The sequence below is a fragment of the Gobio gobio genome (assembly GCF_949357685.1).
Source record: "Gobio gobio genome assembly, chromosome: 8".
In the NCBI taxonomy this organism is placed as follows: domain Eukaryota; kingdom Metazoa; phylum Chordata; class Actinopteri; order Cypriniformes; family Gobionidae; genus Gobio; species Gobio gobio.
This window is the reverse complement of record NC_137114.1, coordinates 20,616,061-20,760,239: the sequence shown is the minus strand read 5'-3', so window position 1 is coordinate 20,760,239 and position 144,179 is coordinate 20,616,061. Positions and strand designations below refer to the sequence as shown.

The 144,179-nt window shown below is 40.4% G+C and overlaps 7 protein-coding genes across 10 annotated transcripts in view; 4 read left to right on the top strand and 3 right to left on the bottom strand.

Annotated features, from left to right (window-relative positions):
• Positions 1 to 31,073: 31,073 nt before the first annotated feature.
• LOC307130322 (C3a anaphylatoxin chemotactic receptor-like) lies at positions 31,074 to 34,452 on the top strand (the record flags this gene model as incomplete). The annotated part of the gene is made up of 2 exons (XM_079823289.1): positions 31,074 to 31,939; positions 34,275 to 34,452. The coding sequence occupies 2 exons, from the start codon at positions 31,074 to 31,076 to the stop codon at positions 34,450 to 34,452; spliced, it is 1,044 nt and encodes a 347-aa protein (XP_079679415.1).
• Positions 34,453 to 36,569: 2,117 nt separating this feature from the next.
• On the bottom strand, positions 36,570 to 41,229 carry LOC307130321 (C3a anaphylatoxin chemotactic receptor-like; the record flags this gene model as incomplete). Its single annotated transcript, XM_079823288.1, has 2 exons — positions 36,570 to 37,477; positions 41,226 to 41,229. The coding sequence occupies 2 exons, from the start codon at positions 41,227 to 41,229 to the stop codon at positions 36,570 to 36,572; spliced, it is 912 nt and encodes a 303-aa protein (XP_079679414.1).
• A 174-nt stretch (positions 41,230 to 41,403) lies between these two features.
• LOC307130320 (C3a anaphylatoxin chemotactic receptor-like) lies at positions 41,404 to 58,166 on the top strand (the record flags this gene model as incomplete). The annotated part of the gene is made up of 2 exons (XM_079823287.1): positions 41,404 to 41,485; positions 57,247 to 58,166. 2 exons carry the CDS (start codon positions 41,404 to 41,406, stop codon positions 58,164 to 58,166), a joined length of 1,002 nt encoding a protein of 333 aa, XP_079679413.1.
• A 10,401-nt stretch (positions 58,167 to 68,567) lies between these two features.
• Positions 68,568 to 94,554, bottom strand: LOC307130593 (myelin-associated glycoprotein). Of its 2 annotated transcripts, XM_079823663.1 has the most exons (11): positions 94,455 to 94,554; positions 94,181 to 94,247; positions 83,954 to 84,319; positions 80,306 to 80,596; positions 76,959 to 77,213; positions 70,901 to 71,155; positions 70,437 to 70,700; positions 70,262 to 70,343; positions 70,072 to 70,140; positions 68,923 to 68,995; positions 68,568 to 68,756 (listed from the first exon to the last, which is right to left on the bottom strand). In XM_079823663.1, the coding sequence occupies exons 2-11, from the start codon at positions 94,224 to 94,226 to the stop codon at positions 68,697 to 68,699; spliced, it is 1,761 nt and encodes a 586-aa protein (XP_079679789.1). In that variant the 5' UTR covers positions 94,227 to 94,247; positions 94,455 to 94,554; the 3' UTR covers positions 68,568 to 68,696. The 2 variants fall into 2 exon arrangements, with proteins under 2 accessions (XP_079679789.1, XP_079679788.1); XM_079823662.1 differs by lacking the exons at positions 68,568 to 68,756; positions 68,923 to 68,995 and having other exon boundaries at positions 69,757 to 70,140.
• Positions 94,555 to 109,313: 14,759 nt separating this feature from the next.
• On the top strand, positions 109,314 to 112,131 carry LOC307130226 (sialic acid-binding Ig-like lectin 14). 2 transcript variants are annotated; one of them, XM_079823185.1, is made up of 7 exons: positions 109,314 to 109,623; positions 109,955 to 110,000; positions 110,182 to 110,562; positions 110,735 to 111,031; positions 111,108 to 111,207; positions 111,454 to 111,492; positions 111,788 to 112,131. In XM_079823185.1, exons 2-7 carry the CDS (start codon positions 109,961 to 109,963, stop codon positions 111,807 to 111,809), a joined length of 879 nt encoding a protein of 292 aa, XP_079679311.1. In that variant the 5' UTR covers positions 109,314 to 109,623; positions 109,955 to 109,960; the 3' UTR covers positions 111,810 to 112,131. The 2 variants fall into 2 exon arrangements, with proteins under 2 accessions (XP_079679311.1, XP_079679312.1); XM_079823186.1 differs by having other exon boundaries at positions 109,316 to 109,384.
• Positions 112,132 to 116,232: 4,101 nt separating this feature from the next.
• Positions 116,233 to 119,434, bottom strand: LOC307130131 (uncharacterized protein). Of its 2 annotated transcripts, none has more exons than XM_079823026.1 (9): positions 119,266 to 119,434; positions 118,912 to 119,037; positions 118,725 to 118,805; positions 118,470 to 118,526; positions 117,662 to 117,727; positions 117,358 to 117,560; positions 116,940 to 117,099; positions 116,643 to 116,734; positions 116,233 to 116,559 (listed from the first exon to the last, which is right to left on the bottom strand). In XM_079823026.1, the coding sequence occupies exons 2-9, from the start codon at positions 118,997 to 118,999 to the stop codon at positions 116,413 to 116,415; spliced, it is 894 nt and encodes a 297-aa protein (XP_079679152.1). In that variant the 5' UTR covers positions 119,000 to 119,037; positions 119,266 to 119,434; the 3' UTR covers positions 116,233 to 116,412. The 2 variants fall into 2 exon arrangements, with proteins under 2 accessions (XP_079679152.1, XP_079679153.1); XM_079823027.1 differs by having other exon boundaries at positions 117,662 to 117,724.
• A 19,533-nt stretch (positions 119,435 to 138,967) lies between these two features.
• Positions 138,968 to 144,179, top strand: part of LOC307130255 (myelin-associated glycoprotein-like) — an 11,809-nt gene continuing 6,597 nt past the window's right edge. The window contains exons 1-6 of the mRNA XM_079823229.1: positions 138,968 to 138,997; positions 139,927 to 139,986; positions 140,103 to 140,486; positions 140,653 to 140,949; positions 141,029 to 141,128; positions 142,119 to 142,157. Of these exons, the coding sequence (XP_079679355.1) occupies positions 139,947 to 139,986; positions 140,103 to 140,486; positions 140,653 to 140,949; positions 141,029 to 141,128; positions 142,119 to 142,157 (860 nt within the window). The 5' untranslated portion in view covers positions 138,968 to 138,997; positions 139,927 to 139,946. The remainder of the gene's footprint in view (positions 138,998 to 139,926; positions 139,987 to 140,102; positions 140,487 to 140,652; positions 140,950 to 141,028; positions 141,129 to 142,118; positions 142,158 to 144,179) is intronic.

Sequence of the window (144,179 nt, the reverse complement as noted above, 5' to 3'; positions counted from 1 at the left end):
AGTTAACACTCAAACATGGGTGTAAATGTATGCCTGAGGCCGCAGTGTCGGTGGAAGATTGTTTGATAGCCGTGAGCGAGGCGATCGGTGGTGCTAACATTAGATCTGCCTCCCGGATGAACAAAGCCATTGTGTTTTTTCTCAGTGAACGGCAATGTTAATCAAAAACATTTTTTTGCCTGTATTGCCTTTGTCAAGCCCAGCCAAGAAAGTTATTTTATCAAACGTACCACCGTTCGTTACAAATGAAAAACTTGAACAAATACTCCAGAGGTATGGCAAAATAGTGAGTACTATTAAAATGATCCCTCTGGGATGTAAAAATCCCGAGATTAAACATGTGATGTCCTTTCGTCGTCAAGTGTTTATGATTTTAAACTCTCAGAGTGATCCATTAAATCTGTCAGCGAAATTAAGCATCGACGGCAAAGATTACACTGTTTTTATTAGTTCAGAGTCAATGCGATGCTTTATTTGTGGTGATTTTGGACACGTCAGGCAGACTTGCCCGAGGCGAGACAGGCCGGCGGGCCTTATCGCGGCTCCAGCTGTAGATGCGGAGAACAGCGAGAGGGCGGCCGGCGCAGATATCGCTGCGACTGCTGTGGCGTCAGAACCCCAGCCGAGCGGAGCGCTCTCGGCGCCAGGTGACATGCCCGAAGGGAGACCGGTGCTGGAGGCCTCTGGAGGTGGCCTGGCGGAGGCTGCTGAGGAAGCGGGCGGCCCGAGTCATGTCCCCGCTGCACCGCAGACAGAGATGAGCGCGGGTCAGGTGTGCTTGCGGTCCGTGTCTGAAACGGATTTGATTTTAGATGAAAATCAAACGCAGCCTGATAACATTGAAAATTAAACGATTACTGATGACTCGTTTAATCGGAGTCAAGATGCCATGTTATCTCAAGAACCTGTGGATTTAATGGATGACTCTGACATTGAACATGAAGATATACGGAGATAATGGGGAATGACGCGGTGGATTCAGAGTTTGTCTCTGGAGGTAAGATCAAACTTTACTCTGTTCAGCAGATTAATCATTTCCTTGTTACTACTAAGGGACATCGTAAACCTAAAATTGAGTCATATTTTCCGGCTGTAAGATTGTTTCTGCTGTCTGGTTCGATGGCAATGAGAAAAGCTTCCTTGGAAGAGCTTGACAAACCCAAACGCTACCGTCTTAAAAAACTGCTTAGTAATGTTAGAAGTTTGTTGAATTTACAAGTTAAAAAATGAACATGGCTGGGTCACCTAATACATCTTGTGGATTGGCTTTATTGTGTGTTCATCTTATATATTTTTTTCTTCTCATGGCACCTTTGAGACTTAGTTCACTGAACGTTAATGGGTGTCGTGATGCTGTGAAAAGGGCTAGTCTTTTTGATTATATCATGATGAAGAGTGCTGGGGTGGTGTTTCTACAGGAAACGCACACAGATGAGAATAATCAGATACAGTGGTGGTTGAGTGAATGGAAGGGCCAGGCTATATTGAGTCATGGCTTTAATGTCAGTGCAGGTGTGGCTATACTTCTGTCATCTGAATATAAAGAGCAGCCTGTCAGTGTTGTTGAAGTGATTTCTGGTCGTTTGCTGAGAGTTGATGTAACTATTCAGGGCAATCACTTTTCTTTTTTCAATGTGTATGCACCCAATATTGGGTTGGATCGTGTTGCTTTTTTTGAAAAACTTAAAACTGCTCTAAGTGATGTTTCTCCTGATAGGACCATTGTTTTGGCTGGGGATTTTAACTGCACTTTATGTCATGCTTTAGACAGGAATCATGATGAGCCCCATAGTCAATCTGCAGATGTGCTTAGGTCTTTAGTTGTTTATCACAATCTTGTAGATGTTTGGAGAGAATCATTTCCCCATGTCCGACAATATACCTGGGTGAAAATAAACTCCAATATGATATCTGGGGCTAGGCTGGACAGGATTTATGTACAAAAAAGCAAAAGAACTCATTTCTATAATAACTGTATCTTTCCTACTGCTCTGTCTGATCACCATTTTCTATCTATTGATGTCACTACTGCAGAAAGCATGTTCAATAAATCTTTTTGGAAATTTAATAATAGATTATTACTTGATCAAAATTTTTTGCACTCTTTCACTTATTTCTGGGAGATCTGGAGAGAGAGGAAAACCCAGTATAAGTCCTTGAGCCAGTGGTGGGACATCGGAAAAACTCAAATTAAATTGTTTTGCCAGAGTTACTCTGCTTACAATAAAAGCTGTTTGGACAAAAAGATGGCACAGCTTGAACAGGAAATACTTCTGCTTGACATTGAAGGGGATGTTGTCGATACCACCGAGTCCTTGAAACGCAATAAAATTATTTTGCGGAATCTACTGGAGGAAAGAGCCCAGGAGACGCTGATTCGTGCATTTTCCTCTTTTAATAGCATGGATGCTCCTACAACTTTTTTTTTTAACCTGGAGAAGAAGACTGTGGATAAGAAGATTTTAGGCTGTTTGAGGCTTCCGGAGGGGAGGAAAGTTACCGATGGTCATGGGATTATTTCTTACGCACTGTCTTTTTATGAGGATCTTTACAGAGCTGAAGATTGCGATGAGGAAATGGCTGAACTTCTCTTTCAGGATTTACCTCAGCTTTCGGATGTGGAGAAATCTAAGCTTGATGAACCATTGACTTTTGATGAACTAACTGTTGCTGTTAAAGAACTGTCTTCTGGCAAAGCTCCGGGATTGGATGGACTTAATGCAGAATTTTATAAACAACTATGGCCAGTCATTGGAAAGGATTTGTTTGCGGTTTTCATGGAGAGTTTTAAAAGAGGTACACTTCCACTGAGTTTAAGAAGAGCTGTGGTCACACTTCTACCTAAAAAGGGTGATCTTGAAGACATTAGATGCTGGCGTCCTGTCTCTTTACTCGGAGTTGACTATAAGATACTTTCAAAATCTTTAACCAACAGAGTTAAACTCTACATTTCATCGGTGATTCATCCAGATCAGTCATACTGCATTCCAGGAAGGATTATTTTTGATAACCTTTCTCTGATTCGGGACTTAATCTCTTTTTCTAAAATACATAATTTTAATGTTGGTTTTGTTTCTTTGGATCAGGAGAATGCTTTTGATCGGGTTGATCATGGTTTCCTGGTTAAGTGTCTTGAGGCTTTTGGTTTTGGTCCATCTATTATTGCTTATATTAAACTGCTGTATAATGACGTATGCAGCATGCTGAAAATTAATGGTACCCTAACAAGACCTTTCAGTGTAAGCAGAGGTATAAGGCAGGGGTGTGGGCTCTCAGGAATCCTGTATGCCATTGCAATTGAACCACTTTTGGCCGCACTGAGGAACAAGCTGGGTGGCATATCAACAGTGTGTCCATCCACCTCAGAACTGATAACTGCTAGGCTTAATGCCTATGCTGATGATGTCACTGTTTTTATCAGATCTGCTCAGGATGTTATGAATTTGAGAGAAACTTTGGAAATTTATCAGAAAGCATCCTCGTCTCGAATTAATTGGCAAAAGTGTACTTCTTTTCTACTGGGGGAATAGGAGAATGTGGGCCCTCCAGCACTTCCGCAGAACTGTTCCTGGAGTCGAGAGGGGTTCAAAGTGCTGGGGGTTTTCCTTGGGACTGACCAGTGTATTAAGAAAAACTGGGATGGTATTTTTGAAAAAGTTTCTGGACGCTTACAAAAATGGCAATGGATACTGCCTCAACTGTCATATAGAGGAAGAGTGCTCATTATTAACAACCTGGCAGCTTCTATGATGTGGCATCGTCTGAGTGTCCTTGATCCACCAAAAGATCTGTTGCAACGTTTGCAGAAGACTTTCGTTGAGTTTTTCTGGGGTGGTTATCATTGGCTTCCCCCTGCATTTCTCTATTTGCCTGTAAATGAAGGGGGCCAAGGGTTGATTAATTTGGTAGCTAAGGTTAAAGCTATGAGGCTAAAAACGGATCAGAACCTACTCTACCCTGAGGATTTTAAGCCATGGGTGTCATTTGGTCTGGCGCTGCTCAGAACTTTTGGGGGGTTCTCTCTTGATAGGCATTTATTTTTAATGTCTTCTTTTGATGGAAAGTTTTCATCTGATGTAAAATTGTATACTTCTGTGTTAAACTCCTGGACCGGTTTTAAATTGATTAGACATGTTGATAATAATTTTGGCCTTGAAGAACCATTGTTTTTCAACTCCTTTTTAAGTGGTAATAGTGTTAATTCTAATACATTTGTTAAATAATTTGTGAAAAAAGGAGTGATAAAAGTTTTAGATTTAATCGATACCTCGTCTAGAAAATGGAGGTCAATGATAGACATTGGTAATCAGGCTGGTGTTAGATCAGTAAGGACGGTAGAGCGGCTTATAGGTGGGTTGAAAGCAGCTTTTCCCTCCACACTCCTCCTGTTTGTCAACTCTTTTCTGTCTGGAGGTCCTTCTAGAGTCGGGTTTCCTAAGTTATTTGTGTCTCCAAAGGTTGATTTTGAGGATGATGATGAAGTAAGGCTGCTGAGATTTGATAAATTACGAGAGCTTGATTTTCAAGTGGTCGGAAAAAAAGAATTGTATCAGTTGTGTGTCAAAGTAGATCATTTTGAGCAAATTAAGGACAGAAGGGATACAAAATGGAGAGAATTTTTAACCGTGCCTGTTGATCTTTCTCCTTCGTGGAGGCTTTTTTATAAGGGTCCTCTACCTAAACGCTCTGGAGACCTACAGTGGAGGTTATTACATTGCGCATTGCCCACTAATGCTCATGTTTCTAAATTCAACTTGAATGTTTTATCATCTTGTATTTTTTGTTCTTTACCAGAATCTATAAATCCTTTATATACGTGTCTAGAAAGATTACTTGGGAATTTGGGTTTTGTTTTTTAACAAAACACAGTTTATTTTTGGGTGCAAGTATTCTAGAGCTCACAGACAGCAGTGTACTGTAGCAAACTTTATCATTGGACAAGCCAAATTAGCCATTTGGAAGTCTTGTAGACTGGCTGCTGAAGGGAGAAATGTAAACGTTTTTTTTGTTATTTACTGCCTTGGTGGAATCCAGAATAAGAGTGGAACATAGATTTTTTCAAATGACAAAAAACATGCTTGAATTTCAGTTTAAATGGTGCGCAAATGGAGCCTTACTGTCACTTTGTGAGGATGGAGAAGTGATGTTTAACTGGTGATGTAGTTATAGTGGACATTTTGAATGATTTTTATTTATTTGATTTTTGTTTGGTTTTTATCATCTTTTGAACATCTGGCAATGTGATTGTGTGAATTATAATGAAGTGTTAGATTTTAGACTGTTTTAATAAAGTGTGTTAAAAGTAAAAAAAAAAAAAGTATCTCTCTCTCTCTCTCTCTCTCTCTCTCTCTCTCTCTCTCTCTCTCTCTCTCTCTCTCTCTCTCTATATATATATATATATATATATATATATATATATATATATATATATATATATATATATATATATATATATATATATTCCTATAGCCTATATATGCAGTATATATATATATATATATATATATATATATATACTGCATATATAGGCTATAGGAATATAAGTATATATAAGTACATTTTCAAATGATGCAAATTAGAAAAAATAATGTTTAACAATATAGATATGCAACAGTTTCACAACAAACAGTATTATTATTTCTGTGTAACAAATATTAAAATGTGATGTGATCTACGAAAACCCATCACATGGTGACATTATACCTCTTGCAGCTTTTGATACCATGTGAAAGCTGGGGTCAAGCCCTTTCCAAATATATTTGTATTTCTTTCATGGCTTGTCTGAAACAAACGTTATGATTATCTGACGTTGGCTGATCGCTATGATTTTAGGAACGGAATTTTGAGAAAAACAGGTTTAAGTAACCGTCACCCCATTTTAGACATGAAAATGCACTATACAAACTTAAATGGCTGTAATTCAAGAGTGCGTTATATAGACCTATTGTTGTTTCAGTAAGATTTTGTTTGGGCACAGTACTAAACTTTTTCACTAGATGAAATCTCCATTATAGCCATATACTATAATATGTATATATATATATATATATATATATATATATATATATATATATATATATATATATATATATATATATATATATATATATATATATATATTATACATATATACATATATATATATATATATATATATGTGGGGATCTACTTAGGCAGGCATACAACACAGCTGCATCACATTCACTCAATCAATCATGTGATCTGTTGTAAGGTCACATGACTAATCAGGAAGTGATAAATGTTTGCTGGCTGCAAGGCAGACTCTTTTCGTGTTGATGCTAGACACTGTTGTGTGAGTTGGGCCCCTTTTTCATGCAGGGTAATTCTAGAAGAGCGTGTCTACTCTTCACGGAGGACACAGGCTGCTGAATGGAGTTTTAACATTTGTGTAATCACCCCAGTGTGTCTCGAGCTGCTGAACTGCACTGCAACGGAACGTTTACCTTTTCTCTGCATGTGTTAATGCGCTGTGGGACAGTTGATCATACTGAAAAGGACCAGGCCAGCCACTGTTTTCCTGTAATTATTAGGCATTTCTTTATTGCTTCCTGTTGTTTGATTTTTGTTTTGTTTTGTTTGGTTCTCCATAATTTTGCCACTCATGTGCTACATTTATAGTATTTCTTATTTTGACTAAGTGTTGCCATTTATGCTGGTGATTCTCCTCTCTAAATGTCTTCTGCGTAGGTTATCCTTGTACAAGGCCGGATCTACACTGATGCTTTGCCCTTTCTCTTCAGGGGACCACACTGGGAGAGACACTGTATTGGTGTGTACTTATAACTACAACACGGTGTGATATTTTGTAGTGGTATATAAAGATCTTAAGTGTGTAGTGCTTGTTGTGTTGCATGCTTCGACTGGTGTTGGGTTGCTGTCTCCTGTTTCTGTCTCTCCAGGGGCCTCCTGAGCAGGGGTTTTGCATCGGCTGATCCGACCTTCCTAGATTGAGGAAAATCCACCAGTCATTCATCACAGTATTTTTAAGATTCGTTTTAAATAACTTTTCTACGTCTTTTTGTACTAATTTAATAAATTTTGGAATACATTTACATTTCTGCCTCTTGTTGACTGTCCCTTTGCGGGGATAAACGTATTATTAGCCACACTACATTCACGGGAAGAGTTGGGGTTCCTCCTGCCCATCTTCAGGGGGTGGCGTAGTCAGACTTAAAATAAGGTATGCTGCATGGCAGGTACTACATTTTGGCGTAGTTAGGCAGGGTAAAAAAAATAAAATAAAAATACAATAAAAAATAAATAAAGGCATTGACATTTTATATTGCTTGTATGGTTTTGTTTGTGTATTCTTCGATTGTTAAAATAGAAACAGTGGCTGGCTCTGGACAACAGAAGACTACAATTGGACGGCCAAGACGAATCACGATTGGAACCAGAGGCTAGTGACTACTACTACGCAACTGAAGTGTTTTGTTTTTCATGTCTTTGGCATTGTTTTATGTTCTCTTCTGTGATAGTGAGACTGTTAAACTGGTAAAATGAGTGAGGTGGAGGAACACATGCCAGAGGAACTTCTGACTCTTCGGGAGGAAGTGCAGAGGTTACGAGTGGCTAATGAACAACTTCAGAGAGGAAGAGGTGCCAGCGCAAGTACCTCTGGTAATGGCACTACTGCTGGTGGGACAGCCCCCAGTGGCGATTTGTACTCACCAAATTTTCCTGGTCCACAACCTAGATCTGAACGTTTTGTTTATATTCAGAGAGAAAGGAAGTGCCCCCACTTCTCCGGCTCAAAATCAAAATCTGATATATTGCTTTATGATTGGATAGAAAATATTGAGTCATGCGTGAGGGATAGAAATATGAGCGCTAGAGAGAAGGCCCTCTTCCTTTATGACCATTTGGAAGGAGAAGCAAAAGCTGAAATTAGATTCCGCCCTTTGGCTGAGCGGGAGAATCCGGACACAATTTTAAAAATCTTAAAAGAGGTTTATGGTTCCTCCTCCTCCTTTGTCAGCCTGCAAAGACAATTCTTTGACCGAAAACAAAAAGATGGGGAGTCTCTTAAAGAATTTTCACACTCTCTGTGGGCTTTAATTGAAGAAATCAAGCGTGCTTACCCTAATAGGTTGACAGACCCAGATATATTAGTTAGAGATCAGTTTATGGAGCATGTACGTGATGTTTCACTAAGAAGAGAGCTAAAGAGCATTGTGCGCCAAAATCCGGCAGTCGATTTTATAGCACTGCGGCATGAAGCAATTAGATGGATGGAGGAGGGTGAGCGTCCTTCAGGACAAAATCGAGCTGGGCTTTACCACTGTGGGGTGGATATAAATGTTGAAGGGGTTTGTCATGCAGTTGGGGTGGGAAAAGGGTCGGAAGTTTCTGTCTTGCAGGAACAACTTAACCAACAGCAGTTACAGATTAATAAAATCCTACAGAGTCTGTCCAAGATTGAATCTGTGTTAAGCCAGTCAACTGCTCGTCCCCTTAACCCCAATTACCAGTTTACCCCAGAAGGTCAACCCATCTGTCTCCGGTGTCGTAAGCCTGGGCACGTCCTCCGTCAGTGTCGACAGGGGCCGAGACCGCGAACAGCCAGTCTACCTAATGTCCAGCCTGAGGAAAATCCTGCAGTTACAGGACAGTCAGGTATGCATCATATTGATCCTAGCTCTGTGACGAACAATCCTAGTCTTTCTCATCAGGTCTTGCCCCCTTCAAATGAGTCAATCTCACTTGTAGGTAAATGCCCTGTAGTGGAGGTAAAGATGGGGGGTGTTAAAGTAAAGTGTTTACTGGACACTGGTTCTATGGTGACGACAATAACAGAGTCTCTTTTTAAGGAAGTCTTTCAACATTGGGGTGCACCTAAGCTCAAGTCATGTGGGTGGTTGGCTTTAAAAGCTGCAAATGGATTAGACATCCCCTATGTTGGATATTTAGAGTTGGATATCCAGGTACTGGGTAGAACACTTCCAGGACGGGGGGTTTTGGTGGTGAAAGATGCCCCTCGCACATTACAACATTCCATTCCTGGGCTGTTAGGAATGAATGTCATTGCTCAGTGTTATAGGGAGTTATTTGCACAACAGGGCGAAGATTTATTTGCTTCTCTATGTGCTGTTCAGGCAGAAGCCTGTTGGGAGTCTGCTCTCCGCTACTGTCGTCGCCAAGATGTGTGCCATTTAACTCATGAGGGTCGGGTGCGGGTTTTAGAAAAGGGCGGGGAGTTTATACCAGCTGGGTCACTTAAGTTTATTAAGGTCACCTGCCCAAAAGTCCCACATACGACACCTGCCACAATGTTGTTGGAACCTGGAGGCTCAGATCTTGCCCCAGGTTTGTTGTTGTCCCCGTCATTACTTAGTGTTACTAATGGTGTGACCTATGTTCCGGTAGTTAATGTAGGAGCCACTGGTGCTACAGTCCACTCAAAGCAGGTGTTGGGGATTTTACACTCAGTAGTTGACATTCAGGCAGAGCAGCTGAGGTTTGAAGGGGAGAATGGAGAGGTTGCCCTAGTTAATATACATACTGCTGGTGAGCCACCTGCCTCAATCTCAGAAGCCCTTGCAGCTTTACACTGGTCAGAGCTTTCACCTGAAGAGGAGAGTCAAGCAAAACAGCTGTTAGAGAAGTATAGTGATGTCTTTGCTAGATATGATGGAGATCTGGGTTGTACTGATGAAATTGTACATGAGATACCTCTTTTAGACGATGCACCAGTCAGACAAAGATATAGGCGAATACCCCCTACACAGTGGCAGGCTGTGAAAGACCATATTAAACAGCTTATGGATAGCAAAGTGATTAGGGAGAGTAGCAGCCCTTACGCATCACCCATTGTCCTGGTGCAAAAGAAAACTGGAGAGCTACGGATGTGTGTTGATTACCGTCAACTTAACGCCAAAACAAGAAAGGATGCCTACCCATTACCTCGCATTGAGGAGTCTTTGGACGCCTTGTCAGGTGCCCAGTGGTTCTCAACTCTGGACTTGGCTAGTGGCTATAATCAAGTTGCTGTTGCTGAGAGTGATAAGCCAAAAACTGCATTCTGTACCCCCTTTGGCCTTTTTGAATTTGAAAGGATGCCATTTGGACTATGTAATGCTCCCGGAACTTTTCAGAGGCTCATGGAGCGAATATTTGGTGACCAGAGCTTTCACTCAGTTCTTTTATATCTGGATGATGTCATCATTTTTTCTTCTTCTGTGGCCCAGCACTTGCAGAGACTGGAGATGGTCCTTAGTCGACTCCAACAGAAAGGGCTTAAGGCAAAGCTGAATAAGTGCCACTTTTTCAGGAGGGAGGTGCAGTACTTGGGACATCGTGTGTCCAAAGAAGGTGTGGCCACTGATCCAGAAAAGATATCTGCTGTGAGTAACTGGAGGAGACCCTGTGATGTGACTGAAGTTCGATCATTTCTTGGATTTTGCAGCTATTATCGTCGCTTCGTCAAGGGGTTTGCCCAGTTAGCGGCTCCACTTCACCAACTAGTGGCAGATGTGATTAAAGCCGCAAAGATGAGTAGGACCAGGCCAGCTGCAGTTCTACCCAGTATGTGGACTGAAAGTTGTGAGAGAAGTTTTACTGAGTTGAAGAGGATGTTTACAAGTGCTCCCATTTTAGCATTCGCCGATTTCACCAGGCCTTTTGTCTTGGAGATAGATGCTAGTCACCAAGGACTAGGTGCAGTCCTGTCCCAGGAGAAGGATGGAAAATTGAGACCAGTGTCATATGCTAGTCGCTCATTGCGTGGTTCAGAGCGTAACATGGAAAATTACAGCTCCATGAAGCTGGAGTTCTTGGCATTAAAATGGGCAGTCTCAGAAAAGTTCAGAGAGTATTTACTTGGCAGCAAATGTGCGGTTTATACTGACAATAACCCTTTGAGTCACTTTCAGACCCTGAAGCTGGGGGCTACTGAACAAAGATGGGTTGCTCAGTTGGCAGCTTTCGACTTCACCGTGCATTACCGACCAGGTAAAAATAATGCTAATGCTGACTCTCTCTCTCGTCAATACAGCACTCAAGCAGAGACCACAGTTCTGGAGACTGACCAGCTGAGAGTAGAATCTTACCAGCCGCCCATTCCCAACAGAATTGAGGAAGCCATGTCTCATCAAATTGGAGTCCTCCTAAGTCGATCCAATACTGATCTGGCAACGTTGCAGGAAGCGGACCCTGTTTTGAAAGACTTTCTGTCTCTTTGGAGACAAGGAAGGTCTCCCAGCAAGGAGCAGCGGGCCAAACTCACCAAGGATGTACAGCATCTCCTCCGGCAGTGGGATCGTATCCTGGAGAAGGACGGCGTGCTGTACCGGAAGACAACTGCCCCTCATGGGGAGCCATACACGCAGCTACTCCTGCCCCAGTGTCTCCATCAGGAGCTTCTCCGGGGGCTCCATGACCAACATGGACATCAAGGAGTACGACGAACTACTGACCTGGTGAGGCAACGGTGTTACTGGCCAGGGATGGGAGCGGAAATTGAGAAGTACTGTCAGAACTGCCAACGCTGTGTGCTGTCTAAAGCTGTTCAGCCCAGAGTAAAGACTTACCAGGGGGTTCTGCTGGCCAGTCAGCCATTGGAAGTACTTGCTATAGACTTCACCCTGCTTGAGTCCGCAACAGACGGAAGGGAAAATGTTTTGGTCATGACAGATGTTTTCTCAAAGTACACACAGGCAATTCCAACCAAAGATCAAAGTGCCAGTACAGTGGCGAAGGTCTTAGTTGACTGTTGGTTCTATCGCTTCGGAGTGCCTAAACGGATACATTCCGATCAAGGGAGAAACTTTGAGAGTGCACTCATCGCACAGTTGTGTCAGCTATATGGGATTGAAAAGTCTAGAACAACGGCATACCATCCCCAAGGGAATGGTCAATGCGAAAGATTTAACAGGACCCTTCATGACCTCCTCCGATCACTCACTACAGAAAAGAAAAGGGCGTGGCCAAAGTACATCTCCCAGTTGGTGTGGGCATACAACACCTCTACCCACCGCTCCACTGGTCATTCCCCTTACTCATTGATGTTTGGCGTGACGCCTCAACTCCCCGTGGATTTCCTCTTGGGGGCTACTGACACAGAGGAAACAAGCTCTTGGGATGAATGGGTCTTACAGCATCAGGAACGACTTCAGGTAACTCGTGAACTGGCCCGTAAGAACATGGAGGAGGCAGCAGATTACCGGCAACGAAGCCATAACCAACAGGTGTGTGATACGGGTTTCACAGAGGGTCAACTGGTCTATTTAAAAGATCATCGTTGCCAAGGTCGCCGCAAGATCCAGGATGTCTGGTCACCAGTACTGTACAAAGTTGTCAGGGCACCGACCGACCCTGGTGGGCCCTATACGGTAACATTGGTTGATGGAACTGGTAATGTCCGTCGAGTCCACAGAACAGAGATTAAAGCATCACAACTAGAGACTATACCATCCGTAGCAAAGGTCCCTCAGCCCTGCACAAAATCTACTTGCCCAGAAAGTAACTTGACTTGCAGTGACGAGGATGTCCTTACCTGGATAGAAGAAGTAAGACCTATTCCAACCGCTGTTGTCACTACAGATCTGCCACCAACGGCTCCCAACGAAGTGTCAGAAACACCGGTAGGAGAAGATGAGGGTTGTGACGAGGGCGATGATGACGAGATGGGAAACTCCCAACTTCAAGGCAGGTCGCCAGGTCTTAGACGCACCAGACGGGCAACAGCTGGGAAACACCAGAATCCTCACAATTTGCCAAGGTCTGCAGTATCCAGTGCCAATGTGGGGATGGTAGGGGCTGCTGCATCCCTTGGGGCTGATGTTTGATCGTCGGGGGCGACGATACCTTTTGGGAGGAGTGAGTGTGGGGATCTACTTAGGCAGGCATACAACACAGCTGCATCACATTCACTCAATCAATCATGTGATCTGTTGTAAGGTCACATGACTAATCAGGAAGTGATAAATGTTTGCTGGCTGCAAGGCAGACTCTTTTCGTGTTGATGCTAGACACTGTTGTGTGAGTTGGGCCCCTTTTTCATGCAGGGTAATTCTAGAAGAGCGTGTCTACTCTTCACGGAGGACACAGGCTGCTGAATGGAGTTTTAACATTTGTGTAATCACCCCAGTGTGTCTCGAGCTGCTGAACTGCACTGCAACGGAACGTTTACCTTTTCTCTGCATGTGTTAATGCGCTGTGGGACAGTTGATCATACTGAAAAGGACCAGGCCAGCCACTGTTTTCCTGTAATTATTAGGCATTTCTTTATTGCTTCCTGTTGTTTGATTTTTGTTTTGTTTTGTTTGGTTCTCCATAATTTTGCCACTCATGTGCTACATTTATAGTATTTCTTATTTTGACTAAGTGTTGCCATTTATGCTGGTGATTCTCCTCTCTAAATGTCTTCTGCGTAGGTTATCCTTGTACAAGGCCGGATCTACACTGATGCTTTGCCCTTTCTCTTCAGGGGACCACACTGGGAGAGACACTGTATTGGTGTGTACTTATAACTACAACACGGTGTGATATTTTGTAGTGGTATATAAAGATCTTAAGTGTGTAGTGCTTGTTGTGTTGCATGCTTCGACTGGTGTTGGGTTGCTGTCTCCTGTTTCTGTCTCTCCAGGGGCCTCCTGAGCAGGGGTTTTGCATCGGCTGATCCGACCTTCCTAGATTGAGGAAAATCCACCAGTCATTCATCACAGTATTTTTAAGATTCGTTTTAAATAACTTTTCTACGTCTTTTTGTACTAATTTAATAAATTTTGGAATACATTTACATTTCTGCCTCTTGTTGACTGTCCCTTTGCGGGGATAAACGTATTATTAGCCACACTACATTCACGGGAAGAGTTGGGGTTCCTCCTGCCCATCTTCAGGGGGTGGCGTAGTCAGACTTAAAATAAGGTATGCTGCATGGCAGGTACTACATATATATATACATATATAGCCATATATATTTCCATATGGTTTGAGTGATCTGAACCATATATTTCCATAATTTTCATACATTTTATGAAGTAGACATCCTATTCAGAAGTAGTGTAGGCAGCTTGAATTCAAAATCTAATAAATATAAAAATAGCATGTGTTTTATAGCTCACTGCTGCATCACAAATGGCAAATCTATATTTTTTTCCCTTTAAAACATTTCCAGAACTTTTTTATCTCCAAAAATTGACTGGATGTTATATTTTGAACTCTTGGAATGAAAACAAATTGGTTGTCTACCAACTTTTGCATCTACCGGTACCGATACCGATACCCAACGGTACTTTAGGGATGTTTACATCAATAACTGTAAAGAACCTGTAAGTAATTTATAGAAGTGTTATTGACATTATGCCAGAGCTTTCCTGGTCTCTGTCTGCCATTGTCTGTGATGTTTGTATACTGTAATATTTACTAGTAAATAGGCTATAGGTACTTACAAACGTCCACCGTTTGAACGCAAGAGGATCTCCAGATATAGAGCTTAATATCAAAAAGGTATCAATGGGTCTGTCCAGTAACTCATGATGAACCTCAGGCCAACTGCACACTTTATGAGAAGCATTTCAGTTGCTCAGACTGACTGACTTAAAGCTAGGGTAGGTAGGATTTGGTTAAAAAACTTTTTTTCCAAATTTGTTTAAACTTTCTTTATATATCAATACATAATTAAAATGTAAGTACTCTGAAAAAGAAAGTATGAAAATTGAGTGTCTGTAGACCTCTCACGACTGTTTTAAAGACAGCTCATTATTTCCATTCACTCCACCTTCTCCTTTCTGGGCTCTTTCCAAAGCCATGCTCCCAAAACACATGAACGCGCTACACAGACCGTCAGCTGAAAGACGCATTATTTACCTGAGGCGAGCGGAGAAGAAGTGCATGTAGTGACATCATGTCAGAATCACATGTAATAAAAAATCTAACTTTATCATTATGAATATAAACAAATAAGATGTCTTTTAGTACTCACTATCAAGCTAGAATACCGATACGGGTAAAGTTTAAAATACACACACAACACGTCTACGACACACACAGATACAAGATAAAAGCATCAGTAAACATTGGTAGAGAATATAAAAACAAACCGCGGAAATAAACGTGCAGGTAAAGTTCCCGGTGAACATGGTAAAAGAGTTTAGAAAGAGGGTAGTAGCTAAAGCTGACTTAAGCCGCGTTTCCACCGCAGGAACTTTACCCCGGAACCAGGAACTTTGGGGGGGAACTCGGTGTGTTTCGACCGCAGGAACCAGGGTCTAAATGAAGTTCCGGGTAAATATTTCCCCCTCCAAACAGCCCTGCTTGCGAGGTGGTACTTTTGAAAAGTTCGCAAACTTTCGGGGATGGGACTTGGGCGCTGAACATGCTGATTGGTTGAGCTCTCGCAGCATTTTTTTTTCCACCGCCATATTTACAAGTCTTTTGCGAGGTGGGTTTCGTGGGTTCTGCGTTCAGTAAATATTTTCTTTGCAACAATGGAGTTCAACAAAAAATTCGACCGATGGACCGACGACGAGGCTCAGGCTTTATTGAGCATATAAGCGGAGGAGGACATCCAGCGGGAACTGGAAACGGCGACCCGCAATGGAAAGGTATAACGTTACCTGAAGATATCGACTCGGTTCCAGTCACACTGGAAAACAGTGCAGAGAGAAGTTGAAGAAATTAAGACAAGATTACAAGAAATTAAAGGATAACAACCGGAGCGGTTCCGACCGGCGTATTGTTGGGACAGACCGTCCTTTTCTGGTACAGCGGTAACAAAAGACTCGGCTAGTGCTTTGTTGGAAACCATCCAGGAATCAGAGTGGGTTGAAGGTAAATATCTCATCTTGGTATCATCTATTAAACTCGTTGCAGTGTTTAAACACGTTGCAGTAACTTTTTTCAACGTGCTTTTCCAGGTGTAACGAGTGGCCCTGATGAATTGCAGGCAACGGAGACCAGCGTGTTTTCCCCCGCGGTCACCAGTACGTTAACCCCGTGTCTCCTGCCGAAACACACACGCGCAGAGGTATAAAGCTGACAAAAATGTGTATATATTTAAAAACTGATGTGTAATCCTTAATGGTTTTGAGTAGTTTTGTTGTTTTTAATTGTAAACTTAAATTGCCCATGATAAAAATGGCACACTGGGCATTGTTCAAGCTGGGCAAACAATTGTTCATTATTTGTAGTGAAAACACTTTAAATAATTAATTGATGGTTTCTATTGTTTCATGGTTGCCTTGTGTATTAATTTCCATGTGTTTCAGTGCAATTTTTCTACTTAGAGAAAAGGAAAAGGGACTGTGACTTTCTTGATGCACTGAGGGACATGGAGGATGCTAACCGGGCCGTCCTGCAGCATGGACAAGAACAGCGTGACCAATATATTCAGCTGTTACTGGAGAGCCAGGCCGAGGAGAGATGAGGAGGCAAGAGTTGGCATTCCACCAGTCAGAAGCGGAAGAAAGCAGAGGGACTTTCAGTCCGGGTTTCTGTCTGTTCTTGGACAGTTTGTCCAGTCGTTCAAGAAGTAGCCACAATGACCAGCCGCTTGAATGAAGCATTTGCACTACCACATTTGTACTTTATATATTGTACGTGTTGGCACAGCTCGTGGACAGGTTACTGAAAAATACACTTTTTTTTATATTGTTGTTTTCACATTTTATATTTTCATTTTATTGTTCTAGTAATTTCTTTGTCTTTGCACACTTTTATTTTAATTTTGTAAGAACTAATCTGTCTAAAATAAAGTCAAATGTGTAAAATGTCACTGTGTCTTTAATTTCCACATTCTAACTATATAACCACATTCTAATTGTATTCATATAGTGTAGGAAGCAAATAAAAGGGCTGCTGCTCGCAAGTCTTTCTGAATATGCACATAAACATATCTAGAAAACCCAAATATTATATTTTTAAATGTATAACTATGTGAATGTAGTATAATAACTTATAACCACAACTTAAGTGAAGCCATAAGTGTGGTCCTGCTTCATTTCAAATTTGAGGAAGAAGTCTCTAAAATTATGCATTTAATGAAGCATATTGTAATACTAGTCATGTGACTTTTTTTTTTTGTGAATGTTAAGAGATGTTATTGTGATACAAAATAAAATACTTGCAGTCTAGTACCTAATCTTTCAACCGCTTAATTCAGTCTATTGTTTTCATTCAATTAACTTTTCACACATCTGTCATGAATGAAACCTCATTATCCTTTTATAGAAAATATTTTGTTTTGGAATTGAGCTATTACAACACATTCAGATTTTGGATTGCCCATCATCCCATTTTGCATTAAAATGGTCAAACCAGGTGAAAGTGCACGTTTAAATAAGCGGTGTTGGTAATGTGTATGCAAAAGCAGCGCTGCTTGCATCTCCTCCACTTGTTATTGTTGCAGACAGTATCGCGCAAAAGTGATTCATGTCCGTCAGTGACTGGGAGAAGCAGTCGCGCGCATTGCCACGTCACCGGACTAATTTGCCTAATCTCCCCGGTACTTTAGACCGCTGTGGAAACGCAGATTGTAGCAGGTCTGGGGGAGAAAAAGTTCCTGGAAAAAAGTTCCTGGTACAAATAGTTCCGGGTAATTTCGGTGGAAACGCGGCTTTAGTTCTAAAAAGTTCTTCCTGGATGTGGTGTACTAGCTTTTACACATGCATTTTGTTATCTAAAGTTACATTTTGCGAAATTCAACATGACAGCGATCAACTTGAGCTAAGCATATTGAGTATTTATCATCTCTACTAATGGCTTGCTAAGTGTATAACATTGTAACTTTATGCTAAGAAAATGTTATGTTAGCTATATTAGGCAGCTACGTGTGCTAGTGAGACATGCTTCATGAAAACATAAACCAAAAAAATTTATAATCAAAATGAAAGATTACCTGTCCAGCAGAAATACAGCCTCGTGAACTCCTCAAATCAAACGGGTGTGCAGGGTTGCCAGGTTTTCACAACAAAATCCGCCCAATTGCTACTCAAAACTAGCCCAAAACAAGCCCAATCGTGTTTCTCCGGTAAAAATCGCATTTGGGGGGTAAAATATGTGCCTCTTTGGTAGGGCTGCCTGCTAAAATTCGCAAATCCCGGGGCAAAATTTCACATAATTGGGGTCGCTTCAACCCGCGGACATGAAAAATAGCCCGCGGCAACAGTGTTGAAGTAGCCCGACTTGGCAACACTGGGGTGCGCGCATGTGGGCAGATCCTGTAGCAAAAGCGGTGGTAGCCATGGTAGCGAGAGAGAGTGACAGGCGCCCAAGCCAATCACTTGTTTCGGCCCGGACGTAAATAATGAGCGGTGTTTATTGCAGATTAAAAAGTCTAGAGTCACTCGATTTTTATGCTCTCTTTTCCAGAGTACTTACATTTCAATTATGTATTGACATATAAAGAAAGTTTTAACAAATTTGGACAAAAGTGTTTTAGATCATTCTTACCTACCCTACCTTTAAAGCAGTGCCGCTGACAGACCGGACTATGTGACAGACGCATCCGTGCTTCTAAAGGTATAGGCCTAGTTTTTTTTATGGATAATATATTAATATAATATTCCATACATTATCAGAGCTTGGCAGACATAATTATTATTTTTTTTAGACAGGTTAATTAATATATTATAGCCTAATAAATATTATTATTAATTTATATTTTAGCTAGGCTATATTAATCATACATAATAAATAATTCTGTCATATAAAGTTTATGACATTTAAAAAAAATATTTAGATTAAAATGGGACAAATAATTACATGATAATACAGTCATTATGGTGCCCCAAAGCAGCCTGGTTACAAACTTTCTTCAAAATATCTTCCTTTGTGTTCAGCAGAACAAAGAAACTCATCCAGGTTTGGAACATCATGAGGGAGAGTAAATGATGACAGAATTTAAGAGTGGTAGTCGTGAATGGGTGTCCCTTATTTTACCACACTGAAGGTGGCATCCCTAGTCATATCTGACTACAACATGTCATATAGCCTATAACACGCTCTCACACATTTGTTTGAACAATTTGCCAGGAGTAAAACAACCATATGTATTTACACATTTCCAGTTTCGTCTGAAATGCATCCCAGACCACTGAATTGGTTTGAGTGATCGGATTTAAAACCGTCTCAAAAGAATTTCGGAAGGCATTTACTCCTGGTCTTTTCACAATCGGATAGATATCTTTTCAGAGAAAAAAAATGAAGTGACCAGGTGTAAAACGGCACTTGCAGCTGCTCTGATGGAACGCGTTATTCTGTGTTATGCTGACTCTAAACAATAGCCAGTCTCAACAGTCGCGTGTTGTTTCCACCAGTGCAGCACATCTCATAGTTTCTTTTAATTAATGAAAAGCCTAAAACAGGCCCGAAGCCCGGCCTGCGTTTGAGGTATGATGTGAAAATTGGACTGAAGCCTGGCCCTAGGGGTGTAAAAAAGTCAGGGCCCGTCGGAATCCTCTTCAGCCTCTGTGTCAGGGGTTCTTGAAACAGGATTTACAGCAAGATAACAATATCTATCTTCAGCACACATTGAAGCCTGCGCTACCCTCCTAAAGCTTCTGAATCATGCTTTTCTTCATATAAAATCTACTGGTTCTATGGATTTTGTCACTTGCCTTTTTGCTGCATGTACAGTATCAGGACCCCGGGCCTGCTGGTTGTAGAGAAAATTTTAGTATTCAATATTAACTTTTTATTAGTATTCATAATCAGTTAATATTGTATCTGTATAATTACTTTTTATTAGTATTCATAATCATTTGTAATCATTGTATGCTTGAATACATTGGAGTGTGAAGTGGTGTGCGTAGTGTAAGTTTCGATGCATATGTGGACTTGTTTGTTATACATTCCATGCTAATGTAGACTTAATGGTTTGTTATACATTCTATGCATATGTAGACTTAATGGTTTGTTATATATTCCATGTATATGTAGACTTGTACATTTATTCCATTTTAATGGACGTCACATGTTCCTCTGGTACTGTAGTTTTCCAGCATATAAAACCCAACACTTTAGTCCAGAAGACCAGAGAAAGCTGGAATGAAGACCATCTCCCAGAAATTTGTCTTTCTCTCCTGTGTCTGGTTTAAAATAATAAAAAAGAAAATCTCTTGGCAAAATAACTGGTGTCCGATCCTGTGAATTAAACTACAACGGGGAAAGAGCTTAATTCCAAGTCTACATGGTAAACGCACTCTGGGGTCTGTTACAACACTTTAGTGTCTGGGAACATTAGACTTCATTCTACAATCGAGAGATGTCTCAACCTACTGGATTACTAAATTGGTTGGACTTTCTGCCATTCAGGTATTTCGAACCCTTCCATATTTTTTAATTATGCTGCTGCAGGAACTGTTTGACTCTAACTTACTGGCTTTGCCTTTTGTAAAGGACAAACAATGGCTTTGTTCTGGTGTTGTTCTTAGACGCATGTTAATTATTCTCATGTTATTTATCTCTGGTAATGTTCTTGCAAATCCTGGGCCAGCAAACTTAGTTACTGCCCAGTTTTCATTTGGTGAATTTTGTGACCGTAAATATCTGCAATTCTAAGCATTTTGACACTTTAAAAACATTGATACACACAGCTCACCCTGATGTTCTTGCTATCTCTGAATCCTGGCTTTAAAAAGGGAACACTACACGGGACATCTTTATACCAGGCTATAATGTGTTTAGTCAGAACAGAGCTACCAGGGGTGGTGGCGTAGCTATGTATGTTAAGGATCATCTGCAATGTACTGTTGCTCTGTCTAAGTCAGTTCCTAAACAATTTGAAGAGCAGGAACTAAGCTTAGGCTTTCAACTACCTGTGTAGACCACCAGAGGGCACTTCACCTCAGACTACATTACCCATAATACTCTCTTCCCGGACTTTCTTCCTGATTACATCCACCTGCACCCCATTACCGTGTTAGCTCACACTTTATAAGCCTGGTCATGTCTGTCATTCATTGTGAAGTCTTGTATTGTTCACACTAGTAGTGTACAAATACCACATGAACCGCTCAGTGATTATTGGATAACACTGGGAAAGCGTGCCCTAGAGAAGGGAACGCTGCGGAGCCCACATCATACCCCGAAGGAGTTATGTGGAGTACAATGCTGAGCCGTAGCCCGCACGGAGAAGGGGGCTCAGTCCCACTGCAGGAAAGGCTCTCCCAAGGGAAAGACACGGGCTTCCCGTAGGAGCGACCGTGGAAGAAAATATGGGATCCCCGCAGGGTCACTCATATGGCCCAAGCCCAATACCGGTTCTCAAGGATTCAGCGGCAAGGGGCCTGATGCCAGACGTTCCGCCACGTCCGGCACCGAGGGCGGTGGAGGACTCACAGAGTTCGCTTCTGGAGAACATAAGCGCCGTAGCGCAGCAAGCCGACAAGAGCCGGGGCCTCTCAGTGCTTCTACCCGTTTGAGGTGAGAACACAGGAGGAGACCGGCTCTACACGTAGGCTATAGAATCTAGCGAACGTGTTGGGTGTTGCCCAGCCCGCAGCTCTACAGATGTCTGACAGCAAGGCGCCACGTGCCAGCGCCCAGGAGGATGCAACACTTCTAGTAGAGTGTGCTCGCACCCTGAGCGGACAGGGCACACCTTGTGCTTGGTAAGCCAAGGTGATGGCATCCACTATCCAGTGGGCCATCCTCTGCTTGGAGACAGCCTTTCCCTTCTGCTGGCCTCCGTGACAGACAAAGAGCTGATCTCAGGTTCTGAAGCTTTGAGTTCTATCCACGTAAACCCGCAGAGCGCGGACGCGACAGAGCAAAGCTAGGGCTGGGTCTACCTCCTCCGGGGGCAGCGCTTGCAGGTTCACCACCTGGTCCCTGAAGGGAGTGGTAGGAACCTTGGGCACATAGCCAGGCCGGGGTCTCAACACCACGTGGGTATCACCCGGCCCGAACTCTAGGCACGATTCGTCGACCGAAAATGCCTGCAGGTCCCCTACCCTCTTGATGGAGGCCAAGGCAGCCAACAGCAAAGTCTTCATAGACAGAATCTTTAGCTCTGCTGACTGCAAAGGCTCAAATGGGGCATTCTGAAGTGCTCGGAGCACCAGAGCAAGATCCCAAGAGGGTTTGGAGGGAGGGCGAGGAGGATTTAACCGTCTCGCCCCCCTAAGGAACCTGACGACCAGGTCGTGCTTCCTAACCATCTTACCTTCTACATGGTCGCGATAGGCGGATATTGCAGCAACATAAACCTTGAGGGTGGAGGGCGACAGCCTACGCTCCCACCCCTGTTGCAGGAAGGAAAGCACAGACGAAATCGAACATCTTCGGGGGTCTTCTCGGCGAGAAGAACACCACTCGACGAACAGGTTCCACTTCAAGGCGTAAGCCTGTCTTGTAGACGGCCCTCGTGCCGAAGTGATGGTGTTAACTACCTCTTGGGGTAAGTCACCTAGAACCTCCGCGTCCCGTCCAGGGGCCAGACATGAAGCTTCCACAGGTCTGGACGCGGGTGCCAAAGGGTGCCCCGTCTCTGAGTCAGAAGGACCTTCCTCAGAGGAATCGGCCAAGGAGGGGCTGTCGTGAGGAGCATAAGTTCTGGAAACTAGGTCCGGTTGGGCCAGTGCGGCGCCACCAGCAGGACCTGCTCCTCGTCCTCCCCGACCTTGCACAGAGTCTGTGCAAGTAGGCTCACTGGGGGAAACGCATATTTGCGCAGCCCCTGGGGCCAGCTGTGCGCCAGGGCATCTGTGCCGAGTGTACCCTCGGTCAGTGAATAGAACCACTGGCAGTGGGACGTTTCTGGGGAGGCAAACAGGTCGACCTGTGCCACCCCGAACTGTCTCCAAATCAGCGGAACCACCTGGGGGTGGAGTCGCCAGCTCGTGAAAGCTCGTCGGCCACACGGTTGTGCACACCAGGGACATGAATGGCCCGAAGCGACCTCAGACACTTCTGACTCCAGAGGAGGAGATGGCGGGCGAGTTGCGACATGCGACGGGAGACCACCTTGTCGGTTGATATACGCAACGGTCGCAGTGTTGTCCGTGCGGACCAGTACATCTTTGCCCCGTAACCGCGCTTTGAAGCGGCTCAGAGCAATATGCACTGCTAGCAACTCGAGGCAATTGATATGCCAATGCAGGTGCGGGCCCGTCCAAACCCCTGACACTGCATGCCCGTTGTACGTGGCTCCCCAGCCCATGGCAGAGGCATCCGTGAAAACCACAGCGTGCCTGGACACCTGTTCCAGGGGAACTCCGGCCCGAAGGAACGAGGGGTCTGACCATGGACTGAAGGACTGGCGGCAGGCCGGTGTGATGCTCACCCAGTGAGTGCCGCGTTGCCACGCCCATCTCGGGATTCGGCCATGTAGCCAATGCTGAAGCGGTCTCATATGAAGCAGGCCGAGCGGTGTTACTGCCGCAGCGGCCGCCATATACCCCAGGAGCCTCTGAAACTGTTTCAGTGGAACCGCCATCCTGTCTTGAAACGTGTTCAGGCAGCTCAGCATCGACTGGACACGCTCCTCCGTGAGGCATGCTGTCTGTTCGACCGAATCCAACTCCATACCGAGAAAAGAGATCCTCTGCATGGGGGCGAGTTTGCTCTTTTCCCAGTTGACCCGAAGACCCAACTGGCTGAGGTGTCTGAGCACCAGGTCCCTGTGTTCTCACAACTGATCCTTGGACTGTGCTAGAATGAGCCAGTCGTCGAGATAGTTGAGGATGCGAGCTCCCTGTTCTCTCATGGGCACAAGGGCCCTCTCTTTGACTTTCGTGAAGATACGGGGGACAGGGACAGCCCGAAGGGCAGGACTCTGTACTGATATGCTCGACCCTCGAACGAAAAGCGCAGAAACGGCCTGTGTCGAGGAAGAATCGAGACATGAAAGTACGCGTCCTTCAGGTCGATCGCTGCAAACCAATCTTGGGGACGGATGCATTCGAAAATGTTTTTCTGTGTGAGCATCTTGAACGGTAGCTTGTGGAGGCTCCGATTCAGGACTCGCAGGTCCAAGATTGGCCGTAACCCACCAGTTTTCTTGGGTACAATGAAGTACGGGCTGTATAAGCCGGTCTTCATATCGGCTGGAGGGACCGGCTCTATCGCGTCCTTCGCCAGTAGGACAGCGATCTCCGCACGCAGGACATGGGCATCTGCAGTATTCACCGAGGTGAAGCGTCCGCCAGGCGCCCTTGAACCTGGGGGGGGGGGCGCCTGGCGAACTGAATCGCATAGCCGAGCCTGATGGTCCAAATGAGCCAGCGAGACGGACTGGGGAGCTCTAGCCAGGCTCGCAGAGACCGTGCAAGCGGGACCATAGGGACCACCGGCGTACCCACCGTGGGGCAGCAAGGTGGAATGCAGGTACCGGGCTGGGGCGAGGTGAGAGTGTGCTGTGCAACACTTACCTGATTCCACAGGTGGGCAGGAGGAACGTGAGGAGGTCGTCCACTGCTGCCCGCTGGCGATGGGGGAGGATGAGTGTGGTCCGGCGTTTGACCGGCCACAACTCTCCGAACCCCCTGAGGACCCAGAGATGGAGGAAACTGCTCTTTTTTTGAAAATTTGGCGGAACAGAAACAAAACGGAACACAAGATTCTCCTCCCGGCCCTCCTCCGGGGGATGGAGCGGTGCGGTCACCATCTCTAAAAGAGCAGTCCTCCCCATCTCCGGGTCGCCCGTCTCAGGGTCGCTTGCCCTTGCCCCTGCCTTTGCCACCTCTCTTGGCAGGAGCCTGGACGGGCGGGGCGGCCTGCTTGCGCCCGGCTCCACGACGTCGCTTGGCTGGAGGCTACTGCTGCGACGCGGGAGCGGAGGCAGACGCAGGCGGCAACGGCGCCTCGGCGACGAGCAGACTGAGGTGCTGCCGGCGGCAGGTTGGAGACAGCAGCTGACCGCCGTGGCAGGATGTGACTGATGGCCTCAGTCTGCTTCTGTGCGACCGAGAACTGCTGGGCGAAGTTCTGGACCGCATCGCCGAAGAGGCCGGTCTGGGAGACGGGGGAGTTAAGGAACCTGATCTTGTCGGTCTCCCTCATGTCTGCCAGACACAGCCAGAGATGGCGTTCCTGGACCACCTTAGTGGACATCGCACTACCCATGGCCCGCGCCGTAACCTTCGTCGCACAAAGCGTGAGGTCCGTTGCGGTTCTCAGTTCTTGGAGAACTGCGGGATCGTGACCACCCTCGTGCAGGTTCTTCAGTGCCTGGGCCTGATGAACCCGCAACAACGCCATAGCATGTAAGGCGGAGCCTGCCTCTCCACAAGCCTGGTAGGCCTTTGCGATCAGATCGGACGAGTACCTACAGGCTCGGGCGGGGAGACACGGGTTCCCCCTGGATGTGGAGTTAGGGCACAGTTGCATAGCAACGGCCCATTCCACGGGAGGAACCTGCGTGTAACCCTTTGCAGGTCCGCCATTGAGGGTGGTGAGGGAGGAGGATCCACTGGGCCGGTTTCGGGCAGTAAAAGGTGCCGTCCATGACCTAGTGAGCTCCTCGTGCACCTCCGGGAATAAAGGAACCGGGGTGGGGCGCTGAAAACCAGCACGGCCACTCCGAGAAACCAATCATCCAACCTTGAAGGTTCGGGACACGGTGGAGGGTTCCACACGAGCCCGATCTTCTCGGCGGCCCGGGAAAGCATGGCCATCATCTCTGGATCTGTATCGGGCACAGCGGATCTTCCCGAAGGAGCCCCCTGCGCCGACACATCATCTCCAGAGAAGTCTGACCCTCCCTCCGATGCAGCGATGGACATCTGATCATCAGGGGGAGCCCCGAAGGATATGGATGGTGCACATCTCGAGGACGGCCCACCACGTTCCAACGACAGCTCTACTGGCTGCGGAGTGTGAGAGGGATGAGGGTTCCCCGGGGGTTGGTTCCCTGGGGGAAGCTTGCTCACCGTAACCCTCAAATCACCCGCGCTACTGCCTGAAGTAACCCTCTGTGGAGGGTTAGATCGAGGCAGAGGCACGGGGACTCCACCCCTTGCGAGATGGAGTCTAGACCGCAACTCCGAGATGGTCATGTTCCCGCAGTGAGAACATGAGTCATCCACCAGCGCTGCCTCAGCGTGCTGAACGCCTAAACACGAGATACAGCGCTGGTTACCATCCCTTGGTGACAGGTAACCACCGCATCCAGAAACACACAGATAGAATGTCATCTTGAAAAAGACGCAAGCTCTATCTGTGTTTGCTCTTTCAGAAGGACGCTCTCCTTGGTGCTGAATCACGCAGGGGGCGCGGTCGCGGCGACACAGTCAGGGGGTGGGTGCAGCCTGACGTGCGCGCTCTCTCACACGAAGGCGCTCTCTTACCAGCCGTAAGAACGGCTTTTCAGCGCTCTCCACCTAGCGCACCGAACCAGCTGTGAGAACAGCCTTTGTGATTGCTCTAACAAACAACACAGAGAGATGATCCGAAAACCACGCGACCGCTGCTGTGCCGTCACACCAACACCGACTGAAGAGATCGCTTCCGAAAGGCGGCTTCCGTCTTCAGTCAGGACTGCGAAGTAGTGAGTGATATCTGGCGTTACCATTTACCACCCGGCTCCGAAGCAAAAGGTTGATTTGATTTCACGCACGGCGTGGCATGAGCACCTGGTGCAATCATTGCATGCCAATGTGCATTGGCTCGTTTAGCTACACTCGAAGTAGATTGGCTCTCGTGAGCGAGATTCCTATTCGTCGGTACTCCGACGTGGCGTCGAGAGTGACCGACTGAATGGGAACAATGGTCATTTCTCAATATGAGTTATTGTCTGTACTTGTGTTCTCATGGACTTGTGAATCGTGAAAACCCAAGAATTTAAAAAATACTACTGTAAATGTGTCACAAAATGTAGTTTTAAGACTTTTTCAGGCGAGAATGTAGTTGTTTAAAGTATAAATCTGTGGTTTATTTATAAAAAGAACACCTATTTGAAAATTTGATCAGGCGTTTTCAGAGTTGTGAGATCCAGTCGATCAGCGGGCGCTCAGTGTTCGTTAACCTCGGCGAGAGCAGCCTTACCTCGGCTAGTCCTTCTGGCGTTTGCCACTGGCCACTACAGATGTCTCTTTAGTGGTTAAACATGAGATATAATTCGTCGTATGTAGATCTAGCAGGCGATCTTTGGTCTCATGAATCTATAATTTGTTCCCTGCCAAATCATTTTGGCTGAGGGCAAAGTGAAGTTTCATAACTTTATATTTTTAGGCTATTTAACTTTACCATTGTAGCCTGCTATGGCTATTATTGATCACACATAAACATTTAACAAAAAGAGACTGGGTTGTGTTTTATGTCATATTTAAATTTATTACAGTGATAATCAATATATGCACACTTATTGTCTGAACCACATACGTATAGTTTTTTTTTTTTTTTTAAATGTAAACTAAAAGAGGCAGTGTTTTGTTTTATATTTCGTTTTGTTATAAATATAGACATGCAGTGAAGATAATCAATGTACGCTTTGCTTTGCCTGAACCACATTTGTGTGGCTATAAATGTTTTTTGTTTTTTTTATGAAAATGTAAATAGTGTGCCAATATAAATAGTGACTGAATACGACCCATTAACCAGCAGTTACTTCACTGACCTGACCTGCTAAAATCCTGATTTATAAGTTACCATACACCTACATTAAATAGCAGCTAACCACTATTCAATTCATATGCAACTTTTCTTAAAATATTAGCAATGTCAGCCATGGTACTTGCATAAAGTTTTTTGCACAATAACAATTCTTACATGCAAGACATTAAAATGGCGCAACAAAAGCAAACTAATGTGGGATAAAGATTTGATCTCTCACCGTCTCTCAATGACAGTGCGTGTTACACAAGTGAAAGAGGGTTTGGCTAGTCAAACTGAGGCGAAAGTTGATTGGTTGCTCCCATGTGTATACTGTCTATTGGCATTTTTAAACACGATTGACAAATGGATAAAGAAAAGCATTTGGCAAAACAACAAAGAAAAACAATCGGCAAATAGAGAGAGAATTTTTTTTGCCAAATGCTTTTTTAAAAAGCGATTTAAAATGTGCATTTATAACAATCTAATAATGCTCTTTTTATTGTTTTATTAATATACGTTTTAAAACATTAAATAAACAGTTTTAATTGTATCTATTTATTTATACATTTAAAATGTTTTCGTAAATGTATTATTTTATTAAACTACATTTAAAAACACAAATTAAATAAACAACTTTAAATATGTCTATTAACTTGTCAATTTAAAAGTGATTTATTTATATAGGTTTTTATTTTTGAATTATTAAATTGATAAATTGATTCTTCATTTTATTTTTAAGTGACACTTCTGGTCCTCCTTAATGTGGCACTGATGCTAGTGCATTTTGGAAAACAGTTGAAAAAAAAAGTTATTTCCCCCCATTTACCAATTTCTATGTTGTTTAATGACATTATCATTACTGAAAAGTATCGGATGGCTTGACTTCTAAACCATCACTATATTAATGCAACCTATACAGTTTCAATGCCAAACCTAAATCTCAATGAATACAACCTCAGTAGATCTCCAACTTTCTCCATCAAGCAACAGTGGCTTCACTGTAGACAGATAATATTATGCAATTGAGTTTCCAGTGAATATAATAAGCAAAAAGGGCGTCCCCTCCTCTCTTACCCTTACAAGGATATTAAAGGGGTGGTAAACCACGATTTCACTATTCTAACTTTAGCTAGCGTGTAATGTTGCTGCTTGAGCATAAACAACATCTGCAAAGTTACAACGTTCAAAGTTTAAAGCAAAGGGAGATATTTGCTTTTAAAGAAATCAATTTCTAAGGACAACAGCAAACGGCCAGTAGGCGATTACAGACATTCCTCCAGGGTTGGTGACATCACCAGCCTCAATATTTACATAAACCCCTCCTCAGAGAATATGAAATAAGGGGGGGTGAGGCAATTTTGTATCGCGGCGCTGTTGTGGTATAGTTAGGCTGGAGTTGTGTTGCTGCAATGCCGACGAAACGCTGTTATTTTCATCCGGATTGCAGGTCTGGGGTACTTGCTTTGTTCAGCAGTCCTAGGGACGGGGGTGCGTTGCAGTGTGTTTAACATACAGCATGTTATATGCATGTGTGTGTTTGAGACAGAGGGGAACAGGTCGCAGATGCTGCCCATCATAAATCACAAGACAGACAGGGTTGGAGGAGAAGAATGGAAAATGTGACATAATGGACAATATTCATCTGTATTTGCAATTCATGAGCCGCGGTTCATGCACGATGGGCTCGCGGCTCCGGCTGCACATTTCACGGAGGAAACTTCCACAATCTTCGCGAGTTCAATGCCGGATTCACTCAACGTCAACTGCGCAAGACACAAACTGCCAGTGCGTGGATGCACGACGGGCTCGCGGCTCCCGCTGCACATTTCACGGAGGAATTAGCTTCCACAATCTTCGTGAGTTCAATGCAGGAATCACACAACGGCTTGTCCTGAAAGATGGATTTACAAACAGAAGCTGTTTACGGGCCACAACCTGTAAGTCTGATTTATTTTTCATCGATGTGTTTTCCTGTAATAGGTTAATTGTACGTTGTAGCAAGGAAGTAAACAGATGACAACGCTGTTCTGCAAACCAGTCTGTTAAATGCTCATTCATACTTAACGTTATCCGACGAACACCTAACGTTTCAAACACTAACGTTAAAATCTCAACAGCGAACTTGGCATTAGTGTAAATGATTCTTTGATTAGAGCTTTTGTGTATTGTTTATCTACAGGCATGCTAAACATGGTTCTGTGTGTGATTTGGCTACTAGCAAAGCCAATGTTTAGTGTTCGTTTTGGGACAGATATTTGGCTATAATCGTTCTAAAAATACAAAAGTAACAGTGCCATTCAGTAGCGATCACTATAGATCCGCCGTCTTTACTCTTGAGGACTGAACAGGTTGAACAGGTTATGCTCGATTATCTTCACTAAAATGTTCTGGGTCTGATTCGGGCTCATATGGTTTTATTGACGCCATTGTTTCTAATACTACCCAAAGCACAGTCTACCGGTAAAGGTAAGGGGCGTGACGTTTCCGATAAACGTGCACTGTGGTTAGCGAATCACAACACACTGGGCCAGCTAACCAATCTGAGCCCATTGCATATTTTTGAGGGACTGGCTTCATACAACCCGGAAAGCATCAGACCGTTTTACAAGAAGGGACAAAGAAGTGTAGAATAAAGGTCAAATATATGAAAAATAATGCAATTTTTTTAAAAACGAAGCATGAACACGTGTTACAGTGCACCCCACAAACACAATCAAGCCTTCAAAAGAATGTGTTTTACCACCCCTTTAAACCGACTGAAAGGGGATGACAAGTAAAGAAACATGTCCTGACCAGTTCGACCAACTCACATCACTTAATTATTCACAGAGATAACTGGTAAGGTTATTGATCTTTTCACTTAAGGCTCTTATTTTAGTTAAAATGTTTAGCATGTTTAACAGTTTCTGCATAATTGTGTTTTTATTAATTTACACTTTGTATTTTTGTTTTTCTTAAAAGGTTTCTTAGATGTATCACATTTACTTCCTTAATGCTTTCCAGATTAATTAAATGTATTATAATGTGTTCCTTTAACAGCCCTTAACCATCACTTGAAGCACCCTATGTATGTTGAAAATTATTTACATGTAGGCTTAAATATTGAAAATGCTCTGTTACAGATACACTGTAAAAAGAAATCAGGACTCCAATTTTCTAGTGACTGATCACATCTAATTTTTTTAGTTGGCCAAATTGAATTTCTGTTAATTAAATTGCATCACAGAAATTAACTTTGGTCAACTGAAAAATGTAGATGTGATCAGTCACTAGAACATTTTCAATTGGAGACTTTTTCTTTACAGTGAAGAGATTGGCTAAAAGATTATAGTTAATATTTTGTGTATATTTTTTTTTTTCAGTCTCTTCAAAAAAAGTCAAAATGAGTAAGTACAGCTTTAGTTCTTACTAGAATGACATAGCAGTTTCAATGAACAACATTTTTAAATATCCTGTTGCAATTTTTCACATTGCTAATGAAATATCTAGACAAACAATGAACATACATACTTGTCTTTGTGTGTTTATAGCTATTGTTTTTTCGTTTTACTTCAGACCAAACTGTAGCCCCATCCAATATGACGACACCAACCAGCAATGAAGATGTCACAGTGAATTCCTTAAGGAAAATCAATATTTTCCTCCACTGTATAATATGCGTGCTTGGTGTTGTTGGCAATGGACTGGTCATCTACATCACAGGCCTCAAAATGAAAACCACTGTCAATACCATCTGGTTTCTGAACTTGGCGGTAGCAGACTTCCTATTTTCCTTCCTCCTGATCTTTAATATAATTTACGAATACCGTGAGTTCAACTGGCCTTTTGGTTACTTTATGTGCTTCTTGAGCAGCCTGATGACTGTGATGAATATGTTTGCCAGCACCTTCCTTCTGACAGCGATCAGTCTGGACCGCTGCCTGTCCACCTGGGTGGTGGCGTGGGCCCGGCCCAAACGAACTGTCCTGAAAGTGAGAATAATTTGTCTGCTTATTTGGTTAGCGTCAATCGCTTGCAGCCTGCCTTTAGTCATCTATCGGAAAACGTCTTCCTCTTCTGCACAACAAACGCTATGCAAACTTGACATTCCGGAACTGGACACATACAAGAGGCTGGTAGTGTACCGTTTTGTGGTTGGTTTCCTCCTCCCGTTCGTCATAATCTCCACTTCGTATGTGGCGATCGGAGTACGAGTTAAGCGCCTCCGGAAAAACAATAAACTAAAACCCTTTCGTATTATCCTGGCTGTAATCATGGCCTTCTGCTGGCTTCCCTTTTATGTTCACCAATTTATTGTCGTGTGGTTGCATGAAATAAATGCGACAAACCCTTCAGATGAGTTGACCAGCTTCAATGAGGTTTTCGACCAGATAGGACTCTTCATAATCAGTCTTGCCTACTTTAACAGCTGCCTGAATCCCTTCTTGTACGTATTTGTCACAAGGTGACGAAGTGAGGCGGAACTAAGTCCCGTCAGAAGTTGTTCCCCCCCGGAACGTTGTTGGTGTAACACCAGGCCGGTTCCGGTTGGACATGTGCCCCTACAAAATGGTGGCTAATGGCGGATGATGAGCAGGTGTGAGAGATGACAGAGGAGAGTATAAAAAGGAAGTAGAGAGACAGTTCAGTGTTTTTCCTTCCCCGAGAGAAGTCCTTTCTTCATTGGGTGTGTTGGTTCACGGAGGTTTCTGGAGGGTGCGCAAAGGCTCGGCTGTACAAAGGGTGAAGTGGCATTTGTATGGATACGTTTGAAAGGAGTTACAGAGTTGAGTACAGACTGGAGAAACGCCATTAACATCAGAACGGAGATAAGTAGTATGAGTATCGGATTTCATTGAATGTATGCACCTGCACTGAACTGAATATGAAGTTGTGAAGTGTACTGATCACGAGTGTCATTGTCACCTGAGAGAGCGTTTGAACCAAGTCATCATTGAACTATTGCCTCCTCTTCTGAGTGTGATCGAGTGTTAAGGGAGTGTCCTCCACGCTTCAGTAAAAAGGCATCTTAACCCACCCAACATCTGAAGATAACGGATTCAGTACGACAGTGGAGGGATTGACCAAAGGGTGAGTGCTGGCCTTATTGCACTGAGTGAGAGTGGATATGCAGTGCCTGAATTGATGTGTTGCACAGTATTGCGTTGAAGTGAGGATGCAGTGTGTGGGGATTAAATTGACTGCCGTTGCACTCCCTATTTTTCCTATCCTTATCCGTTGTCACTGAAGAAGGATTTCAGGTGTTGAATGTGAATACCCCCTTTATGCAAATGTGGAAAGAAGATATGCATTGTATAACGTACTCTGTCTGTCAGTAGAGAAATCCCTCGATCAGTGCTCATCTATGTGATGACTGCCCGAGACGAAAGAAAGTGAGCCACCCATTGAACCTACCTCTGCCTGTTGGATAGAAACACACCCAGCCGTAAGCCTGTTCTCTTGTCCCCTGGGGAAATGTGTGCAGTTGAATAACCTATCCTGTTGTTAACAGAGCATTCCTCCGCCAATGGCCTTCCATGTGATGTCCGCCTAAAGTGAGCCACCCAGTGAACCTACCTCTGCCTGTTGGATAGAAACACACCCAGCCGTAAGCCTGTTCTCTTGTCCCCTGGGGAAATATGTGCAGTTGAATAACCTATCCTGTTGTTAACAGAGCATTCCTCCGCCAATGGCCTTCCATGTGATGTCCGCCTAAAGTGAGCCACCCAGTGAACCTACCTCTGCCTGTTGGATAGAAACACCCCCAGCCGTAAGCCTGTTCTCTTGTCCCCTGGGGAAATATGTGCAGTTGAATAATCTATCCTGTTGTTAACAGAGCATTCCTCCGCCAATGGCCTTCCATGTGATGTCCGCTTAAAGTGAGCCACCCAGTGAACCTACCTCTGCCTGTTGGATAGAAACACATTCAGCCGTAAGCCTGTTCTCTTGTCCCTTGGGGAAATATGTGCAGTTGAATAATCTATCCTGTTGTTAACAGAGCATTCCTCCGCCAACGGCCACCCATGTGATGTCCGCATAGAGTGAGACACTCAGTGAACTTTCCTCATCTGCTGACCAGAACACGCGTCAGCCAACATTCTTCCGCCTGAAAGGGAGACACTTAGTGAGCCTACCCCTGCCTGCCCTGCAGAAGTATACCCTAGTGGTAAGCCTTGGCTTGTACTGAAGAAACGCGTGCATGTATGGATAAAGTGACTCTGCTCTGTTCGATGTTCTACTTACCAGGAGACCCACCTGTCCGTCCAAAGGAAGGCCCTTTCTGATTCAAAATTGTTTTGCTCAAATGTTCTAACAACTTCTACTTACCAGGAGACTCACCTGTCTGTCCAAAGGAAGGCCCCCTTCGTCTAAAGACTCTGTTCTGACAAACTAGGAGACTCACCTGTCCGTCCAAAGGAAGGCCCCCTTCGTCTAAAGACTCTGTTCTGTCCAAATGTTCTAACAAACTAGGAGACTCACCTGTCCGTCCAAAGGAAGGCCCCCTTCGACTAAAGACTCTGTTTTGCTCAATTGTCCTACACCGTTCTACTTACCAGGACACTCACCTGCGTGTCGGACAGGTGACCGACTTCCCCTCCCCTCCTCTGGTCAGTGGTTCGGCCCCCGCATCGGTGGGTGGACCCAGAGGCCCCATTGAGACTTTTTATATAAAACTTTTAAATAAATAAAACGTGTTCTACTCTGATTCTTGGTCTGTCTGGTCTCTGGCACGCTCCTCGAGGTGGTCCTGGGTTTTAGGGGTGGGTGCAGACTGGTTTGACCCCCCCGACCTGTGACAGATTCATGTGTGAAGATTTTCAGAAAAAGCTCAAGCAGTCATTAGTGATGGTGTTTGAGAGTGCATTCGCAGAGGAACAACTGGCTCTCCTCTCAAAATATTCCCAATCCAAACGCATGTCTCATTCACAGGGTGGAACAGGGATAGAAATGACCCAATCCTCAACACTTAAGAGTTAAATGAAACATTCCCAGAATCAAATATTTAGATTTATTAAATGACAAAACAAATTATATAGGCTAATTTAACATATAAAGAAGCAGTGTAGACAAAATGAACTGGTATTAAATTAATTTAATATATATATTTTTTTTTTTTGAGGATGGATGATGGAAGCTCATGTTCCAACAAAACAATATAGATTTATTGTGCCATTAATATATAAAAGGCTGAAATGCATGCCTTATTAAAGGAATAGTTCACCCAAAAATGAAAATTATCATAATTTACTCACCCTCAAGCCATCCTACACTCTAAAAAAAAAGGCTCGTAATCATAGGGGAACCTTTTTTAGTGCTATATAGCACCAATTTTGGTGCTTCAGTGGTTCTTCAGCGGTTCTTCAGAGGTGCTATATAGCACCTTAGTCAAAGAACCGTTGAAGAACCTCTGAAGAACCACTGAAGCACCAAAATTGGTGCTATATAGCACTAAAAAAGGTTCCCCTATGATTACGAGCCAAGAACCATTTTTGGTGCAATATAGAACCTTTTTTTTTTTTTAGAGTGTAGGTGTATATAACTTTCTTCTTTCAGCCAAACACAATTGAAGTTATATTAAATAATATCTTGGCTCGTCACAGCTTTGTAATTGCAATTAATAGTGCCTGAGTATTTGAAGCTCCAAAAAGCACATCCATCCATCATAAAAGTAATCCATACTACAGTGGGTAGCAGAATCGTGACCTCGGACCCGATGTATAACTTCAGGGCTGGACTGGTAATCTGGCATACCGGCCATTTTCCCGGTGGGCTGACGCACTTTGGAGTCGATAGCCTACAAGGCTATTTATATATTGTTTGCCACGGACTAGCCCATCATGCAGGGACAGCGGCCCATTGGTTTGCCTTCTGAATTGACAGGCCAAAGTGAGTGAGACCTTCCTTCCTCCATATTAGGCCTTGTTTTTTTCTGGGAAACTGCAAAAAGCGAATATCCGCACAGTGCTGTCGCTGACGACGTGCGCTGCGTTTATGCTACTCTGCGAAGTGATGAATGGCACTTTGTCTCCAAATTGTGTTTTATAGTCGTGTGATATGAAAACATTACAGGTTTTGTGGTGAATCAGCTGAAAACAGAGGAAACAAGAGGTAAATTGGAAAACGCCAGTACACATAACTACAGACTTGTCAATCTATCACCACCACACCTTTATAATAATTTACCTTGAAGGTACTTACAATGAAGAAATATGGTGTTTTGGCACAAATTTATTTATTAACAACTCACATTAAATATGGCAGAATAGGCTATTACCTGATAGGGGCTCTCTGAAGTGATCCCAGTTCGTCGGTGACGTCTGACGTACGTCGAACGTGACCGACTGAAAGGGAACTAACTTTACCGCACTCCGAGAGCCCCCTAGTGGTCAGGAGCATTTCCGTTGTGTTGTGGCTTTTCCGTTGTGTTGTGGCTTTTTTGTTGTGTTGTGGATTTGTCATTGTGTTGTGGCTTGATTTTGTTGTGTTGTGGCTTTATTTTGTTGTGTTGTGGCTTGTGTTGTGGCTTTATTTTGTTGTGTTGTGGCTTGATTTCGTTGTGTTGTGGCTTTATTTCGTTGTGTTGTTGCTTGACTCCGCTATGTTGTGGCTTTATTTCTTTGTGTTGTGGCTTTTTCGTTGTGTTGTGGCTTGATTTCATTGTGTTGTGGATTTATTTTGTTGTGTTGTGAACTTATGTATGCTTTTTATATTGCGTTGTGTTGTACACTACTGGGCCACCGTATGTGAGAGCATAACAATCCATTGGGAAATTACAATGAAATGCATGTATTTTTTGTTTTATTCAGAATAAAGTTATACAAAATGAATCAGAATCAGCATAACAAAATGAGCTGTTGCATTATAAAAAGTTCCACAAACATATACAATATTCCCATAATCATTAGAAGAGACTTTCACCATTTGGTTCCATGACACAAATTACAGTCGTACCACAAATTTGAATTTTAAAATGACGTTTTTTTAAAAGCAAAAACAGTTGTTGACAAGTTGCTAGATAAGGACTACAGTGGTTGTAATGGTAATGGTATAGTTATGGTGGTCACAATCATTAAGAGACTGATGTTTTCTACAATTTAAGGGTTCGTCCTCGACCTTCCTCTAAAGTCCAGATGATCTTCAGCAAACGCCGTCTCCAGCACCAGCAGTAGAGACTGTTTAAGCTTCTTCTTATATTCATCACACATGAACACATAGAGAATGGGGTTCAGACAGTTGTTCAGAAAAAACAGATAGGAACTGAATTGCATTGCTTTCTTTAGCACTGTTTTATCACTGGCACAAGTTTTTATTTCACAAAAACGGCAAACATAGACTGGAAAGCAACATATAAAAAATGTCAGGACAACAGCGATAATGACCCGGTACGAGCTGAGCTGCTTCCTCATTTTGAGGCGTTTGATTCGTACTCCAATAGCAATGTGTGAAGATGCAATAATCATGAAGGGGATGAGAAAGCCCATTAAAAATGGATATGTGCCCTGAATCGTAGCAGGAGACTCTTTCGCGAAGAAGAAAGGGATGCAGCAGCCGATGGATAAAACCCACACGATCATGCAGATGATCCTGGCTCTAAATACAGTTCGGTTATTTTGAGCCCAAACAACCATCCATGTGCACAGGCATCGGTCCAGACTGATAACTATGAGGAAAAAAATGCTAGCAAAAAGATTTAGGTCTAACGCAATGTGGAAAGCGATCATTAAGGACCTGTGCAAAGAAAAGCTAATACAAATTATTATGATGGAGGATAATGTGCAGATGAAATCAGCAATCGCCAAGTTGAGAAACCAAATAGAGTTGACTGTCGTCTTCATTCTGCAGCCAGTCAGAAATATGACAAGCCCGTTTCCAATGAAACCAACTATAGAGGTGGCAATGAAAATGCATAGGTAAAAGATCTCAAAGCTTGAGACCTTAGGCTGATTAGTGGTATCATTTGTTGTGCCTCCAGTCAAGTTTCCAGGTACTAAACTTGTGGCTTCTACACAACAGAAAAAAAGAGAGAGAAAACACAGGTGAGGACTGCTTTCTGTTTCGTGTGCATCATCTTAACATTGCTGTGTTTTGTGTGCAACATAATTTGCAGTTTCACACACCAAAATGCCATTTTCTTGAGATTTTGGGGATAAAAAACCTTAAATAAAAAGTGATCAATGCAAATATTCTAAAGCATCAACAAAATTAAACAATTTAATGCTTAAGATAACAGCCCGAAAAGTACTGCGCAAGTTGAATTAATTTACAGTGTAACTTTCGGTAATTATAGTGCAACTATAAAGCATGTATGTGTAGGTATAAGGGAACAATATGTAAGATTTGGGAAATAAAGGGGTGACTACCAGGAAAATTAACATTATACTTTAAGTATTTTTTCATCAAGGGGTAGGTAATTATTTGTGTAGTTACAGGGTAAGTATGAATCTGTGGGCTGTAAATTAAAGTGCCATTTGTTACCCTCTTGTTTCATGAAGGTAAAATAAAAATACGTACACAATCTGATATCACTCGGAAATCTTTATTTGAAAAAGTTTTTTGCTCTTGCTTGGCTTCATCCTCCTCTTATTCCTCTTCTTCTTTCTTGCCACAGATGAATCTTAAAGGTCTCATGGCATGGATTTTTTATTTTATTTTATAATGTATTCTGAGGTGTACTTATATTGTTAGTATGATTTTTACATCATAAAATGTCATAATTTAGAAATAAAAGGCCTTTTTTCTATACTGATGTTTGCTCTCTGGCTGAATGCCCTGTTTCAAGGGCCGTGTCTGCTGTGAGACTTCAGTAAAAACACCCACTGTTGTGATTGGCTGACATCTTTGCATTTGAAATGAGCGGAGGGGGCGTGGTTTAACGAGGTCTACGAGGCACAAGGCTGTGCCAGAGAGACGGATGTCACTTCTCAACAGTTCTCAGCATGTCTCAGTTCAGTGAACTGTTGTAGTTACAAGCATATACTTATAGGTTATTAGTTTATTTCTAGTCGGAGGGACTGTCACTCATGTCAGAAAGTTAGTAACTTTAGTAAATGATGGATCAGCGCTGACTCGAGACGCGAACCGTTTAGAACGATTCAGTCTGATTTGGTGAACTGGTTTGACCAGTTCACTTAAAAGAACCGGTTCAAAAGAATGATTCGTTCGCGAACCGGACATCAATGGACCAGAGACGGAGAGATTGCGAGAGAGTTGTGAGAACGCTGTCAGCGCGAGTTTATTGTTTTTGTATCTGAGAGTTCTGAATAAACACTTGTCCCAGTCACGCCGAGCCCGTCTTCCTCCTTATTACCAGCTTTGTAACACATGTACTGTACCATTACAGGAGATGAACGAGTTACGAGTAAGTGTTGATTATAGCATTATTTTTAGATATTTTCCTATCATATGAAAAGCGTCAGTGACGCGCATTGAGTACACAGCGCAAACAAAGACACAACAGCAGTAATCGAATGTAATCCAGTTTATTGTGGGGATAGCTGGCTAGCTTAATCTCGCGCCGCGTATGGTGCCTCCGCTGTGGGCCAGATGCAGTACTGGGGGTCGGTGTTGTTGAAGGCCGACCAGCCAGTGTAGCCTAAGCCTCGGCGTGTGTGGGGTTTATCTCTAAAGATGTGGCTCTGCCGATGGATGAGAACAGATAGATGCGACGAGGACGTACAAAAACACTGACTCACAAGATAGAAAACACGAAAACACTGTTCTGCGTGTGCATGAATAATAAAGTTGTGTGTGAACTTGAATAATTAGCTACACATAAGAAATCACTGATCACAGATCAGATGGAACTGAAAAAAGACTTCGGTTTTCATTTGTACATCTAAACACTGAGAAACTGCCAGCATTCACTCGTTCACAAGCCATGATCTCTCGAGGACAAACAGATATGGCGCTCGCATGGGCGTGCCAAATTCTCTGGGTGGAGGAAAGGGAGGTAACCGTTCCTGTTATGACGTCATAACAGGAAAATTCAAGATCAGCTCGTCTGAGCTGTCATTTTGTCAAAGGCAGAGAAAGACACCCAGAACTCGGTTTACACCGATCAAAATTTCTAGCCACTTGGAGACAATATTCAGGCTAGGGGAATTCATATTAATGTTGAAAAACCTCATAAAATGAAAATTGCATGCCATGGGACCTTTAATAATGAACTAAATTATGAGAGTATTTCTAGGTGTACTTTTTCTTTTAATAAATAATAAAACAGAATATCAAAAGATTCCTTCTTAAGATCCATCAGTGGAAATAATGAAAAAGAAGAAGAGGAACAAGAGGAGGAAAAGCCAAGCAAGAGAAACAAAAAAGAGACAAAATGAGCCTCTTTCTGTCAGGATGTTAGTATTTGAAATGAAAAGTTTATTTAAAAATAATAATAATAATAATAAATAATAAATTAATAATAAATGTTGTAAATCTGTAAATCTTATTAAGTTGTTTTTCAAATAAATGTTTCAGAGTGATATCAGATGTGTATGTGTACGTGTTTTTATTGTACTTACGCTGTAACTACATGAAACAAGAGGATAACAAACACCACTTTAATTTACAGCCCACAGATTCACACTTACCCTGTAACTACACAGATAATTACCCCTTAATTAAAAAAATACTTACAGTATAAATAATACATTTTCCTGATAAATAATTAATTTCCCTGATAGTTACCCCTTTATTCCCCAAATATTATATATTGTTCCCTTAAATACTTACTTTATAATTACACAATAATTACTGAAATTTATGCTGTAAATTCACTTTACTTACACAGTACTCACTGTACCCAATTTTTTTTTGTTGATAAACTGACAAAAGTATTTAAAATAAACTACAGTACTTCAAATCATTTCTGCAATCTGATTTCATCTTTAAATAAATATCTTGACTTGTCTTGTATGAGTCTGTCCAAACTATTGAATAAGAAATGTGTGCCATTGTCCTCGTTCTTTATGGCCATTATGTGGCAATCAGCACCAGATAATGACCACAGTGTTTGAAGAAATAATTTCAATTTCATCACTTGAATTTAGGGAGCTTATATGAAGAAATATGAATGATGTGTTCATTAGTGAATTGTAAATCAAAGCAATGAGTCCACACAAAGATTTTCTGTCTGAGTTTTGAAAGCGTACTAAATGAAAAAAAAAAAAAGCACTTATTAGCAGCACTATATATTTTATGTTTTTGGAGTGTAAAGGTGGTTAGATGCTATAAAGAAGATCAATCACAATTCAGAAAATAAATATATTTAAGAAAGAATACCAAAAGCAGTTCAGTCTAACATTAAAATTAATACTATCATTCCACCACTTATAGGTCACATTTTGAAGACATTGTTTGGACAAATGCCACTGGCACTAAAGATTTAATACATTCATATTTTTTTATGTTTTTTATTATTATATGATTTTATATTATATGTGACCCTGGACCACAAAACCAGTCATAAGGGTCTTTTTTTATTGCGAGTAATACATCATCTGAAAGCTGAATAAATAAGCTATCCATTGTTGTATGATTTATTAGGATAGGACAAAATCGATAATTTTGACCCAATGTATTGTTGGCTATTGCCACAAATTTACCCGTGCAACTTATGACTGGTTTTGTGGTCCAGGGTCACATATACTTATTGATGTTATAATTGGTTTTAGCAGACAGCATATCTTTTTGCATTTACTACTGAGAGGTGTTTCAAAAAACATGTCATATGAATAATACACATATTCAGTTCTTACCCATTTTTGAGCTGTTAATGCACTGGGACAAGCCGAGTCTTGATCTTTGTTTATCTTCTTAGTCTTGCTGATAGATTGTTGGTTTTATACCAGACAGCAAACCCTGGTACAGCCCTACAGACTGATCTGCTGTTACTGACAGTGGCCATCAGACTTGGTGAAATGATTACAGCGGTATATGGCATCACAGTGGGAAGTGGACATGTACAGCAGAACCTTTCCTGTCACAGAATGTTCCTGTAGCTCAAACACAGAGCATGGTGCTACATTCAATTCAAATGCATGAACTGAGAAAAACAATTAATGACTGAAAGAATTATGAATCATTTGAAATAAATAAATTATAAATAAACACATTACAGTTTTTCTAAAATTGCTTGCACAATTTCTGAAACTATGGCTCCATTTCTCGAAACTCTACACACAACCACAAAACACACAAGATGCAAAACGTCACACATCTTTTGCAAAAGCAAACACTTAATTCAAAACTATTTTAACACTTCTAAAAATTGTGTTTTACATAGTAACTACACAAACTATCAAATGATTAGCCACATACACGCCAGACTACACACGGATGTGTAAAATGTAAAACACTACTATATTGTGTCTTTTGTTTGTTCAGTACAGAGGAGCACACAGGAGTCTGCCATGTCACTCACATGTACATGCATCTGCACAAATACACCGTATATATGTAGCAAGACAGTCAAGTAATGGATGGAATGATAGAAAAGCACCAAAAATTATATTAAACACTCGACTATGCCACCCGGAATACACTGGGAAAATTAGCCCTACACAGTGGACACAGTTACCAGTATGTGGGTGAGTAGAGAGACATAGGTATGGAAGTACAAAGATGGGGTAATTTTATTAAAGTAGACAATTCACAATTCACCCTCAATTCACAGGGTGGGGAAGAGAGGGGAAGAGAGGGGAAGGGGGGATGAGAGGGGAAGAGAGGGTAGGAAGAGGTATACCTGGAGTAGGATGTGGCCAAAGAAGACGGGGACCAAATTTATCAGATGCGATTCGGGCAACCTTGGTACCCATGGGATGACAATGAGAGAGGCTGGACAGAGACTTCAGCCCAACCGATATAAAAAAAAAAAAACTTTTAAAAATGCATGAATGAATCGAATGATTTTACAATGTGGAGAGAAATAAATATTTTCACCAATATGCAGCATTGGTCTTGTGTAGTGTTTGGTGAACTATTGTATAGTTACACTTTCTCTGTGTACTTCATTTACAGTACTCTAATCACTGAGAATTAAACTTGCTAAAAGTGTTTTAGGTTAGCAACAGCAGTGTGTTACTATGGAGATAGATTAGACTCATTAATAATTCACGCAAAAAACAAGATGTGTAGCCAATTTCACATGCATGAAACCAAATTCACGTGCACAAAAAACAATTCACGTGCGCAAAATAAAATTATACATTCATAAAATACATTTCACAAATGGAAAACACAATTCATAGATTTACAGAGTTCATCCTGTAATGTGAATGTGCAAATCGTCATTCACATGTGAATTGCTTTGGATTTGTGTGTGTGTGTTTTTGAGACTTTCCTGGCAGCGCTCTCCTCCCACCTAGATCAGTCGTACTCTTTACCCAACCAGATTTAATCTTATCAATCGGCTAATCATAACCGCGTGAGGGTAACGTCATCAGCGCTGACCACAGTTAGTGATCATGGCTAAGATCATGGCTAAGCAGCAGAGCTATGTGCAGGTTGATCGGTTCATTTCTGTGTTTACTGAAACTAAGATGTTAGAGATCAGTTGAAGTGATAGCTTATTAACTGCTGTGTGAAAATAAACATTTATTTTAAGTATTGATGGATTCTTATGTTTACTTCATAAATAATTATGCATATGCATACCATACACATGTAGGCTTTTAGATTCATGAGTTGATGTATATTATATGTATGTTATATATGTATATTAGATGTATATTGGGACAATGTTGTGAAGCATTAATTTTACTTCGCCTGGCAAAAAAAGTGTTTTTTATGCTGTTCAGACAAAGACATACTGATCATAGAGATGCAATAAACATCATGCAACTAAGATTACTCAGTAAACTATATTCAATTATTTTACCATCACTTAATCTCCTGCTTCCTGCTCTTCCTCTGTCTGCACCTCTTGTACTTCGTACTGCTGACTGCTTTAAATATCAAACCAAAATCTGATGTGTTCTGACAGAGAAAGGTCTTGTGATTTCTAGATTGAACACATTTCATTTGTTAACTTTCACCTGATGTATTGCACTTAAATGTATCATTTGACCATAAACATCTATCTACTTTAGAAGAAAATAAAACACTGACTGGAACACTATCAACATCCCTAACCAGCCATGCAATGACATTGTGCTTCCAGTGCCCTGTGACTGAAGAACTTGTAACCCAGCTTCAAACTGTTAGTCAGCCAATGTCACAACTATAGAAGATGTATATATTTCTCTGTACTACATGTTGTGCTTCTTCATACTTGAAATTGTCAGTTCATCATTTACTCACCCTCAAGTTGTTCCAAACCTGTATGAATTTATTTGTTCTGCTGAACACAAAGGAAGATATTTGGAAGAATGTGTGTAACAAAGCAGATCTCGGCAGCCATTGACTACGATACTATTTTTCTCTCTACTATGTTAGTCAACAGGGACCGAGATCTGCTTGATTACAAACATTCTTCCAAATATCTTCCTTTGTGTTCAGCAGAACAAAGAAATTCATACAGGTTTGGAACAACTTGAGGGTGAGTATTTTCATTTTTGGGTGAACTATCTCTTTAATCATGGCCGAGTCATTTCATATAGTTTTTATTCCCAAAGGATTAATAAACTTTCAAATTAATAAAACGTATACATCAACTTATGAATCTAAAATCCTACATGTGTATGGTATGCATATGCATAATTATTTATGAAGTAAACATAAGAATCCATCAATACTTAAAGAGCACCTATCATGGCATTTAAAATTTTCCAAATATTGTTTTAGAAGTCCCCAACAACAGTTTTGCATGCATGCAATGACAAAAAAGACTTTAGTTTTCTTATAATATGCATTTATTTTTACCTGTTTTGACAGCGATTCTCAAATGATTCCTTTAGTGATTCACTTTTCAAAACCCCGCCTTTACGTGACGCTAATCTGCGGTGATTGGTCCGATGACCCAGTCAGTTGTGATTGGTATAGTCTGTGCAGATATTTTCGAAACGGAACGCCCATCAAAGTCTTATAGTGACAGTAATTTGTTAATATGTGTCAGGAGTTATGAATATGAAAACCGCGTCTGTACGTTTGATTGTAATATGAGCCTCAGCTGATCTCATTCATAAAAAAAACTCCTCTATTCTCCTCACGAAGACTCGCGACAAATCAACATCCCTCAGGGCTTTTAGTTCAAAAATGTGCAGATGAGGAGATATATTGATAGATTCTCATATGTCTGTGTCAAATTTCTAAACAGAGGAGTATTTTTTATTCAATACTTCCTCAAAATGCGCAGATATAGCCTAATCATGAGCGATTGAGTCTCTTATGTGTTGTTTTCAATTCATACTGGCAGCCGGAGGGCGCTCTGTGCACATGTAGTCTATGTACAGACAGACGAAGAAGAACCATGTGCCATAATAGAAGTCCATAATAAAAGCTTCCTGAGATCGCGAAACATACATTTGACGACTAATAAACACTCAATCGCGACGATGTATGGTTTGTCTTCAAGCCACTTAGTCTTCAAATGCTCATCCTTGGGCAGATGAAAAAAGTTTGCTTTTGAGTGGCACTTCAGAACACAGCGTCTCGTGGCCATGATGTTTTCTAGTTTTCACTGGTGTCTTGGAGCGCACTAAGTGGGCGTATCGTATTCAAATAACTTGACAAGTTGACGTCATCTAGTCAGAGAAAAAGCTTCGGTCTTCTAACGATTCTTAAAAATGACTCAGAGTCGACTCTTACTTTTGAAAGAAAATAACTATATATACGGTGCACTGTCATATTTCAAACTATACAGGATGTTTTTGTTCACTTAGATCTATGTTACACACTACATGAAAGGTACATTTCAAAATTCCATGATAGGTGCTCTTTAAAATAAATGTTTATTTTCACACAGCGGTTAATAAACTATCACTTCAACTGATCTCTAATATCTTAGTTTAAGTAAACACAGAAATGAACCGATCAACCTGCACATAGCTCTGCTGCTTAGCCATGATCTTAGCCATGATCACTAACTGTGGTCAGCGCTGATGACGTTACACCCAGGTGGGCCCGCCCTCACGCGGTTATGATTAGCCGATGATGAGACTACATTTGATTGGCTAAAGCGTACTACTGATCAGGGTGGGAGGAGATTGCTACCAGGAAAGTCTCAAAAACACACACTTACACAAATCCAAGGCAATTCACACGTGAATGACGATTTGCACATTCACATTACAGGATGAACTCTGTAAATCTACGAATTGTGTTTTGCATTTGTGAAATGTATTCTATGAATGTATCATTTTATTTTGCGCACGTGAATTGTTTTTTGTGCACGTGAATTTGGTTTCCTGCATGTGAAATTGGCTAAACATATGTGCATCTTGTTTGAATTATTAATGAGCCCTCTGATGTTGATGTTGACATGTTGTGTTTTGGCCTGAAGCGCCACCCTCCACCTATCTACCAATCATGAAGTCAGTAGTGTTTCTGCATCGGGGTTGCCAGCTCTAGTTACCACAGCTGCAGCTAAAAACTTATTGGATAAAATTTTTTTAACTTTACGAAACCTAAAAGACCTCATTATGAATCAGAAAAACCTTGTGACAATGTCCGAAATAAAACAAGGATTTGTATAGGAGATGCCTTTGGAAGATGGAGATGGCTGAAAACGGAGAAGTATTTGAAGACAGACGCCAACGTTGCTAATTTCCTCCAGGACAGGTAAGGTTCATCTGGCTAACAATGTTTTTGAAATGGACATTTAAAATATTCATGACAGTAAGTTATGCATGTTTGTGCAAAGTATAACGTTAGGTTAGCGCATATGGAGGAGGTGGGTCATTGACTTGTCATTATGCTGAGACGCTGAGGAAAACAACATTAGCACGCCCATTATGGCAATGTGAAAACGTACATGAGACAGTAGCCTAACGTTACCTCTGTAAAAATGATTCCTTATTCGTTCTTCGCATATATAGTGGACAACACATGCTGCAAGTTGACCTGTATGACACATAGTGACTTAGGCTTGGGCTTGTAGCTTACTTACGTTAATGACAGATACCGTTACAAGTTAGACTAACAGCTAACTTACTGTTCTAACAATGTACTGTCACATACAAGCGTTCATATTTACGATTATATTTGGATAATCGCCATTAGTACATTTTTGCGATACATAATTACTTCACAAAATATCTCTCATGAAGCATAAACATAATTAACAGAAGAAAAAAAAAAACTTGCTGTGTAGGACTCGTCACTTGCCATTGGAAGCTCCTTGTAGCAGCCTACGTTCCTGCAGGATCCTGCAGCCCAGAGCCATATAATAATATAATATAATTATATTATAGCCATATAATAATTTTCAACGGCTCTGCTGCAGCCTTTCTGGCAACCTCGAGTCAAGTGGGAGAGAGATGGGATACACCACTCTACAGTAATTTGAAAGTGATTGCAGTACCAGTTTTGGCCACAATCCTACATACAGTTCCTTTAACACTGAATCAACATTGAATCAATGTTAATGCATTAATCAAATTATCATTGAAATCTGATCACTGAATCAAAATAGAAACACTATAAAATCGATCTTGCTTTATTGCAAGACTCCCACTTAACTCAGGAATACCAAGGTACACTGGGAAGCATATTCCAGGTGAAAAATGCGCCAAGATGCCTACCCGTAGGGAGGACGCCGAAGATCATGAACAGAACATAACAACACATTCAATTTCAAATATTGCCGCCCGTTACGTCAGTTTTCATAGAGAAATTGCATTGGCTCTCGTATGTCTCGTGACCGATTGCTTCGTGCTGAGATATGAGAATGAGATATGAATGAGTGCGTTAACGGAGCGGCGGGATCATCATCTCAACGATTAAAACATTAAGATCAACTCTGTTCTTTACATAAAGACATTGTGTGACTTCAGAAGACTTGGAATGCAACATGAGATAGTACTGTTATACTGTTTTTGGTCAGTTTTTGCAATAATTAGACGTGACTGTACTTGTATTCGCCTGTTATGTGTTTTATATTGTTTAAAAGTGGGTAGGTTTAGGGTAGGAGTTGGGTTAGCTGCTCCAAAATATAAAAGTAACCTTTAAATATGAATAAAATGAATAAAATCATGTATGCTTTTACAAATGAAAAGAATAAAATGCGTCTTGATCTGATGCATTGGGTAAACAACTGAAATCAATGGAGCACTCAGCGCGTCGATATAGTGACGCCTAGGGGTGCCTTTAGCGTCTTCGTTGTGACGCGGAAGGCACTTGACCATGCTTCGGATTTTGACGCCTTGGGAGTGAGAATGGGTTGGTATTATACAGAACGGTTGGCAACCCTATGGACAAATTCCAAGACAGCATTATGAATATCAAAGCTCAACACTGAAAGTAAACAAATAAGCAGTAAATCAAACTCAAACCCAAAATACTAAATTGATACACAAATAAACAAAAAACAGCAAAAAAATATATAGAAGGTGTACCAAACAATTAAAAATGCCGTAGAGGGAAAAGGATATACACTCTGCAATGCAAGTCTTTTATCTGAGTGTTGCAGAGAGTTGTATAATGAAGATATACAATCCTAAATCCTAGATAAGGCACTGGCACAATCCAACACAGGTAAAAAGTAGGTATCAGCGAATGGAGCCATATAGTTTAAGCTATTTTACTGTAATATTACCTTTTTACTTCAGGCCAAACATACTATTTTTGTGACTTTCAGATTAATCACTGAAACATAATTGTATGATTCGTTTAATTTTGGCACTGTAATTCAATTCAATGGTATATACATTTTTATCAGTTCATGTATTCAAATGTAATATAGCACCATGCTCTGTGTTTGAGCTACAGGAACATTCTGTGGCAGGAAAGGTTCTGTGGTACATGTCCACTTCCCACTGTGATGACAAATACCGCTGTAATCATTTAATCAACTCTGATGACCACTATCAGCAACAGCAAATCAGGTTGTATACTACCGGGGTTGCTGTCTGGTATAAATCCAACAATCTGTCAGCAAGACTAAGAAGATATATCAAGATCAAGACTCGGCTTGTCCCAGTGCATTAACAGCTCAAAAATGGGTAAGAACTGAATATGTGTAATATTCATGTTTTTTTTGGTAACGCTTTAGATTATGGCCTGGAAAGTACTGTGTAAGTAAAGAGAATTTACAGCATAATTTTCGGTAATTAAAGTGTTACTATAAAGTAAGTAGGCCTACGTGTAGGTATAAGGGAACAATATGTAATATTGGGGGAATAAAGGGGCAACTATCAGAAAAATTAACACATTATTTATACTGTAAGTATTTTTTAATTAAGGGGTAATTATCAGAGTAGTTACAGGGTAAGTATGAATCTAGAGGCTTTAAATTAAAGTAGTCCCGATCTTTTGATATTTTTTATTATTATTTATTAAATTAAAAAGTACACCAAGAAATGCTCTCTTAATTTACTAATCTTTTTGCCTCCGATCAGCTGTTACCAGCGCGTGCATGTGTAAAGAAGAGCTTTCATGACGTTCTTGCGCAAGTTTCATCTGAAACACACGCAATAACTGGCGTCTCTGTCTTCTAGTATTGTTCGTTTCTCATTGCTATTATCATATATTATGTTATTGTTTGTATACTGTTGTGATCATTCAAAACCGACAGCATATCCGTCACGCTTCAAGTTCCGTCAAGCGTGAACTCAACCCTCGCTTGCACACGCTGGTCAGAAGAGATAGTCTACAGTTTAAAAAATTTAAAATATTGTTGTTTTTCTTACAAACACTTATCGATTCACTTCAGAAGACATTGATTCATCCATTGGGGTCGTATGGATTACTGTAGTTATTGCTTGAACTTTTAGGAACCCAAATGAGTTTTCATTAGCAGAGATTATTTATTTTTCTGTGTTCATATGAAGAAATAAAGTCGTATGTACATCTCGGATGGCATGAGGGTGAAAGACGAGTAAACGGTGAGGACATTTCTGCGTGCACTGTATTTTCAGTGTAGCTACATAATACAGAATAGCTAGAGACATAGGATTCCTTCTTAAGATTAATCTGTGGCAAGGACGAAAAAGTAGAGGAACAAGACGAGGATAAAGCCAAGCAAGAGAAACGAATAAATGTTGTAAATCTGTTTTAAAAAACTAGTTTTTTTAAATAAATATTTACGAGTGATATCAGATTGTGTGTTTTTATTGTACTTACCCTGTAACTACATAAATAAGAGGGTAAGCACCACTTTAATTTTCAGCCCGCAGATTCATACTTACCCTGTAACTACTCTGATAATTACCCCTTAATTAAAAAATACTTAAAGTATAAATAATGTGTTAATGTTCCTGATAGTTACCCCTTTATTCCCCCAATATAACATATTGTTCCCTTATACCTACTCGTACTTACTTTATAGTTACACTATAATTACCTAAAGTTATGCTGTAAATTCTCTTTACTTACGCAGTACTTTCCGGGCCGTAATCTTTTTTTTTTTAAAGTCATAACGTAGTAAATGCAAAACTGTTTAATATACAGTATGTACACAAAGAAACAGTATCTGCTAAAACCAATTAGATCATCCATAATATAATATATCATATAATTAATATATCATAAAATATAATATTATCATATTAGCCTATTCTTTAGTCTGAATAGAAATGTATCTCATGAATATCTTTGCATTACAGTTGAAAAATGCACTGTTGTTGAATATATACAAATATATAATACAGTGAGGAAAATAAGTATTTGAACACCCTGCTATTTTGCAAGTTCTCCCACTTAGAAATCATGGAGTGGTCTGAAATTGTCATCGTAGGTGCATGTCCACTGTGAGAGACATAATCAAAAGCAAAAAATCCAGAAATCACAATGTATGATTTTTTAACTATTTATTTGTATGATACAGCTGCAAATAAGTATTTGAACACCTGAGAAATTCAATGTTAATATTTGGTACAGTAGCCTTTGTTTGCAATTACAGAGGTCAAACGTTTCCTGTAGTTTTTCACCAGGTTTGCACTGCAGGAGGGATTTTGGCCCACTCCTCCACACAGATCTTCTCTAGATCAGTCCGGTTTCTGGCCTGTCGCTGAAAAACACGGAGTTTGAGCTCCCTCCAAAGATTCTCTATTGGGTTCAGGTCTAGAGACTGGTTAGGCCACGCCAGAACCTTGATATGCTTCTTACAGAGCCACTTCTTGGTTATTCTGGCTGTGTGCTTCGGGTCATTGTCATGTTGGAAGACCCAGCCTCGACCCATCTTCAATGCTCCAACTGAGGGAAGGAGGTTGTTCCCCAAAATCTCGCAATACATGGCCCCGGTCATCCTCTCCTTAATACAGTGCAGTCGCCCTGTCCCATGTGCAGAAAAACACCCCCAAAGCATGATGCTACCACCCCCATGCTTCACAGTAGGGATGGTGTTCTTGGGATGGTACTCATCATTCTTCTTCCTCCAAACACATTTAGTGGAATTATAACCAAAAAGTTCTATTTTGGTCTCATCTGACCACATGACTTTCTCCCATGACTCCTCTGGATCATCCAAATGGTCATTGGCAAACTTAAGACGGGCCTGGACATGTGCTGGTTTAAGCAGGGGAACCTTTCGTGCCATGCATGATTTCAAACCATGACGTCTTAGTGTATTACCAACAGTAACCTTGGAAACGGTGGTCCCAGCTCTTTTCAGGTCATTGACCAGCTCCTCACGTGTAGTTCTGGGCTGATTTATCACCTTTCTTAGGATCATTGAGACCCCACGAGAGATCTTGCATGGAGCCCCAGTCCGAGGGAGATTAACAGTCATGTTTAGCTTCTTCCATTTTCTAATGATTGCTCCAACAGTGGACCTTTTTTCACCAAGCTGCTTGGCAATTTCCCCGTAGCCCTTTCCAGTAGGGATGGCTGACGCGAAACTGACGTTTCGGCGCTTTGCCGAGATCCCGAAGCGCAGATGTTTCGAAACACTGCTCCGAACTGTGATTCGAAACACCCATGTCACGTGACTATGGCTAAATGAAGCTTCAAAGTGTTTCATCAGGTGGCGCCTCCCGAAACTGCGTTGATTAAAGGGGGCGGGAACAAACCACACAGTCACACATCTGTATAAACCTAATTCCCCACAAAGTTTAAAAGTGAAGTAAATCCATCTTCACCTCGTGGGTTTTTGTGAGAGGAGAGAGATTTTGTGATAGCAGTGATTTTGTGATATAAGTGAGATTTATAGTGCGCTTTGGTTAGATAGGCTATATTTAGGCTAGATTTAAATTAGATATATTGACTGATAGGTATTGTTGGGGATCGCCCCACTGAATGCCAGTTCTTTAATGGTGTTAACCACTTCAGCACTCTGATCAGAGAGGAGGAGTCATCAGATTTCGTTTCCACCTTTTAATAGGGCAAGTTTCAACCTTGTACACATGGCAGTATACAACTGTAGGTAGTTTCTGTAATAAACAAATTAAACAGAAGTAAATAACTAAATGCCAAACTTAAATGTCCACATACTGTTGTGATAAAACAGCAGATTACAAATCAAACAATATTACCAGCTCGCTCAGTCTCTTTAGCAGTATAAGAACAAGGAAATAAACTGAATATAAAAAGAGCATATAACCACTTCAGGTACATTACACCATCCTCATTTTGGTATTAAAGTATAACAAATATAGAATATATGAGAATCATAAACATAACTAAACGAGGTAGCCACTATTAGTAAGATAAGCCGCGATGCTAGCGGCACTTTCACGTGCGTTTCACGTGGGTTTCCCGTGGCGAACTAATCATCATAAAGATCGCGAAACACCCGCGACTAACAGGCTTAATGCCAGAGACAGTCTCAGCAGTATAAACATCCAGTATTACAACCATAAAGTCATAGATAAACTTACTGCATCAATAACTTTGTCTTGCACTCAGAGATGCTGCACGGGTGAAAAACTGCGTCATATTCTGACAGCTCCGTAAACGTAACAGAGAACGCATCACTTACGCCAAAACCGTATCCACTATAAATTGCGTAGTACGTTCTTTCCATATGGATTAAGTATTTTGCATAATACACCCTGCTTACATATAAAATACAGCGGGATACATAATATTGAAAGCCATATAATTAAAGAATTCACAACAGGTATAGACAGTGACAGATAGGATAGATATAGTGACACATTCATTTGTTAGATAGTGACAGATAGCACAGCATAAGTGAGAGATATAGAATTATATAAATTCATAGGTGATATATAGATAGATATATTAATAGAATAGATAAAAATGGAGGCTCCACATAAGAGATGACGTACATTTTTTTTATTGCTGAACAAATAATCATTTACAAACAACATGGCAATAACAGAACATTTTTGTATTACAAAATACAGATCAGGTGCTTGAAAGTACAGTAGAAAAATATATCAGGCAAATCATAATAAAATAAACAAAAAACATTAAAGGCGCTAGGGTTTTGTTTGAAGATCATATTCTTCTATAATGGAAAAAAGACTGATTGCATTTTCATAACTTTGAGGGCTTTTGTATAAGAGTTAAACTCTTTGAAATTACAGTTTTTCTCAGTCACTTTGGTACATTTCTCGAGTCATCCTCGACATTTGCAAAACAGTAAGTGCATTTCTCAAAACAATTCGTACAAATAGCAAAACACCATGGATTACCTGCAAAAGCCAGTCTCTTGCTCAAAATCCTTAGTTCATCTCTCAAAAGTAAATATCTGTGTCAATGAACATGTCAGTGCCATCAGAATGACAAGTCCTTGTGTCATTGTGTATGAATAAGACGGTCAAATTGCTTAGTTATATTTTGTCAATAAAACTGTACTCTGGAGGGATGTTCTGATGCAGAGCCGGCCCAGCCACTAAGCGAACCTTGCAATTGCAAAGGGCCCCGTGGCCAGCAGAGGGCCCCCTAGAGTCATTGCTGAAAAAAAATCATACATCAAAAGTAACATAAAATAAATAAATAAAAAGAAAGAAAGAAATGGGCCTACAGTGCTCTTTATCAGGCATCATGATAAGCACAGTTGTTATTTATTTAGTTCTTTATTATGGCGAGTTCCCCGCTAATCTTGACCCCTGACTGACCCTGTGATGTCAGTCACATCATGTCACTCTTCAGTCAGTGACTCCGACGTCGACGATGTCTGACAACAAGAAACGAAAATATCTTTCTGGCCATGAAAAACGACAAAAGAAGAGGCTGGAAGAAGAAAAGAAGCAAGAAGATAAAGGTACGTAAACCTGTAGGCTTAATTTTCCGATACCTATGTATGTATGGATAATCTGCAGTCTAAATATAAGTTAGTCTCTCTCGCTCGCAGTATAGCGAGGCGGTTGTTATAGCGAATAAAAACCGCCTCGCAGCTCGCTATAGATTATCCCTCTTATTACATGGATATCTACCAAATAAATAAATAATTTGACACAAAATATTGATTGAAAAAGGAGTTTATTGATTTAAAAACGATTGTTGCTTCCGCTAAAGAAAATAGTCCGTTCCGCGTCCATAGCAACGCTCTGCTCAACTTATAGCCTACTTCACAGCGGGCTGTTATGAAGACGTAACATAATTCAACCAAGCCATGTAATAAATGCTAATAACATGCTGCAAAAAATTTGTTTAGTATTATACCATTTGTTGTGATGTTAAAGCATTTAACAGAACAATACAACCCCAGTTTGGCTTCTTCACTAAAGGGCTAAAATTAATTTACTCCTTATGTCCCCTTTCCAGGGGCACTATTAAAGTATATGCTGCCAGTAAGCAAAGCTCCAGCTGTTGGTGAGTATAAAGGTACTGTAAAATGATAACCTTCTGCATTTAAAAAAATTAAGTCTAACTTTATGTATAATTATTTTCTTTATTGCAGCTCCATCAACCACTTCTTTTCCTGGTTCACAACACAGTCATGTCACCCAAGAAGACACAAATACACAAGTTTGGATTTAATAGTTCTATTGAAATGTTACCTAATTCTTATTATTGTTACTTTTAATCTTGTGGTGTTTTAGATATTGTTAATTTTGTTTATTTGAAAAGTTAAAACATTTAAATGTTCTATTTATTATTTTATATAATAGTTTATTTAAATGTATTAAATATTACTCTATTTGCTCTATTTCATTTCAATTATATATAGGCTGTTGTTTGTGCCTCTTAAACTCTTGTGTCAATTAAAAATGTTTCTTTGATTGTCAGTGAAAATCACTTTATCAGTCTTTTTATTCAGCAAGTTCAGCAGTGTGTTCATTGCACTGCACTGCCATTCAGCTCAGTGGTATCATAATTTTACTGTTAGACATCAAACATGGAACTCAACTCAAGAACTCAAGGTCTTTTATTGTCATTCTGTACATGTTGCCACATAAGAACGAAATACGTACTCAGGACCAGCAGCGTAAAAAAGAAAATTAGCATACAGTATACATAGAATAATTAAAACATAATTTAATAGAATAAAAAATAAAATAAAAACATAGTAGATATAATATGTACAGTATAGTTATAAGGTAGTCATTGCTTTTCTTTAGGCCTTACTTAAAACGGTCAAAGGGGCCTCCAACCAAATTTTGCTTAAGCCCCCAAAGGTCTAGGGCCGGCTCTGTTCTGATGTAAACTATGTCTAAAGTTTTGATGACAATTATTGTAAATTGTTGGTTACACCTTAGTGTATGTGGGAGTTTGATTGTAAAAGACTGGACAAGATTAACATTTACGCTTTTACTGCTTGTACTGTAATTTGTTGACAGACCATGTCATTGCGATACAGAGAGAAAAAGACAGCACTGCATAGCACAAAGAAAAGAAAACTGAAAAACAAAAGTAGAAATATGAACGTCTAACGGAAATGTATAGAAATATGCTTGACATATGATAACTTGTTCAACCATTTTGCATGTAAAGACTTATGCTATGAACTAATGCCTAAATGTTGTGGGGGGTAAGACTATTCAACAGAGACCCATTATAATACATTTTGATCAACATGACATAAGCAACTGATAATGTAGGAAACAGCAGAGAATTGTACATAATCATTTGCATGGATGTACACAAGCATTTGCAACTTGTTCAAAGAAATGAGAAACTGCTTTTTTGATGTGCACAAGTGACACAATGATGTGAGAATTGAACAGGTAGTTTTGAGAATTTCAATTCTGATCTGAGAAATGTACCAAAGCGACTGAGAAAAACTGTAATAAATTAATCTTGGTTTCACCTTTAAGAACTTGCATTTGTGTAGGCTATATACAATTTTCCCAGCATGAGGATGTTGTTAATCAGGAAGTTATCTTTGTTATTGTCCATTACAAGAGATGCCGTACATCTGTGGTGTGGGTTCATTTCCATTTGGAAACACCAAATAAAGTGAGATGTGTGTATTGTGATAGGCAGCCAGCCTTCATGCACCATTTGAGGAGCACTCATCCTGGCATTTTGGAGGGTGCAGAGGACAACAAGTGTCCCATGTGAGAGGATTTTTCAAAGGCTGGAGAAATTATGTAAAAAAAGAAGTCAGCTAACTCCTTCAACAGCAGAGCAAATCATATTTTTGAATAAAAATTGTATGCAACAAATGTGACACATTCTGGCTTTATTTATTTTATTAATGTTCATTTTTCACGACCACAAGACATGTTAAAAACGTTTTTTTTTTTTTTACATGGATCATTGTCAAGGTATTTCAGATCAATACATAGCCTACAAGTGACCACTAGATGTCGCCGTAGAGACGGGTGTCGGATTGATTCGAAGCTTTGAAACAATATGGCACATTTGCTTCAACTGTTCCAGTGCTTCACGAAGCCTCGGTCTGCCCACCATCACTACTTTCCAGCCTTGTGGAGGTGTACAATTGGCCAGTAGTTGGATTCTTACTGATTGTATGGGGTGGACAGGTGTCTTAATGCAGCTAACGACCTCAAACAGGTGCATCTAATTTAGGATAATAAATGGAGTGGAGGTGGACATTTTAAAGGCAGACTAACAGGTCTTTGAGGGTCAGAATTCTAGCTGATAGACAGGTGTTCAAATACTTATTTGCAGCTGTATCATACAAATAAATAGTTAAAAAATCATACATTGTGATTTCTGGATTTTTTTTTTTAGATTATGTCTCTCACAGTGGACATGCACCTACGATGATCATTTCAGACCCCTCCATGATTTCTAAGTGGGAGAACTTGCAAAATAGCAAAGTGTTCAAATACTTATTTTCCTCACTGTATGTACTGTATTTATAAAGCAAAATAAAGTAAACTGTGACATATTATACCCAAAAATGTCTTCATACAGTGGACTACCAGTAAAATGTATGTCATTTTTGACCAAAATTATTCAGACACTTTGACCTGACCATGTTTTGCTTAAGTGTTTTTTCTTTAATTGCTAATGCAACCAAATTAAGCATTACTTGGTAATTGGTTGACCTAAATTGGTAAGTTATCTTCAAATGCATAAAACTGGACTAAAATAAATTAAATATATAAATATATACAAAAGTTAGAATACAGATTAGGATGGTATTAAATCAATTTTTGGTGCCAATTGATCAAAATTTGAGGAAAAAATATATATATATATTGATGTTTTTATCTGAAATCTCAATAAAATGGCATTTTGGTGTGTGGAACTGCATGGAAAAATTCTGTTGCACATGAAACACCACAATGTTTAGATCAGAAACAGACTCAAAAGAAGCCCTCACATGCGTTTTCTCTCTTTCTTTTTGTTGTTGTGTAGAAGCCACAAGTTTTGAACCTGAAAACCTGACCAGAGGAACAACAAACGATACCACTTCTCAGTCTGAGAGTTTAGGCTTTGAGATCACTTTAATGTGCATTCTCATTGTCACCTTTATAGTTGGTTTCATTGGAAATGGGCTTGTCATATTTCTGACTGGCTGCAGGATGAAGACGACAGTCAACTCTATTTGGTTTCTCAACTTGGCGATTGCAGACTTCATCTTAATATTTACCTTTATCATGACATTTTCTTTAATCTACTTTTCTTCGGACAGTTCCTTAATAAAGGTTCTCTCCATTGTGATAACAGTAAATCGGTTTGCTAGCATTTTTTTCCTGGTAGTTATCAGTCTGGACCGATGCCTGTGCACATGGATGGTTGTTTGGGCTCAAAATAACCGAACTGTATTTAGAGCCAGGATCATCTGCATGATCGTGTGGGTTTTATCCGTCAGCTGCTGCATCCCTTTTATCTTTGTACATTCATTTATTTCTACGTTTCTGGTCACATATACATTTTTAGTGGGCTGTCTCATCCCCTTCCTGATCATTGCATCTTCATACATTGCTGTTGGAGTACGAATCAAACGCCTCAACATGGGGAAGCAGCTCAGGTCGTACCGGGTCATTATCGCTGTTGTCCTGGCTTTTTTCATATGTTGTTTTCCATATCATGTTTGCTTGTTTTGTGCAGTAAAAATGGTTAACTTGAGTGCCAGTGATACAGAAGTATTTTGGAAAGCAATACTATTCAGTTTATATCTGCTTTATCTAAACAACTGTCTGAACCCCATTCTCTATGTGTTCATGTGTGATGAATATAAGAAGAAGCTTAAACAGTCTCTGCTGCTGGTGCTGGAGACGGCATTTGCTGAAGATCATCTGGACTTTAGGAAGGCAGATACAAACAGTCTCTAAATGATTGTGACCACCATAACTATGATTCTTACTGTTGCAACAACAATTGTACTCCTTATCTAGCAATGCTTTCTCTCTCTCTCTCTCTCTCTCTCTCTCTCTCTCTCTCTCTCTCTCTCTCTCTCTCTCTCTCTCTCTCTCTCTCTCTCTCTCTCTCTCTCTCTCTCTCTCTCTCTCTCTCTCTCTCTCTCTCTTTCTCTCTCTCTTTCTCTGCTCATGTGCGAGTGTGGTAGGCAGAGTGGAGCGTGTTTGGTTTGAGTGAGCGCAAAAAACTGTTCTTTATTCAGGTTTCTTTTCTTTTTTCCCCCTTTTTGGTAACTGATTATAATCTAGTGAAGGTTTTTGTCCTTTAAGCCGCTCGCGGCGTTTGTCGCGTGACGGTATGGCGTCTGACCCTGTACAGGTTAATCCACACCTGTCGATGCGAAATGGAAGGTAAACTGATGCCTTAAAGAATCGCAAGTGCAGGGTAAGATTTGTGAAAGTGTACATAAGATTGCAAGCGTAAATTAAATTTGTATGCGCAATATAGTTTTGTAAAGGTGTAAATTGCCTTTCAAGTGTAAGAAAAAAATATGTGCAGCATTTTACTGTTATTCGTAAGTGTAATTCATGTATTGTGAAACTGCAGCTTCATGTTAACGCAAAATAAACATAATCTGTATTCTTCTGACTTCCATTTTTTTTTGCGAGCTCGAGGAGGAAGGCGGGTCCACCTTCTTCTGTAGCCAATCAAATGAGCTGCTCGCTGACTCTGGATTTATCCTTATCTGATTGGTTCAATAAAGACCCCAGACGCCAGAACACATCTTAATCTTCATTTGGCTAAGAATTGTTCTCACTGCCGAAATTGTACTTTTAATGCACACATACATGTTAATAAATAAATAAATAAAGCACGGTTGCTTAATAAACTGTGCACCGTTCAAGGTGCATCTTTATCAACACATCTTTATCTTCATTTGGCTCAGCATTCCGAGCTAGTGTGTTAAGAAAGAAAATGTATATTCAGTGTATCCTTATCATCATCATCATCATCATCATGACATGATATTAGTTTATCTTGATGATACTAAAAGTATAGTATTTCACTATTTACCCCCCGCGGTCAAGCCAGCCGCGCTTTGAAAATACACAGTCAAGCCAGCCGCATTTTTTATCATTATCCGCGTCTAACCGCGCACTTACGGTACGGTTGCTGGAAGAGGTCAAAATAGGGTTACACTCTGTGATAAAGGCGTTTCATTTATTCTTTTGCATTTAACCCTTAATCATCCCTCAAGTAGGGTTTACGTTTGAGTCCCTTGGGGTCAGATAGACCCCAAACTTTGACAGAGCGATTACATAAGGAAATATATATTTTTTTTACATGGAAAACTATATATAATTTTTTTATTTACTTCTCAACTATACATTTATGCTGTGTTTTTGTGGGTATTTTGTAGTTTTTTACCTATTTACTGCACAAATACTTAACTTTGTCAGAAATTGGAAAAAATCACTTGAATGATGATCTTAAATAAATATAAATAGTTTTTGGACATTGCTCTATGTGTTAGGGATAGAATACCGCCATCTGTAGGTTTGTGGAAAAACTTTAGGAATTATAGTTAAAAGAGAAAGAGAGTGCAATGACCACATTATCCACTAGAGGTCCATAGGGAAGTTATGCAAAAGTTAAGCTGCCTTTCATCTTTCTTTTATTTGCCCTTTTCCCTCTCTTTCTCAAGATTGTCCCATGTTGTATTTGTGCTCTAGTATTTGTCCTTCATATATGTATGGAATTTTTTCAGATTTATGCCAGTTTTGTTGATTTTATTTGCCAGTTTCTATAAAAATGCTCTCTGTTGCAGTCACACACATGTGTGTGTTTGTGTGTGTGTGTGTGTGTGTGTGTGTGTGTGTGTGTGTGTGTGCGTGTGTGTATGAGACAGAAAGTTCGTTCCACTTTGTGTTTATGCTCTAGGACCAGATCTTGATATAAATGTAGACATTTTCAGATTTATACTGGATTTAGTTGATTTTTTTTTTTAAAAACAAAGTGAAAAAAAAGCATTTTTTTACATTTTCCCATTCATTGCCAAAATAAAAAAAAAACCTCCAGACACCTGTGTTTGTGTGTGTGTGTGTGTGTGTGTGTGTGTGTGTGTGTGTGTGTGTGTGTGTGTGTGTGTGTGTGTGTGTGTGTGTGTGTGTGTGTGTGTGTGTGTGTGTGTGAGTGAACATGCTTGTTCCATATTGCATTTGTGCTCTAGTATTAATGCTTCATTTATGTATGAAAATCTTTCAGATTTATGCCAGTTTTGTTGATTTTATTTGCCAATTTCAATAAAAATACTCTCTGTCGCAGTCACACACGTGTGTGTGTGTGTGTGCATGTGTGTGTGTGTGTGTGTGTGTATGAGATAGAAAGTTTGTTCTACTTTGTGTTTATGCTCTAGGACCAGATCTTGATATAAATGTGGAAATTTTCAGATTTATACTGGATTTAGTTGATTTTTTTTTTACAAACAAAGTGAAAAAAAAGCATTTTTTTACATTTTCCCATTCATTGCCAAAATAAAAAAAAAAACTCCAGACACCTGTGTTTGTGTGTGTGTGTGTGTGTGTGTGTGTGTGTGTGTGTGTGTGTGTGTGTGTGTGTGTGTGTGTGAGTGAACATGCTTGTTCCATATTGCATTTGTGCTCTAGTATTAATGCTTCATTTATGTATGAAAATCTTTCAGATTTATGCCAGTTTTGTTGATTTTATTTGCCAATTTCAATAAAAATACTCTCTGTCGCAGTCACACACGTGTGTGTGTGTGTGTGTGTGTGTGTGTGTGTGTGTGTGTGTGTGTGTGTGTGTGTGTGTGTGTGTGTGTATGAGATAGAAAGTTTGTTCTACTTTGTGTTTATGCTCTAGGACCAGATCTTGATATAAATGTGGAAATTTTCAGATTTATACTGGATTTAGTTAATTTTTTTTTGACAAAAAAAGTTTACACTTTATTACACTTTCCCATTCATTTTCAATGTGGGGTCAATCTGACCCTTTGTTTTTACACACCTTTAGAACAACCAAATCAAGCCCAGCTTTTTTTGTGCATGTTTAGATAGATTATCTAGAAAAAGTCACAGAGTCTCATGGCCCTGAGATGAAGAGAACACTTTTTAAAAATGGAGGAAAAGTCCAGTGGGGTCAGCTGGACCCCAAGGGACGATTAAGGGTTAACCTTAAAATGAGCAAGACCATAAAGATTTCCCATCTTATTAGGACAGAAATAATACGATTTCACGTTTTTTAAAAATAAACATTACTTTAATTTTTATTTTTTTATTTTTATTTTAATGTCTGTATGCTGTACATTAATGATTATACATAATTTATTTATTGTAATGTATTTTTAATTGTGACTTATTTTGTATATATTATACACAAATTATTATTCATTTTTATGCATACTTTTTATTTTTTTATTTGAATTGTGTGTATATATGTGTATATATATATATATATATTATACACACACATTAAAATCAGAAATACAAATTTAATAAAACTACAATTAATACATAACGTATAATAATTACTCTACAGCATATATACAAACATTAAAATAAAGAATAAAAATGTGTTTAAAAATAATACAAATAAGAATGGAATTATTTGTGTCCTAATAAGATGGAAAATAGCAATAAAAATGATTTGCGGGATGTCTCTTTATGGGCTTGCTCTTTTTAGGGTTAAATGCAAAATTATAAATGAAACGCCTTTATTACAGTGTTTAAACCCATTTTGGCCTCTTCCAGCACCCATAAGTGCGCATAACAAAAACAAATGCGGCTGGCTTGAGGCTTGACTGTGTATTTTCAAAGCGCGGCTGGCTTGACCGCGGTCCTTTCCCGGGCTCTGGCGGGGCTGTTCGGTATGTCCCACCCTGTCTTCCTGTTTCAGTGGAAATTACATCAACACTTATTCCTGAAAATAAATTACGAAGCATGGATATTTTGTGCAGCTGATAAACTAAAGTAGCATTTATAGAATAATTATGAGCTTTAATAAAACAATATCAGAACATTTCGACAAAGACATTTTTTAATCCATTTTTACATTTTAATTCACATTTATTTAGAGATTTTCACTCTTTATGCCTTGTCCTTTCTTCATTGGGAAGTGCACATACACACCTACACATCTACGTTTGAGCCTCTGTCTCTTGTTGGTTTCATATACATTATATAATCAGAGAATATTTTCTTTTCACATTTCAAACGTAGCCTAGGCATATTTCTTATCGTGACTGAGGCAAGTAACCTTTAGAGTTCAGGGGTTTGGGGTTGGTGTGCATTTTATAAAGATAATTCAGCAGAAGCAGGTATATTTAGACCTGCACCCTGGGTCGTGTTTCAATTATAGTATTCCTAAATAGCTGCAGACTGCAGAATGTCAATTTTAACTGAGAAGTAAAGTACTAAATAAATTATATGAACAATTATATGGGTTTAAACCACATCTATTTATTTAGTTCGTTTTCAGGGCTAGGGTTAAATGGACTTGGTTAATTTGCACAATCAGTCACTAGATGGCACCCTTTTTCCAAATTTGTAAATCTAAAGTAGATGCTATTGCAGATCAGTCACAATCTATGAAATGTGTTGGAAAAGACTTATATAGGGGTAGTTTTCTTCTAGTACCTTCTGCTTTTGATTTCCTGTGAGAAAAAGATGACAGTAGTTATCTATATTTTTTTCAAAACTGACGTCGGTACGGGTTCGGTACAGCAGTTTTACAAAATTGCTTTTTATTTATTTTTATTCAACAGAGGTTTCCTGAAAAAAAAAATCTGTCTTTAGACAAATTCAATTATAACTAAAAGTTTCTTAAAGATAATGCTGTAAACTATATAGGGATCCTTACTTACACATTGCTATTAAACAGAGCCCAAACTTTTGGCCTAAATTCAGTTGCTATTTACTTTTAGATATAATAATCAACACTCATAAGCTTCACATAAGGCAGTTTTTGCATTAGCCTAACTTCTAAATCTTTTTTCTTTCTCCAATTCGTTGTTGAAATATAATAATTTAACACTGTGGCTGCTATTGACTATGCAGAAAGTTGGCGACTTCTGCACACTGTGCACCTCAGCATGTCATTTTCATGACAGATTTATTTAGACATACATTAAATAAACAAGACATTAACAGGTTAAGTATATAGGCTAATAAAGTGCATATATTAAAGAGTTTGTTTCTCTAGTGAACTAACAGCTGTGGACACTGAATGAACACTGAATGACTTCTGAGGTAAATGTGATGCTACGTGACATTGTTTACAAGCTGTGTTATTGTCTTTCCGCAGTTGAAACATCGTTTGAGCGATTATACGACATACGGTATGATACATTTCAGTACGTTGTAATGTATCCTGTTTCAGACTGATCTCATGAAATAGCTTATGTATGACACAATTCGCTATGCCATTTTGGCGTGCTATCAAGACGCATAATCGCTTTTTAGCGTGTTTATCAACGCCGTTTCATTCTATCCCCCTACACTGCTCCTACCCCTAAACCTACCCATCACACACACACACACACACACACACACACACACACACACACACACACACACACACACACACACACACACACACACACACACACACACTGCCCCTGCCCCTAAACCTACCCATCACAAGAAACATTGTGCATTTTTACATTTTGAAAAAAGCATAATTTAGTATGTTTATAAATCCAATTACATTCACGCAGAATCACGGCGTACACATACACGCGGAATCACATGGCGTAGACATACACATGATGTTCGTTTCGGCGTAGGCTATACACGTGGAATCACACAGCGTAGACATACACGCGGATAGCTCAAAATGCGTACAGATAACACGCCATTTGGCTTTAGAAAGTGGCGTTTATGTTTACGCAAAGTCATGATGTCATGTTGCATGTTTATTCTTTAGGGAGATGATCGCGTTCACTTGCGCGCAGCGCCGGCGTTTGAATTGACGCGCCAACAGTGATCAGTCACGTCACATTAAAGAGCGTCAAAACAGCACTTATCGTTTGAATTTCATGATAAAATGGACTGACTACTTGATATGTTCGTGTGGGAATGTGTGCATGTGCCTGCAGGCAGCCTTTGACAGGATATTATCATTTCTTGTTTTGTACTTTGCTTAGAGATGCTTCAACATGTAGGGCCATATCTGACCATTCATCAGCCAATCCAAACAGCCGACTGTAGCCAAATCAGAAAACACATAGGACATTTATCTAAGCACGTTTCCTGATTTTCCTGTGCACAATGCACAGTATTAGAGCCAGCAAACCCCTGTTTATATTGTTCTTGGCTAATTTATTGCAAATGTTTTTAATCGTAAGTTCTGCAGATGCCAAATAGCCATTGAGAGAAAGTCTAGTCACGTAACACAGCAAGTAGGCTATACTGTAATTATGACTTAAATCAAATTGCTCAAAGTCAATATTGAGGAGGATTATTACAAATGTGTTGATAGTTCAAACATTGCAATCTTACAGAGGTTTATTCAGTGGTATCTTGATTTTGTTCCTTTCTGCAACTGAAACTTTTGCGATAACTTATTGTGGATTTGCATAGATATGCCATAGGTAGGTGATTTTTCATTTATAAGGAGGAAATAATTAATCTATTCCTTCATGTGTTTCTAATAGGCTACAATTTTGTAATTTTCCCGAAAACCGCTACAGGCCAATTGTGGCTTAGCAATCGTAAGTAGGGGCAGAAGGTCTGTCAAGCTTCGAGCAAGGGAAACATGCCGAAGTGTTGTGCATATGATTTGTGCAAATCTGATACCCGGTATCCTAAAAGTTTAGACGGGGAGGTGAATTTTTTTCCCTTCCCCAAACCTAAAACCCAAGGGGAGAAATGCCGGGCGTGGATCAAGCAGTGTGGGAGGCCTCATTCACAACTAAATGTCGACAGGACGAAGATTAGACCCATGACGTGTGAGCAGTAGCCTGGAGCGCTAAAAATATAAGCGGGAGAATGTTATCATTGCAAAGTGGTCAGGCTAATGTCTTGTGTTTATTCCACAATATTTATGGATAAGCTGTTTGATTTATAATTATTCGATTATTTGCTAATTTCACTTACCCTGCTGTGCATGAACATAGCTGTTCCTCAATTTGTGTTTCCCGTTTGAATGGTCAGTGTATGAGGCGGCTGCTGTTTGCACTGGGACCTATAGGCTTTAGCTTAAATTTTGATGAAATTATTCTCTAATCGGTTGCATATTATGTCGTGGATATATCCCTCGAAAGCATACTGCAGTCCCCTTTGTCTTGCTCTCTGATATTTCACCTGTTCGCCAGAAATTACAAATGATCTCCTTGGGAATGTCTGACACCGGCGCATACATACTGTAATAGACGTGCCAGGCATGAAAGCTTGTAAGGCATAGCAACAGTAACTAAGGAGGGCGGGGCTAAGCGAAGGGCTAATTGACAATGTTTAATCAACTTTTATTCTTTCACTTTCATTTCATGAGAAGTGAGCGTTCAGTTTCTTTTTATTTTCTTTATGTTCTTCTTTTTTTTTCAACCAGAAGGTTTACCGGCAGAGTACAAGGCATTACATTGGCCAACAATAAATACAAAATTATTTTAGTAAGAATTAGTCCTCAGAGCTTTAGGTCAAGAATAGTTTAACTAAAGAGCATGTGGTCTTTTTTGCAATAAAAAAAAAAGAAAAAGGAAATGAAACCTCTTTTTTTCTGAAAAAACTGGTGTAGAATTGAGGAACATGATATGTCAGCTGCAAACTTATTTCTGAAGCACACTGGTGTCCAATATAGCCACTTGAAAATGCCCTTTTTTTTATTTGGAAAAGAAAATCAATGAAAGCATCACATTGCATAGAATTGAGCATAACCAATCTTTAACATAAGGCAGCTTGTTGCAGATTGCATATATGAGGAATCAGTTTAACATCCAAGCCCAACAATACTACAGAATATGAATATATTAATGCAGCATTCACTTGTTCTTACTGTACTATTTTAGTCTATAGGCATTCTTGTATTTTTTACGTTTGACATCTAAACTTAATTGACACTATATATTATGCATACACATATTTTGGCTTATAGCCTACAGTACATTCTTTATATATTACAGTTTTTCTCCATTGGTTTGGCTCATTTCTTGAAACAGAAATTACATTCTCAAAATTGTAAGATCATTTGGCAAAACAGTCTTACAGTTCAGCACAACACTATAACTCACTTGCAAAAGCTAATATCTCTACCAAAACTGTTCACTCATGCTTCAGAACTAAATTCCTTTCCCATATAAATAGTCAGTGCCATGAAAATGGCAAAGATCCTTCTCATTGCTTTGGCTCATTTCTTGAAACAGACCGGACATTCTCAACACTCTTGGTGCTTTTGCCAAAATAACGTGGACGGTTCGGCACAACACCATGGTTCACCTGCAAAAGCTCATACCTCTCCCAAAACAGTTCACTCATGTGTCAAAACTAAATTTCCTTCTCATTTAAACAGTCAGTGCCCCCAAAATGCTTCGTCCCTTTGGCATTGTGTAAGCACTGCAAGTCAAAATGTTTAGATGTTTTGTCACTATGGCATAGGACCATTGAAATATCCCTCATGTCCACCTTTCAGTCTTAGCCCAGTCCTTCATTTTTGTCTAGCTAACAGAATACAATTGTGTATAAAACTGAAAAAAAAAGAAATAGGATTTTAGGGTAAGAGTAGCCTCCAAGGTTTGACATCACACATTTCACTCATACTGCCAAGGAAAATGTAACCATTATCATTCACACACATAAAGTAACTTCCATACATCAGAGTAAAAAGAAAATGTATACAGCATAATATACTGTAATATAACACACAAAAAAACAATGAAAATTACCGTCCTCACCCTCCTGGCCATCCACACGCTGCTGTTCTCAATCTTACTGTAAACACTTGTAATATTGTAAAATTTCTACTTTTCTAATGATATAATGTGGGTTTTATTTTTTTTCAGAGATATTGTTAGAGTAAAGTATATGAATATATTGACCAAACAGTACACACAAGACCAGTACTGCATATTGATGAAAATATGTATTTCTCTCCACATTTATAAAATAATTAGATTCATTCATGCATTTTCAAAGGTTTGTTTTTTTTATATCTGCTGAGGTTGGGCTGAATTCTCTGTCCAGTCTCTCTCAATGTCAACCCATGGGTACTCAGTAGAATCGCATCTGATAAATTTGGTCCCCGTCTTCTTTGGCCACATCCTACTCCAGGTATACCTCTTCCTACCCCTCTCTTCCCCTCTCTACCCCTCTCTTCCCCTTCCCCTCTCTACCCCTCTCTTCCCCTTCCCCTCTCTACCCCTCTCTTCCCCTTCCCCTCTCTACCCCTCTCTTCCCCTTCCCCTCTCTTCCCCTCTCTACCCATCTCTTCCCCTTCCCCTCTCTTCCCCTCTCTACCCATCTCTTCCCCTTCCCCTCTCTTCCCCTCTCTACCCCTCTCTTCCCCTTCCCCTCTCTTCCCCTCTCTACCCATCTCTTCCCCTTCCCCTCTCTTCCCCTCTCTACCCATCTCTTCCCCTTCCCCTCTCTTCCCCTCTCTACCCCTCTCTTCCCCTTTCTACCCCTCTCTACCCCCTTCCCACCCCTCTCTTCCCCTTCCCCTCTCTTCCCCTTCCCCTCTCTAACCCTCTCTACCCCTCTCTTCCCCTTTCTACCCCTCTCTACCCCTTCCCACCCCTCTCTTCCCCTCTCTTCCTCTTCCTCGAGCAGGCAGTTGCCCTTGTTCATTTACTTGGCCAGGTGCCTCCATGTTCAGAAATTGTACTGGTTCTGCATGGTCAAGCTCTTTACATGTATGTTTGGCAGCATTCACAGTCATGGACAGCACCTGTAAACATACTGTTTGATTGGTCATCTGAGATGTGTGAAAGTCCTCCTTCATTAGTCTAGTTTCACCTGACTGTCAATTGCTGTAATACATTTATCAAATGTTTCAAGGGATTCATATATGGTATTCATGGTATTATGTTCTTGACTAATTTTGACAATTGAACAGACTATTGTGCATGTGATGACTTATACAATGAAATGACGCTGATACGTTTTGGAGCGAATGACCATTAGACTGAGAATCTAACAATCAGTTTAGATCAAAAAGATCTAATCACTTGCAAACTGTGCTAAATGTAGGCTACCTGTACTTAATCATTTGCAAAGATGTACTGAGACATTGAGACATGTACATAGACATTTGCAATTTGATGAAATGAATGAGAAATGCTATTCTGTTGTGAACAATTGCCAAGTGGTTTGGAGATTTGTCCATGTTGTTTTGAGAATGTAATTTCTGTTTCAAGAAATGAGCCAAACCAATGGAGAAAAACTGTAAACGCTTTCGAATGTATAATATTAACACATAGCAAGACCTTTTTGGCATTGGACATTTTTGGTCTTTCTCAGCCTCTGTCATTTCTGGTAGGGCAACACATGTCCATTTCTTCAAACGTTAGCATAGACTGATTCATCTTCCAAGGCACTGTCAGATGGTCTCACATCATGCTAATTAAAAAGAAGCAAAAATATGTTACAGACATTTAAACAAGGTAGATCAGGTTCCCTAAATAATCCCTTTTTTAAATTATAAATGTTAAGGCAGATGCAGTGTTGTTTTAAAGTCAGTAGTTTTAAAGTAACATTTGTCTCACGGATGTAAAGTTGTACTTACCCCACAGTTGTCATAATCATGGCCCTCTGGGCAGTTTGTGTAAATATCTTCATCATTGCCTTTCTCTTCTTTACTGCTTTGCAGATAATGTTAGATAAATCATTGGTAAGAGTTTTGATTGGGAACAAACTATATAGAATGTTTCCAAAATGTTGGAATTTTTTTTAATGTTCCATTTAATGAGTCTCTTCTGCTCACCAAGGCTGCGGTTATTTGTTCCAAAATAGTATTACAATTTACAATAACTATTCTGTTTTTATTTTAAAATGTACTTTATTCCTGTTATCAAAGCTGAATTTTCAGCATCATTACTCCAGTCGTCAGTGTCACATGATCCTTCAGAAATCATTCTAATATGATGATTTGTGCTCAAGAAACATGTCTTACTAGAATTATCATTGCTGGAAACAGTGCTGATTCATATTTTGTGGATATGTATCTGTATATACAGTACAAGGTGAATGAATAGAATAGGAAGTTCAAAATTCAACAGCATTTATTTAAAACAGAATACTTTTGTAACATTATAAATGTCTTTACTGTCACTTGATTCTTTGCTGAATAAAACTTTTGGTTTCTTTAAAATTCACAGTTTCCATATTAATAATAATAATAATAATTTGTTATATTTATATAGCACTTTTCTTCAAAGCGCTTTACATATAGAAGGGGGGAATCTCCTCAAACACCACAAATGTGCAGCATCCACCTGGATGATGCGACGGCAGCCATATTGCGCCAGAACACCCACCACACACCAGCTTATTGGTGGAGAGGAGACAGAGTGATAAAGCCAATCGGTATATGGGGATGATTAAGAAGCCATGATGGACAGAGGCCAATGGGCAAATGTGGCCCCTATCGAAGGACATCCTGGGATTTTTAATGACCACAGAGAGTCAGGACCTCGGTTTAACGTCTCATCCGAAGGACGCAGTAAAAAAAAGTTTTCAACATTGATAATAATCAGAAATGTTTATTGAGCAGAAAATCAGCATTAGAAGGATTTCTGAAGGATCATGTGACACTGAAGACTGGAGTAATGATGCTGAACATGCAGACTTCCAAAAATATATATAAAAATAAATCTTAGTGATCCCAAACGTTTGACTGGTAATGTATATGTATAAAATCTGTATAAAATCAGACCTCTTTGAGCTTGTCTTCATTTCATTCTGTTCATTCTTCATTACAGGCTGTTGTGTAGCTCTGTTCCCACTGCCAAGAAAAAAGTATTTTAAAGTTGCCAGAGAACAAAAGGAGGAATTAAACATGGAATAAGCATGACTGATTGAGTGAGTCATTTAATGTGTAGGTTAAAAGAAGGAGTGACCCTTACTAGTGTCTTCTCGCAACATAAACTAAAATGCCAACTAAAACAACTGCAATAGCTGATGCAACAGCAATGTGTATTATTATGCCTGTGAAAAGAAACAAATAAATATTTTAATAATTTTTCCTCTGCATTAAAACAATGATAGAGTTTTTTAAAAAGACTGGATGTAAATTCTCACCATTTTGGGGAGCTTCCAAAGTTATAGAAGAGTTTCCCAAACTGTTACTAGCAAAGCACTGGACAGTCTTAGGTAAACCCCACCAGCTCTGTACTGTGGATGTGGTAAGAGACTCATTTTGTTTGATGCTGGAGCTGGGGAAGGTTTTCGAGGAATCTGGACCAATCCACTTGACTTCGCTGGGAGGGTTGGAGTCCACAATACAGACACAGACTGTAAAAATCGCATACTGGCAAGACGATTCGTTTTTAATCTCAGGAGGATCTAGATAGATAGATAGATAGATAGATAGATAGATAGATAGATAGATAGATAGATAGATAGATAGATAGATAGATAGATAGATAGATAGATAGATAGATAGATAGATAGATAGATAGATAGATAGATAGATAGATTATAGACCAATTATTTTTTCACAATACCAATTGAACATTGATTATTGAACCTTCTCACATACTTACACAATATATTAAGTTTCCTTAGACTAGAACTGTTTCTTCCCAATGTGTTAATGGCTGTACAGGAAATGGCCTCAGCATACCGAGACACTCTCTCCAGATTATAAGTGGGTCCCTCTCCAGGCAGCTTCCCATTTAAGGTGAACCACTGGTAGCTGTTTGCAGGAGGGTTGCTGTTACTGGAGCAGGTCAGTTCTACGGAGTCATTCTCCTTCACTGAGGGTTTAGATGTCTCCACGTTTACATCATAAGGAGGAACTGAATTAAATTAAAAAAAAAATTGTGTCAACAACGGTCTGTCCTTATCACCCATTACATTTATTTAATAGACACTTTTTTCAAGGCAATTTAAGTATGTATGTAGAAGGTGGCTAAACTTTGCTCACGTCCATGGTTTAACCATCATACCAGCAGAATGTAAATGGAGACAAGATAGGCTACATGTCTCCTTGGAGATTTTTAAGAACTGCCTGTCAGTATATCAGTGCGCACTCAAAGCAGCTAAAATGGATTACTTCCCAGATTTTATAACAAAAAATTTACATACAAGTGTTGTTTAATAATTTTGATAAAGTAGTTAACCTCAAGACATCTTCACACAGAGATGCTTCCCCCGAGTTACAATTTTTATTTTTATTTTTTTCAGGAAAAAGATTGATGTTCTTTATTATTGTATTCCTACTGCCTATCATGCCTCTAATTCTTCCAATCCTGCCCCTAATAATGTCCAGCTAACACATTTTAATCCAGTTGATCTTAATAAATTGATAGTTAATTTTAAAACTAAAACCGACTACCTCTGTACCCATGGATATCTGCAGACATGTCTCTTCAGAGAGTTGTTAGGTGTGATTGGCCTTTCTGTTTTAACTATCATGAATAGTTCATTAAGCTTAGGCATTGTTCAATCCTGCTTTAAGCATACAGTGATTAGAAAATTTCTGAAGAAGCCAAGTCTTGAATTTTCGGCCTATCTTCACAATACCTTTTTTGTGTTGGAGAAGGTGGTCTTTTTTCAACTCTCTGCAATCTTAACAGACCATAACCTTCATGATTATTTTCTAATATGAGTTTAGGGCCCGCCTAATTAGAGCAAAACTTGAGCAAAAAAAGATGTTGTTGTTTTTGGCCCTCTTAGTTCTTCGCCACTAATCTCTAGCTACCTAGGGCCACTCTCTAGAAATGTTAATTCATACGCCAAAAAATCTGGGTGTATTTATGGGTGCTGTGGTGAAAACTAGTTTCTACTACTTAAGATTAATAGCTCAAATTAAACTTTTGCTCTCATCTAGAGATTTAGAGACGATCATCCATGCTTTTATATCATCCAGACTGAACTATTAATGTCAGTTGATTTAATCCAAGGCTGTGGCTGGAAGTCAGTTGCAGTTTCTGTTAATTTTTTTTCTCTTTCCTTCAGTGATTCTGCTATTTAACAGCAGGGGTTCGAAGGTTTGAAAGAATGGTTCAAGAACATCATACTAACCTCTAACCTCTAATGGACCATTTTGACCCAAAATGAATTTTGGGGAAAAAATTAAAGAAGTAAAAATTGAGTGTTCATTGGAGTGGTCCAAGACCATAGGACTTTTGTTGCACTTGAACCAATTTTTACCGGATCCGAGGAGTTTATGTGGTTGAAATAAAAAGTAGTAACAAATCAGTCCCTCGTGGGTCAATTTGACCCACTTAGAAATGAATGGGATGCGAGGAATACATCAGTATGGAAAAGCCTACAAAAATTACTAAATATACTTTACCAGAAAATGATTGTTTAATGTTTAAATGTGTATCTGAATGCATACTGATTAGATAAACTCAAGAAAGTCTCGGGTAGCGACTGTAACCCTGGTTCACTGAGAACAGGGAACTAGACACTGCATCCTGAGACACTATGGGGAAATGCCTCGACGTGACTATCTGAAGCAACTCTTAAATCACGCCAATCGTATAGGCCGGCGACAGCCTATGACACCATACTAGTGCAAATGGGACGTATATAAGGGGCACCTAGAGAACATGGGACTGAACAGGCAGCCCAGAGGCATGACAATGGGACGCAGGGAATCAGGGTTACAGTCGTAACCCGAGACGTTCCCTTTCGAAAGTCGTAGTGCATGCCAATAAATGGCTGTGAATGAGCACAAATAATGGCAGTTTCAACAGAAATGCCAAAACAAACACTCACCCTTTCTGGTCGCACACAAGACTGTGTGACAGTACTTCAGTGACAGTACTTCACTGCCCAAGCAATCAAGCCTCAATGAGGAAGTGCCTCTGTAAAGTAACAGAATAACTTGTCAAAGGCCGCTCAAAGGCTTGGAACCAGCATCTTCAATAGGAAGGGGTTCCAATAAGGGAGTATGGCCAGGGGGGGGGACATTGTGTCAACCCCCAGAGCCACCAGGGAGGCTGACCCGGTCTGACTTGTGACCTATTCTAGCCAACAACCTGTCTGGTTCCTAAACAAAGCCCCTTACCATTACTTGCCTCGTAAGAGGTAACCAGAGGAGAGGGACTGCAGAAATGCAGTAACCAGCTCACACTGGACAAAGCATAGCACTTTCCAAACCCTTACAAACGAGGAAAGTTACTCTGTTCGACCCTGGACCTACAGAGTGCTTCTTTTAAAGCACTATGGAGGTTGGGCACTCTGCATAGGGTCCCTAATGAAAGTACCTCCAGCTCTAACAGGAGCTGATCTACCAAGGGGGTTCAGAAGAATCTCTCGACCTTTCAGACCAAACTCAGGGAGCGAGGCTCTCAATAGGATGATCCTCACAAACAAGGGAGTACCTACAGCTCTAGGAAAGCTGATCTACCAGGGAGGTCTCAAGGGAGTCCCTCAACCTTCTGACCAGACTCAGGGAGCGAAGTACTCTACAGAACGACCCTCTGAAACGAGGTGAACACTACCTAGGCTCGACCAAGAAGAGCTCTGGGGCCATAGTCATGGAAGCTCCTGTGGAGCCTGCAACATGAACTCAATCTGTGTACTCTGGGGAGCCAGGGCACTTTGGATGGCCAACTACTTGGAAACGAGTCTAAGATAGCCACCTGTAGGCTTGTAATACTAATTCACATTACTATTCAGCGTATCACTTTCTACTCTTTAAACAAGGGGAGTACAAGTTTCATGCAACCAGCCTGTCGAGGAGGCCTCTATGTAGGGCCTAGTACTCCAGAATGTCACGGGCATGGGCTCAGGGCTAATGCTTGAGCTCTAAGGGAGCGTATTCAACACTGTCCTAAATAGGAGGGAATACTTAGTTGGCTCAAGCTGAGCATCATTGGTGTTGGACACAAGGGGTGCAGAGCTCTGGGAGCAAAGCAGTCTTAGAGGACCCTGAACAAAGGGAGCTAATATAAGCTTGACAAAGACAAAGCTTTTCTCAAGGGTTGAGGCCTGAACAAACAATGGGCCTCATTTATCAATCTAACGTAGAAACGAGCGCAGATCCGAGCACAGAAATCATCTTACGTCAGGGTTCACGTGTGATTCATGAAACATTCGTATGCTGACAATCCCATCGTACGAATAATCGTACGTTGATAAATGTGGCAGCTTAAAACAATCGTCATTTGAATATCACACCCCTAAAAATGAATGGTTTAGAAGCCTCGCCCCTAGAGTTTACAACATGGAGAAATGTAACCCGGCCAAGAAGATTGAAGAAATTGATCTTACTCCAAAAACACCCATTTACCTCGTAATTGCAAACAATTATAATACATGTATATGTATATTAAATACGATAAATAAAATGAAACATTTGCAAAAATTATAATCACGTATAGCCGAGGCTTTTTTTAACCTCAGTACACAACAAATCCTTTAAATTGAACAGTATTCAGAACAGAACAAGAATGAAAAATAAGTAGCTATAAATTATATAATAAACTATAAAATAAAACAAATTAGGCTATAGTGGCATTCATTATAAACAACAAACAAACATCAAGCCAAAATAAATTGTAATTATCCTTGTGTTCTGTCGTGTTCCTTATATAAATGTAAAGCCCTTGGAAAAAACATTCTAAACTTAAAGTCTAATTCTGACTAAAGCCAGGTGTACACTTTGCGATTTTGCCCACGGTTTGGCCGTCTGAGAAAAATTTAGCAAATCCTGAAAGATTCCGCTGATCCTAGGCTAAAATCTGAAGTATTTGATCGTTAGTTTGACATGTTCACCGGCAGCCGATTGATCAAATTCACACCAAATCGATTTTCACTGACAATGCGCCGAGTGAACGTGCAAATTCGGTAGATAGCGCTCACGGTACACAAGGTGGTGCTGCACCACTTTATGCTTCTGACACTTGCTTGTTACACAGAAGAAGAAGAAGAGAGACAGTATTTACGTGCTTGCCAAAACCATAGACATATTATGTCTATGGCCAAAACCGTTCACACACTTTTTGCTAACTGGCAAGCAACACTAGCAGCTCATTTTCTTCTTTGTCTACTTACTACTTCTTCGTCGTATCAATGTGTGCTCCGCAAGACCGTATTCTTTGAGCGCCACCATTTTACTGTCACTTCAGCAGCTCCAGGCACGCGAACAAAAGCACTGATCTCATTGGTCAGCCAGTTTTTAACGTGCCGCGTCAAAATAAAAAAACAAACCTGTGACTGTGAAGTGAAGTTCACGCTATTTCAAAAACTTGCGCACACGAGCTGAGACCTGACGTGAGATTTGATCGTAGCCACTGCTCACGTCCATATTGATAAATGCCAAATTTTGCGTGGAAATGGCCGTATGTACAGTGCCTCTTGCTCTCTAGTGACTCTTGCTCTCCAATGACTCTTACTCTCTAGTGGGTTGAGGCCAACTTCACTCACCACAGGATGACAGTCAAAAGGCCAAAGCTTAGAACAGGGGTCGGCAAGAAAGTTTGGCATCAGGCCACCCCCCCCCAAAAAAAATTTGCCACTACATGGCAGGCCAGAACATAGTCAAGGGATAATTTAAGAAATGAATTGATGAAAAATGCAACTAGAATTGCCTGTGACATACTGTTACAGTATCTTTTGTAAATGGTAGTGAGATGTTACTCTGTAAAAAATTTGGATAAATTAATAAAGCAGTAGTGACACGTAACCTGGCAGTATCTGGGAACTTTTTATAAAGGTTGAAGGCCGCCTTGCTAAAACACACATATGTGGGAGATGCGGAATGGATAAAAATAACTCAAAAAATATAAGTGGACTTAAAAAAAGCCCATTAATGGCATGTTTGAGTCATGCTCTTAACAAACTATGTTTTCTTTCCATATTGTGAATAATAAATGTGTATTTTAATTGTCTTGTTACACGATGTAGCCTAACTTATTGTATAATTATTTGACGTAACCTACTTTTACTTTGGCATCCTCATACTAAACAGAATTTTTTTTATTGTTTTCGTGATGGAGGTAAGCATGTACGTCGCGGGCAGGGTGATGTCAAGATCACTTGAAGTCATGATCTATCTGGAGCTCGGGGGAGCGGAGGCATAGTGCTTTTTTACTCTCTCTCTCAGTGAGAGGAAACCACTTAACTCAACCTATAGGGAGGTTATCAAGAAGGCAGAGAGCCATACACTTGAAATCGTAAACTTGCCTGGAGCTTGACAGAGCAACAGTTTCAACAGAATGATTTCCATGAGGATGCACAGAAGAGATAATCAGCACAGAATGGTTATCAAGGTGGCCTTAGGGCCAGGCACTTGAAACATCAACTATCTGGTAGCTCCAATGAGCAGCGGCCTTAGAAAAATGACTCTTTAATTTGAGAGGAGGCCATGTCACTCACTAGGTAATGTTTATTCTGAATGTTATCCACTATATAAACTACTCTCAGAGGAGAAGAGGTACATAGTAAGGGTGTCACGCTAATCTTTTCTAATAATGGAAGCTCCCTAATACTATATAAAATATAGTATTATGAATAAACGCCCCCTTTAAGTAGTATAGTTCACATTCAATTCAAAGCTGATGTGTGTAATGTTTTAAATGTAAAAAAAAATAATTAAAACCTCTCTCCAATCAATAAAGGGCCAGTCACTCAGTCAGTACTTACACAGCACGTTCATTTTCTGGGCACCAGAACTGTTTCTTCCCAATGTGTTAATGGCTGTACAGGAAATGGCCTCAGCATACCGAGACACTCTCTCCAGATTATAAGTGGGTCCCTCTCCAGGCAGCTTCCCATTGAAGGTGAACCACTGGTAGCTGTTTGCAGGAGGGTTGCTGTTACTGGAGCAGGTCAGTTCTACAGAGTCATTCTCCTTCACTGAGGGTTTAGATGTCTCCACGTTTACATCATAAGGAGGATCTGAATGAGATTAAATGTTATGTCAACAACTGTCAACTTCCTTCATTTTTTTTTATTTTATTCAGAGGCCCAAACTGAGCAAAACTATGCAATTTGGTGCATATACAATTTGCTTATATTTATATGGCCAGAAAGTAAGATGAAATTCTGATACCATGTAAGGTATATAAAAGATAACTTTATAGCAGCAGACTAATTAGATCAAATGAATATAAATATAATGTGTCACTGTATCTCCCAGCAATGTCTTTATAATGAAATGCTTAGTTTTATTATCAAAGAGTAGTAGATTGTGTACAGTTTTTTCAACAAAGTTTTGATCATGTCGATAATCTATAGGCCTTAGAAATTTGAATAGTATATAAAACAGTTAGGTTTTATAGGCTTAAGTTAGCATGCATTTTAAGACAGTGGTTCTCAACCAGGTGTTCAACTAGGGTGTTCAACTAGGGGTGTGCATTGGCACTGCCCTCACAATTCGATTCGATTACGATTCACCAGGTAACGATTCGATTCAATTCGATTCTACGATGCATTGCGATGCATCAAAATTCTACTGCACACAACAAGGCAAATTTTTAATCAGTCATGAGGCAATACAAGCAGTCAGATATTGAACAAACAGATTGTATTGGCTGCTATGTGTGTATTATCACTCTCCTGTATCTTTGACATTAATGTCATTAAATAAAATAAAATTGAATGGTACAGGGTATTGGATATGGCATTTTCAAACTTGAAAAAGAAAACATAAATCACTGCTTTCAGTGCTTTGAATGAGAAATGTTTCTCTTCTCTCTGCTTTAGAACCAGTTGAAATTATATAGAGCAATAATAACCAACTAAGCCAACTTTTTCCAGCAGTGAACATAAGTGTTTTTTTTTGTTGCACACAGTAAAAAGCTCTAAGACAAGGCACTTCATGAACTCATGTGCAAATATTAATCCGTAATTACAGTCACACTATTGTAACAACAACCACCACCCAGGCACCCAGCAATAAAAATATTCAGTGCAACACACACAGTAACGTTGACACTAGCGACTCGTCAATTCTCGTGCGTGATTTTAGTGTGGCGTTAGCAGGGCGTAAGCAGCGCATATTTTTTTCGGCGCCCATGTTAACAGATTAGAGCGTTCACATCGCACGCAGAGGCGGCACGGCAGCGCATCGCAGGAGCAGAAGCAGCAGTGCCGCGATCGTTTCGACGCCGAGTCTATTTTTGCCGCGCTGCTCACGCTGATTTAAAGCCACAGTGGATTGTTCTTAATCAAAACTGACCAGATTAACATGGAAAATAACACATTTCACCATGAAATCATGTAGTGAAGTGCCCCGTGTGTTTCACAATCACCATATGACATCCAGAGCTGTTAAAAAAATTAAAAACACAACACTGCCAGAAGTTTTTGCCCAAACTTCAAAAGCCTGTTTAAATGTTTAAAACTAGAAGCATATATTCACATTAATGTTAACTTACTTTTATCATGTGAACTACTTTTATACAACAAGTTATATGCATGTCTGTTTGGGACTGAGGGGAACACGGTCGCATTTGCAACATATGCTGCCCATCATAAATCAAAGCACGAGACAGACGGGGCTCGGAGGAGAAGACCGGAAAATGTGACATAATGTACAATATTTGTCTGTATTTGCAATATCTGCGCGAGACAAACGCTGCCAGTGTGAATCCACAATGGGGGCGCGGGCTCCGGCTCTCCATACCCACCGCTCCGCGTGCGGTGTGAAGCCGGCGTCAGAATCCGAAATGTGCCCAGATGTCCGCTTTCCAAGCTTTGGGTGCGTTTTTAATTACCCGTCTATCGCGGTCATCTCCCTCCGCCTCAGCCATCTTGATTGTTGTTGTTATGACCCTGGAAGTAATTGAAACTTCACAACTTTATTGTCCAACTCAAGGCCATAAAATAAACGGTGACATAATCGATTATGGCCCTTTGCCGCATCGATGCTAAATCGTGCATGCCCCGCATTGCGATGCATCGCTGAATCGATTATTGTTGACACCACTATGTTCAACTAGGGGGCCTCAAAAAAACTCCCAAACGTGGCTGCAAGATGACTTACAATTATTTAAATTAATATTATGATTATTTTATGTTACTTACATGTAGCCTGGATGCCAGCCGAACTTAGCCCCGCCCACAACATTTTTACTCGGGCAGTTCGGTCTGGAATTGATCGGTAGAGAAGTAATTATGCCTGAACAGAAACTGTTCGGACCATTGAAATTGTCAAGGCGGGCTTTAGACGATGATGGACAGATGATCAACATTAACGTAATCATCCACGTCATCAAAAGCCGCTTGGGTTGAGTTTGTTCTAATCCTAAACGGAGAACTTGTTCGTATTTGCATTTACCTTTACTATTTCTCTCAGAAATGATGATCGTGTTGGTAAGTACTCTGTGTATCCTTAAATTCTTTTTTTACAACACCGGCAAAGATCGTTTACACTCATCTTTTTCTTCTAACGTTAGGCTACTTATTCCAGCGTGCATGCAGACAGGGTTGCCAAGCTTTTACAAAAAAACCCGCCCAATTGCTAACATTCCTCAAAACTAGCCCAAAACAAGCCCAATAGCTTTCCAGAGGGGGTTCTCCGGGAAAAAAAGGCATTTGGGGGGTAAAAATATGTGTTATTTTGGCTGGGCTGGCAGCTAAAAATCGCATTCCTGGGTCTGTATATCACATAATTGGGGTCGCTTCAACGCGGACATAGCAACATTTGACAACTAACGTTATGCGTCGCTCCGTTGCTCTGATTGGTTGTAGGTCTATCCAATTGAGGTCTTTCCTGGTTCGGTTGAAACACGCCCCATAATCACAGCCCAACGGAGCAGTATCAGACTCAAATTCTGACTAGAATTGAGTATGACGACGTCAGGCTAACTTACATGTGTAACATAATAAAATGTGTGTAGGCCTAAGTATGCATGCATGCATGTATGGTATTATGTTAGATGTGATTAATCAATTTGACAGCACTACTATTAACAGCAAGCAAAAACAAACATGTGAATTAGCGTCTGATCATTCATTTGTCTTAAACCCACATATAACAGACTTACATTTAACTTTGAGCATTTTGTAGCCTGTCACTGTCTTCCCACTAAACTCTGCAGAACAGCTAATATTTGTATTATGGTCTTCTCTGGATGGAGTGAAGGTAAGATTGTAAGATGTAAGCTTCCATTGATTGTCATCTTGCGGTTTCGACGGACTTGAGTGCTTGCCATTATGGCTCCAGGTGACATGAGGCAGGTCTGACGGACAGGAATGAGACACAGTGCAGGTAGCAATCACCAATGTCCCTGATGTCACTTCACTTTTCACAGTGATTGTAGGTAGTTCTGGTGACCCTGGTGAAGACACACAAATAGTCATATTAACGTGCCGATAATGCAATATATCACAATAATGCACAGTATTGCTATCATGAGCACTTCAAAATACTGTGGATCATTGAGAACTATAGCTCTTTAGAATGCATTTTTAAAATAAATCAATTAATAAAAATGTACAAAACTGCATGTATGCTACGTCAAAGAGGCATGGGCACTCTAATGTAGGCTAAACAATGTCAACAACAAAGATGAGAAGCATGACGAATGAAGGAGAACAGTTTCACTCAGCATCTATTCCAGATTAAAATGTAAAAAGTGTAAACAAATGTTTAAAAACAAAAACCTGTCAAGTCTTTAAATATTAAAGGGACAGTTCACCCAAAAATGATAATTACCCCATGATTTACTCACCCTCAAGCCATCCTAGACAAATACAATCAGGGATATTTTAAAACATTTCCTGGCTAATCCAAGCATTATAATGGCAGAAAATGGCAGCCCAAAATTTGAAGCCCAAAAAAGTGCATCCATCCATTATACACCACGTGCAGAATTAATAGGCATGTTGATTTTCTGATCATATTTTTTCCAGGCACATTTTACCAATTCCAAACCACATTAAAACTTAAATAAAATTTGTATCATTTATAAGTGATATATAATTTTTCATGAAGGCTGGAAATGAAAAACACCTTATATTCAGGTGTGCAGAATTATTAGGCATGTTTTCTTTTACAGATAAAATGAGCCAAAAAAGAGATTTAACTCTTTTAAATTATTAAATGCCCATGAGGATACATACAATACTAATGCAATACTAGACATTGCAGTCGAGGCATGACCATTGGACAGTGAAATGCTCGTTGGGTCAGCAGGATCTGACAAAAACAGGTGGCGAAGAAAATAATTACTGCAAAATAATTAAGAATTAAGGTGAGGAATTAAGTGTGAAACCATCAGGAACCATTTAGTCTCCAGCGCCACCATTTTCCAGAGCTGCAACCTACCTGGAGTCTCCAGAGACTTAAGTTAGGTAAAGAATCCTAAAAAATTACCCCCACAAAATAAGAATCACAAGCTGAAGTGTTGAAAAATACATGAAAAAGTTTTGCGAATACAGAAGACGAAAAAAAGAAGATTTTTTTTATATATATATATAGGCTTTATAGACAGATAGGTTGAGAATAACTCTTGAAGGACCAGCATCACATCCTCTAGTACCAAAAGTTTTGGGAGTTCATTTTAGTCCATCCTGAAGTCCGTTTTGCAGAGATGGACTTAAAATGAACTCCCAAAACTTACTGCCAGATTCTGGAAGATGAATTATTCAAACAGTGGTGCAAGAGGATGTGTTGCTGGTCCTTCAAGAGGTTTTATCTGTCTATAAAGCCTACAAAAAAAACAGTCGTCATGTATTTTACAACACCAGCTTAGTGGGGGTCATTTTTTAGGATTCTTTACCTAACTGAAGTCTCTGAGATCCTGACACCTTGCACTTCTGGAGAATCCAGGTTAAGGTTACAGTTCTGTAAAATGGTGGCGCTGGAGACTAAAGGGTTCCTGATGGTTTCACACTTAATTCTTCACCTTGATTCTTAATTATTTTGCAGTTAACAGGTGCCTCACCACCTGTTTTTGTCTGACCCTGATGACCCAATGAGCATTTCACTGTCCAATGGTCATGCCTTAACTGCAATGTCTAGTATTGCATTCGTATAGTATCCTTCTCATGGGCATTTAATAATGTTTGACTTTTCAGTCTGAGTTAAATCTCTTTTTTGGCTCATTTTATCAGTAAAAGAAAATGTGGCTAATAATTCTGCACACCTGAATATATGATGGATATTTTTCTTTTGTAAGAAAAATATCCATATTTAAAAGTTTATAAAGTAAAATATCTTGCTTCCACCCTGACCGTCTTCCATATTCAACTTGCGCAGAAAGTGTAACGCCTCCCGCAGTTCAAAAAGCTTATGCTACGTCCCTCGTCATATGCAGCTTTTACAGTTACGCTTTTTTCGTACATTGAATACGGAAGGTGGTCTGTCGGCAGCTAGAAATTTTAATTTTTGAGTTTTTTTACGTTTTAAATATGGATATTTTTCTTACACAAACCCATCGAATCACTTCAGAAGGCCCTTATTAACCCCTTGGTGCCGTGTGGAGTACTTTTATAATGGATGAATGCACTTTTTTGGGCTTCAACTTTTGTGCTGCCATTCACTGCCATTATAAAGCTTGGAAGAGCCAGGAATTTTTTTTTAATATAACTCTGATAGTATTCGTCTGAAAGAAGAATGTCATATACACCTAGGATGGCTTGAGGGTGAGTAAATCATAGGGTAATTTTCATTTTTGGGTGAACTATACCTTTAATATTTAAAGACTTAACAGGTTTTTTTTTTTTTTTAAACCTTTGTTTACACTTTTGTACATTTTAATCTGGAATAGATGCTGAGTGAAAATGTTCTCTGGCCCTGTTTACATCTGGTATAAAGATGCGTTTTGGTCGATCAGATCACAAGTAGACGAGGGAGACACATACACATTTACACCTGGTGCTTTAATCCATCTCTTTTGTCCACTTTCAATCACTTCTGTCCTGATTTCTTTGAGGAAGGGTCCATGGGCAGGTAAATGTATGGGCTTTTTCGGATCTTTCGATCTAATGGGCAAAATAAACGTGCAAAATATATATATGAATGCGACCGGAGACGACAAAAAATAAATAAAACATAAGGAGAGCAGCAGCTATTGTTTTGTTTTCGCTCTGACAGCCGTAAGACGACGCAGAAAACGGTAAGTGCGAGTTATAAATCAGGAATGGTGAGAGAGCATTGTGTTTGGTATGTTTTCTGTCTTCAAACCAAACTTGGGTCTTCAGCCGACAAAGTTTAAATCCTGTCTGGCTAGCGCGCTTCTGGCTAGAGTACATAGCAGTCTTTTGTGGCTGTTTGAACACAATCGACCATGTGAGCATTTACACTACGAAAATAATCCGGTTAAATGCGTTTTCGACTAGGCCTACCTCTGGAAGTGGTCAAAAGGGGACAAGCTCAAAATGTTTCAAACCCTGTTTATTTTGCGTCGTCCACTTGTGATCCAATCAATCAAAACACGTCATAATACCAGGTGCAAACAGGGCCTCTGATTTTTCATTGTTGTTCTTTATAGTTATTTTGCTCTTTAATCTGTTTGATACATTTGTTAACTTTTTGTTAACTTGTTTTATTGTAGCCTATGTAAATGTTCAGGGTTCTTTTTTGTTATGAGAACTGTTATTAAACCTTTTAGGAAGACAACACTTCATTTTGTAACCCAATTCAGTACCGTGATTGAACAAATCTATTGTAGTGAACATATTTCTCTTACCTTTCACTATTATAGAAGGTTTATTCTCCGTATAGGTATACTTGTTCAAATTTTCAATCTCAATCCGGAACATGAATGGCCCAGTGTCACTGTCACGCAGAGAGCTGATTTTCAAAGAACATGCGTTTTGGTGCAAATCACCAGTGAGGCTAGTGCGACCTTTGAATTCCTGACTGATTTTTGAGGTATCTGTATGGTATACTACTGAATCATAATACCCTTTGTACCAGACTCCTGTAAATCCTGTGTATGTCTGTCCATTTGCTGGGTAGCTGAACGTACAGGGAATCACCACACATGAGCCAGACAAACCCACCACATTTTCAGGCACTTCAATGCTCCATTTGTTAGCATTTGCGGGTGACACTGAAAGAAGAATGATTCAGTAAAAGGAATTACTTATTTTTTTGTATGACAATTTAGTGACCAATTAAAATATTTTCTCTTATATTTCTAATGTCTATTTTTATACCAGCGACAACACATCATGAAACATTCACAACATTTTCCTTTTTTTCAATGATTACTGTGTCTTAGTCTAAAGAGTCTAAATTTGTTTCCTCCCCTAGACACTTATTCTGGTACACGTTTCTTTCCCATAGATGACTGGAAGTAGACTATAATTCCTTTGTCTGAGGAATGACTCATTTTACTTTATTTTTAATTCTGCATGGCAATCTGAGAAAATTAACTGAGAAATAAAGTCATGTATTGTGTAAAATTAAGTAAAACTGGTAACACTTTACAATAACAGTACATGAATAATCATGTGTTAATACATGAATTAATAGTTTATTAAACATGAACTCATGATTAGTGAAGATATGAACTAATCATGAACAAATGAGGAGCTATCATGAACTAAGACAGGAGTCATAATGATTCATGCATGAATAACAGCAGCATTAATACATGTTAGTACATGTTTGATAATTAATGCATTAATTAACATGTATGGGTAAACTAAATCAAACAGGCTCCTTAAGAATAAATAAGAAGTACTCTGACTTTGAATTAAACATGTGATTTAATACTGTCATAATTTAAACTGTAATAGCCTATTATAATCTGCCATCTGCAGCTTTGTGATTTTTAGCCATTTTTGTGAGCCATTAATTACACACATTTGTCTAATCAAACGTGGAAAACAGACTAATAACTATCACTAATCATTTTAATTTGATATAAACCGTTTTCAGATTTTTATAGTTCAATTAGGCTACGTTTAGTCACAGCTAATTTTCTTCCCGGAACTACAGTATGTAGGGTTTGTTACTGGTGGGATACTCATTAGTGGCGCTCTCGGTGCTCCTAGCGCGTTAGGTGTGTTCCTTCGGTATTGCTGGCATTTTCATCAAATAATATATGTCGACTGCTTTGGTTAACCGAAATAATAATTTAAGACATGTTTGTATGATTGTTGTATTGGGATATTTCTGGAGGTGTGTACTTTAATTAACTGTATTTTTTAATTGTTTAAATGTAACCTATATGCTTTGATTAGCATTAGCCGGTGGATGCGCCCTGTTTTACATGTAACATGCCTTATTTGGGTCTTTACAGGTATGTTTGGGCTTTCTTTTAAGTCCATATATGTTTAATTATATAAATATAAGCCTACAAATACTTTTTAGGGGTTCAAGCACGAAGTGCTGAAACCCTATTGTAATTGTAAGGGTTTTTATTATTATTATTCTCCGCTAAAACGCATCGTGCAGCCCAAACCGTAAGTGCTGGAGCGTTGAAACTTTGTCAGATGGTAGCCCAAAAATCGAGGAGAGGTTATCAAATTATGAGCCAAATTGGCCTATAGGTGGCGCTATAGCAATCAATTGCGCGAAACTGCTCATAACTCCTAAACCGTAAGTCATAGACTCAAGTGTCTTATATCATTGGAAAGCTGAATACCTGACGTAAATAATGTATATCTCCGATTTCATTTCCGGTAGGCAAATTTTTCCGTCATTTTGAATTTTGTTGAAAAACTACTTTTGCGAACTAGTCCCTGGATTTTAACCCGATCGGAACCAAACCAGTGCAGAAATGTTCTCTGGAGTCTGAATATCAATAATTATCGAAAAAAAGTTGAAATTTCGATTCACGGTTGCTAAGGTGCGGAAAACGAATGTTGTGGGAGGAGCCTATTTTACTAAAATGGCTATAACTCAAGAACAAAATGAGATATCTTTACCAAACTTGGTACACATGTGTATGGGCTGAGTCTTTGGTCACGATAAAACAATCGCGACGATTGAACACTTGGTGGCGCTATAACACAAAAAAAACATGAAAATGGCTATAACCACCCGACCGCTAGTCCAATTGACTTGAAAATTGGTATGCAGTGTCTTGGTCCAAGGTACCATATATGTCTATGAGGACATTGGCGTATCTCAAAAAACATGGCCGCTATCGGCTAATGAAGTTTGAGCACCTCTAAGACAAGGTTAACGGAGGCCGATCGGAATGAAACTCGGTGGGCATGTTTGACTCATGGCCCTAGAGGTCTGTAAGAATTTTGAAAGAAATCGGCCTCTAGTTGGCGCTAACGAGTTTTATGGCCCTGTAATCACGTGGTGTTGCACACATAAACCAAATATACATATCATATGATAGGTCTCCTCATGCTGAATAACTTTGCCTCTAGAAGCATTGCTGTCAATCAAAGCGTTCATTAAATATTTGCAATTATGTTTAAAACCTACTTTTGCGAACTAGTCCCTGGATTTTTGCCTGATCGGAACCAAACCAGTCTAGGACAATTCTCTGGACTCTCTAGATTAATAATTATTGAAAAAAAATTGAACTTTTGCATTTGGATGGCTATAACAGGGTCATTTAGAAGAGGGGCGTAGCAAAATACGCTATACAGCTTATAAATCCTAAAGGAAAACTCAAAACTTCACGAAAATTGTTATGTATATGTGACATAACATGCTGAAGAAGCATGCAAAGTTTTATGGAGATCGGACCATAGGTTGCGCTATAACTGTTAAAAAGCTTTGAAAACCATGTATTCCCTATGGTGAATTGCCTGTATTGGCTGTAAATGGTATTTTCTATCTCTGTAATCAGGTGGGGTAAAAAACATCCACATAATGTGCAGAAATTATGATAGATCTCTTCATACTGAACAACTTTGCCTCAAGAACCAATACTGTCAATCAAATTGTTATTTATTTATTCACAATTATGTTAAAAACGTATTACCTAAAATTGCCACCAGATGGCAGCAGAAGACCACTCATTGGTTCATTCTGCTTACTAAGCATATTTAAACTTTATAAAATCATTATAATAAATGTTGCAAATGACATTTTGTCAATGTTTATCAATTAATTTGTTCATTTGATTAATGTTTTTACAATAATTATTAAATTACAATTAAAATAATGCCTGAAAATATGTTTTAAAGGGGAAAACCTGGAATAAGCTATTTGTTACCCATCATTTATTTCAAATATCTATATCTCCAACAAAATGTGCATGTGAGTTAAGCACGTCTGAAGACATTAACTTGGAAAATGTGCCAATTAAATGAAAAACAGACATTTAAAATGAAAATGAGCCAATGAGTGGTTCTCTGCTGCCACCTGCTGGGCTTAAATGGTCATTTTGTCATTCTATTTACTTATCATGTTCTATAATTCCTATTTAGACATTATAAAGTCACTATTACAATATTTACAATTACATTTTGTCAAATTAATTTATTTCAAATATATTATGGCGTATTACCTAAAATTGCCACCAGATGGCAGCAGAAGACCACTCATTGGCTTATCCTCTAAACTAATATTGTTCAATCATATTTAAACTGTGATCGTGCAGACCAAAGCGTAAATGCTAGAGACTTGAAACTTTATCAGATGGTAGTACAAAAATCGAGGCTAATGTTGTCAGAGTATGAACTTGATTGGCCAATAGGTGGCGCTACAGCAATCAAAAGGGCGAAATGGCTCATAACTCCTAAACCGTATGTCGTAGACTCAAGTGTCTTATATCATTGGAAAGGTGAGTCCATGACGAATAAAACGTATATCTCCGATTTCATTTCCGCCATGATAGATTTTCCGCCATTTTGCATTTTGTCAAACAACTACTTTTGCAAACTAGTCCTAGGTTTTTTGCCGGATCGGAACCAAACCAGTGTCAAAATGTTCTCTGGAGTCAGATTATCAATAATTATCAAAAAAAGTCGAAATTTATATTCACGGTTGTTAAGGAGCGTAAAAATAATCGTTCAGGGGGGAGCCTATTTACTAAAAGGGCTATAACTCAGGAACAAAATGAGATATCTTCACCAAACTTGGTACACATGTGTATAGGCTGAGTCTTTGGTCACGATAAAAAAATCGCGACGATTTAACACTTGGTGGCACAATAACGTGAAAAAACATCAAAATGGCTTTAACCACCTGACCGCTGGTCCGATTGACTTGAAAATTGGTATGCAGTGTCTTGGTCCAAGGTACCAAGTATGTCTATGAGGACATTGGCGTATCTTAAAAAACATGGCTGCCACAGCCAATTAAATTTGAGCACCTATTAGACAAGTCTCATGGCCCTAGAGGTCTGTAAGAATTTTGAAAGAAATCGGCCACTAGTTGGCGCTAACGAGTTTTACGGCTCTGTAATCACGTGGTGTTGCACACATCCACGAAATATGCATATCATTTGATAGATCTCCTCATACCAAACAACTTTTTCTCTAGAACTGTTGCTGTCAATTAATATGTTCATTAAATATTCCTGAGTATGTTCAAAACCTACTTTTGCGAACTAGTCCCTGGTTTTTTGCCCGATTGGAACCAAACTAGTCTAGGATAATTCTCTGGACTCTCTAGATCAATAATTATTGAAAAAAAGTTGAACTTTTGCATTTGAATGGCTATTACAGGGTCATTTAGAAAAGAGGTGTGGCAACATACACTCAAAAGCCTATAAATTCTAAGGGAAAACTCAAAACTTCACGAAAATTGTTTTTGCATATGTAAGATAACATCTTTAACAAGCATGCAAAGTTTTATGGAAATCGGACCATAGGTGACGCTATAACTGTTAAAAGCCTTTTAAAACCACGTATTTCCTATTGTAAATTGCCTGTATTGACTGTAAATGGTATTTTCCATCTATTATTTCAGTGTTTAAAATCTTGCTAAATAAAAATTAATGTCTTTTGATGTTTGTGTGCTTAAAGGCCTTAAAGGCTTGAACCCCGCTAAATGCTGCTTGTTAGGGGTTCAAGCACGAAGTGCTGAAACCCTATTGTAATTGTAAGGGTTTTTATTATTATTATTCTCCGCTAAAACGCATCGTGCAGCCCAAACCGTAAGGGCTGGAGCGTTGAAACTTTGTCAGATGGTAGCCCAAAAATCGAGGAGAGGTTATCAAATTATGAGCCAAATTGGCCTATAGGTGGCGCTATAGCAATCAATTGTGCGAAACTGCTCATAACTCCTAAACCGTATGTCATAGACTCAAGTGTCTTATATCATTGGAAAGCTGAATACCTGACGTAAATAATGTATATCTCCGATTTCATTTCCGGTATGCAAATTTTTCCGTCATTTTGAATTTTGTTGAAAAACTACTTTTGCGAACTAGTCCCTGGATTTTAACCCGATCGGAACCAAACCAGTGCAGAAATGTTCTCTGGAGTCTGAATATCCATAATTATCGAAAAAAAGTTGAAATTTCGATTCACGGTTGCTAAGGTGCAGAAAACGAATGTTGTGGGAGGAGCCTATTTTACTAAAATGGCTATAACTCAAGAACAAAATGAGATATTTTTACCAAACTTTGTACACATGTGTATGGACTGAGTCTTGGGTCAGGATAAAAGAATCGCGACGATTGAACACTTGGTGGTGCTATAACACGAAAAAAACATGAAAATGGCTATAACGACCCGACCGCTAGTCCGATTGACTTGAAAATTGGTATGCAGTGTCTTGGTCCAAGGTACCATATATGTCTATGAGGACATTGGCGTATCTCAAAAAACATGGCTGCTATTGGCCAATGAAGTTTGAGCACCTCTAAGACAAGGTTAACGGAGGCTGATCGGAATGAAACTCGGTGGGCATGTTTGACTCATGGACTTAGAGGTCTGTAAGAATTTTGAAAGAAATCGGCCACTAGTTGGCGCTAACGAGTTTTTTGGCTCTGTAATCACGTGGTGTTGCACACATCAACCAAATATACACATCATATGATAGGGCTCCTCATACTGAACAACTTTTCCTCTAAAAGCATTGCTGTCAATCAAATCGTTCATTAAATATTTGCGATTATGTTTAAAACCTACTTTTGCGAACTAGTCTCTGGATTTTTGCCTGATCGGAAACAAACCAGTCTAGGACAATTCTCTGGACTCTCTAGATCAATAATTATCAAAAAAAAGTTGAACTTTTGCATTTGAATGCCTATAACAGGGTCATTTAGAAGAGGGGCGTAGCAAAATACACTCAAAAGGCTATAAATCCTAAAGGAAAACTCAAAACTTCACGAAAATTATTATGTATATGTAACATAACATGTTGAAAAAGCATGCAAAGTTTCATGGAGATCGGACCATAGGTGGCGCTATAACTGTTAAAAAGCTTTGAAAACCATGTATTCCTATGGTGAAATGCCTGTATTGGCTGTAAATGGTATTCTCCATCTCTGTAATCAGGTGGGGTTAAAAACATCCACATAATATGCATAAATTATGATAGATCTCCTCATACTGAACAACTTTGCCTCAAGAACCAATACTGTCAATCAAATCGTTATTTAAACATTCACAATTATGTTAATAACCTACTTTTGCAAACTAGTCATAGATTTTTCAACCTGATCAGAACCAACCCAGGGCAGTACAATTCTCTGGACTCTTTAGAGCAATAATTATTTTAAAAAAAAAGTTAAACTTTTGCATCTGAATGGCTATAACTGGGTTATTTCAAGATGTGGCCTTGACCAAGTGTCCCCAAATGCCTATATCTATTCAATGAATGCTCAGATATTCTTAAAAACAAGTCAGAACATGTGTACTATGCCTCTAAACAAGCATGAAAATTTTCAGACAGATAGGACCATATTTGCCTCTATAACAGTTAAAAAGCTGAAAATTATGAAAATAATGGTATATTAAGCCAATAAGTGGTCGTTTGCTGCCCCCCGCTGTTCATTTTATTGTACTACACTCTAATATTGATATACAAGTCATTTTCAGCTTTAAATAAATCACTATTTTAACATTTGCTATCACATTTAGTTAAAATTAATCTATTAAGTATCACTATTGACAATTGTCACATTGAGAAATGTGAATCTTGAAGGAGACTTGCAGGAAACATTTTGTTTACTGCAACATCATAAAGTTCAAATGTCTGTAACTACAACAAAATGTGTGTGTGTAGTCCTATGTTTCTGAATACATTTTTAAAAATCTGATTAATAGTTACAAAGAGCTATGTGAAATGATTATAGACCATAGCATTAAAAAAGTGTGTGTGTGTCTGGCCTTGACCAAGTGTCCCCAAATGCCTATATCTATTCAATGAATGCTCAGATATTCTTAAAAACAAGTCAGAACATGTGTAATATGCCTCCAAACAAGCATGACAATTTTCAGACAGATAGGACAATATTTGCCTCTATAACAGTTAAAAAGGTGAAAATGACAGAGTTCATATGAAAATAATGACCAATATGTGGTCTTTTGCTGCCCCCCGCTGTTCATTTTATTGTACTACACTCTAATATTGATCTATGGTTATAGATACATGGTTAATCATAGTAAATAATACTAGAACGTGGTGCATTTCACAAAAAAATGTGACATGCTCATAGACCATTAAAAGATATTTTCACAATAACATATCTCAAAAATATTGTGTGTGTGTGTGTGTGTGTGTGTAACCATGCATAATGGAACAACTGGTTTGAAGCCTGTTTCAGAGCCTATTTTACTAAAAGGGCTATAACTCAGGAACGAAATGAGATATCTTCACCAAACTTGGTACACTTGTGTATGGGATGAGTCTTTGGTCAAGGTAAAAAGAATTGTGAGGATTGAACACTTGGTGGCGCTATAACATAAAAAAACATGAAAAGGGCTATAACCACCCGACTGCCAGTCCGATTGACTTGAAAGTTGGTATGCAGTGTCTTGGTCCAAGGTACCACGCATGTCTATAAAGGAAATTGGCGTAGCTCAAAAAACATGGCCGCCATTGGCCAATGAAATGTGAGCACTTATTAGACAAGGTTAACAGAGGCCGATCGGAAAAAAAGTTGGCGAGCATGTTTGACTCAGGGTCCTAGAGGTCTGTAATAATTTTTTAAGAATTTGGCCACTAGTAGGCGCCAATTAGTTTTATGGCTCTGTAATCACGTGATGTTTCACATATTCTCACAATATTGATATAATTTGATAGATCTCCTCATACTGAACAACTTTGTCTCTAGAAACATTGCTGTCAATCAAATCGTTCATTAAATATTTGTGATTATGTTAAAAACCTACTTTTGCAAATAAGTCCCTGTTTTTTTGCCCGATCGGAACCAAACCAGTCTAGGACAATTCTCTGGACTCTCTAGATCAATATATATCAAAAAAAGTTTAACTTTTGCATTTGGATGGCTATAACAGGGTCATTTCGAAAAGAGGCGTGGCAAAAAACCCTCAAAAGCCTATAAATTCTAAGGGAAAGCTCAAAACTTCACGAAAATTGGTGGCCATGTGTGAGATTAGATCCTTAACAAGCATTAAACGTTTTATAGAGATCGGACCATAGGTGGCGCTATAACTGTTAAAAACCTTTTAAAACCATGTTTCCTATGGTGAATTGCCTGTAAATTGAATTTTCTATCTATTATTTCAGCGTTTAAAATCTTGCTAAATAAAACTTAATGTCTTTTGATGCTTGTGTGCTTAAAGGCCTTAAAGGCTTGAACCCCGCTAAATGCTGCTTGCAGCTTTAATTATCTTTGTTTTTTTGTACCAAGGGTGTAAAGGAAAAAGGATTCTTAGTGTATATGTTTATTCATTTTGTAATGAATGAATTGTTAGTGCATCATTGTGTCATGACTTTACTTCAGGGGGCACGGCATTACTATCTCATGGTTAACTTACCATACACTAACATCAACTAATGGCTTGTTACTGTATGACTATGTCATGACTTTACTTGAGGGGGCACATCATGATTAATACATTATTAACTAACCATACACTAACATCAACTCAGGGCTTGTTACTGTATGACTATGTCATGACTTTACTTGAGGGGGCACATCATGATTAATACATTATTAACTAACCATACACTAACATCAACTCATGGCTTGTTAATGCATCATTGTGTCATGACTTTACTTGAGGGGGCACATCATGATTAATTCACTGTTAACTACTTATCAAATTCAGCTCATGATTTATCATAAACTTACTATCAAATACACATGTAACTAGTATAACTAGTATTCAGCCCAGTTAAGAGAATGGAGGTACAGTATCATCACGGCCTGTGTCTGGGTGGAGAGAGAACTGTACGGATCCCAGCAGACAATCCCTCACTTCCTGACTTTACTGCATGTTTCCTGTTTGGTTATTTTTTGGTAACTGATTTCTCAGGAACTGTTATAAGTCACAGTAAGTTTAGTTTGATGGGAAAGAGAATATCACAAAACAAACTGAGACCTTTTGAGATAAAATATAGTAGATTTAGTATTTTCTATGTTTGATAAGGGTGATCAGTGAAAGTAATGAAAAACTATTCCTGTGGCTTTCAGTAATATTTATGATGAAGCTTCTGATAAAAAATGGTTTAAATTATGACAATAATACATTTTAAAATGTATTTCAAAGTCAAAATATTTGTTATTCATTCTTAGAAAGCCTGTTTGATTTAGTTTACCCATACATGTTTATTAATGCATTAATTATCAAACATGTACTAACATGTATTAATGCTGCTGTTATTCATGCATGAATCCTTATGACTCCTGTCTTAGTTCATGATAGCTCCTCATTTGTTCATGATTAGTTCATATCTTCACTAATCATGAGTTCATGTTTAATAAACTATTAATTCATGTATTAATACATGATTATTCATGTAGGCTACTGTTATTGTAAAGTGTTACTGTAAAACTGGACAAAACATTCATTATTTACAACGTAACAACAGCGCTCATACATGATAACATTTTATCTAGTTTAATTTTACTAACCTCTGAGCCAGAGAAGGAGTGACAATAAACAGCTACAGGAAACCATCTCTGCTTCAAAGTTCAGCGCCTGGAAATACATTTTCTCATCTTTCACACATACTTCCATTACTAATAACCACTGAATTGTTTTAGAATCACATTGTTTTCATTTTGTAACATTGTTTCATTTCAATGTTTATGGAGCACAGTGCAACATTTACAAGTAGCATTGTCTTATTTATTAAGCCATTTATATTATCCCTGTGTAGGTACAAAATTAAATATTGTCACTCACTTAATGTCGCGTCCTCCTAAATTCATCAGAAGAACACTGGTGGGTTAAATATTTGAGAGCTTCCTTGCCGCTATATTTGGCTGAGAGTGACACTTGTAATATTTTGTTCACTTCCTGTTTTAAAGGCTTCTGAAAGATGGGCTGTACATATTCAGCAAAAAAGTGTCTTGAGGGGATAAACTGTGTCGTTAATTTATTATATATAGTTCAACATCCCATTAACCTTAGCTTCACAAATATTGGATAATAAATCATAAAAAAAAAACATAGCCTTACAAAAAAATGAGTATACTTCAAGTTTATCGTATACTAATATCTATGTACTAGAAGCATACTTGTAAGTGTACTGTTGCAATACTACTTGGGACTAAATTGTCACACTTTTTAGTGTATAAAAGTTTGCTTTAGTGCTTTAACCCCTGGTTTTCACAGGCGGCAGAGGCTAAAAAAATTGTGAACTCTGTCCACTTAGGCTTTTAGAACCTCGGATAAACTAAGCAAAACTACTGCATATCAGTGGATGTGGAAATTTGCCCTATGAGAACAATGAACCTCTAGGCTATAGGGCAGGGGTAGGGAACGTTGATCCTGAAGAGAGCCACTGCCCTGCAGAGTTAAGCTCCAACCCTGAAACAAACCCTCACCTGCCTGTAACTTTAGTAATCCTGAAGACCTTGATTAGCTTCAGGTGTGTTTGATTAGGGTTGGATCTAAACTCTGCAGGACAGTGGCTCTCCAGGATCAATGTTCCCTACCCCTGCTATAGGGGTTCTCAACTCTAGCCTTCCAGGTCCATTTTCCTGCAGAGTTCAGCTCAAACCCTGATCAGAACTTTCTAATAATCCTGAAGACCTTGATTATTGTTCAGGTTTGTTCAGTCTAGGTGAATACACCTAATAATGCTTAATGCAGTGTACTTCCAATTTTTTATTGTTATTTTGAGAGAGATTTACATTATTGTCACAGAGTCAGAGCCCACGCCTACCATCACACATGCACCATCACACATGCATCTCTCCACGCTCTGCCCACTCGTTCACTCTCCCCGGAGTACTGATCACATGCACCTGCACCTTATAATCACAGACACTATTTATACTCACCTCCCACTCCACTCCACGTCTGGTCTCGTCAGTATATACCTGGACTTCTACCCAGTTACTCACCTGCGAGGGTCCCTTGGTCCCTTGGTCCCTTGGTCCCTTGGTCCCTTGGTCCCTTGGTCCCTTGGTCCCTTGGTCCCTTGGTCCCTTGGTCCCTTGGTCCCCAGATTTCTGCACACAAAGATACTGTTTACTTCAGCTAAGTGACTGCTCTGTTATTTATCAGACTATCATCATTATCATCTGCAAGGTACTTGTATTTGTGCCTCTGTCACCAATAAACTGTACTTTGAGTTCCCTTTTACCTCTGTCTCTGTCCGTTGCCTGACAATTATACATGTTTGGTATATTTTGAAACCTCTCAGTGTGATTGGTACAATGGTCCCATCCCCACAGAAGTAAACCAAAAGGTAAACGTTTTAAGAATTTAGAGATTGATGCTTACTGTGGTGCTTACCCCCACTTTCATTTCACTTCAATAAAAGGTTAGAATTGTGAGTGTTTTTTAATAAATTTTTTTTTTTTTTTTTTTTTTTATGAAATGTGGTTGCTTCGACAGGCCCGGTTTCAAAATAAAATCACTGAGGGTGCTTCTGAAATTACTGAGGGTGCTCTAGTAAAGTGCATATAGGCTAAGCAATGGCTCCACCACAGCAGTGTACAGTGAGAAATGTATGATTATTTATTTGCAAGGCAATTACCAATAATTGGAATTTCAAAAATATTTTGCTACAAATTGTCTATAATCTATTAGTCTGCCTTTACATTGCTTTAATGCGTTACTAGTATTTTAACATGTCATCTTCCTGAGAACCATGAAAAAGGTTTTGTGAATTTAGATTTTTTTTTTCCCGGTCATTATTGTTTGGAGCATAAAAAAAAACTATTATTATTATTTTTTTTTTATTTATTCCTATGTTATATGCTATATCCTCTGCTCTGTAGAGGACACCGGAACCCCTTTATTGAGAAAATTAAAAGTCATGAACAGACAAACAATGGATTTTTTTTTTTATCCAAACTTTGTATAAAGATGATTCTCAATGTTATGAAAGATACAGAATAATTGGATATACCATTTTACTTTATTCCCATTCTAGGCAATGCATCTATATGCTGTCTCTAATTTGCATATTAAAGGGTTTTGGGACAATATGTAAATGTAAAAAGATGTGTAATAATACTTTCATAAGAATGTCTTGTATTTCCTAAGAATATCCAGACTTAAAACTGTGTTTGTTGTCAGAGAAATTCGCTAGAAGAGCATTACAGTAGTCCAGTCTGGAGAGAACAAGAGCTTGGACCAGGAGTTGTGTGGCCTGCTCTGATAGGAAGGGTCTAATCTTCCCAGTGTTGTATAACGCAAATCTGCAGTTGTTGCAGTTTTACTGCATTGCTATGTTGATCGGCTGTGGTTAGGGTGTTCTGGCTAGATTTTTTTTTAGTCAGGGCCAAATTAAAGCAGCCCAACTCCAAGTTAATAGACAATTATTATAGATAATATATGTATAGCACATAATGTATAGCATGTATTTTGCGTGTGTGTTTTCAAGAATTTGAATTATATTTTTAAGAATATTTCAATATTTATTATGTTTTTAACAATTTGTACAGCCACACCAATATCCTGTTTAGACATTAAACAGGAAGTCACAGAAGAGCTTTTCATTGTGGCTCATTATAATACACTGTCTAAAACACCAGAACAGTTTCACACTGAATATGTAATATCAGTATGTTTCTTTGTACATTTCAGGATACATTGAAACATGCTATCTATTCAATGTTTAGTTATGTTTAAGAAAAGTTTCTGATATTGCCCACTGCTTTATGTAAGGGAACAGCTGTGCATGATAAAATATATAACTTTCCTTACTGTACAGTATTTGCTTTATACACATTATCATGCATTCAGAAATTGCACTATGGACAAAGATGAAGAGGGAGTTTCATTAAGCAAATGCATGTAATGGTGCTGCTGTTAACCTTTAATATCCACTGGGTGAAAGATAAATACAAGTGAAAATATGACTAGATCAACTAGCTTCTCACATAAGGTGCGAAAGGGTGTTTTCCTGTGGAAAACTCAGCGATGTTAACGTGTTTGCTAGAGTTCTGCTTCTGCTTTTTCTGCTTCTGCTTCTGAGTGATTATTTAATGTAATGTACTTCTGTGGCTACTATGGTATTCTAGTTTGTTGCTTAGGTCCAGGTCAAGAGCCCATTATTTCTGTTTTTGTTATTTCTCTCAGTTCAAATTAATGGTATTGTACCCCATTTTATTAGTCCAAAGGAGGAAATCAATGTTTTCTTTGTGGAATTAAACACCCTATGAACGAAACTGTGTGAGTAGTGATGCTCACTAATCAGAGATTCAATGAAACACCATAAAACAATGTGTACCATATTTTGAGCCTAAAATGGAGGTTCTGCTTTTAAGAGAACAAGGAAGTTGTCAAAACCAATGCCTGACTGTGACCACTATGTGGTCACTATATGAACTTGACCTCTGTGTCTTCATCTGAAGAAGATATGGTTTATAATTCTGACTTTTTACAAATGATATACATGAGGAGGACCTCTCATTGGATAAGGTGACACTTAATTATCCATCCATCCATCTTCTTCCGCTTATCCGGGGCCGGGTCACGGGGGCAGCAGTCTAAGCAGAGATGCCCAGACTTCCCTCTCCCTAGACACTTCCTCTAGCTCTTCCGGGGGGACACCGAGGCGTTCCAAGGCCAGCCGGGAGACATAGTCCCTCCAGCGTGTCCTCGGTCTTCCCCGGGGCCTCCTCCCGGTTGGACATGCCCGAAACACCTTCCCAGGAAGGCGTTCAGGAGGCATCCGGAACAGATGCCCGAGCCACCTCAGCTGTCCCCTCTCGATGTGGAGGAGCAGCGGCTCTACTCCGAGTTCCTCCCGAGTGACTGAGCTTCTCACCCTATCTCTAAGGGAGCGCCCAGCCACCCTGCGGAGAAAGCTCATTTCGGCCGCCTGTATCCGGGATCTTGTCCTTTCGGTCATGACCCAAAGCTCATGACCATAGGTGAGAGTAGGAACGTAGATTGACCGGTAAATCGAGAGCTTCGCCTTACGGCTTAGCTCTTTCTTCACCACGACAGACCGGTACATCGACCGCATTACTGCAGAAGCTGCACCGATCCGTCTGTCAATCTCCCGTTCCATCCTCCCCTCACTCGTGAACAAGACCCCTAGATACTTAAACTCCTCCACTTGGGGCAGGAACTCTCCACCAACCTGGAGTGGGCAAGCCACCCTTTTCCGACTGAGGACCATGGCCTCGGATTTGGAGGTGCTGATCCCCATCCCAGCCGCTGGAATTAAACACCCTATGAACGAAACTGTGTGAGTAGTGATGCTCACTAATCAGAGATTCAATGAAACACCATAAAACAATGTGTACCATATTTTGAGCCTAAAATGGAGGTTCTGCTTTTAAGAGAACAAGGAAGTTGTCAAAACCAATGCCTGACTGTGACCACTATGTGGTCACTATATGAACTTGACCTCTGTGTCTTCATCTGAAGAAGATATGGTTTATAATTCTGACTTTTTACAAATGATATACATGAGGAGGACCTCTCATTGGATAAGGTGACACTTAATTATGTGTGGGTTAATTATTAAACATCTGGACGCTAAAACAAACTTTGCAAGGTTCAGTTATAAATTTGATAATGACTTTTATTCATTACAATCTCCATGATCTCCTGTGTTTAAAATACAATCTTTCAATATTTATTTTTGCTGTACATTTAACATTTACTGTATCTCTATTCAGTTTGGCCACAAAAAGTATTCGTAACACTGAAACTGTCTGTATGTATTATAACTAAATATCAAACAAGTGACTTGTTTAAAAAATGGTCACTGCATCTTTTTAAGATCACATTTTATTTCAAATGGTTATTCAAAAGGATTGTTCAACATAATGTATTTATTCTTCTGATACAACAACAATATATTTGAAATGCTGCTTTGGCCTTGTGCCAGACAAGGTTTGCAGAAATGCAATTCTTCAAAATTCATGGCTACGCCATTAAATTACATTTAATGGACAAACAAGAGCTAGCCTACTCGTTAAGATTTAAAGATCTTTAGTGGACTATAATTTTCCGAATTTTGAATTATATTATTACTATTATAATGCTGCCTTCACGTGCTATCGGATATTTTCTACGTCCCACTTCTGAAGTCGTGATTATATGAGCTTTTTATATGATTATATGAGTCACATTCAAATGTTTTGTTGCCAGAACAGGAATCATGAAGGACACCAGGTTTATTCTTGCCTATTTATTAGGAAAATCGTATTAAAGGCAAAAGTATTCATTGACAACCATAAACATTCACAGCACTCTTGAGCGTCTTGATCGTCAGTATCAAATGGCAGTATTCAACCAAAACAAAAAAACAACAACAAAAAAACGTTTTAGTATTATCATATGACATCCCCTTCAGCCAATCAAATTAAAATCTATGTGCCATCTGCTTGACATTTTTCGATGATGTCAAGGCTCCATTATGAGAAAATACCTATAAATTAAATTAAAAAAAAAAAAAAAAAAAAAAAAAAAAAAAAAAAATATATATATATATATATATATATATATATATATATATATATATATATATATATATATATATATATATATATATATATATATATATATATATATATATATAAAACTTTGCAGCGTGCAATTGGCCATCCTTTTTGCAACATGAAAAACAATAGTTTTATTCAATGGATTACATAGACTGTAGACTCGAAAGCAGTGGCGGCTGGTGATTATTATTTTTTGTGGGGGCGTTTTTTTTTCCCCGCGGGTTGGGGGGGTAGGGGGAGACTGGTGGCTGCAGTATCAAGATGCATGTTCACTAAATTCAAGCATTAAAGAGAAACGTTTCGGTTACTAACGTAACCTCGGTTCCCTAAGATGAGGGAACGAGTATTGCGTTTTGCTAAAACGCTATGGGGGGAATTCCTTTCCTCGAGATATTGAAGCAAATTTTCATCCAAAAATACCTTTTATACGCAGTGCAGCTGCACAACTCTCAGCAGGAAGCAGCTGCGTGCTGATTGGCTGTGCCGCTGCAACTGCAGCAACCTATAGCGAGACCGTGGGGCGGGACGGACCAATCAGGTCCTTCCAAATTCCCGCCACAAGGGGCAACAGAATTTGCATAGCCAAGGGTATATAAGACCCACTCTCGCAAGGTTAGTCAGGTTAATCGACTGAAGCGACTCCTGAGCAAGTGAGCAAGCACGGCAAGCAAAACGCAATACTCGTTCCCTCATCTTAGGGAACCGAGGTTACGTTAGTGACCGAAACGTTCCCTTACGAGAGTACTCTCGTATTGCGTTTTGCTAAAACGCTATGGGGGACCAATGCAAAACGCCGTGCTTGCTTAACGGCTCTAAAGCCGACGACACCAAACCCAGGCCAACCTAGGTGGGCCCATAATATGATATCAGTAATTCAGAATGAGCCAGACCTGAGTCGGGCCCTAATGAGAATGAACACGATATACGTGCAATAATAAGTATAGACCAGACATAGTAGGGTCAGGAATAATGAGTGGCCAGATAATTCGAGCCGTATAAGGAATATGCTTATGACTTATACAATATTCAACCCAGGCCGGACTTATCGAGCCTTAAGGGGTTAAATCTGTTTACACAGCAAGAAGCCCAGCTTGTAAAGCCGGAACATCTAAATTATAGAATCTGATAAAAGTGGACGGGGAGGCCCAGCCTGCCGCCGCACAGATATCATTCAGAGAAATTCCAGTAGACCAAGCCCACGAAGAGGCCATGCCTCTAGTAGAATGGGCTTTAATGCCTAAGGGGCAGCTGAGATCTTTAGACTCATAGGCCAGTGAGATAGCATCCACTATCCACCGTGACAAGGTCTGCTTTGTAACCGCGTACCCTCGGGTGCGGCCGCCAAAGCATACAAATAGCTGTTCAGTTTGCCTGTAAGCAGCGGAACGCTCTATGTATATTCTCAGCGCTCTGAGAGGACAGAGCAAATTAGCATCTATTTCATCTAACGGTGATGAAAGTGCCGAAAGTGAAATTACCTGTGCTCTGAACTGAGTTGAAAGCACTTTAGGTACATATCCATGTCTTGGTTTGAGGACGACTTTGGAGTCGTTTGGCCCAAATTCCAGACACGAGGCGCTCACAGAGAGCGCGTGCAGATCACCCACTCGCTTAACTGATGCGATCGCTAGCAGAAAAGCGGTCTTTAGTGACAGGAGCTTTAAGCTCACTGAATGCAGAGGCTCAAATGCAGAGCTCTTCATGGCATCCAGGACCGTGGACAGGTCCCATATAGGGACTGAAGGGGGGCGAGGTGGGTGAAGCCTTCTAGCCCCTTTAAGGAAGCGAACAATGAGATCGTTCTTTCCTAGTGACAGTCTGTTCACTTGAATGTGATACGCTGCTATAGCAGCCACATAAACTTTGAGCGTGGAGGGGGAGCGACCCGCGTCCAGAAGCTCTTGTAAAAATGTAAGCACCTCTGACACTGCACAATCATGTGGGGTCAGACTTCGCGCTTTACACCAGTCTGAAAAGACTGACCATTTGCCTGAATAGAGCCGCCTAGTCGTGGGGGCTCTAGCTTCAGTAATAGTATTCATTACGCTTTCAGAAAGGTTCTCATGTACCCGTTGATGGGCCAAACATGAAGCGCCCATAGATCGGGACGGGGATGCCAGATCTGCCGTTCCGCCTGCATGAGGAGGTCTCTCCTCAGCAGGATCGGCCACGGAGCTGTATCTGACATCTGACTCAGCAGTGAGAACCAAGGTTGATTTCTCCAAAGCGGGGCTATTAAAAGCACAGCGCATTTGCTCTCCCTGATCCTCTCTATGACCTGAGGTAACATTGAGATGGGCCAACGCATCTTCGTGCTTGGAGAAATATATTCGGCTTTGAGCATTGTCTTGTGAGGCGAAAAGATCCACTTTTGCCTTTCCAAACTTGCCCCAAATTGTCTGAATTATATTTCGGTGAAGAGACCACTCTGCAGGGGACACTTTGCCCCTGGACAGCATGTCCGGACCCAAATTCAGAATGCCTGGCACGTGAGTCGCTCTCAGCGAGCTCAGATTGTGCTCTGCCCATATTAGGGCTTCTTCCGCCATTGAGTGCAGATCGATAGATCTCAGACCGCCTTGGCGATTTATATAGGCTACCACCGACCAGCTGTCCGTTCGGATCAGGACATGGTGGTGTTTTATGTACGGAAGGAAAGCTCTTAGCGATATCGTGACCGCTTTCATCTCTAGACAGTTTATATGAAGGCTTTTCTCCGAGTCTGACCAGAGACCGGAGATCGGCCTGCCCTCGTGAAGGGCTCCCCAACCCAGGTTGGATGCATCTGTCGAGATAACTTTCCACTTCGTAACAGTGCCCAAACTCACGCCCGTCTTGTACCAGACGGGATTTTTCCAAGCAGCCAGAGCTAACACACAGCTGTGGTCTACCTTGATTTGTAATCGGCCCGAAAGCCATGCGTGAGCTGGAACGCGGCGATTCAGCCAGTGCTGTAGGGGGCGCATGTGCAACAGACCCAGTCTGAGAACTGGCGCCGCCGAGGCCATGAGACCCAACATCCTCTGAAAGTGTTTGAGAGGAATGTGTGCACCGGACCTGAGGGAAACCGCTCGGTTCCGAACAGAGAGCGCGCTGTGACGTCAGCCGCGCGCTCATCTGCAGTGAGTCCAATACCGTTCCCAGAAACGAAACTTTCTGTGTGGGAGACAATAAACTCTTTGCCACGTTGATTCTGAGTCCCAAGCAATGTAAATGGTTGAGAAGCCAAGATCTGTGGTTTAATAACTGTATCTCTGACTGAGCTATTATGAGCCAGTCGTCGAGATAGTTGAGAATTCTCATTCCCCGAAGCCTCAGCGGGGTTAGCGCCGCTTCCATGCACTTTGTAAACGTGCGGGGGGCTAGAGATAGACCAAAAGGTAGCACCTTGTATTGGTATGCTTTCCCCTCGAAGGCGAATCTCAAGAATGGCCTGTGATGGGGGGCTATTTGTATGTGGAAATAGGCATCCTCTAGATCCACAGTGAAAAACCAATCTCCCGGGCGAATGTGCGTGAGGATTTGTTTCATTCTCAACATTCTGAACGGGCGCTTCATAAGGGCTTTGTTCAGATGTCTGAGATCTAGGATGGGTCTGAGACCACCGTCCTTTTTTGGTACAAGGAAGTAACGGCTGTAAAAGCCCGACTCGCTCTGTGAGGGGTGTACGGCTTCTACCGCTCCCTTTATTAACAGTTTTGATATCTCGGTTCGAAGCACGTGACTTTTGTCGCTTCTCACCGTTGTCTCTTCCACGGCGCAAAAGCGCGGTGGTCTGCGAGCAAACTGTAGCGAGTAACCTCGTTCTATTATGTTCAACACCCATTTCGAAATGCCGGGAATGGCCCGCCAGGCCTCTGCCTTCGAAGCCAAGGGCTGAATTTATCTGTGGGGCAAGTCGCTGAGTAACAGGGACTCAGTGGCCCGATAACCTTGCGCTAAGTTGGCGCTTATGAGGGAAATGTTTCCCGCCGCCTGAGTGCAGGGGGCCGGGGGGCATAGAGTGTTGGTGCTTGTGTACAGGCGAGCGCGTTTGAGTGCGGGCTCGTTGACTGTGAGAATAATGTTTCCAGCCACCTGAGTGCAGGGGGCTGGGGAACATGGGGGAGTGCTTGAGTGTAGGGGTACATGCTTTAATGCTGGCACACTGCCTACAGAGAAAAAGCTCTTTTTGTGACTCATATGGGTCGCCGTGAAAATGGCGTTTGTGTACAGGCGAGCACGCTTGCTTGCGGGCTCGTTGGCTGTGAATGTGGCGTTCTCAGCCGCCTTGAAGGGAGCTGGGGAACGTTTTAGAAGAGAGCGAGGCGGTGCACCGGCCGAAGCGGGCACTATCCGCCTTCTCTTCATACCTCTGGCTAGGACGGCTTCGGAGGCTCAGGTTTCGACACATTGCTGGGTCGTGGACCTCGACGCTCCGGCGGTCTGCTGCGGCTCGTAGAGCGGGAACGCTGTCCGGGCTTGGAAGCCGCGTGAGGCTGGAGAGCTGAAGGCGGCGCCTTGGTGGGCTGGGCTGGTCCGGCTTTAGCGTGACGGCTAGCGGAGGAGCTGGAACGCTTAGGCAGGAAATGTCGCATTGCCTGCGAAGCCTTCTGTGCTTCAGTGAAGCGCTCCGTGAACCCAACCACGGCGGGACCTAATTAATCCTGAAGGCAAAATGGGCGCGATATCCTTTTTTCTGAGCGCCATCGACTACCGAGAGCGCTGGAGAAAAGGAGGATTTGCCGCGAGAAGAAAATGGCACCTTCCACGATTTTGTTAGCTCCTCGTGGACTTCTGGGAAGAAGGGAGCGGGTCTTTGAGCGGTCGGTTGACGGCGGTTTTCGAAAAACCACTCATCCAGTCGGCTTCTCGTGGGCTCCTCGGGCTGAGACCAGTCAATGCCGAGGTCGTCCACGGCCTTGGTGAGCAAGCGCATAAGCTCAGCGTCGACTGAGGTTATAACGCCGCTAGCCGTCCGCGTCGAAGTGGCGTGCTCCGAGGCGGCATCCGACCACCCGCTTCCGGATGCAGCAAGGGAAAGGCTGTCATCCTCTTCCTCCTCCGGTCCGCCGAAGGAAACAGCAGCAGCCGCCATGCGAGGGGAGTTGTGCTGTTCCTCGACGAACAACACGGGCGATGGCGAGGCACGCGGGGACATGCCCGGCGTGTGCTCGTCAGAGCGCTCCGGTGGCCTCTGTTCGCGACGTTTTTTCTTCCGTGGCTCGAGAGGCTGGGAGCAAGGGCAGGATCCGAGTCGAAGCTGGCGAGCCGAGCCCGAAGGGTCTGCAGCGTCAGCTCGTTGCACTCCGGGCAGCCGCCCTGGTTGAGTGCAGCCTGCGTGTGGTCTCGTCCGAGACATGACACGCAGATGATGTGCCGATCCTCGTCCGCGATAAAACCTCTGAACAAGGCGCAGGAACGAGACATTTGAAACAACGTCTCGGCTCTCACAGTAAGGTATTGAAAGGATATAGTGCCGGATGGCGCAGCTGGAAGGCAGGCTGAAGGCGGAGAATCCGATGTCCTCAGGCTGCAGTGTTCCGCTGGGTGCGTGTCGACGGCAGGCTTCGATCCAGAGCTCAACGATTGCAAGTCGCTGAAGAAGAATTAATCTGACTAACCTTGCGAGAGTGGGTCTTATATACCCTTGGCTATGCAAATTCTGTTGCCCCTTGTGGCGGGAATTTGGAAGGACCTGATTGGTCCGTCTCGCCCCACGGTCTCGCTATAGGTTGCTGCAGTTGCAGCGGCACAGCCAATCATCACGCAGCTCCTTCCTGCTGAGAGTTGTGCAGCTGCACTGCGTATAAAAGGTATTTTTGGATAAAAATTTGCTTCAATATCTCGAGGAAAGGAATTCCCCCCATAGCGTTTTAGCAAAACGCAATACGAGAGTACTCTCGTAAGGGAAACAGTGTCTTCACTTTTATCTTTTTACACATTAATTTCTCACATATAAGTTAATGAGGAAAGGAAAAACCAAAAGAAAACAGCAACAACAGACTAGCATGTTGACTACTTGAACATACATTTTGCTCTCCTTTCTTTCTGGCCAGCAAATTACTCAATGACTCTCTGATTAAAGTCAGTCATCTCAGTAGTGTCATGACGTTTGCATTGTTCAGTTAGTTATTTAAGGTCTCTTAACTTACCCCCGTTGTTGTCCACAAAACTTCAGTACCGACATTTAGAAATAAAAGACAGGGAAAGCAATAAAGGGCATTGCTAACAACACATCCAGCCAGCCACCTACGTTTCTCATAACAAGCGCGTGTGAAGCTCCGAGTGCAGCTGCGTCCTCTGTCACTGGCCGGCTGCTGGATTTGTAAATCGCGTTGGTCCGGTTCGGGATCCTTTTTTTTCTTCCAACGAATGCCTTGTGAAAGAATTTGGTTTAACTGCTGCCATCTCTACGAAAGTGATCATCCTAAAGGTTTTGGCGGAGTCGGAGTGACGGTGTCGCCCGTGCACTTTCGCTTTAGTGGCCAAGAACGGAAAGTTGAATGACAGGTGACGAGAACCAATCAGATTGGATAAAATAACACGCATCCAATTCTGATTCGCCAGGGACGCAGCGACCTGCGTCTGGAGGAGGATCTTTAAGAACCAATTAGAGACCAGCTTCAGGTCACATACTGCATGTATATTTTTGGACTCATATAGACATCCATTTGTCCGCGTCCCTCGCGCATGAAACCGCATGAAACATATTGAAGAACATAAAATAGTTAACTGATCAAAGCCAGTTTTTATTAAATGCTGAGGCTCTTACTAACAGCCAGCACATCGTATGAGTAAACTATTTTATTTTTATTTCAGTATACATGTATATTTTTGGAATTTTGATGGGGGCGGTGCCCCAGCGCCCTCTATTGACCAGCCGCCACTGCTCGAAAGCGAGCCAAGACCGTTCCATTTACGATCACTAAACGATGTCGCTATGTCAGTTCATCTCGTTCTCACAAAGTACAAAGTTCAATGAAGCTGCTAACAATGCACAATAAATATCTTACTTACGATTCGTGTCTACACTTTGTTTGTTTTTTCATGAGAGGTTTTGCGAGCCTGTCACCGCTGCAGAATGTTGTAAATGGATACATTTGACGTTCTACAGACAAAAATATGCACTAGAGCATTTGCCAATATACTATTACAGTATCAACTGAGAGTGCTTTTGCTTGCATTTGAGGGTGCTTAGACAGAGATGCAAAAATGGCCATTTGCAGACAATCTCGGACACTATAGCTTCCACACTTCGAACACACTTCCGACATATTTGCTGCATTTAGAAGCGCGTGCGCGCCTTTAAATTTATTCTGTCTTTTCACTTATTCAATATTTGCTATTTTCGGCCGAATAATTTCGGTTGCTGCACATTCGGTGCTTCCCTAATTCCACATTTCATTTGGTAACATTAGGCAACTTTGATTTATGTTGTTTAATGTTTGATGATTGCGTTATTTTGCGTGAGCAATCTTCTATCACTTGTTTCAGCTTCCATGTAAAACTATGTTAAAGTATAGTATTCAATAGGCTACTCAATCAAAAGATTAAACACAAATACAAGCCAAGTATACTTTGAATACTTAATTATACTTTTAGGTATATCTCTACAAGTAGCCTAGGCTACAGGCCAAATAAACTTATCTGTTATAAGTCAAGTATACTTAAGTGCAATTTTAAGTATAGGGGGAGAGCAGGACACAACGCTTTTTGACTGTCTCAGTTTGTGTAAATCCACTTGGGGTTCAGAGTATTTATTGTTTCCCACATTACTTGCACACGACACGTCTAGTACAATTATGTGGTTTTGTTTCATTAATACAGTGTATACTTTTTTCTTGATTTACCCCGAAAGAATGGAAGTGAAAAATGTGACAACATGCCCCATGGGGTACATTGTAACATGTGGTGGTGGGGCACATTGTAATATGACCATATGACAGCTTAAAATGTTATCTGATATAATAAAAAAAACATATACAAGACAAACTAAAATAGTTTGTCAACAAAATACAATTATTAACTTTTTAAAATAAAAGAATGGCAAATTAAAAATAATCATTAAAAATAAAGCATTTTTGAGTTTGACTGCAAAAACATCGCTAAATACAGCTATACAGCATAGTTCAAAACATAATAATGAATAATTTCTGAACATTAACTCTCAGTCATTATTCACCCTTTTCTCATGGTTTCTCAAAAGTATTCATAAAAGTATAGAATATAATGGCATATTTCTAATAGGGGTTCATTGTAACGCAGTGCTACAACACCCCACCTGCACAACTGCAGCTCGTGTCTTCTGCTGGTTAGATCAGCATTAAATAACTTTCTCAACTGTTAAATAACAGATATAAGATTAAAATAATAGCGGATTTGTCTTATTTTAAATCAACACAAAAAACAGAGATGAAAACTAACTTAAGTGAGAAATTTACTTTTGCTATGGTTAAATATGTTCAGTATCTTCCAGAGATTTTTTAATTTTGCCGCTATTTTTTCTCTAAATAATGTTGATATGGCAACTAGTAAATACACAAATTTTCGTCATTCTGGCATGTGTGGAAAGGGTTAAAACATGCGCGTTACAACTAACCCCGCGTTGCCCCGCGCTCCCATAGGCTATAGAGTATATTTCTGAAAAGTATATTTAATGTAGACTACTAGCATATACTTTATTAATTTTAGTTTATAGCCTAGGCTACTAACAGAACATGAGTAAACTTATTTTTCGTAAGGGGATGACAGAGATTAAGAATTCATTTCTGTGGAAGTCACATTATACCAGTCTGGAAGATGCCACTGCATTAATTGGCCTAGCACTGACAAGCAAATGCTAATTTTGGAAAATGATTTTAGCCTTAAATATATGTAAGATATTAAGTCATTTATTTTTTCTAAAATAATAATTAGGCCCATATGGGGCCCAATTCCAAAAGTATTCCTGAGCTTCCCAGTGGTGAATGCACGACTTGAGAGGGCTGTCGTCCAAGTATAACTAGAAAACTCATATGATAGCACGGGAAGGCAGCATAAATCTAATTTCAAGAGGTCTTGATATTCTCCACTAGGAGTCAGTACACTCAATGCTTTATGGATTGTTCTCCTCCACAAAGGCAGGGTTGCACTTACCAGTTCTGCACTGAAAATTGTTCCTGCTCAGGTTCCAGTGCTGATGGCAGATGGCAGTAACGAATGTGATTTCCTCTCGTAAGATTTAGTTTTGGCTCACCGCAGTCTTTTTTTGACAGGAGCTACTTTCCAATGCTCGCCTGTTCACGTCCTCGAAAGGGACTTTGTGTTTTGGGACATCCTTAGAGCTTTCCATTTCTCCAAATATTTCTGTTACAGTCATTTTCATTTGCGATAAATTCACTTTTGGTTTCGGCTTTGATTTCTGACGACGTGGTCACTATAGTGTCATATATATATTTTTTTTTGATTCAACGGTAAGTCCGCTAGTCAGGAATGCGAAAAGCCCGCAGACCACGTTAATACAAAATAGGCTAACTTATTTTAATTTGAGCCTGATTTGTGAAAACTTTCTTTATCGCATGTTGTCGTGTGTCGGTGTTTCTCACTGCTCTGCTGATCCCACTTGCATCAATAAAATACCTATCAAAATTGTTAACTCCTGCACTCTCAGGTCCTATATGAACACTATAATTGAAGCCTATCCAGTGCCTTATACAAGATTTTTCTAGGCTATTTGTGCAAAGAAATTGGTAAAATTTTTGACCATTTCTTGTGTTCTTGTGCTCTACACTTTCTCGAGTCCAGTCCAGCATGGGTGTACGGGCACTCGTTCTTCTCTGCTGGCTTCACGGTTTGATTTTAACTTTCTAAATATTATGAATAAATAATTAATTATTAAAATATTAGTGTTAATTAAATTATTAGTTTTACTTGTCATAATTGTATGCCAGATCGGTATATATATATATATATATATGGCTACAGTTTTTTTAATTAACTGATTCACTGATTTTATTATTATTATTTTTCAGTTCTTTGCGCTGTCGTGTTTGGTGATGTTTGGAAGGTGGAAGTAGAGTCTGCAATGGAGGCTCTGGTCTCATCTTGTGTCGTGTTGCCCTGTTCATTCAAATACCCTGTTACAGTACAGCCCTCCAGTCGTATTAAAGGCATGTGGCACATGAAGGACAGATGGGACGATTTCATCTACCACAATGATCCTACAAAGGTTCTAGACAATTTCAAGGGTCGTACAAGACTGGTTGGGTCACTGGGTAGTTTAAACTGCTCCTTGGAGATTGATGAAATCAAAGACCACGACAACGGCCCGTATTGTTTCAGGGTGGAATTAGAGACGTCTAAAACAGACAAGTTCTCCTTTGTGGGTAACTGCGTGACAATTAAGATGATTGGTAAGTTTGCTTTTGAGCTGTCAACCTGTAATTACTACAGCTTAATAGGGTCCAAAACAAGAACACAGGCAAAAAAAAAAAATTGGAAAGAGTCCAAATTATGATTTTGTGACGTTTTTTTTTGCTTTTATTTACCAAGTTAAAAATATGCTTTGTCATTTAAAATATATAGAGAAAGCATCAAAACCTGAGCTGCTGGGTGAGAATTCTGTGCAAGAGGGTCAACCTACAGTCTTCAAATGCTCTGTCCGGCACACCTGTCCGTCCCATCAGCCCACTCTCAGCTGGAGCCATATTGGAAAAATCTTCATAAGCTACAAGGACATTGGACATGGAACATGGGAAGCAGAGTCTCATCTTACCTTCACCCCAACGCAAGAGGATGATCACGGCTCTGTCACATGCACAGTCAAGTACCACGGGAGCGTCCTGGGCGAAATGGAAGCCACTCACACAATCTTTGTGAAAAGTATAACAATAAAACTGTTTTGTGTAAATATTGTTATAAGTGATCATTTTAAGTAATTAAGTATTTATGTTACCAGAACAAGCAAATCTGAGCCACATCCTCATACCAACCATATCTGGTCTTGGAGCCGCTCTTTTGGTTGGAATACCGTGTTTCTTCATTGTCAAGAGATACAAGTGAGTCTGGATCTGATTTTAAAATAAATAACAATGAGTAATATTATAGAACACACCCCTAAGAATGGTTCACACTGCTAATGAATGAAAATAATAAAAAATAAAAATAACTAATTTGATGTAAAATTGATAATTTATTTAACAAATATTGCACTGATATGTGAGCAATGAGCATTTGTGAATGCATTGCGACATTCTGGTATCTTTCAATATGATTTTGTTTTAAATCACTCAAATCTTTCACAGGAAGCGCATTGCAGATCTCCAGTCCAGAAATTACAATGGGTGAGTAAATCATATATTTGCGTTTAGGTCAGTAGTTTTAAATCTACTTGAGAAAATGATTGTGCCTCAGTCTTTCTTTTTGATTATTTTTTTAAAAGTTTGCTGGCTTTGAATCCATGTCTGTGAAATTTGTCATCATCTAGTGTACCCTTAAAAGGTGTCAAAAGTCATCAAAAGTTTTAAAATGCATGCAAATTATAAACTTTCATTATGACGAACTGCAATGCTACGTGAGCATGACCGTGATAGAGATGATAATCAGAACCAAACAGATGTTTGTTTTTGTTTTTGGCAGAGCATCCCAGGCAGAGCTGTAAAGGCTCCACCTTGGAAAGCTGGGTGGGGAGAATTTTAGTAATTTTACTTTGAAACTTTACAGACATATTCTGAGGAAACTTTTAATATAAAATATTAAAGGGACCTATCATGACCTATCAAATTCAGATTTGATCACAGGAATAAATTACATTTTAAAATAATTTCTTGTAATTTGTAATATTTCACAATATTACTGTTTTTACTGTATTTTTTTATTAAATAAATGCAGCATTGGTGAACATACAAGACTTCTTTTAAAAACATCAAGAAACTGTAATGTTTCCAAACTTTATATATATATATATATATATATATATATATATATATATATATATATATATATATATATATATATATATATATATATATATATATATATATATATATATATATATATATATATATACGCTCATATGTTACTTTATACCTGTTTAATAAACACTAATGTCTCCTGTATACTTAGGAAATATAAGAAAAATATATAACAACTTTAAAATTTGATGTTTTCAAAATTAAAGTAAAGTTTAATGTTGTGTGGGCATTACAATTAGAATAATATTTTTTCAATATAAATTGTATTTGTATTATTTGAATTATCCGAATTTCATTTGTATTATGAACACTGTATGCTTGTATTCTTTTTGTGTATTTGTAATCAAAGCCTATAACAGCAGAAGATACTTTTTTATCATTAAATGTGACATTCAAACAGTCAGAAGCTGTTGTGTGTTACTTATCCTGAGGGGCTGTTTACTTTACACAACAGCATTTCAACAAAAACCTGTCCATTCATTTACACGACAACAACGTTTTGGGTGCCTGAAAATGCAATCTTTTGAAAACACGTATTTTAACGCTACCGTTATCGTTTCAGTGTAAACTAAAAAAGTGAATTTGTGAAAACGGTGACGTCATGGATATTACTTGTTTAGTCTGTAGGGGTGTAGTTTCTTTACAAAGGGACATCGCCAACTACTCTGACATACAGAATACAGTGTATATTATGGAGTTGGTCCACCCTTTGCAGCTATAACAGCTTCAAATCTTCTGGGAAAGCTTTCCACAAGGTTTAGGCTGCCGCACTCAACATCCTCTTTATTTTCTTTTACAGCTTGCACACGGAGGGTTCACAAAAGTCACGTAACAAAAACACATAACCATAGCATCCCAGCTAACAAAAAGTTGTTGTCAGAACGTTTTTTTAACAGTCCCTTTAAGTTATGAAAACGTTATTTGGGAATGTTTTGTACACGTTGAAAACGTCCAGTTTTCCAATTTTTTTGTGCGAACATTCCATTCAATTATTTTGAAAACATTACGAAAACGTTATTACGGAATGTTCTTTAAATGTTTAAAATGTGCGTTTTCTTCATGTATTAAGAACTTTTTTTCTTGGTTTATGTGAACGTTGCAGAAACATTCCATTCTATCATCTTGAAAACGTTGTGAAAACGTTATTACGGAATGTTCTTTAAATGTTTAAAATGTCCAGTTTTTTAATGTATTAACCCATTTAATCCCACATTTTTCCCAGACACAAAAATATCCAAATCATGTGTCATTAGTATCCCTTTGAAACAATCAATCATAATTTTTTGAAATTTTCATGGAAAAGTGTGTGAAAAAGTGTGTTTTATGATCGGTACAATTGTGACCTGTGGGATACTGTTGTATCAACCATTGGACAGACTGAATATAGGTCTATTTGACCTGTGCAGTGTGTTTGTGAGTGTGTTTCTGTCTCTCTCTCTCTCTCTGTGTGTGTGTGTGTGTGTGCGTGTGTGTGTGTGTGTGTGTGTGTGTGGACTGGTAATCCCTACGTTATGGGGACAAAATGTCCCCACAAAGATGGCAATGTCCGAAATCCTCGTCCTTGTGGGGACATTTTTAGGTCCCCATGACCTAAAAATGTCCCCACAAGGACGAGGATTTCGGACATTTAGGTCCCCATGACCTAAATCCCCATGATTTAGGTCCCCATGACCTAAAAATGGGTCCAAAACATCTTATAAATCAGACTAAGTGATGTTTTTTGAAAATGTAAAAATGCAGAATGTCTCCTGTGATGGGCAGGTTTAGGGGCAGGGGCAGTGTGTGTGTGTGTGATGGGCAGGTTTAGGGGCAGTGTGTGTGTGTGTGTGTGTGTGTGTGTGAGTGTGTGTGTGTGTGTGTGTGTGTGTGTGTGTGTGTGTGTGTGTGTGTGTGTGTGTGTGTGTGTGTGTGTGTGTGTGTGTGTGTGTGTGTGTGTGTGTGTGTGTGTGTGTGTGATGGGTAGGTTTAGGGGCAGGGGCAGTGTAGGGGGATAGAATATACAGTATGTACGGTATAAAAACCATTGCGCCCATGGAAAGTCCCCATAAAACATGAAAACCCAACGTGTGTGTGTGTGTGTGTGTGTGTGCGCGCGTAAGAGTGTATAAAATCCTTATATCAAAGGCTAGTTATTATCTAAATGCTCTCTCATTGTAGTGTGAATATTTTACATATAAGCCTTATACTATCGGCTAGCAATATGAATACTGGGAGCAGCGTTACGAATATTGAGTTTAAGACAAAAAACAACAATCATCAATGTATTTCAACATTGTAACTTTAGTGCAACATTATATTTGAAAACGTTCATTTTTAGTGCAAAATTGATTTGAACAATTTTTAATGCAGTATGCATTGAACACACTGAACATGAAGGTAGCCTAAACATTTAGGATAGAGGTAGCCGGCTGAACATGCTTTCAAGTATAGGCCAACACTGACTGACTGAACAACAAAATAAAATAGGTTGTAGATCAAAGAGCAAAGCAATGCCTTGAATGACAAAAAAATAAAATTTTCCTGGAACATTTAGGAAATTTTGATGGGGGTTCCAAAGTACTGTTTGTTTGTAACTGTATGCAACCACGTGTGCGTGTACGCGTGTGTGTGTGTGCATGCTTGTGAACTCTATGTCCGACTTTCTCTTTTCCTTTTCTACACTCCATGGTACAGCTTGAAGCACTCAATGTGCAGTGGTACTTTGCATTTCTCACATGCATAGGTAGTGCGTTTCTCACAATGGCGACATCTCTGGAACCGGTGCATTGTGTTAGCTAGCTAGTCTTCCTGGGGTCCGTGTGTGTGTGCATGTGTGTGTGGTGTACGTGTGTGTGCCTACCTGTAATTGCGTGTGTGTGTGTGTGACGGTGTGCGTGTGTGTGCCTACCTGTAATTGCGTGTGTGTGTGTGTGTGTGTGCATGTGTGTGTGTGTGTGTGTGTGTGTGTGCCTACCTGCATGCGTGTGTGTGGAAAGTTTAGTAGAATTAGTTAGCTAGCTAGTCTTTGTGTGTGTGTGTGTGTGTGTGTGTGTGTGTGTGTGTGTGTGTGTGTGTGTGTGTGTGTGTGTGTGTGTGGACAGTTGCAGTAGGTAGGAAGTTAGGTGGCAGCAGAATTAGCTAGCAGAATTAGCTAGCTAGCTAGTCTTCCTTGGGTCCGTGTGCATGTGTGTGTGTGTTTCTGTGTGTGTGTGTCTGTGTGAATTAGGTAGAAAGTTAGATAGCAGCAGAAAGTAAGGTAGAACAGTTAGCCTATGTGTATTAGCATGTAGATACAATGGGTTATCCCACCGGTCACTATTGTTGCCGGTGACATGTTTGTGAGTTCTATGACCACATTAAACAAAGTTGAGTAATTGCAAATGCATATATCAATACTAGACACCTTAAACATGATGTGTACCAAAAATCTATGTTCCATCCTTATGTTAACATACTTTACTAATCTTTTCTTTGGGAGCTTTCTTGCTGCCATCCTCTTCTCTTGACGCAAACAGGAAGTAAACAGCTCTGGTCATGTGACAATTTACAGTAAACATGCAACACTGCACATATTTCATTGAGACCCTTTATAATTTCAATATCTGCTGGAAATGCATTGATAGATCATTCAGTAAAATTTTTATAGCCTTAGAAATTAAAAAAAATTTTACGGTCACTATTGTGACCGGTGGGATTAAATGGTTTAAATCTCATGGTTTATGTGAACGTTACAGAAACATTCCATTCTATCATCTTGAAAACATTATGAAAACGTTATTAGTTAATGTTCTTTAAATGTTTAAAATGTGCGTTTTTTCCATGTATTAATAAAGTTTTTTCTTGGTTTATGTGAACGTTATATAAACATTCCATTCTATCATCTTGAAAACGTTATTAGTTAATGTTCTTTAAATGTTTAAAATGTGTTTTTTCCATGTATTAATAACGTTTTTTCTTGGTTAATGTGAATGTTATAGAAACATTCCATTCTATCATCTTGAAAACGTTATGAAAACATTATTTCTGGATGTTTTTTAAATATTCAAAATGTCCAGATTTTCCATAATGTGTTTTTCCTAGGTTTATGGCAACGTTAAAGGAACATTAAATTATGTCATCTTGAGAATGCTTGCCATGGGAATTTTTTTTAATAAACAAATATCAATTCAAACTATAACATTTGATAAAACATTACTACTTATATTTGTCAACACCAAAAACTGTAAGACAAACATTTTTCATATTTTAATATATTTTCAATTGTATTACTGTAACATACATCTAAATGAAAACAATATCATAACTGATATCTCATTTTACATACTTAAACAATACACAAACTGAAACATTCCAAATTATATAACAAAATACTTTGTGTGTAAAACTTAAAAATAATGAAGTGTGTTGTGTGTCCTCGTTCCCAGAAGTCTCTGCTTGAAGTGACACTGATTGTGGCATCTATAGAAACAAAACATAGTATTAGTATATCATTTGCATTGTTTTCTTTCTTTATTTATTTTTACAAACTACAAAAGCCTTACCTTATCTCTGTGTGGTGCAAACTTCAGTGTTTCTGAAATGAAGCCCTCAATACCTTTTTCCAGCACCTTGGGGTGTGTTCGACGACAGGCATCTTAAAATCCAGTAAAGATACACAAAACCCAAACGTGTTACTGTTACTTGCAATAAATGATGACTAAGCATACAGTACGTACAATACACTGTTAATTTTCTCAATACCTCTATGCAGTCTTTGGACTAGCTTGCTCTGAAAGAGTTTGACTTCAGCAACTTTCTATAAAATGTTTGGTATAAGAAACAACTGAGAAACAACTCACAGATAATGACATTACATATTTCCAGTTTCTGGAAACTCTTCTTGCCTTTGCGGCCTTTTAGACTATATTGGGCCCATAGAGCATTCGTCCCAAGTCTTCGAAGTAGTCTTCTGACCGACTCCCCAGGCATGTTGCCGCCCTTTAGGCTCAGCCAATCGATCTAAAAATAAATGTAATGCTAGATTATGCTGCACAGCAATAACTAACAGCAATATCTGAACCAAGAAAAATAAAACTGTGTGCATAATTACATCAAATAATATAGAAAACACAGGGTTGCTTAGGTGCTTGGTTTGTTGTGCTATGCATAGCCCACTACACCACTCCACCTCACCAAAGACCACACACAGATGGAGTTACAACAATGCATATGACACTGTGTTCCAAGTGCAAACTCTAACAACCTTAAAATACTAACCACTCTCTTTGTGTATGCTGCATCTTTTAACTTTGTGTACAAATCTTGCAGTTCCTCTGGTGTGTTACAGGACTTTTCAAGGATTTCTGGTCCTTCGGATGTTTTAGAACACATCATTGTCCTTAGAAGGCGTTCAATGTTTTGGAGTCTCTCATCAACTTGATTGAGACGAAGGAGTACAGCCTGCTCAAACTTTGATGACTCTGGATACCATACACTCCATTAATCTCATAGACAACACAAAATGACTGTTTATGTAATGAATGCCATACTGTTACAAACAGAAGTGTTTTGGTACACTTACCTTGACTTGCCACAGATTTCCTCTCTGTATTGTGGTCTTCAGGTGGATTGCTCATGCAAAACTCTGCTTTAAATTTTTTTTTAACAATAAGTAAATGATAAGTTACACCAGAACATTTTAATTATGCAGGCCTAATATGTTAAATTACCATCACTGTCTTGTTGGGTTGTGACCAATGCCTGGTTGTCAATTAGATTTCCTGATAAACCCAAAGCATAATTTAGAAAATACATATGCAAGTTTCACATGACCCATTGGAACACTATGCCGAGAGCTGTTTTTTATGCTTAACATGGCCATGACTCTCTACCACTGCCTTCAACCCGTTGCTGATGTTAATGGCAGGACTCCTCAAGGAGAAGCCTATTTTAAGCAATGCAAAAACATTAATGAAAATAACATTACTGCTGATTTTGTAGGCTTCATTATATGTTAAATTACTATTACCATTCTGTAGGGAAGAAATATTCTTAGTATTTATCTAATTAATTGTATTATTATTTGTCTTTTTGAATATCTGATTTCCAGGTAGACCTAAGGTATACAACTCAATCAGCAATATTCAAGATAGGTTGACTATCAAGAATCAGCCCACTAACATTTGCAAATTTGATAGACATTTTTGTCTAAAGCAACTGCATTCACAAATAACACGTATTGGGAATCCTTGTGTTTCCCAAATCATACTCAAGACCTTTAGCATTGGTCATGCCATGCTCTACCAGCTAAGCTACAGGAATGTACTAGAAATATATTCCTTAGGCTTCAAGGTATTATTTCCCAATTTATAATTAAAAGACTGACTGACTTGTCTCATTTGACTCCGCAGTCTTGAGCGCTGAAAAATATTTTGCAGATGGAATAACTAGAAAAGAAAATGAAGGATAGCCACAGTTACTTGATAAGTCACATAATAATGGATTACAATATGATTACCTAATACAATGCCAGGTTATATGTATAGAATTACTCTTATGTGCACAATTATATGTGGTGTTCTCTTAGTCATGGAATTATTTAATATAAAAAGCAAACTAATAACCATTGTACAAACATTACTCACAGGAAGGTTTGCTTGAGATCAATTTTGTCCCTGAAAATCTCTCAGGTCCTTTCCTTTTAATCAGTTCATCATCCTCGTCATCTACGAAAAATAAATCGATTTTTATATTTTGAGATATATTAAAAAGAAACAACAGCAGGCCTTTCGTAATGACAACACTCTTGTCTCGTCAAGTTATTAAACTCACCATCATCAACATCTTCTCTGTAACGTGTGGGTTTACAGATAAGTCTTCGAGTAGGCTCGTCTTCACTCTCCAAATTTGATGAAAACATGGCATGCTGAACTTTTCGCTTGGCTTCGGCATATGTCTCTGTTATGAAAATATGTACAGTATTACGTTATTTAAAAAAATGCTCTGCCCTCAAACATTTTTGATGGTTTATTCCCCACAGACAGCATCATAGTGTCTCTCAGCAAGGCTATTAATAACCAAACTGGAATTAATTTCAATACATCTGCTAAATAAGCATGTGCTTACACTTTTGTAAATCTCATTCAGATTTATCCTACATATAACATTATATGCTAAAATGCATACCTGCATATCCAAGAACAGACACTCTGTATCGTGACCAGGTTTCCTTGTCTGGAATTTTTTCTTTCTTTACTTTAACTGACACGTTTTTGCCTGGCCAATAGCAGAAAACAGCCTGCCACCAAAGAAACAGATGCCTTTAACATTAAAGACTCCAAATGCTAAATACATCAACTACAAAAGGTGTGCTTAAAAAAAATTCTAATTAAAACTATGCAAATCTCATTGTTACACATGAGTTGCCAAGTATGAAGAAAAAAAATGACAACTTAATTACAAATTAAGCAAGTGTAGATGTGTACAAGACAGTTTTAAACAGTAATCCCTTTAACTTTTTTTGGTGATGCAAAATCTATGTTTTATGCAGAGAAGACATCATTCCTAACATACTTTGAACCCAAACTTTGAGAACATTGACATAAGACATTATCAAAAGTTAATACCTCTTGTGTTTTTTCTAGCCATGTTGAAGGCACTGTATCCACTGTGTTGTCTTCAAATTTTATAACAGAAAAGCAGTCCTGTGACCTAAAAGGCACACACATAAATGTAATAACTTAAAAATAAATAAAATTAAAATCAGCTTACAAGTGAACACTTACCATACTTTGGATAGCTGACTTGAGTTCAGATTATAAAGAGTATACAGAGTAATAATAATAATAAAATAAAATAACACCCATTCTTCCGCCACAAGGCAAGGTAGACTTGTGAAAGTATAAAAATGCAAAACAAAAAATAAGGCAGGACAGGCATGTCACAATGTACAACCAATGTATAGGGAAAGCTTTTTTTTTCTTTATTCAGTCCAAAAGCTAATAAAAGACTGACTATACCTAAAATAGAAAGTAATATGCACAAATACATTTCACAAAATGTGTGGACAGGCAAACATGTTAAATGTCAGTTTTACAGTGTATGTAAAACTGTGAGAAAAATTACATCACCGTTATCCTCTACCACAAACGCCTTTCTGTCTAGCAACTTTAAAGACAGCTTTTTCATTCTTGTGTGGTTAATGTGGCCTTTATAAATGCCAATAAGCCTGGAATCACAAGGCTCTATAAACAGTGGCTCCAGGTGGTCATAGACACAACAAAGCATGCTCCCATGCTCTCCCTCTGCATATTGTACAACCTCACTGCATTCCACATCACTAAGAGCAAAAATGTTGTCTGGTCTCCGAGTTCTGAGAGTGGTAGACAGTTTTGGTGTTTCTTTTACCCATCTGTCCATTTCACCAAGCCGTCTGACAATTTGTGAAAGAGGACTTCTACCAGAACGAACCAGCCTTTTAAGCTGGTACAAGTAGCTCTCAAATCTGAAGGCACTGCACTCATCAAGACTGCCATAGTGGTTAGCATCAGATGCAAGGTGTACTAGCGAGTGTACGTTATAAACCAAAAAACTCACTACCATACAGTAGTTCACCTTGTTTTACAAAAAATGTCAGCAGTTCTTCAGCATACAAGTTACATTTCTTGGCAAGGGACACAGTCGCGTGGTTATGACGCAATCGTTGGCCTATGTTTTACAAAAACAGCTTCAACGGGGCGATAGTGTAAGATACAAGGTAATGGAGCCTTTTATACATTGTTGTGTTTGTTTAGAAATAAACAATGGACGAATGGAGTCTTTAAACGCCTCAGATGTAAAGATATTCACTGTCAAAGTGAGGCCAAAATGAATGGGAGTCAATGGGATGCTAACAGCAGGTGATGGCTTGGTGCACTTGCGCTTCCTTGGCTGTGGTTGTCTAGTGGTTAGCGAACAGACATGTGTATTCTGCCGACCCGTGTTCAAGAAAAAAAAAAAGTCTGTGGGAAACAAAACCTGACGATCCATTCACAATGCAACATTTTCTCCAACCAATATGCCTATATAGGTCGTTTGTCACTTCCCTGAAATAGGACCTATAGGAACCTTTACTAAAGTTAAGCCCCTATCGACAACAGGACACATGCATTTTATCTGCGTCACTTTTACACATTTAGGTTTAGGGATGGGTTGAGTGTAGTCGTTAATAAAAAACAAATTCTAAATGTTTACGAAAAGTCCACACATTGCGTTTAAATGAACACGCATTTTGATTGGTAATATTTTTAATGACAACAGACTGTCATTATTTTTACTCCAGCTAGAGGGCCCATGTAAATATAGGTCTTATATAACAATTTTTTTTCCAGTAATACAGTGGTTATTGACATAACCTTTAAAGTACAGAAAATGTAAAATAAGATAACTACACACAATCTTACATCTTATATAAAATAAGATAGCTACACACACTCTGCAATAAATCATGTATTTTATTAACAAAATGTAATTTCTTAGCACAGAATATGCCAGGGCATATATTCTGTGCTAAGAAATTACATTTTGTTAATAAAATATATGATTTATTGCAGAGTGTGTGTAGTTAAAAACCAATCATAAATGTGTCATTAGGACAATATAGGGGGAAAAATAGAATAAAAGTTATTGGTTCTTGTTCAGCAGTGTATTTTATTTTTTAAGTTAAACTTAAAAAATAAAACCTGCAGCCATAATTAAAGAAAGATCAGTAAAATTGATAATTTTATAATATAATAATTTCTGTTCCATTACTTCTAAAATTATGGCATTACAAGAAGGTTATGAGAACATTTTCGCTCAACACTATGAGAACATAAGTCAAGCACAAAAAAACATGATAAAGACGTTACAAGAACGTTGTTGTGAGAACATTCTTGCTCAACATTATGAGAACATCAGTCAAGCACAAATAACATGATAAAGACGTTGCAAGATCAAGGCGTAAAAATAATGGCAGTCTGTTGTCATTAAAAATGTTACCAATCAAAATGCGCACAAATAACATGATAAAGACGTTGCAAGAACGTTGTTGTGAGAACGTTTTCACTCAACATTATGAGAACATCAGTCAAGCACAAATAACATGATAAAGATGTTGCAAGAACGTTGTTGTGAGAACGTTTTCACTGAACATTATGAGAACATCAGTCAAGCACAAATAACATGATAAAGACGTTGCAAGAACGTTGTTGTGAGAACATTCTTGCTCAAAATTATGAGAACATCAGTCAAGCACAAATAACATGATAAAGACGTTGCAAGAACGTTGTTGTGAGAACGTTTTCGCTCAACATTATGAGAACATCAGTCAAGCACAAATAAAATGATAAAGACGTTGCAAGAACGTTGTTGTGAGCAGTGTTGTGCTAGTTACTAAGAAATAGTAACTTGTTACAGTTACTAGTTACTTAATTCAAAAAGTAACTCAATTACTTTGTTGATTACTTACATCAAAAAGTAATGCATTACTGTTAAAAGTAACTTTTTAGTTACCTTTTTAAAGAACGTTCTTTAATGTTCCCATTAATGCCCTTTTATGCGTCATGGTCTATACCAGGGGTGTCCAAAGTTGGTCCTGGAGGGCCACTGTCCTGCAGAGTTTAGCTCCAACTTGCCTCAACACACCTGTCTGGGATTTTCTTGTACGCCTAATAAGACCTTGATTAGCTAGTACAGGTGTGTTTAATTGGGGTTGAAGCTAAACTCTGCAGGACAGTGGCCCTCCAGGATCAGGATTGGACACCCCTGGTCTATACAAACACAAAACTGACTTAAAGTAATTTTTTAACACTTTTATTAAAGTCAGACCAGCACAAACTGAATATATCACAAGGATTTCTGAAATAAATAACAAAACAAGCTGAATAATATATTCAGAATCAAAAAGTAAAGTGGCTTCTGCATCCTGTAGTGGTACACCTAAGCATACATGTTGTGAATTAAGCTTGTGGGTGGATATCATGGCGCGCCGCAGGCGAGCGGGTAAGTCCCCTATAAGAGGGAAAAAAATTAATATATTTTCTGACTTATGCTCCCTGTAGAGGGCTTCGGGGATCGCTGTGGATCGTTGGATATTTCTGTAGGGCCTGTAGTTCCCCTGTTAGGATGGTTAGAACGATCATTATACACCAGTTGCTCGGGCTTCGTGGTGAGCTAGTGTTGCTAGTAGAAAGCCAGCAAAGGATATGAGTCATATTTAAGAGCTGTAACTGCTCGCTGTGTGGAATACAGTTTTTTACCTCCCAGGGTTTAAAAAAAAAAAAAAAAAGAGTATCTCTGGGAAGGCATCGCTCATTCCTGCGGGTATGTAGCGTATTGCTGTGTATTTTCTCCTAGTTTTAAACTGGTAACTGGTAGCCGCCTCGGGGGAAGGCCGTTTGTATCCTCTCTCAGTATACGTTTTTTGAGAATGCAGGATCAGACTACGCTAGAACTACAGTTATCTAGAGCCAGATCTAGTATACGACTGGCACTTCTGCCCAAGTGTCCTTTTGTGTGGTGCAATAGGAGTGGCCCTATCGGGCCTCGGGTATAGATCTAGATTGGCCTAGGCTTTCTAGGGATTACGGAGGTGTCCGTTGAATGCGTTGGCGCCCCGGGTAGCTATTCAATAAGTTAATTAGTTTTTTAATATCCCTAATGTTAGCCTCCTCTCATGTAGAGTCGTCTGGCCAAGGCCCGCCCCCTTCTCTGCGTTCTGGGGTTTTTCACTAGTAATGCAGGTTGGTGCTGTGCAGAATTGATAGCGACTTAGCCAGTGGTCGTGGGGCAGGGTTAGGCCATCTTTCGTTCAAGTACAAAGAGATTGTATGCGTAGCTCAACCCTGCCCTCCAGAGCTAGTTTCTTAAAAAGCCGCCAGTTTTTGGCAGGCTCTGGCCCTGTTTATATGTCCTGGCCAGGTGGCAGTACTCCTCTGATAAGGCAGGGTAGATTTGAGTATCCCACTCCTAGCTCTGTATCATTCTGCATCACTCATGGCTCGAGTTTAGCAGCACTTTGTAACCTTTTCATATATAGGTTTGGTAGTGAGCTCCCTTGAAGCCAGAGCATTGCCATGGCTGACGCCCTTGCAGTAATGGTAGGCTGCTTTAAAGCTAGGTCCTTCATGAGGTGGGTGGCGTACGTGGTACTCCCCCCGCTTAGGGGGTCCAGGGCGTTGTTTCTGCAGAGTACCCTGTCATGAGTAATGTAATTAGGTTCCAGAGCTTGTAGGCGCTGCTGGTAAGACTGCACTGTCATACATTAGGCCCGAAAGTAGGCCGCTGGGATGGATCAGCCCCAGCTTGAGACATTGGGGAAGCCAGTTGGCTGTGAGCAGCCAACTTGGACAGTCTGGGCAGTAGACTCCGGGTCAGGTGGTAGGCCTCAGTAGGCCTCCTTGCGAGTGAGTCTCGACGTTGGGGAGGTTAGCGATTAATAGCTGCAACCTAGATAGGTAGTCAGCCTTGGAAAGTAGGCCTTTTGCAAAGTCGGCCCCTTTTGTATTGCTATATGTGTTTACTCCCCAATGATGTCAGCCTCAAGTAGCAGAATTCCCAACTAATAACCCTTCTTAGTAGTTGGATGTTATCTTGTCAGCCAGCAGAGAAGCTACTGTCAGTCCAGGAGTTATAGCAGCCAGTTTCTCATGCCTGCCACCAGGAAGCCATCCCTGCAGGTCTGCTGTAAGGTAGTAGGCCCCGACAGGCCTCCCTGAAGATGGACTCCACGGACGCCAGTCGCCAGTCGACCGTGACAGTCAGCGTGGAATGCGAGCAGGCAGCAGGCCCCTTCCAGGCCTCCCTGTGGCTCGCCACCAGGTAGTAGGCCTCACCAGGCCTCCCCTGGATGTGAGTTCCTAACGTCCCAAGGGGTGAGCCCCAGGACCAGGATGCCTTCGGCAGCAGACATGTGGGATTACCAGGTAGTAGGCCTCACCAGGCCTCCCTGAAGGTTTGCCATGGGTAGCAGGCCTCAAGCCGGTCCTCCCCTGACGGCACGTCCCAGGGTTTCAGTCATGTGGACTAGCATGGACTGTTGGCAGGTGGTAGGCCTCACTCGGCCTCCCTGAGAGCTTGTTACCAGGCGATAGGCCTCACTAGGCCTCCCTGAGGGGGAATTCCCGAGTCAGGATGCTCGGGCAGCTAGCATAGCCTGCTATTAGGTAGTAGGCCTCTCCAGGCCTCCCTGAGGAGACGAGTTTCTGTTTTCCAGCTACTTTGACAGTTGGCTTCAGCTGCTATCAGGTAGTAGGCCTCACCAGGCCTCCCTTCAGCCGAGTTTCCGAGTTTGGATTCTCGAGCATTTGGCATGTACTGCTATCATATAATAGGCCTTCACTAGGCTTCCCAGAGGGGTTGGGTTCTCAGTTCAGGAACTGTTTACTGGCATAAGCTGACAGCTAGTGGGGACCTTGCTGTCGATATCTGGCCCTTATTCGGCAGCATTTGAGGATTGTCTTACCCTAGAGCGACTGAGGGAATTTAGCCTACAACCTGGCTTACCTACCGGGCAGCCCCTTTTGAAGATCCCCCTCTCTTCGAGGGTCGTCTGTGAGCCCGAAGCTGCCTGGGCCTGATCAGATGGTCGTAGGCCCCTCGCGAGGCCTCCCAATTAGATTAGATTAGATTAGATTAGATTCAACTTTATTGTCATTACACAAGTACAAGTACAAGGCAACGAAATGCAGTTTAGGCCTAACCAGAAGTGCAATAGCAGCAAGTGCAGGATATACAACGTTTGCATAAGTGCAGGACATGGATATGTACTGAATATATATATAAATATATATATAAATAGAGAGATGGTTATTACTATAAACATAATTTACAGGTGAATATGTACAGTGAATAATATACAGATGGTTAATACTATAAACAGAATTTACAGGTGGATATGTACTATGAATATAATATAATATACAGATGGCTATTACTATAAACAGAATTTTACAGATAGAGGTATACAATGATATGTTAGGCTAAAATGAGGAATATGGCAGTGGATTAAGGTAGTGCAATAAAATATGGACAGAAGCTATCCGAAAAAAAGTGTAAAAGTGCAGTGGAAGTGATTGCATATTACAGTTAGAAGTACAGTGCAAAATACAAATGTAAACAGTTGGTACTGTAAACAACAGTCGGCAGTGCAAATGAGCATAATCCAGTTACGGTATGGTAGTGCAAAATGCATAAGTAAACAGTTGTTACTGTTATAAACAGTCGGTAGTGCAAATAACAAAGTGAAGGTGGATGTGAGGTAGGAGAGTTATCAGTATATGAGGGGAGTGGATCAACGGGGGTTTGAGTTCAGTAAGGAGACAGCTCTGGGGAAAAAACTCTTCTTTAGTCTGCTGGTCCTGGTCCGGTGGATCCTGAAACGCCTGCCGGAGGGCAGGAGAGAAAACAGTCTGTGGGCTGGGTGAGAGGAGTCCTTGATAATGCTGCGAGCTCGATGCAGGCAGCGTTTCCTCTGGATGTGCTCGATGGCAGGTAGTGGAGTCCCTGTGATGCGCTGGGCAGTTTTCACCACCCGCTGCAGTGCCTTGCTCTCCGCAACAGAGCAGCTCCCATACCATACTGCCATACAGTTGGTCAGGATGCTTTCTATTGCGCAGCGATAGAAGTTCACCAGGATAGCCGAGGAGAGCTGATTCTTCCTCAGTGTCCTCAGGAAGAAGAGGCGCTGGTGAGCCTTCTTGACCAGGCTGGAGGTGTTGGTCGTCCACGACATGTCCGCCGAGATGTGGATCCCCAGGAACTTGAAACTGGAAACACGTTCAACAGCCATTCCATAGATGTGGATGGTGTCGTGTGTGCCTCTTGACCAGTGTTGGGCACGTTACTTTAACAAAGTAATTAGTTATAGTTACTAGTTACTTCTTACAAATAGTAACTGAGTTAGTAACTGAGTTACATCATTATAAAAGTAACTAATTACCAGGGAAAGTAACTAATGTGTTACTTTTTTTTTCTTCAAATGTTCAAATATGTCAAATAACTTGGATGCCCCCAATATTAAATATGTTAAATGAATGAATTGGACACTAAATAGAATAAATTATTATTATAAAACATTGTACATTAATGTACACTATTGTAATGTTGCTGTGGGACAATGTGAGACACCTATCAAATTCAATATATTATTGTAAATATTATCAGTAGACCTACTATAGAGTACATATTGTGTAAATATTATCAGTAGACCTACTTTAGTGTAAATATTGTGTAAATAGTATCAGTACTTCTTTACTACTCCTCTGGTAGTGGAGCTCACGTTATCACCTGGGTTTTTAGCCACTAATGTTGTGGCTGTGATGACGTGAGGCTTCATTAGAAATAGAATTACTTGCCACCGACGTGGATAGACTCTTTCTCCCTGGGCATAAGCTTCACGTTACATTTATGTAATGTTTATATGTTTATAAACATTCTTACCGTTCACCTCAACGAGGGAAAAGTAGCGCTTATACTTCCAGTTTGCGAAAGCTACCTTTGAAGTCGTTGGACTGCCATCGCTGACTGGGCATATGCGTGTGCCTCAAAGGTGTGTGAACTCAACCTATCAACCTCAACCTTGTCTCCCACCCACCAATCATCATCAGTTATGTGTACCACCCAACCCAACCCCCAACACGCATGGCTAGCGTGCGCGCACACACACACACTCGCGCGTTGCAGGTCCGACTGACAGAGTTCGGATGAAAACCGCTTCAGTGAGCTCAATTATAGTAACGCCGCATTTTTTTCCTCAGTAACGCTAACGGCGTTGTAACGGAAGAAACAGTAATTCGTTTGATTACTCGTTACTGAAAAAAGTAATCCCGTTAGTAACGCCGTTTATCTATAACGCCGTTATTCCCAACACTGCTCTTGACTCCTTCCTGAAGTCCACGATGAGCTCCTTCGTTTTGGTGGTGTTGAGGAGCAGGTTATTTTCGGTGCACCATGTGGCCAGGTGCTGGATCTCCTCCCTATAGGCAGTCTCATCGTTGTTGCTGATGAGTCCAATCACCGTTGTGTCGTCCGCAAACTTGACGATAGAATTAGATCCATACACAGGCTTGCAGTCGGCGGTGAAGAGGGAGTAGAGAAACGGGCTTAGCACACAGCCCTGTGGTACACCAGTGTTAAGAGTGATGGATGTGGAGCAGGTGAATCCTGAACAAACTTTCTGGGGTCTGTCAGTTAGGAAGTCCAAAATCCAGTTGCACATCGAGGTATTGATGCCCAGGTCTCCAAGTTTGGCTATTAACTTGGTTGGGATGACAGTGTTGAATGCTGAGCTGAAGTCAACAAACAGCATGCGTGCGTAAGTGTTCTTATTGTCCAGGTGAGTGAGCACAGAGTGCAGTGCCATGGAAACGGCATCCTCTGTGCTCCTATTGCTGCGGTAGGCAAACTGGTGTGAGTCCAATGTGGATGGTAGAGAGTCTTTTAGGTGTTCCAGGACCAACGGCTCAAAGCACTTCATGACGATGGGTGTGAGTGCTACAGGGCGGTAGTCATTAGGGCACCTCGGGTTAGAGTGTTTTGGCACTGGCACAATGGAAGTGCGTTTAAAGCATGAAGGTACAGCTGCTTGGGCAAGAGACAGGTTGAAAATGTCTGTAAAAACCTCAGCGAGCTGCTCCGCACATGCCCTGGGAACACGACCAGGGATGTTGTCTGGTCCAGCAGCCTTGTGCGCGCTGATCCGGCTCAGATCAGCTTATAGGCCAGTCTGGCCTCCTGAGTGTTTCTACTTGATAATAGCTCAGTAGATCCTAGGATCGAGCAGATTAACTCCCCTCGCTGGCAAGGGTGGAAAGCGCTATGCTGAGTATCACTCTCCGGGATGCGTCTCTGAGATCCGGTCTGAGGAGGACACTGCCAATCTGCAGTCCCTTGGGTTGGATGCCTCTCCAGGAGGCGAGTATCCAGAGGCTCTGTTCTCGAACAGACAAGGATGGTCAGGCCGAAGTGCCCATTGAAAAAGGCACCAAGCTAGGCCTCCTTGGCGGTGTTAGTGGCTGGCTGGGGCGCCCTAGGGCCCCCTAGCCACATTCCCTTAAAGGAGCCCCCTTCTTTTGAATGGGTTGGATCCAGGCCTTTTGAGCGGCCTGAATAGGACCTCGTGCAGCCGCACTAAGGTTCCTGACAAGGCTTATAGCTTGGGCTATGACTGTAGGAAATGCTGTCACTGACAGCCTTGTGTGACCAGAGGGGGAGTGGTTCAGGCATTTCAATTGAATTTGCTTGTCCTGACAGTTGTCACTGCCAGTGGGCATGCACTCCCCTCGGCATGGCGGCGTGGGTATATCGTTCCCCGTAGCGTCAGCTGACGCAGCGCGAGTTCCCTTTCGAAAGGGAACGTCTCCGGTTACGTATGTAACCTCTGTTTCCTGAGAACAGGGAATGAGACGCTGCGTCGCTTTGCCATACCTCAGGGCCTACCTGCCAAACAGTCCCTTCAGACGAAGAAGCGGTTTCATGTTTGTGAGGCGCCCTTATATACTTCCTGGTCGCACCTGGTTGAGTTTTACCCTTCAAACCAGTGGTTGTACCGCATGAGAAGAAGTCTCTCAAACCTTTGGTCAGACAGCTTGTTCCTCTTTGGAGACAGTACCAGACTTCCCAGGCTGAAAAGTCTCTCAACAGGTGCACTGGATGGAGTAGCTGCATTTTTCTTCAGAGAAATTTCCTTTATTGTGGGAAATTGTTTAAGAATCTCCATCCCTGTTTCGGCTGTTCTCAAGTAGGTCATTACTTCAGTTTCCACAGTGCTGAAGGTATCATCAGCCTCCTCAAAACAGAAAAAGTCCTGCACATTATAGGAGCTTGAGGCTGGTGTTGTCAGAGGTACAGGCATCTTGGCTGCTTGCTGAACAGGGCCAGGGCGAGGGATGAGCTTGTGACACTCTTTTGCCAGCATTCCTTGGAGTGGCCATCTCTTTCTTCCTCTGGTCTCTCAACCATCGCAGTTTGAATATAGGAAGTGTGACAGCGTCCAGTATTGCATCATTGCTTTCCAAGACGGATGCAAATCGTGTTTTGATTGCCTGCAAAAAAAAACCCACAGTGACACAGATATTAGAATGATTGAAAGATTCCCTCTAGGTACATTCTATGAAAGCTGTGCACCACTATGTGATTTTTGACCTATAGCAGTGGCGGCTAAATTCCAGAAATATACATGTATACAAAAATGATATAAAAGTGAAATAAAAATAAAATAGTTTACTCATACGATGTGCTGGCTGTTAGTAAGAGCCTCAGCATTTAATAAAAATTGGCTTTGATCGGTTAACTATTTTATATGTTCTTCAATATGTTTCAAGTGGTTTCATGCGCGAGGGACGCCGGACAAATGGATGTCTACAACCCCAAATCAGAAAAAGTTGGGACAGTATGGAAAACGCAAAAAAAAAAAGAAGTGATTTCTAAATTTACTTTGACTTGTATTTCATTGCAGACAATATGAACACAAAATATTTCATGTTTTGTTCGGTCAACTTCATGTCATTTGTAAATATGCATCCTTTCCTGTCATTCAGACCTGCAACACATTTCAAAAACAGTTGGGACAGGAGCGATTTAGGGCTAGTAATGAGGTAAAATGGTTAAATAATGATGTGATTTGAAACAGGTGATGTCAACAGGTGATTGTAATTATGATTTGGTACAAAAGCAGCATCCAAGAAAGGTCTAATCCTTTAGGAGCAAAGATGGGCCGAGAACGTTGCTTTCTGTTTCTGTTCTTTAAATGGATTGTGGAAATTAAATGAAATTACTGAGCACAATGGAATCATTTTACATCAGTGATGAATATATTCTCACAATCCTTGTTAGTAGGCTATCTAAATGATGTTGATTCAATAAGCCCTGTCTAAACATTGACTAACTAACTTGATTTCATCAGAAGAGTTTTCAAAGATCGTCTTATTCAACATTTCTTGGCATCTATATCCTCAATAAACATATTACTTAAATAGCTTAGATCAAGAATAACTATAAACAAAAGCTCCTTTACATCATGCAAATACACATAACTAATATTTATTTTAAATATACAATAGAGGCTATTGGTTATAGCCTCTCTCAAAAGATAGGCTACTAAAGGCTATACTAAAGGAAAAAATATACTATAGGCTACTAAAGGAAAAAGGTTGGCCAGCTGGCAACCTTAAGCCAACTGATAGACTTGGTCGGTGTCGTGTCATAGCTGGGGCGTGGCATGGGGGCGGAGTCGACGAGGGGGAAAACAGTCCATTCCCACAATGGAAATGCATGGGGTTAACCCAGTTTAGCCTGTGTAGAATAACTTCTGCCACTCGACAGAGCAAGATATATAGAAAACCTGAGCCATATTGGGTCAGATTGTCTGTACAGTATCTGTGACTGATAAACGACCCAACGGAATCAATGGCCAGAGGTGTCATTTTCTCATCAAAATATATGCTGCTCCGCCGACCCCCAAATAGGTGTGACATGCCAACTTCATAAATCGTCTCAGGTTACGTATGTAACCTCTGTTCCCTGAGAACAGGGAACGAAACGCTGCGTCAGCTGACGCTACGGGGAACGCCTCCAGCGTGACAGGTGTCTGAAGCTACTATCGAATCACGTCAATCCTATTGACCGGCGACAGCCCATGACGTCATCAATATGCGACCCGGAAGTATATAAGGGCGCCGTGCCAACACATACACATCTTCTCGTCAGAAGGGACTGTATGGCAGATAGGCCCTGAAGCATGGCAACGAGATGCAGCGTTTCGTTCCCTGTTCTCAGGGAACAGAGGTTACATACGTAACCTGAGACGTTCCCTTTCGAAAGGGAACTCTCGCTGCGTCAGCTGACGCTACGGGGAACGATATACCAATGCCGACATGCTGAGGGGAGTGTCTGCCTATTGGCAGTGACAACTGTCAACACAAGTAAATTCAACTGAAAAACCTGAGCAACTCCCCCTCAGGTCACACTGGGCTGTCAGTGACAGCATCCCCTTCGGTCATAGCCCAAGCTATATGCCTAAAACGTGACCTTAATGCAACTGCATGAGGTCTTATCCAGACTGCTCAAAGGCCCGGGACCAACTACTTCAACAGAAGCGGTCCCTTTAAGGGAATGTGGCTGGGGGACCCGAAGGAACCAGGGGGGACCAGTCACTACTCGGGAAACAAGTTATTCAGAGTGCCACCAGGGAGGCCTGACCTGGTGCCCTAAGTGTTATGGACACTTCAGTTTAGCCAACCCTGTCTGTTCAGAAACAGAGCCTCTGGATGGTGCCCAGAAGGCATCCAAACTAAGGGACTGAAAAGTGGCAGTCCTACTTAGCCCGGAACTCAGAGACGGGTTATCCTAGAGAGCAACACTCAGCATAGCGCTTTACAACCCTTGCTAGCGAGGGGAGTCTGCCTGCTCAAATCAAGGATCTACCAAGTGCTTGTGTTTCAAAGCAGTAGGGAGGCCGGAAGGGCCTACGGACTGATCCAACAGGGAGGCCTCACGAGAGGCCTGCGACCGTCTGACCAGGCTCAGGCGGCTGTGTGCTCATAGACAACCCTCAGTGAGGGGAGCAGCTGAACCTGCCTGGCGGGTAACCCCCAGCTGTAGGCTAAGCTACCATAGGTTCTACTCATAGAGAACTGGTAACCGAGAAGTGCCTAGACTTGGGAACTTCGCATTCGAGGAGGCCCCGAGGGGCCTACTACCTGATAGCAGTTGAAGCCGACTGTCAGAGCAGTTGAAAAACGGAAACTCGTTTTCTCAGGGAGGCCTAATGAAGGCCTACTACCTGACAGTCAAGCTACATCAGCTAGCCGAGCATCCTGACTCGGGAATTCACCCTCAGGGAGGCCTGGTGAGGCCTACTACCTGATAGCAAGCCTTTAGGGAGGCCCGGAACGGCCTACTACCTGGTAGCGAGCTATGCTGGCTACCCGAGTATCCTAACTCAGGAACTCACCCTCGAGGGAGGCCTAGTGAGGCCTACTACCTGATAGCGGGCCTGCAGGGAGGCCCAGTGCGGCCTGCTACCTGCTAGCGACTCGTGCTAACTGTTTCTCAAGTGACTGGAGCCCAGGAACATGTCCTTAGGGAGGCCTGGTGAGGCCTACTACCTGTCAGCGAAGCATACTAATCCCGAGCAGCTGAGGTCACCTCTAGGGATGCCCAGTGCGGGCCTACTGTCAGATAGCAATTCGTGCTAACTGTTCAAGTGACCACAACCTGGGAGCTCACCCTCAGGGAGGCCTATTAAGGCCTTCCACCTGATAACCTGCTAGGCCGCATACCCGGACGCCGTACGTCGGTGCTCGCCTTTGGAGAGGCCTAGTTAAGGCCTTCCAACTAACAACAGGCCTTCAGGGAGGCCAGATAAGGCCTACAACCTGATAGCCGGCAGGCTAGCTGTCCCGATGTGACGAACATCGGGACTTACCACCAGTGAGGCCTGGCGAGGCCTTCCAACTGATAACACCTTATCCAGGAGGCCTGGTGAGGCCTTCCACTTGACAGCCGACCCTCAGGGAAGCGCAATGGCCTATAACCTGATAGCCGGCCAGGCTAGCTTCTACCTCGATGCCCAACATCGGTACCTGCCTTCAGGGAGGCGAAGGGAAAGCCAAGGGAAAGCCAACACACTCTAACCCAGCACCTGGTGCTGTCATAAGCCACCTACAGGGGAAAACTTCAGTTAGCTCCGTCTCAAAAACCATACTCCAACAGGGAATGGAGGTCTGTAAGAAATACATTTTTTAGTGTTTCACACAAAAATGACCACTCTCACCTGCGGCACGTTGACCGAAGACTCACCAAGCAGCTATCACCGCGATGTTCTACCGCCCTTGCATGCCTGAAAGCGGCGCTCTCACTAACCAAGCTAAAGCGGGCAGTCAGAACAAAGTTCTAATCATCATAGGCCCGCCTCAGGCCTGATGTAAGAAGCGCCTGGGAATTAAAAGACATAAAATGATGTTAAAAAGTGCATTAAAAAGGCATTAAAAAGGAAAAGGGAGAGGGTAGGATTGAAATCCCCTCAAAGGAGGTGACCCATCACCAACGCCAGGCACGTTTGTCCTGGATCACCTCCCTTAGATCCCTTTTCCTGCGGGACTGGCGTCTCCTCTGTGTCCTACTCCTCACCGGAGGAGGGGCACGAGAGGAGACGCTGACTCTCTGGTCCATTCTACGGCCCTCAAGCTGCGATGGACCAGGTCCCACCTGCCTGGGTGTGGACGCAGACCTCAGCGGTATACAGGTCTTGAACGCGGCTGAGCGCGCCTTCGCCTCCCTGAACTTCCCAACCACCGCCTCCACGGAGGTGCCGAAAATTTCAGTGGGCGAAACTGGTGAATCGAGGAGAAAGCTCTTCTCTTTCTCCCCGATGTCCGCCAAGCTCAGCCACAGATGCCTCTCCGTGGCCACCATCGCCGCCATCGATCGCGGCAGCAGTTTGTTTAGTGGCCCGGAGAGCCAGGTCTGTGGTGCGGCGCAACTCAGCCACCGCCTCAGGGGACAGCCCCGCCCCTTGGTCGAAGTCTCTCAGCAGGTCCGCCTGGTACGCCTGCAACACAGCCATTGTGTGCAGGGTCGCACCAGCCTGACCTGCTGCCGCGTACGCTCTGCCATTCAACCGCAAAGTCGCCTTCAGTGGTCTGGATGGCAGAGTCGGAGCTCTCAGTGTCGATGTACGCCCTGAGACGAGATAGTTCGCGAACGTCTCGTCCATGGGGGGCATCAACACATACCCGTGCTCACCCATCCCCTCAACATCAGCGAAACTAGCTCGCTGCTGTCGGTGGATGCGGGCGGAGTACGGGTTCTTCCATGCCGCCCGGACCTCATCATGAAGGTCCGGGAGGAATGGAAGGCTCGTCTGAGGTGCTGGCCTGTGACCGGGGAGAAATCGATCGTCGAGCCTGCCGCGTGCGACCTCTCCCCTAGCTCCACAGCATCCAGCAGCTAAGCGTACGTGGGACAGGGTGGCTGAGAGGGTCCAGGCTGATCCTGGTCACTGTTACCACCGCTCTGCCATCTCCTGCCCGTCCAAAAGAGCGCTCGCTGCAGAGCTACGTGGGGAACTCCCATTCTCCACGTCGACCTGCAGCTCACCCTCGTCAGCCGCTAGATCGTCTGAGAGAACAACGCCTCTCTCCAGACGATCGGCGAGCTCCATCTGGGAGCCCCACGATGTGCGTCGCCGCTCCACCTCAGCGCGAGCGGGACTCACATCGGTGGTGCCAGATGAAGCGCCCCCTTCCCTCGAGAAGAGGGCCAAACGAGAGCGGAGAGTTCTCAGCGGAAAACTCTCACAGTTTGCACAAGCAGAACCTCAAGAACTGCTTGTGCATGCTCTTCTCCTAGGCAGAAAACGCAGTGTGTGTGACTTCCGGTGTCAGAAACCTCTGACACGGGTCGGCACACTTTCTGAAGCTCTGCCTCTTCTCTGTGCGTTTCATCTCAAGTTAAAGTATGTATCTTTATTACCAGTATCCGCAGAATTACGCTTCGACAGACAGTCCCTGAAGACGAAAAAGATGTGTATGTGTTGGCACGGCGCCCTTATATACTTCCGGGTCGCATATTGATGACGTCATGGGCTGTCGCCGGTCAATAGGATTGACGTGATTCGATAGTAGCTTCAGACACCTGTCACGCTGGAGGCGTTCTCCGTAGCGTCAGCTGACGCAGCGAGAGTTCACTTTTGAAAGGGAACTCCCAGTCTTTTGATGAAGACGTTAATTCAGTGTTCCTCAATTTATTGGATTAAAAGTATGTATTACATACATTTAACATTTTAAAATGATCATAAAACGTGTCTTGTGCTATGAAATTGATATTTGGAGTTGACATCTCAGGGTCACATTATTATTAGAATTACTGACAATAGCGAAGTTTTTTTATTTACTTTTTTATAGCAACTGAGAAAAGAATAGAACAGTTTCTATAGAATAGGAATATAGCAAAGGTAACATGACTCATTACATCATTTTTCTCTAATACGATTGGTTCTACATATGTGCAAATTCCCCCTCCCTCTCTGTTACTGGCAAAGAAAATTCGTTTTTTTTATTATGTCAGCTCATTAAGTGTACATATATATTAGGGGTGTAACGGTACACAAAACTGTTTTGAAGTCACGGTTCAGTACGGGTTCGGTACAACAGTTCTGTCCTTAAATGAATTAAATTATTACTAAAAGTTTATTGAATATATTGCTGTAAACTATATAGGGAGCCCCTACTTGCACATTAATATTAAAGGTTAACAACAGAGCCCAAACTATTAGCCTAAATTCAGTTGCTATTTATTTTTAGGTATAATAATCAACACTCAAATAACATTTCTTAGATTTTCTCAGCTTTTGTTCAAAATTATGCTTTTTTATGTAACTTAACCAAATTTCAGTCACAGTGTGCACAGAGTGAATTTGCGAGAAAGCTAGTTTCCCTCCTGTCCTTCCTTAACATTTGTTCCTTCTCCCCCACTTCCTTCCCTTTACACATTCTTCTCTTCACTCAGTTCACTTAGAAAGATTATATAAAAACGATGTTCTATATCAATGCAAGTGAATTAACAGTTAACATGTTCATTTGATTTCATTTGAAATGTGCAACTAGTACAATTGTCTCATCTCCACTAAAGTAAACCAAAAGGTAGTAAAGGTTAAGAGTTTGGAGATACTTTGCTTACAGTGGTGGGTGTGTGCCTTTGCCAGGGCCAGGGTAATATCATCCAAATAACCTTCTGTCCCCAAAAGGTGTAAACTTCCCAGTGTTCCCAAATTCTCATTGTTTGCTCATGTTTCCATTTGGAGGAGGTTTCCGTCTTGGTCTGGTGTTTGAAATTACTTACTGAAATTAACTCTAGTAGATTACATTGTAGCCTATCCATTTTTACCCCAAATCTGCGTCAGGTTAGTAACGTGATTTTAGAATTCTGGCTAACTCTTGGCACTGGTTCAAGTGTACTTGGACTGTAAATGCTAAAGAGAATTTCCATTTAGGACAACAGAATGTTGCTCGACCAACCTAAATAGGGTGAGCCTTACCTCTGTTTAAAGTGACACTATCTCTAGTCACTACAGATATAAGTGTTACATTACACTTAAGGCAAACTAGGGTGAAGACTCAAATGCAGGAAGGGATGATTTTATTAACAAATAAACATAATCAAAAACAAAAATCCACAAGGGGGAAAACATAACAAAACTAGAAACAAGAAAATAACATTTCAAAACAAACAACATACCAAAAACAGGTCAAGGAGAGGGAGCGGAACACGGGGAAGGGAGACGTTAAACAACGTACCGACAAAGACAGTGAACACAAGGGAACTATATAAAGGGGAAGAAATCAGGAGGGAACAGGTGGGAGAAATTAAACACTAATCAGATAACAAGGGGGACGGATCAGACAGAGACACGAGCACATAGCCCAAAACAACAAAAGACCAAGTGCTCCACAAGACAGGATAGACAATAAGCTGACCAACATTACTTTCTCTGATAGCTTACATGAGTCCTTTTGTCAAAGCGTTTGCACTAATCCACTGTCCCCTATCAACTAAAAAATCTTTCCAACTGTCCAATTATGCCACTTATGGTGATGATACACAGGGCAACTTTTTGAGCAATGTCACTAGGCAATGCTGCCGTCAACGGGCAACCAGGTAAGACACAGGGCCCATGACCGATCTAAAGTATCCAGATAGAAATGTGTTGCCCATTCCCAATGGGAAAGTGGCCAAGCAACATTGCTTTGTAACATTGCCCAGCAACAGTGCTCCAAAAAGCTCCAAAAATGTATCACCTTAAGTCTTTGTAGTGAAGAATCTAAGAATGTAGTCTTACTTGAGTTCTTGATACCAAGCTTATGTGTGCGCAGCTTCAAGAGAGCAGAGTAATGCTGTTGTACTTCATTTACATTATTATATATATATTTTTTATCTCTTTACTTTGTTCTGTCCATTTCAAGGTTTTTAACATCCCAGGACAATGTTTTTCATTGTATAAGAAAACTTGTTAAATCTGTTCTGGTCAGACAAAGTCTGCTCATTTTTACTACTTCATCTCCTATCCTGCTGTTTCCCTGTCTCTTGGACTGCTAGTGAACTTAACATGATTGGCAGGGGCGGACTTACCATTAGGCAAAGGTAGGCGACCGCCTGGGGCCCCCGAAAACCAAGGGCCCCCTAAAATTCTTGTTATATACGATACGCGTTCAGCGCGGATGCACAAGAGGTTTCTGTGGTGTTCAAAACCACGACAACCCCCTTTGCGTCCGCGTTGAAAGTGCATCTGGTAGAAAGTGTAGGGGTGTAGGGCCTTGTGATTTCCGCGATTCCGAAAACGCGTACAGGATCACGGAATCCATTCATAAAAACAAACGGAATGTCATGGAATGAATGGCGTGACACTCGCCTTCACAATTCATTCACACAGAGACATAAAACATGCAGTATTCATATTAAAATATTAAAACTAAAATCACTAAATCCGCCCCTGATGATTGGTTTTGGATGTCAGAGAAAATTCAGTGGTGACTGGTTTTAGATAGGCCTACCAGATACAATGGATATCTTTCCCATAGGTCTAGTAAAGCAGCTGGATTCCCTAAGAATAGAAATTCTGCTTAGTTTGTCAACCCACCTAAATATGAATGTGTCTGTTTGTTTTTAATCAAATAATAAACTTCATCAATTCTCGTATAGGTATGAACTTCGCTTGGATGCTCAGCGTCCTCAAGGGCATGAGAAAATGAGAAATGAAATAAAGGTCTGAATATATATATAATATACAAAATATACTTCCTGTTTTGTTTAGGCAGTTTATATCTCTGGTTTGAATATCTCTTGGTTATATCTCTGGTCATTCAGTCAGTTAAGGCACACCAGTCACACTCTGAAAAATAAGGTAGGTTCCCTTTCTCTTTTACATAAGTAATATAAATAATATTATATGAATGAAAAAAAAATCCTGATTATAAGCATAATATGATAATATGATCATATTTGATTGATTATTGCAGGATGTTTTGATGTGTATGATTTAGTGTATGATTCATATTAGAAGCATATGAATCACATTATTATTATTTTTGGTTACACTAAGGTGTCTTTATAATTATAAATTTAGGTACTGAGTAATATTAAGTAACTAAGTAACTGTACTTACTATAGGATTAGGGTTTGGTTTGGTTTAGGGTTGGTTGGTTTTGCAGATGTAAAGGTCTTTTTGCGCTTAAAATATAAATTCTAGAGAAAACATGTCTAGAGAACTGAAACAGGTCTTTGTATTAACCTCAATAATAAAATAATAATAATAAACAAAAAAAAACTCCTAAGCGAGGCCCATATCTATCTTTAACTTTTTTTCTGCATGTACAATATTGCTTTGTGACTTATTAAGCACAGGCAAATGATGTTTGATGGAAGACTTGTACATGCTTCTCTTCTGTCTTTACTCTCTGACTTATGAAATCTTATATTCTCTTTGTATTTGCTTACAAAAAAAATAATTGATTCAATTTGTTATTTCTTTATCAACAATATCATTTTCCAACAACCCTGTCTACTGATTCTACTTGCATCAATATAATTTTTTTTTTTTTCCTCCAAATTGTTATACTGTCAGGTTGATATATATATATATATATATATATATATATATATATATATATATATATATATATATATATATATATATATATATATATATATATATATATATATATATATATATATGATCACGGTAATTGAAGCCTGTCCAGTGCCCTAGATAAAGATGTTGTTTGCGCAAAGTAATCAGTAATATTTTTTTTATCAATTTCTGTGCCTCTTTAGTTTATAGAGTCCAGTCCAGCATGGGTGTACGGGCAGGAGTTCTTCTCTTCTGGCTTCACGGTATGATTAAACATTTTTGTGTGATTACTTTTCAAAAAAATATTTATATTAAGAATTTAAGTATATGTTTTTTAAGTTTATTATCTTTCACTGATTTTATTATTATTATTTTCCAGTTCTTTGTGCTGTCGAGTTTGGTGATGTTTGGGAGGCGCACATAGAGTCTGCAATGGAGGCTCTGGTCTCTTCTTGTGTCGTGTTGCCCTGTTCATTCAAATACCCTGTTGGAGTACAGCCCTCCAGTCGTATTAAAGGCATGTGGCACATGAAGGACAAATGGGACAATTTCATCTACCACAATGATCCTACAAAGGTTCTAGACAATTTCAAGGGTCATACAAATCTGGTTGGGTCACTGGGTGGTTTAAACTGCTCCTTGGAGATTGATGAAATCAAAGACCACGACAACGGCCCGTATTGTTTCAGGGTGGAATTAGAGACGTCTAAAACAACACTCAAGCACACCTTTGTGGAAAACTGCGTGACAATTAAGGTGATTGGTAAGTTTGCTTTTGAGCTGTCAACCTGTCATTACTACAACTTAATAGGGTCCAAAACAAGAACACAGGCAAAAAAAAAAAAAAAATTGGAATGATTTTGAGACGTTTTTTTTGCTTTTATTTACCAAGTTAAAAATATGCTTTGTCATTTAAAATATATGTATAGAGAAAGCATCAAAACCTGAGCTGCAGGCTGAGAATTCTGTGCAAGAGGGTCAACCCACAGTCTTCAAATGCTCTGTCCGGCACACCTGTCCGTCCCATCAGCCCACTCTCAGCTGGAGCCATACTGGAAAAATCATCATGAGCTACAAGGACATTGGACGTGGAACATGGGAAGCAGAGTCTCTTCTTACCTTCACCCCAACGCAAGAGGATGATCACGGCTCTGTCACATGCACAGTCAAGTACCACGGGATCGTCCTGGGCGAAATGGAAGCCACTCACTCAATCTTTGTGAAAAGTATAACAATAAAACTGTTTTGTGTAAATATTGTGATCATAAGTGATCATTTTAAGTAATTAAGTATTTATGTTACCAGAACAAGCAAATCTCAGCCACATCCTCATACCAACCATATCTGGTCTTGGAGCCGCTCTTTTGGTTGGAATACTATGTTTCTTCGTTGTCAAGAGATACAAGTGAGTCTGGATCTGATTTTAACATAATTATCACTGACTAATATTAAGGAATGCTTTCATAAAAACATCTGATATTTGTGTAAATTCCTTAATTTGATGTATAATTGTTTTCTTTTAAAACATACACAAAAACGAAAACCACACATCAAAGAAATTCAAAGTTCAAGATCCATTGAAAAGTACAATTTTGCTGACGATTCTCATATTAAGTGACAAAAGAAGCAGTTGTTTAATTTTCTTAAGATTTAAGCACTGAAGATAGACCGGTAACACTTTAGTATGGGGACCACATATTCACTATTAACCACAACTTTTGCCTCAATCAACTCTGAATTTACTAGAAAGGTAGTTATTGTAGCGTTTAAGTTTAGGTATTGCGTAGGATTAAGGGATGTAGAATTAGGTCATGCAGAATATGGCATTAATATGTGCTTTATAAGTGCTAATAAACAGCCAATATCCTACGTATATGCATGCTAATAAGCAACTAGTTAATAGTGAGAAATTAAGCCTAAAATAAAGTTACCAAGATGAACTGAAACTTTTTTTTTTTGTTAGTGCTCTTTGGTGTAGAGTTGTCACTTTATATGATTTTAATTTTAAATTGATCTTGAACTTTGGATTTGTTTGGTGTGCAGTTTCTTTTTTCATGCTTTGTAAACTGAATCTATGCACCCAGAAAATGCTTTTCATGTACAAATTGGAGCAGGACTTTTTCTTATTCTTTTAAACACTGCACTAATATATGAGCATTTGAGAGTGCATTATGACAGTGTTACTCAACTGCTTGGGACCCACATGCCAGAATGAGATGTCTCCTTGTTTAATACACTAAGAAGCTGATGAGTTAAATGAGTGAGTTTTAATTAGTGAGATATTTAAAGCATTCTGGGTGTTAGGTCCTGAGGACTGGATTTGAGAAACACTGCATTACGACGTTCTGGTATATTTCAGTAATATTTTGTTTTAAATCACTTAAATCTTTCCTAGGAAGCGCATTACAGAGCTCCAGTACAGAAATGACAATGGGTGAGTAACAGCAATTCTACCAGGGAACATTGTAGTCTCTGTCTGTGAATTGTGACTTTTGAGTTATCTTTAGTAGTGTAGTGTATACTAAAAAGCTGATAAAACAAACTTTTAGCATAATATATTTCTGTCAGGACCACTAAGGACCAAAGATGATTGACAATTAGCATACCGTTTGGATGGCGGTATGGTTCTTTTCTGGGTTTTCTGTTCAATATTATTTGTTCTTCAGAGATTCTTCTTGAAATACAATAAGCTGTACACAAAGTGCCCCACATTTGGTTTTCAACCATTGGAAATGGGTCAAATTCAACAATGTGAACAGTCACATTGGGATCCGCATATCTCTGGAAATTTTGTTTCCACCTCAATTCTGACTATCATGCAATTCTGACTTTATAACTGTAACGATCGACTGGAGGCAAACTTGGTGATGAACCCATGTGCAATTTATTTACAATCCCAATGTGAACAGATACAGCATAGGCCCTACTTGACTTAACTAGACTGAACATGACTTGAACTAAACTTGAAATCAACATCAAATCAAATCAAATCAAATTCAACTTTATTGTCATTGAGCTAAGTACAGGTACAGAGCCAATGAAATGCAGTTAGCATCCAACCAGAAGTGCAAATACAATTTATAAATAAATTAAATAAATATGTATATGAATATAGAAATATATTATTATACATAGTGCAAGTTGTGAGATGGACAAGTACAATATAAAACCGGAAGTGCATTAATCAATGAGCGTTAATCAATGAGGTATCCATATACATACATACACACACACACACACACACACACATGCATGATGTACAACAGTGCAAATGGCTAAGTGTAAATGGCTTAATGTTTAGAGGTAGAAATGTGCAACAAGAAAATCAAATCAGTCTATGATGCATTGTTCAGCGTCTGAGATTGGAGTTCAGTAGGCTGACAGCTGAGGGAAAGAAACTGTTCCTGAATCTGCTGGTGCGACAGCGAAGGCTTCTATAACGTCTCCCTGATGGGAGTAAAGTAAAGAGTGTGCGGTTTGGATGAGAGGAGTCTTTAGAAATACTACTCACTCTCTTTAAGCAGCGTTTGTAGTAAATATCTTTGACAGAAGGTAGACCAACACCAGTGATGTATTGGGCAGTTTTCACCACCCGCTGGAGGGCCTTCTGATCTGAGACAGTGCTATTGCCATACCACACTGTGATGCAGTTTGTAAGAATGCTTTCAATAGTGCAACGGTAAAAGTTCAGTAGGATGTGAGGAGACAGATGAGCTTCCCTTAGTTTCCTAAGGAAGTAAAGGCGCTGTCGCGCCTTCTTAACCAGTATGGATGTATTGAGGGTCCAGGAAAGATCCTCAGAGAGATGGACACCGAGGAACTTGAAGCTAGTCACACGTTCCACTTCAGCTCCATCAATGTAGATGGGCGTGTGCGAATGGTCCTTCCTGGTTCTCCGGTAATCCACAATCAGTTCTTTGGTCTTCTGGGTGTTAAGTGTGAGGTTATTACCTAAAACCATAAACCTGGACTTGACATAAATGACTTGACACCAACAGAGGTTTACACTAACAATACTTGACATAGACACATGGCAAACATGAGGGGTTAAATACTCAGACTAATGACTAACAAGGAACACATGTGAACAATCAAACAATAAACCAATAAGAGCATGACAACATAGAGCACATGGCAGGATCACATGACACAAACAAGGGAAGCACAAGGCAAACAGGAAATAAAAAATAAGGACAAGAAACATGAACATGGAACCCTTTTCCCATTTTCACCCCCCTCTACAAAATATTAGACTACCCAGTAAATATTTTGGCTTTCCTTTTCTGAAAAATAAATAAATAGAGATGAAACTGTGTCTTGACTGGGGTAGAGAGAGGAAGTACATTGTGTTTAAAGATGCTTCCTGCTGATAAAAGATCTGTTCCCATTCAGTCGGTCACTCTCGACGCCACGTCGGAGTACCGACGAATAGGAATCTCGCTCGCGAGAGCCAATC

Bases quoted from the DNA above. Each gene is read 5' to 3' on its own strand.
- LOC307130593 (XM_079823662.1), bottom strand. From the start codon at position 94,226: ATGGTTTCCTGTAGCTGTTTATTGTCACTCCTTCTCTGGCTCAGAG. The intron at 80,597-83,953 runs GTAAGAGAAATA...TGTCTTCACCAG, and splicing joins ACCTTCTATAATAGTGAAAG to GGTCACCAGAACTACCTACA. The intron at 71,156-76,958 runs GTAAGTACTGAC...AATTTAATTCAG, and splicing joins CCAGAAAATGAACGTGCTGT to TTCCTCCTTATGATGTAAAC.
- LOC307130131 (XM_079823026.1), bottom strand. From the start codon at position 118,999: ATGTTTTCATCAAATTTGGAGAGTGAAGACGAGCCTACTCGAAGACTT. The intron at 118,806-118,911 runs GTGAGTTTAATA...TATTTTTCGTAG, and splicing joins CAGAGAAGATGTTGATGATG to ATGACGAGGATGATGAACTG. The intron at 117,561-117,661 runs GTAAGTGTACCA...TATGGTATCCAG, and splicing joins GAAATCTGTGGCAAGTCAAG to AGTCATCAAAGTTTGAGCAG.
- LOC307130226 (XM_079823185.1), top strand. From the start codon at position 109,961: ATGGGTGTACGGGCACTCGTTCTTCTCTGCTGGCTTCACG. The intron at 111,208-111,453 runs GTGAGTCTGGAT...AATCTTTCACAG, and splicing joins TTCATTGTCAAGAGATACAA to GAAGCGCATTGCAGATCTCC. The intron at 111,493-111,787 runs GTGAGTAAATCA...TGTTTTTGGCAG, and splicing joins CAGTCCAGAAATTACAATGG to AGCATCCCAGGCAGAGCTGT.